The sequence below is a fragment of the Hemiscyllium ocellatum genome, chromosome 23 (assembly GCF_020745735.1).
Source record: "Hemiscyllium ocellatum isolate sHemOce1 chromosome 23, sHemOce1.pat.X.cur, whole genome shotgun sequence".
NCBI classification, from domain to species: Eukaryota; Metazoa; Chordata; class Chondrichthyes; order Orectolobiformes; family Hemiscylliidae; genus Hemiscyllium; species Hemiscyllium ocellatum.
Window position 1 is genome coordinate 41,327,450 of NC_083423.1, and position 144,179 is coordinate 41,471,628.

At 39.3% G+C, this 144,179-nt stretch overlaps 1 protein-coding gene across 1 annotated transcript; it reads right to left on the bottom strand.

The window, feature by feature from the left end:
• Nucleotides 1-14,531: 14,531 nt before the first annotated feature.
• On the bottom strand, nt 14,532-107,548 carry LOC132826613 (mucin-19-like). Its single transcript, XM_060842568.1, has 81 exons — nt 107,505-107,548; nt 107,268-107,406; nt 104,936-105,040; nt 104,649-104,837; nt 103,032-103,271; nt 102,793-102,949; nt 102,044-102,169; nt 101,240-101,381; nt 97,573-97,604; nt 95,848-95,943; nt 95,238-95,291; nt 93,081-93,143; nt 92,798-92,857; nt 92,058-92,117; nt 88,241-88,300; nt 87,137-87,196; nt 86,481-86,543; nt 86,185-86,241; nt 85,178-85,240; nt 84,869-84,928; nt 83,458-83,514; nt 82,804-82,866; nt 81,436-81,498; nt 81,121-81,180; nt 80,472-80,531; nt 79,818-79,880; nt 78,464-78,523; nt 78,149-78,208; nt 77,500-77,559; nt 76,846-76,908; nt 75,492-75,554; nt 75,177-75,236; nt 74,528-74,587; nt 73,874-73,936; nt 72,520-72,582; nt 72,205-72,264; nt 71,556-71,615; nt 70,902-70,964; nt 69,548-69,610; nt 69,233-69,292; nt 68,584-68,643; nt 67,930-67,992; nt 66,576-66,638; nt 66,261-66,320; nt 65,612-65,671; nt 64,958-65,020; nt 63,604-63,666; nt 63,289-63,348; nt 62,640-62,699; nt 61,986-62,048; nt 60,632-60,694; nt 60,317-60,376; nt 59,668-59,727; nt 59,014-59,076; nt 57,660-57,722; nt 57,345-57,404; nt 56,696-56,755; nt 56,042-56,104; nt 54,688-54,750; nt 54,373-54,432; nt 53,724-53,783; nt 53,070-53,132; nt 51,716-51,778; nt 51,414-51,473; nt 49,384-49,443; nt 46,842-46,901; nt 45,143-45,202; nt 42,522-42,581; nt 34,038-34,414; nt 31,013-31,184; nt 30,666-30,895; nt 30,005-30,188; nt 27,626-27,839; nt 25,620-25,801; nt 23,226-23,295; nt 22,949-23,055; nt 22,791-22,822; nt 18,543-18,653; nt 16,538-16,589; nt 15,505-15,610; nt 14,532-14,807 (listed from the first exon to the last, which is right to left on the bottom strand). Exons 1-81 carry the CDS (start codon nt 107,546-107,548, stop codon nt 14,639-14,641), a joined length of 6,816 nt encoding a protein of 2,271 aa, XP_060698551.1. The 3' UTR covers nt 14,532-14,638.
• Between the last annotated feature and the right edge of the window lie 36,631 nt (nt 107,549-144,179).

A 144,179-nucleotide genomic window follows, 5' to 3' on the forward strand; every position in this document is an offset into this window, starting at 1 on the left:
GTACTGAATAGAGTGAGATTATTTTTATTTTATTCATTCATGGAATGTAGGCTGGCCAGTATTTATTGTTCATCTCTAGTAACCCCAGAGAAGGTGGTGCCTTAAACCTCTGCAATCCACCTGCTGTGGGTTGACCCACACTGACATTAGGGAGGGAATTTGAGGATTTAGACCCAGTGACAATGAAAGAATAATATATTTCCAAGTTGGGATTGTGAGTGGCTTGGAGGAAAACTTTCAGATGGTGGTGTTCCCATACACCCTTGTCCTTCTGGATGGAAATGGTCATGGGTTTGGAAGGTGCTGTCTGAGAACCTTAGCTGAATTTTTGCATCTTGTAGATATACACATAGATGCAACTGACCATCAGTGGATGTTTTTGTGGGTGTGGTGTCAAACAAGTAAACTGTTTTGTCCTGAAAGATGTCAAGCTACTTCTGTGCAATTGTAGCTGTAGCTATCCAAGTAAGTGGAGAGTATTCCACCACACTCCTGAATGGTAATTTGTAAATGATGGGCAGGTTTTGGGGAGTTAGGTGAGTTACTAGCCACAGTTTTACCAACCTCTGATCTGGTCTTGTAGCCACTGTGTTTGTCTGGACAATGGTAACCAAAGGATGTTGACAGTGAAGCATTCAGTGATGGTAACACTACTGAATGTCAAGGGGTGCAGGTTAGATTATTTTTTATTGGAGATGGTCATTGCCTGGCATTTGTGGGGTGTGAATGGTACTTGCCACTTATCAGCCCAAGGAGAAAGTGAGGTCTGCAGATGCTGGAGATCAGAGCTGAAAATATGTTGCTGGAAAAGCGCAGCAGGTCAGGCAGCATCCAAGGAGCAGGAGATTCGACGTTTCGGGCATAGGTCCTTCTTCAGGAAGCCCTGAAGAAGGGCTTATGCCCGAAACATCGAATCTTCTGCTCCTTGGATGCTGCCTGACCTGCTGCGCTTTTCCAGCAACACATTTTCAGCACTTATCAACCCAAGCCTGGATATTGTCTAGATTGTGTTTGATATAGGCCCAAAGTTGGAAGGATGGATTTACACTCTAGAAGCACCCTCTTAAATAACATTGGGTGGTCACTCAGCCAGCATGGTACCTTCACCAAGCTGCTGCACAAGCTGAGCCTGGATAGGGCTGGACAGTAGAAACATATGCTCTGTTATCTATATCTAGGATGCCTCTGTTTGTGCTGAAGTGCTCAGCACTCAACTTTAGGCTTCACATTGATGTCAGTTCTGATGTCTGAGAAACTGTTTCACTCCTTCTCTGTCCAATTTCACTCCTTTCCGGCCACAGTCCTTTGCCCTGCTTCTGGTAACATGTTGGTCACTCTGGCTACTTTCCTGAGAAGGTGGCAATGGATTCAGGAGGAGCAGAGCTGGCAACAAACACAGCATCAACAGCAGGCTCCCACAGAGGAGAATGAGCACCTAGTTCAGAGTGAGATGATAAAAACAAGGACCCTCAAGATTCATGGTGTGTATAGGAGGCCCAGAGATTTCCAGACAAGACTCCATTTCTTGGGGATGAGTGAGGCACAGTAAAAATACAGGTTTCATATGTTGTGGGATGTGGTGATGGAGCTGTGTGGATGCTGGAGCTGGAACTGAGGCCTACAGTGGTGTGAGGATATCCTTCTCCTGTGTCTGTGAAGATCACTGCAATGATAAGCAACTGGCCCCTTCTAGGGAGCAATGCATGATGTGTGGGATCTCTCAGTCATACACCAAAATACATCAAGACAGAGGAAACAAAAACTGAAATGGCTGGAGAAACCCAGCAGGTCTGTCAGCATCTGTGAAGAGAGAAAACGGAATTAGGTTTCATGTCCATTGAGCCTTTTTCAGAACTCAATGACCAAAGCCTATTTGCTATGAGGAAGTCAGGGCTGCAGTCTGGACAGTAGGATTTGGGAAAATCACTGCGATCCTCCAGTACAGGATGCCAACAACTGAGAGGACAGCATCACAGCACTGCAGAAATCAACAAGCACTGGGTTCCATTCTGTTAATGTTCAGGTGATGTGTGATCACTGCTGCCACTTTCTAGAGTTGTGTGCCCACTACCCTGGGAGCTACCACAACCCCTTTATCCTGGAGTGTTCCCATGTATCTGGTGCGTTTGAAGGTCCAGATGCCTTAAAAAGGCTGATTACTGAGGAGCATGAGTTGCGCATTGCGACTGTGGCTCTAGCACTGATGTAGCACACAGAAACTGTGCTGCCTATGCCTCGACCAGGGCCGCATTGGAGATGTGGTTCTGCTGCTTGGCCCAGTCTGGGGGTGTGCTCAGTTTAGACAGGTTGTGGCATGCTGTGCACTGCACAGTTGGAGCAACAATGAGAATAACGTGCTGGATGCTGAGGAACTGACCTAGGGGATGCACAAAGTCTTCGAAGGAGGGAGACTGGATACTACTGGGGAGTGGGGAGCTGATGTTGTCCATGATAGCGCTCAGCAGTAGTGGGTATTAGAAGCCAGACAGAACCTGAATGATACCTCTTTGTAGTGGATAAGAGCATTCGAATGTTGTTTGATAACTAATCTTTGGTCAAGATGCCGATATCTGTGATATTATGGGAGTGTAGTTCAGCCTCAGTTAGCTTTATTTTTGTTTCAAGAATGTGGTGCTGGAAAACCACAGCAGGTCAGGCAGCATCTGAGGAGCAGGAGAATTGACGTTTCGGCAAAAGCGTGCTGAAGGTTTTTGCATCACCACAGTCCTGATGAAGGGCTTTTGCCCGAAATGTAGATTCTTGTGCTCCTCAAATGCTGGCTGACCTGCTGCGCATTTCCAGCACCACACTCTCGACTCTGATCTCCTGCATTTGCAGTCCTCACTGTCCCTTAGATGATTTTAACCTTACTGTGAAGTCTCTTCCAAGGATGCCTACCTTGAAGAAGTTCTCCTCCTCTTTCTACAAGGATCTCGGTGTGCTTCTCTCTCACTGCACCTCCAGGTCATCCACTGTGCCCTGAAGCTCTTCAGCCATGCCCTGAAGCAGACTCGCTACCACAGCCACATCTTTTTTTGAAAAAAACAAGCCTCATTCCTAATAAGACCATAAGATCATAAGACATAGGTGTGGAAGTAAGGTCATTCGAATCCACTCCACTATTTAATCATAGCTGATGTGCATTTCAACTCCATTTACCAGCACATTACCCATAGTCCTTCATTCCTTGCGAGATCAAGCATTTATCAATCTCTGCCTTGAAGATCTTTAATGTCCTGGCTTCCACTGCACTTTATGGTAATGAATTACAGTATGTCCTTCCTGAGGTGTGGGGCCCAAAATTGGACACAGTATTCCAAATGGGGCCTAACCAGAACTTTATAATGTCTCAGAAGCACATTGCAGCTTTTATATTCCAACCCTCTTGAGATAAATGACAACATTACATTTGCTTTCTTAATCATGGCCTCAACCTGCAAGTTAACCTTTACAGAATCCTGGACTAGCACTCCAGATCCTTTGTACTTCGGCTTTATAAATTTTCTCACCGTTCAGAAAATAGTCTGTGCCTGTATATTTTTTTCTAAAGTGCAAGACCTCACTTTTGCTCATGTTGATTTTCATCAGCCATTTCCTGGACCACTCTCCTAAACTGTCTCAATCTTTCTGCAGCCTCCCTGCCTCCTCAGTATTACCTGTCTGTCCACCTAACTGCGTATCATCGGTGAACTTCGCCAGAATGCCCCCAGTCCCTTCATCCAGCTCATTTAATATATAAAGTGAACAGCTGCGGCCCCAACACTGAACCCTGCAGGACACCATTTGTCACCGGCTGCCATTCTGAAAAAGAACCTTTTATCCCAACTCTCTGCCTTCTGTCAGACAGCCAATCCTCAATCCATACCAGTAGCTCACCTTGAATACCATGGACCCTCACCTTACTCAGCAGCCTCCCGTGAGGCACCTTATCAAAGGCCTTTTGGAAATCTAGATAGATAACATCCACTGGGCTTCCCTGGTCTAACCTACTGGTTACCTCTTCAAATAATTCTAACAGATTTGTCAGGCACAACCTCACCTTACTAAATCCATGCTGACTTGTTTTAATCTGAGCCTGCACTTCCAAGAATTTAGAAATCTCATCCTTCACGATGGATTCTAGAATTTTACCTACAACCGAGGATAGGCTAATTGGTTACAACAGTGATTTTCCAATCATCTGGAACTTTCCCTGACTCCAGTGATTTTTGAAAGAGCACAACCAATGTTTTCGCTATTTCCTCAGCCACCTCCCTCAGAACTCTAGGATATAGCCCATCAGGGCCAGGAGATTTATCAATTTTTAGATCTTTTAGCTTTTCTAGCGCTTTCCCTTTTGTAATGGCTACCATACTCAACACTGACCCCGACTCTTCTTAATTGTTGGGATATCACAGTCTTCCACTGTGAAGGCTGACACAAAGTACTTATTAAGTTCTTCAGCCATTTCCTTATCTCCCAGCACGAATTTTCCTGCATCAAGTTGGAGCAACCCAATGTCTACTTTTGCCTCTTGTTTGTATTGAAAGAAACTTTTACTATCATTTCTAATATTACTGGCTAGCCTACTTCATATTTGATCCTCTCCTTCCTTATTTCTCTCTTTGTAATCCTTTGTTTGTTTTTGTAGCCTTCGCAATCTTCTGATTTCCCAGTGCTCTTGGCCAGTTTATACACTCTCTCTTTATCTTTGATGCTTTTCCTGACTTCCTTTGTCAGCTATAGCTGTCTAATCACAACCCCCTCCCCCCGCAACCCCCTCACCAGCCCCCAGATAATCTTTCTTTTCTTTGGGATGCACCTCTACACTGTGTCCTGAATTACACTGAGAAACTCCTGCCATTGTTGCTCTCCTGTCTTCTCCACTCGGCTCTGCTTCAGTCCATTTTCATTAGGTCCTCTCTCCTGTCCCTGTAATTACCTTAATTTAACTGTCACACCATTACATCTGATTTTGCCTACTCTCTTTCAAACTGCAGACTGAACTCTACTGTACTATGATCACTGCCTCCTAAGTGTACCCATAGGTTACGATCTTTTATAAAATATGGCTCAATACATAGCACTAAGTCCAGAATAGCCTGCTTCCCTGTGTGCTCCATCACAATGCTGTTCCAAATAGACATTCTGTAAGCATTCCCCGAATTCCCTCTGTTTGGATACACTGGCAACATTATTCAACCAGTTCACCTACATATTGAAATCCCCCATGATCACCATGACCTTGCCTTTCTGACGTGTCCTGCCTATTTCCCAGTACATCTTGCATCCCTGGTCCTGACCACTGTTAGGAAGTCTGTACTTAACTCCCATTATGGTACTTTTTTTGCCTTTGTGGATCCGCTACTCCACCCACACAGACTCCACATCGTCTGATCCTCTGTCACTCAATGCCATAGATTTAATTTCATTCTTAACTAACAAGGCAATCCCACCCCCTGCCCACTCCCTCTCTTTTCAATAAGTTGTAAATCCTTGAACGTTTAACTGCCAGTCCTGAACCCCCTGCAACCACGACTCAATGATGCCTACCACGTCATAATCATTCACAATGATTTGTGCCATTAATTCATCTACTTTATTACAAATACTGTGAGCATACAGGTAAAGCGCCATAATGTTAATTTTCTTATCTTCATAATTCTTATCTCTAGTAATATGTCTGTCATCCTTCCTTTTTGCTTCATTCCTAATCTGCCTTGAACTTTAACCCTGCACACATGCTAACCTGATGAAGAGTTTTTTTGCCCGAAATGTTGACTCTCCTGCTCCTCAGAAGCTGCCTGACGTGCTGTGCTTTTCCAGCACCACACTCTCGACTCTGATCTCCGGCATCTGCAGTCCTCACTTTCTCCTAGTTTATTTTTGTTTGCTTTTGTTTTCAATAAGTAAAATGTCACATTTTTCTACTTGCATGTATGTGATGTTCCTCTTCTGGACAATGACAAGATTCAATTCTACAGTGGGCAGTAGAGAAAGGGTAGCATTGAATTAGAGAGCTTTCTCAGGCAGGATGTAGCTAAAGAATTTTCAATAGGCCTTGCAGTGAACACCTCTTAAAGGTTCCATACAAATTTGACTTCGCCAAAGACTGGAAGACCCAGCCCTCTGTGTTTCTCCAATTCTCTCCTCACTTACATTATCCTCACATTGGCAGCCATGTCTACAGACATCAGCACTCTAATGCTCTGAAATTACTTTCCAAAGCCTTTTGACCCACATCCCTCCTTTAAGATGTTCCTAGAGTTTTATTTTTGACCAATCTTTTGATTATTTCCTCAAATTTCTCCCATCTTTTGTCAAATTATGCTCTTCCAAAGAGCTTTGATTTTATTTTAATTTATTCTTTCATGAGCTGTTGGTGGACTGGCTAGATAAAAATGGACTGCACTTCCCTGTGTGCCCAGGAGAAGATGATGGTGGGCTGCTTTCTCGAACTGCTGCATTCCATGTGCTGAAAGTTCAACCACAGTGCTGTTTGGAAAGGAGTTTTCGGATTTTAATCTTCTGCCAGTGAAGGAGCAGTGATTTAGTTCCAGGTCAGGATGGTGTCTGGCTTTGAAGGGAATGTGCAAATGGTGGTGTCCTGTGCATTTGCTGCAGTTGTCGTTCTGTGTGATGGAGATTGTAGGTTTATGAAGTGCTTTCGACAGTGTTGACCATCTTGACTCTTGCTTGACATGTACTCATCCAGGCAAATGGGAAGTTCTTGTGCTTTGTAGATGGTTGACAGTCTTTGGAGCCTCAGGTAGTGAATTTCTCATCACAGACCTTCTTCTCAAAAGACGATGCCTGATTCTCCTTGCCACTTTAGACTGAGAAATGTTAGTCAGAAAATGAGATTGCGCCAGCTGTCTATTCAACTGCATGTTGGCAGTGACTGGTATCAAATGATCATATAACAGTCTCGTAGTCATTATTACTGAGACTGACTTTTATTCTAGAGATGTTGGGAGCTGAGAACCTTTCCCCAGAGCATTAACCTGGACATTGAGATTATTATAATGAGCTCTATGCCATTTTCTCCTGCTATTGATTTCATACAACTAAAGCACTATATTTAATGCAAGCCGTAATTGTTGCAAAGAGCAAGATAATCTGTATTTTTTTTATTGACGGGATGAGGGCATCACTGGCTAGGCATAATTTACTGCACATTCCTAATTGCCCAGAGGGCAGTTAAAAATCAACCACATTGCTATGGGTCTGGAGTCACATGTAGGCCAGACAAGGTAAGGATGATCCAGATGGGTTTTTCCAACAAGCGACAAAAAATTCATTACACTCTTAATTCCTGATTTTTATTGAATATGTGTTTATGCAGCTTAATTAGTTTATACAAACAACAATATTTCTCTCTATTATAGAACTTGTTAACTTGTTAATAACAATCTTGATGATGAATAAGTTTACTAGAAAGCATGACTGTATGAAAGAGAAAATAAATATATAGCGTTGGAAAAGCAATTGCAAAATTATCAAGCATCACACAGAGGCACAGAGTTTTCAAAGGCCTAGTTTTCATTACACATTGTATTTCCCAGAAACTCAGAAGGGTTAGCTAGAAGAAAATGGAATTGGAAACTGGACCAGTGTACTAAGCAAAAGTACAGGTTGCAGGAGTCTCTTGTGGATATACCCATTTCAAACAGGAATGCTGTTTTGGAAAATGTAGGGGGTGATGGATTCTCAGGGGAACATTACATGAACAGCCAAGTTTCTGGTATTGAGACTGGCTCTAATGCACGAGGGGTACGTCGGCTTCCAAGAGATCAATTGTGTTAGGGGATTCTGTTGTCAGAGGTACAGACACATGTTTCTGTGGCCAGCAGAGAAAAAGCAGAATGGTGTGTTGTTTCCCTCGTGCCAGGATCAAGGATGTCTCAGAGATGGAGCAGAATGTTCTCATGGGGGAGAGGGGCCAGCAGGAGGCCATTGTCCACATTGGAACCAACGACATTGGAAGGGAAAAGGTTGAGATTCTGAAGGGAGATTACAGAGAGTTAGGCAGAAATTTTAAAAGGAAGTCCTCAAGGGTAGTAATATCTGGATTACTCCCAGTACTACGAGCTACTGAGGGTAGGAATAGGAGGATAGAGCAGATGAATGCATGGCTGAGGAGCTGGTGTATGGGAGAAGGATTCACATTTTTGGATCATTGGAATCTCTTTTGGGGTAGAAGTGACCTGTACAAGAAGGATGGATTGCACCTAAATTGGAAGGGGGCTAATATACTGGCAGGGAAATTTGCTAGAACTGCTTGGGAGGATTTAAACTAGTAAGAGGGTGGGACCCAGGGAGATAGTGAGGAAAGAGATCGATCTAAGACGGGTACAGCTGAGAACAGAAGTGATTCAAACAGTCAGGGCAGGCAGGGACAAGGTAGGATGAATAAACTAAACTGCATTTATTTCAATACAAGGGGCCTAAACAGGGATGGCAGATGAACTCAGGGTATGGTCAGAAACATTGGACTGGGATATCATAGCAATTATGGAAACATGGCTCAGGGATGGGCAGGACTGGCAGCTTAATGTTCCAGGATACAAATGCTACAGGAATGAAAGAAAGGGAGGCGAGAAAGGAGGGGGAGTGACATTTTTGATAAGGGATAGCATTACAGCTGTGCTGAGGGAGGATATTCCCGGAAATACATCCAGGGAAGTTATTTGGGTGGAACTGAGAAATAAGAAAGGGATGATCACCTTATTGGAATTGTATTATAGACCCCCTAATAGTCAGAGGGAAATTGAGAAACAAACTTGGAAGGAGATCTCAGCTATCTGTAAGAATAATAGAGTGGTTATGGTAGGGGATTTTAACTTTCCAAACATAGACTGGGACGGCCATAGTGTTAAAGGTTTAGATGGAGAGGAATTTCTTAAGTGTGTACAAGACAATTTTCTGATTCAGTATGTGGGTGTACCTACGAGAGAAGGTGCAAAGCTTGACCTATTCTTGGGAAATAAGGTAGGGCAGGTGACTGAGGTGTCAGTGGGGGAGCACTTTGGGGTCAGCAACCATAATTCTATTCATTTTAAAATAATGATCGAAAAGGATAGAACAGACCTAAAAGTTGAAGTTCTAAATTGGATAAAGGCCAATTTTGACAGTATTAGGCAAAAACTTTTGAAAGCTTGATTGGAGGCAGATGTTCGCAAGCAAAGGGACAGCGGGAAAATGGGACGCCTTCAGAAATGAGATAACAAGAATCCAGAGAAAGTATATTCCTGTCAGGGTTAAAGGGAAGGCTGGTCGGTATAGGGATTGCTGAATGGCTTAAGAAGTTGAGGGTTTGGTTAAGAAAAAGAAGGAAGCATATGTCAGGTATAAACAGGATAGATCGAGTGAATCCTTAGAAGAGTATAAAGAAAGTAGGAGTATACTTAAGAGGGAAATCAGGAGGGCAAAACAGGGACATGAGATAGCTTTGGCAAATAAAATTAAGGAGAATCCAAAGGATTTTTACAAATATATTAAGGGCAAAAGGGTAACTAGGCAGAGAATAGGGCCCCTCAAAGATCAGCAAGGTGGCCTTTGTGTGGAGCCACAGCAAAAGGGGGGAGATACTAAATGAATATTTTGCATCAGTATTTACTGTGGAAAAGGATATGGAAGATATAGACTGTAGGGAAATAGATGATGACATCTTGCCAAATGTGCAGATTACAGAGGAGGAAGTGCTGGATGTCTTGAAACAGTTAAAGGTGGATAAATCCCCAGGACCTGATCAGGTGAACCCCAGAACTCTGTGGGAAGCTAGAGAAGTGATTGCTGGGCCTCTTGCTGAGATATTTGAATCATCGTTAGTCACAGGTGAAGTGCAGGAAGACTGGAGGTTGGCAAACAACGTGCCACTGTTTAGGAAGGGTGGTAAGGACAAGCCAGGGAACTATAGACCGCTGAGCCTGACCTCAGTGGTGGGCAAGTTGTTGGAGGGAATCCTGAGGGATAGGATGTACATGTATTTGGAAAGGCAAGGACTGATTCGGGATAGTCAACATGGCTTTGTGCATGGGAAATCATGTCTCACAAACTTGATTGAGTTTTTTGAAGAAATAACAAAGAAGATTGATGAGGGCAGAGCAGTAGATGTGATCTATATGGACTACAGTAAGGCGTTCGACAAGGTTCCCCATGGGAGACTGATTAGCAAGGTTAGATCTTATGAAATACAGGGAGAACTAGCCATTTGGATACAGAACTGGCTCAAAGGTAGAAGACAGAGGCTGGTGGTGGAGGGTTGTTTTTCTGACTGGAGGCCTGTGACCAGTGGAGTGCCACAGGGTTGGTGCTGGGCCCTCTACTTTTTGTCATTTGCATAAATGATTTGGATGCGAGCATAAGAGGTAGTTAGTGAGCTCGCAGATAACACCAAAATTGGAGGTGTACTGGAGAGTGAAGAGGGTTAACTCAGATTCCAACAGGATCTGGACCAGATGGGCCAATAGGCTGAGAAGTGGCAGATGGAGTTTAATTCAGATAAATGACAGGTACTGCATTTTGGGAAAGCAAATCTTAGCAAGAGGTATACACTTAATGGCAAGGTCCTAGGGAGTGTTGCTGAACAAAGAGACCTTGGAGTGCAGGTTCATAGCTCCTTGAAAGTGAAGTTGCAGGTAGATAGGATAGTGAAGAAGGCGTTGGTATGCTTTCCTTTATTGGTCAGAGTATTGAATACAGGAGTTGGGAGGTCATGTTGTGGCTGTACAGGACATTGGTTAGGCCACTGTTGGAATATTGCATGCAATTTTGGTCTCCTTACTATCGGAAAGATGTTGTGAAACTTGGAAAGGGTTCAGAAAAAATTTACAAGGATGTTGCCAGGGTTGGAAGATCTGAGCCACAGCGAGAGGCTGAACAGGCTGGGGCTGTTTTCCCTGGAGCGTCAGAGGTTGATGGGTGACCTTAGAGCGGTTTACAAAATTATGAGGGATGAATAGGCAGAGTCTTTTCCCTGGGGTCGGGGATTCCAAAACTAGAGGACGTAGGTTTAGGGTGAGAGGGGAAAGATATAAAAGGGACCTAAGGGGTAACTTTTTCACGCAGAGGGTGGTACGTATATGGAATGAGCTGCCAGAGAATGTGTTAGAGGCTGGTACAATTGCAACATTTAAGAGGCATTTGGATGGGTATATGAATAAGAAGGGTTTGGAGCGATATGGGCCAGGTGCTGGCAGGTGGGACTAGATTGGGTTGGGATATCTGGTCGGGTTGGACTGAAGGGTCTGTTTCCATGCTGTGCATCTCCATGACTCTATGACTCTAAATGGTAGAGGCATCTGTTCTAAATCTAGGTAATATTGTGCTGAAACTCAATATTTAGGATATTTCCTAGAAGTGACCATTAGCATCAGTACATGTTCTTCGCTTTGATTACATTGGCAAACAAAATATTTAAGAAACAATGTCCAATGACTGTTTTTAGTGAAAAATGGAAATTCAATTAAAAATACATCCTGACTGATTGTGTGAAACATGTCATAGGAGGATATAAGAAACCTATTTCTGTGAAACTGGTTGGTGTATTTGCCCGGTGGGTGAGTTTAAAGATGTATTTCACAACAATCTAAAGGCTTAACAAGGGGTTAGTGGTTTCTTTATTTGAGGATTGACTCATTTGCAGTAGGTGGTTAATTATTAATCTGCCTGGGATGTATAAATCCTGGAATGAATAGGAGTGGTGACAACTAACTTTCTTGTCTGACTCCCTTGCCAGTGGCACTGTCTTAACTTCACGTAAACCCATCACACAATTGGCATGTTTGTAAAATCTTTGAAAGAGCCATATTTAGAAATGTGTATGTTCAAATCACACTTAGGGATCTCCATAGTTCTGCAGGCTGGACGGACTCAAAGGCCTCTCTATAGACTGCAAAGAGTACCCACAATTCCTTGATATGTACTTTTTATCACTCTTCTCATGTGTTACACAAGAATGGCCTATGATGTCCTCTTACTGTAGTAAATCAGACCTGTTCCTTGAATATTTCTGGTTAAGGTATGGTGGCCTTTCTCTGATCTCTGAATCTCATACTATCGACATACAGTGAGTTACCATTGACCAGAAACTGAACTGAACCATCCAGAAAAATACTGTGGCTACAAGAACAGGTCAAAGACTAGATAAGTATCTCACCTCTTGACTCCTCAAAGCTTTCCAATCATCCTCAAGTCACAGGTTGTGGAATATTCACCAATAGCCTGAATGGGTACTTTGCCAAAGTACTCAAGACGATTGGCACCAACCTGAATGAAGGAACACATTTTATCGGCATTCCATCCAAAACCTTCAATAGTCTTTGCTTTCATTGTCAATATTCTTTGGCAGTGGTGCGTAGTGTACACAAAACCTGCAATTGATAGTGAATATACTGTAGTAACATGTAGTGACAACACCTTCCAAACATACTACACCCATCATCTAAATGGAAAAGGTCAGCAGATGCATCACAAGCTTCAAGTCTCACAGAATTCTGACTTGGAACTTGATAAATGTTCTTTTGCTGTCACAGGGACGAAATTCTGAAATTCCCTTCTGAGCAGCTTCTCAATCAGTGCTGCCCATTCCACAACCTGGACTGGTTTCATGATTCCTTTGCTTTCCAACCTCCTGATATTTGCCTCTACCTTTGCTGTAATACAAATGGCTCTGGGCGGGCCTGGCAAAATTGTGTATTTGCTACCTGGCCAACACATAAAATGGCCTTGACTCCATTAATAGTCCTCAGACCTTCCTGAGAAACTTTAAGGTATTTAATTAGGACTTCAATCAGGTAGCTATTCGCTGATCAAAACTGTTCAGGCAATCAAGGAGAATCTTTCTCAACCAATTTGACCCTATCAAGCTTGGATCCAATCCTTTCCTTTTACTACAATCAGTGGTAACTGAACCAGCTACTTCTTGAGATTGGAACCGAAGTTGTGCCCTTAATCTGTAAAGGCTCCCCACTATAAACTGTGCAAACCTAAGGGTTGGAATCCAGAGGGAATTTTGTTTAAGGCTGGTTCAGTGATTATGGAAATGATGTCGACTTCTATTAGAATTGGGTGACCATTTAGCCAGATATTTTATTTTGGTTGGTTCTGATTTGGACGTTGCAAGGCAATTTAACCATTTGACCCACACAACCAGACGTGGGTGAACTTTCCATGGTGTACACTCTCCTGGATGAGTTCTCTTACACAGTTTAGGACCAGTGGGACTCTTTTTGCGCCTGCAACAACCCTAATGGCTTGCCAGCCTGGATCCTGAAGAAAATGTTAACCTTTTAGCTGAGGGTTGGCTTTGTTTGGGGTTTTACTGTGAGCTGTCCTAGAGTTCCTCCATAATCGCCTTCACTCCAGTGATGTTCCCGAAACTCATTTGGACTGGCAAGGGTTTCCACTTCCATTAGAATACTCTGCAATTCATATGCTTCACTTGCCATATTACCTAACGGTGAAGCCAGCTGCAGTGCTTGTTTGAAGTCCAGTTGGGCCTCCGTTAGTAGGCTCTTTTGTATGGTTGCATCATCTCCTTAAGGATAAGGTGAAAGTTGTTTTAATTCTGTCAAAAATCCTGATCACAATTCTTGAAAGGTTTACTTGGGGAAAGTTAAGCTCCCAAAAATTGAAAAAGCTGCAGTTCCACAAACCATCAGGAAAGTTACTCATTGCTTTTCATTTGCTCCAATTTCATTTAGCTGAAAAAGATAATACGCTCTTTCTGCATACTAGGCCTAGTCTTCAATGGCAAGATAGAATGAGTCAGGTTTCCCAAATAATGGCCCGATGCCAGAAATGCTTGTCCCAACTTAAAGACGACTGCTGTGAGTAAAGTTTTCAAAGGGTATGCTTTTCGCTTCTGAAATAGCCTCACAGGATCACAGAGTAACCCTTTATTTACACGTGGGAAGTACTTGATCCTGATCCCACTCCCTCAGAGTCAGCTCTCAGAGTGAACAGAACCTCTGACACTCCTGTTTACATCTGTCAGTCAGGATTTCCTGATTGGACAAAGTTAACAGCCCAAATGAGAGAACTCACATTCTATGAGATCTGCCTGACTGACCTCATTACAGCAATTGCACTGGAAATCTGAAATAATTGCAACAATTATGTATAAGTTATATTAATCTGTTACTAATGCCAGATAGGTCAGACAGATGGTTCTCAATGTTCAGTATTTGTGTTATGTATCAGAATTGGCGGAACTTCAAGCTTATTTTGACATAACTTGTCAAATCCATTACCAAATTAGTTAGAAATCTGCCAACATAAATAGGAGTGCAGAGAAAGTGAATTTAAATTGTAAACAACTTATGTTTCTCACATATATTTGTATTTAAAAAAATGGAAAAAATATGACAACATACAAATTGCAAGGTTAAATTCATATGGAACAAAACTTTATTGATTTTATTTTGCCATTAAATGAGTGAAAGGTTTGCAACAGATAAATGACATGTTATGAAGAGACTACATTCCCACAGTTTAAAAGAAGCATTTGGGAGTAATGTTACAACATTATCTTACCACCAAGTAGTACCAAGCAAGCAGAATACATAAAGAAAATGAATCTTTGAGTTTAGAATTTAGTGTCTAATTTAAGCATTAATTGAAATATGTTCAGCTGGTTGGCTATGTGTGCGCAACATTAATATGCTGTGTTTCCACAGGATTTGCACTGGCATGAGTTCACATAAATATATGAATGTGAAGTCATGTTTCCATTGGAGCATTGCAGCATCACTGTTCTTGTCTCAAATTCATTTTCATAACAGCAAGAACACTGTCGTTCCATGCCATTCACTTTGGGATTGAACCTGAATAATAACAAGGTCACAATTACATCAAGTTATTCAATCAAGTTAACCTGTTACCTTATTCAATTATATATTTTATTCACAAAGCTACAGCATCATGATGGCGTCAAGCTATTTATCCTGTATAAAATTCATGAAAATATGAGCAAACAATAAGGGTGGCTCTGTGGTAGGCATTGTGGCCTCACAACTCCAGGGACCTGGGTTCAATTCCAGCATCGAGCGACTGTGTGGAGTTTGCATGTTCTCTCTGGGTTTCCTCTGGGTGCTCTGGTTTCCTCCCACAAACTAAAGATGTGCAGGTTAGGAGAACTGGCCAAGCTAAATTGCCCATAGTGTTCAGGGATGTGTAGGTGAGGTGCATTATTCAGGGATAAATATAGGGTAAGGAAATGGGTCTGGGTGAGTTACTCTTCGAAAGATTGGTGTGGACTTGTCCTAATAACCTGTTTCGATACTGTAGGGATTCTATGAAAATACAGGAATGGAATGACTGTTGGATCATGTTGTCTATTATATAAGTCAACAAAGAGTTAGAGCCACACATTCATGTGATAGTGTACAAGCCCAAACTATTTATTGCCTCTTCACTACAACAATGTTATTGACCTGCTGTATATATCAAGCTTATTTTGAATTTTTGTTTGATTCATTATTCTGTTTAAAATATACAAAAAAGTTAAATCAAATTACTTACATGGCAAATGACTTACAATATCCATCACATACTTGCACCTCAACATTTGTTGAACAGTTATCCTTCATGATAGTGAGCTGTTTCTTTTTTACAGCACAGACTTTTACTGTAGGTGTTGGGAGGAATCAATCAGAACATTATTTTCAGTTGCATTATACATAACTGGTACAGATAGTTCAATTGGATTTAAGAGATGAAAGAGGCACAGGCTTTTTTTCATTTGAAGAACTAAATCTTTTAAGCCATCAGCAAGAAAGACCAGCAGATGAAAGTTTTATTAGGTTTTCCTCAGACACAAAAAAAGCTCAGACCATCATCTTTAAAAGAAAGAATTGAACACAAATAAATCTGTTGATTGGTATAGATATGCAATTCAATTTTCACACCATTGGTTTTGGAATGGGAATCTTGCTGAAAAAGCCAAGAACTAAATTGCACCATGGAAATTGTGGTTTAACTTTCCCACTGGATCTGTGCAGAGGTCAAAATGGCAGCTGGGCAGGAGTTCTGCCAGGTGAAATGTGATGTTGTCTGTCCTGTGATCCATAACATCAGTTCATTAGCTTAATGTAATTGAAAAAGATGGACAATCACAACTCCAGTGCTGGGAGGTCAAAATGCTTTGTTGAACTGCATTGAATTGTCGATGTATTTTTGTGCTGCTTCAATACTTTGGTATTGGAGCAGTTACTTCAGCATCTGACCCATCAGTCAGCAGAAAAGCCAAAGCACAGATCTCACAATTTCAAAATCAGGTGAAAACCTGTCAGTCACACCTCTGTTTCAATAAGTGGTGATATAGAAAGAAGAGAATATGTTGTCTTCCAAAGTAACCTTAGCAAACTCAAAAGTAGTTCATAGTCATATTAAATACCTTTGAAATAAAGTAACTTTTGTCAAGTGGGTGATTCATAACAGATACGGAGGATGAAATTCAAAGCCCCAGTACTTGTTGAGTAAGTTGTTTAATAAATTACTGCAAGAAAGAATAAGCTGCTGAAGTAGTCAACAGTACACAAAATGAAATGCTTACCTTCCTGCAAACAGGTGTAGCAGCAGTGATAGCTATCCCATATTTTGTTAGCCTAAACACAAAGAAAATATTAAATTGGCCTTATTGAATAATATACATTGTTTCACAGTTTATATTCATGTTGAATGTGGCAGATGCACAAACTATATAGATGTTACACGCAATTCAAACATGTGTACAGCCCAAAGATAATGATGCAAAGGTTCTTTATTTCACTGGCTTTGGGGCATCACAAACAGGAAAAAAATTAACAGGAACCAAGTAACACTGTATACATGGAATGACCATGTGGGTTACATTTAGCTGATGAATCCCTTTGTCTGTCTTCTCTCCCTTTCCATCAGCTCTCTCTCCAGCGACAATACTCTTTATTTTCAAATGAGAGTACGTTCTCCTGCTGCAACTTCCCTCCCTCATTGTCTCCTTTTCTTGGTGGAGATCTGAAAAGATTACTAAGCTCCCCTCCTCAGTCACCATTGCTGCCAGCTGCTGGAGGTCCCATTTTATAGAAAATGCAGATCATGATTAATAAGTTTTAATTGTATTTTCTTAAGTGTCCCTAGAATGAATGACCATTTATTCTCAAAGTATTTTCGCTTTTGAAGGCAAATTCAAGAATATTTGTTTCAAGTATATTAATAAATACTCATAGAAAAGATATGGGAACAGTGTGAACAGTTATGTTTAGATTTGTTTGTCTATGTGAAGGGTAGGTGCTGTCATGGACTGGTTGAGCTACACAGGAGAAAATGAGTCACATAGTGGGGTAACTGCAATGCAATTTAAGTCAGTCCCTGTCATTTGAATTTGCAGTCAGATATGTCATACTTGATAATTAACGTAAGTTATGATTGCATTTTATAACTCGTTTTCAGTTTTATCTTTGCTTCAAACAACTCATTATTGATCTTTTGTCTTACGATTTTTTATATGCATTTTAGATGAGTGTTGCACAAAGATAGATTTTTTTTGTCAGAGTCAGCAGTGAAGATAATCAGTGACAGGTAAGAATTGTGGCAGAAAACTCTGTCTCTTCATTCCTATTTATGTATAAGAACCTCAGAACTGCATTGTACTGCTACAACATATACATTTGATGAATATTGCAGATTTTTATAGTATTGTGAACATGATATCCAGAATTAAGATGACAGAAATCAACCCACTTAAATTACAGAGAGAAGGCTGTTATTCTCTCTGAATGACATTAGCTTACCACAAGATTCATCTGGGCCAAAATGGCAGATCCAAATGCACATTAAAATCCTATTTATTCCATCTGTCTCGAAAACAATTCAAATTCCACCTTCTTCTTTTCCATTATTGTGTCCAATTTTTGTTTCCAATTTGGAGTTTCACCTCTCAGATAAGATTGTTAAGTGTTGTACTGTGGACCCCAAACACATGAACAATAGCCATGTGTTTGGCCAATTATATTTTGAGTAAAAACTTGCAACAAACAAAAGAAGCATTTCTCACATCTTGTCTGGTCTGACTAAAACCCTGGTTACTGAGATGAAGGAACAGTTTAATGATTTATTGTAGCATTCCAATCTTAAATGGATATTTCTCCACCGTGCCACCTAATCCTCACTTAATACTAAAAGTGAGTTCTAAAAGTTCGCTTAATGGTGGTAGAAAGTTTTCTCCTCTAACTTTGGATTATTTCTCTTTTTATTGCTCTTTGAGCTTGACATCCAATGGTCAATGCCTCTCACACATCAGATTTATAGAAAAACAAATGACAAATTCCATATTATAACACATCATTGTCAGAAATCACATGATACCAAGGTATTGTGCAACACATTTATTTGAAATCACTAGCTTTCAGAGTGCTGCCCCTTCATCAGGTGCTTTGATAGCTTGTAATTTCAAATAAACCTATAGCCTGATGTTTTGTGATTTCTGACCTTGTCTGCCCCATTCCAATACTGGCACCTCCATATCATAACACATCATGGCAAACAAAAGTTACTAAAATCATGTACAGGTTTGTACTGACCTCATCACAGGTTGGATGAGACGAACATGTTATTTGCAACTTTGTTACCACACCATTTGAACATTGGTATTGGATACATGTATCATTGGGATGAGACCAACTTTCATCTTCCTGGAAAAGGAAAGCAGAGAAATGTTGTTATAAAAATAAGGTTAAAATAAAGAAGTTAGGAAACCCTTGCAAGTGGTTCAGATGTTTGTGGTGGCAAATAGTTAAGTCATGTAGTTCACGGACATCTGGGCAGTCCATCATGACAACTCCCTCAATGACACAGGATTGGACTGACATAATCAGCTAAAATTCGTATCTATGATTTCTATTGAGCAATTCCTGCCAGACTGTATCATGTGTTGAACACCCTGAAACAACTCAATTTCAGTGCTTGCACTGCTATAATGAATAGGCTAAGGAGGCACTGAATGAGGTTTTAAAATTCATTCATAGTATGTTGGTGGCACTGGCTGGCTCAACATTTATTGCCCATACCTAATTGCCCAGAAGACGGGTAAGATTCAACCACATTGCTATGGGTCTGGAGTCACATCTAGCCATAGCAGGTAACAAAGGCAGATTTCCTTCCTTAAAGGGCATTAATAAACCAGAAAAGTCATCATAACAATTGAGAATGGTTGCATTCCAGCCATCTGATTCATTTTTATTCAATTTAAATTTTGCACCCTGAAATTGTGGGATTTGAACACAACCTCAGCATATTAGCCTAGTGTCCTAGATTTTCCATTCAGTAGCATGACACCACTTGAATGCCACTATGTACAGGTAAAGTCGTCATGGTCTTACCACACCATAGGGCAGTTCTCTCAGTAGAAAGAATTAGGTGACTGATGGTGAGTTTAACCTGAGGTCACCACAGCTCAAGTGAGGGGAGAGGTAAAGATGGATAACCTAATTGGAGCAGGAAGTGAACCCACGCGATTGGCATTATTTTGCAGCACAAGCCAACCTTTGTCTAGCTGAATTGCTGGCTTGACTATTATACAGAATTTTGTTCTTTATACGTGAATTGAGCAGTGAGTAGTAATACAACATATGACTGATACCATACTACTGTCAAAAAGTGAGAATATTCCTCGAGTGGATTTCCAATGTGTTTAATCCCAGTTGATGCATAATCCTCTTTTCTTGGGCTAATATCACAAACCAGAAATTCATCTAGCAAAGTTCTCAATATGTGACTAATCTAAATTGAAAGGATTTACACAATGACAACTGGAGTTCAAAATATGGATACTGAACCATCGTTCAAAGCATCAACAAGTCTATTCTTCAATAACGCTGGGAAAACCTTTCACCATTATGATGACTTCCTTTATAGTCAACATTAATGAAAGCAAAGGCAATCTTTAGATCAATTACTAATGATTTAAAAATAAAGTAGTTTGATGCAATATGGGATGATGTTGGAAAACATTGAAAGAAAGCATGAATGTGGGACTAATGTTAAGAGTAATCAGACATGTTGCATAAAAATATAGTTGGAGATCAATATATCCTGAAATCAGATTGGGAGTTGATTGCTAAGTAAAAAACAATGACTGCAGATGCTGGAAACCAGAGTCTAGATTAGCATGGTGCTAGAAAAGCACAGCAGTTCAGGCAGCATCCGAGGAGTAGTAAAATCGACGTTTTGGGAAAAGCCCTTCATCAGGAATACAGGCAGAGAGCCTGAAGGGTCTCTGCCTGTATTCCTGATGAAGGGCTTTTGCCCGAAACGTTGATTTTACTGCTCCTCAGATGCTGCCTGAACTGCTGCGCTTTTCCAGCACCATTCTAATCTAGACAGTTGATTGCTAAGTTAAATTGTTCTGCTACATCCTTGAAAAAGGTAACAGTACAGGAAAGGAGAAATAAAATATAAAGGGTTTTACTAATTAGGTGAGTGAAGACTATTTCTGTTGGCAGGAGGTCAGTACACGGGAGGGGGGGACAGGTTTAAAGTGGGTGATAACAGAACAACGAAGTAGTGAAGGAAATTATTTTACGCAATAAATCCACATAACCTGAAAAGCCGAACTTCAAAGTGTACAGCTATCTGATTCCATTTAAAAAGAGAATGGAATACATATCTTAAGAAATAAAATTTTACAAGGTCAATAAGAAAAGAGCAGAGAAATTGAAATTTTATAGTACTTTCAAAGAGAGAGCCCAGTATTAAGGGATTTAATGGCCTTCTTAAATGTTGTATGATTCTAAATCAAATGATACAACTGGAACAGCTCAGTTTCATCATGGACTTACATTTATTATTTTCAGTTAAAGCTTTTGGCTGAGTATGATTCATGATGCCAAGTCTGCAAAAGTGACTGGCTTGGAATGAGTTTTCTCAAGCAATAATCTCTTTTTCACCTCATTATTTGTGCATTCATGCCTCTTCATCCCCTTCTTGTGAAAATGTGTGACAAGAGAACTGGCAATGCCTGCAATTGCTCCTGGCATTCATGCCATGGGTGTCATACATAAAATCTAGCTTCCCATCACCGCCACTGACCCTGTGGTGCTCGATTATTATGTGAAGACATGGGGCAATAGGAAAGCTCACTCCCCGTTTCACAGACAGGGAGCTGGAGAGCTTGTGGATGGGGTAGTGGAGAGGAAGGCTGTCCTTATTCCTGTTGAACACCAGCAGAGGCAACACCTCTAAATCCAGCCAGCCTAGACCCAGATGGCAGCCTGTGTCAGTGTTGTGACCTAGATTATTAGAATGCTTGGAAATAAAGAAAGAAATTTGATGATTCCACATGTTCCACAATGTTAAGTGCCACTATCTCCTCTCTGCCATTACCATTGGGCCACCATGTAATTAAACCCTGGCACTGCATGCTTCGCTCACCAAGTCTCATGGATTGTCCTTTTCCATATGGCCTGTGTGATGTTCACTTAATGGCACTCGCACAGCTAATCCTTCCAAACTATATTCCCTTATTGCCCATTCTATATATCCACTGGTTACATCCCACAACCTCTCCTGCCTCACCATTAACTGGTCTTGCACTGATTTTCATCATACTCAATCATTCCCTGTGTCTAATTAGGGACAGAAAATGGCCCACTTGCTAGCTCTACCGCACCCTGACTGACTTGATCTGTAGTCCTTGAACTGGTCATACTTGATCTGCAGGACTGACCAAAGGCCTAATCTCCAACTCTGAGAGCATGGATGCCCAACCTCTTAGGGATCAAGTGCCTAACTGGCAATGGTTAAACCTCTGGACTGGAATTGGACAAGTTCCTTGAATGGCTACGGCAGTTATCTCTGACTATAGGCTCCTTGAGACCATTTAGTGCAGCTTCACATTGACTTTCACATGTGATCATTTGCTTGGAGCACATACAGTGTATCTGCAATGTGAGGTGTTAGCAATTGGCATAGCATATGCCACACAGTGCTCCCACTGTGACAAACTGCCTGTATCTCCCTCCTGGCTGAAAAGAAATGCAAGCCACAGAGCCCATCAGTCTCCAAGTAAGCAGAAACATGAATGAGTGCTGAGAAACATAGGATACATCCTGTTTAGATGCATGAGGTGTATGTGTGTCCCTGGATGTAAAGCAATCTAGCAGAATCATGACAATTTCAACTTTGGAGCTCAGGGACAACTATGTCTTGAAGTTTGAAGTGGTGTGAGAGTTAGACTGAGATCAGGCACTGTAACATGGAAGCTGATGTTCATAGAGCCTGCAAAGAAACTGTGGTGAAGTCTGAAACAAGCATCTGGTGAGCTGCTGCCACCAGATTGTGACTCTGATTGGCACATCAGGAATTTGTGCCATTTAGTTTCTCAGGGAAGGAGAGGAGAGTTGGACGTAGTGAATAAATGAGATGAATTGCAGATTTAACAAGATGCAAATCCATGGAAGTAAGACAACTGCAAAATTCTGAAATTGCCAGAAAATTTTGGAAATGTTTTCTAGACATGGAGGTTCTGAATTTTTAATTTTTGACCATTTTGCCAATTTTCTTGCCACAGCCTTCACGACTCCAGGTAGGAGAGATTCCACTCTATCGTACCTTCGGATAACATGCTCTAATATAGGTATTTAAAAATATATTATGGCCAAAAGATAATGACATCTATGAAAGTGATTAAAGAGATTGCAGTTCAATGAATTGCAATTATCTTATTCTTTAAAAAAGTGAAATTTTATCTTGATGCTACACATTGTTTTAGTGCCAGATAATTTTGCTTGAAAAAATTAGAAACTTGGAAACAATAAAGAGGAAACACTCACATATCTTATATTTCCTGCATCATCTTTGCATCCTGTGGAAAAAGCAGTGTCACGTTGTTAAATGAGTGCCATCTTTGCCAGAGATTTTTAAAAAGTGCTTGTTGTATTGATATATTAGTTATAATGATGAGTGTTTGTACATTTTCATAGTTACTCACTCTGACATGAAAAAACACATTGGGTTCCATCCTCAGACAACATCAAACCAGCTGCACAAAAGCAGCCTTCAACTGCCTCATCAAATGTCTCCCCAAGTATCATCTCACTGAAAATAAACATTGTAGTTATTGGTCATATTTAATCAATGCTACAGTAATGAAAGGCATAGTAATTTTTAAAAACTTCAATCAAAACTACTGTTTCAAAATATGGACATTTGTGATGATAAGTTATGATACAAATTTGGATAATTCAGAATACATGACAAATACCTACCCATCTTTACAGTAGTTATGATTATTAAAAGCACAGGCTTTATACGTGAAACCCATTGGACAGTCGTAGGCTTAAAATAAAACGTTAGAAAAAAGTTAGACAGGGACATTCAAAATATTGATGTCATTAAGATTGTCAAAAGCTGTAAGTGTATGGAATAAAATCATGCATAATTGTTCCCAAATGAAATACAACTTCTGTTTAAAGCTGAGAACAAGTTTTAATCATTAGTGAATACTCTAAAAGAAACATAAGCATTTGATAAAAGGAATAGATTTTTTATCTGAATAATTCCTTGTTCAATCTTTTACTTCTTTCACAAGTTTTAATGCATTTTAACTTGAGCTGGAGGTCTCCAATGAGTATATAAAGCACTTAGCACTGAACAGCTGCGAGTCGCTAATGGACAGCAGATCTCTTGAAGTGGAGATCCCTGTTCCTGGGGTGCTCAAGGTGGGGAAACACTTCGATAATGGTGCAAGCAGGTGTCTTCTACCTAGCTCCTGTGTAAAATGCACAATGTGTTTACATGGGGCTTGCATAGGCTGTAACAGATCAAATCTCTGCTCAAAACTACACTGGAACTTCTCCAGCCAGCAGTCTATGGATTGCAATCTTCCATCAGAGGAGATTACATGCTTCAACCAAAAGGTTGTCAAAATCCTGTCAACTCTCAGTAAGTCTGATGTTTAATTGACCCAGTTCATTCCGATTATCCTGACCCTCCACAATTTACTTGCTCAGTGATTAACATAGAGGAGTATGATTTTCCTGTGCCTTCTAAAGGCTGCTAGAAGCCCTGCTGGAGACTGTTTGTCATGCAATCTCACAGTGCCTGATTAAGGAAATCTGGGAATGTGAAGATGGGGTTCCTGAAAACCATGTTCGTGCCATTATGTCCAAGCCTGCTGTCCTCTTCTGTCTCATCATCTCTCTCTACAACCCTCATTACATCCTCAGTCAATTTTGGCTTGGGGGTTCTTCTCTGAGCATGGGCTATGCATTTCCAGCAATGGAAATGATGCTAACTGATGCTAACCTTGATGTTAACTGCAATGAGAAGTGAGGGAGAAGCAGTTCTTGGCTTGTGGATATTCTATCCTCAACACCTTGGATCCCAGGGCCAGTCAGACAGCACCAGGTAAGTGTCTGTTATGCACATAATTCTGTTGGCCCTCCCCCATGTATCTGAAGAGTATTCTCCACAGTTCTCCAACCAGTGGTCAAAGCATCTAGCAGGCTTATTTATCTTTCCCCCAGGTTTCGTATGTTGCACAAATTGACCACTGCCTCATGTCCACAACTACAACAGACCTCCTCTGCAAACCCCTTCCCCCTCCCAGGGTTGTCAGGTGCTCCACTGGACTTTACTATGGACTACTTCTTCAGACTTTCTAACACGCTAGCTGCTGATTTCATTTGCTTGGTGTATGACTGTGCCAAATGCCATTGCACGGATAGTAGGCAAAGGGCAATTGTCAGAGTAAGGAAGCAGCCTTGGCAAACAGCCGAGTCCCCACTCAGGACTGGTGAAGGTCTGTCCCTGTGTGGTTACTGGACACCATGCAGCCACACAATGCTGTTTGCTGGTGAGCTCTGCTGGCCAAGTCTGTCGTAGGCACCAAAAGAGAAAATGCTGGAAAATCTCAGCAGGTCTGGCAGCATCTGTAAGGAAAAAAAGAGCTGACATTTCGAGTCTAACTGACCCTTTGACAAATCTCAGACCTGCTGAGATTTTCCAGCATTTTCACTCTTGGTTTCAGTTTCCAGCATCCACAGTAATTTGCTTTTATTTTAGCTTCTGTCCTAGGCATACTGCCAGGGCATTCGATAGATGTTAGAATGTTGGCAATGGCACCCTCAAAGTCAAGTGCTGCTGCCCATGGTAGAAGGGTATATGTGCTTGGTTCTTGTGGATCGTGGCCTCCCCTCTAGTGTGTGTGGGCAGGAGGGGGACATTGAGAGGAGGCAGCTAGCTGAACCATGTAAGAACCCACTCTGGATTCCATGTCTGTTTTTTCAGACTGCTAACTTGTTTGGTGAGTTCTCTAAGATCTTTGTTGGAATATTAATGCAGCATGTTTTGCTGTTCACAGGGATCTTAGCAAACGTAAATAATTGACAATTGCCAACTAACTGCTGAATGGAGAAAATCCAGCCATGGTGCTTGTGGAAAGTGTAAAAGATGGAATGCAATGATCCTGATACCAAAATGTTTATTGGCCGATTCTACCACTGCTTATGTCTCAGACCACCAGGCGATGCTACCTAAGTCCATGTCTCTTAGACCCCCAGGCGATGCTACCACAGCCATGTCTCTTAGACCCCCAGGTGATGCGACCACATACTTAATTTAAAGTGTCAACAATCATTCCATAGTTTCATAGCACTTACGGCATAATCCATTTGTCGAGGCTCTCCAGTCAGCACATGCCCCAGCTGCAGTACATATCATGGCAGCAGCTTCCAAAGAAGAACATTCCAACTCTGTAGAATTCACTGCACAGTGGTCATTCTGACACACCTTAATGTACTTTGCAAGATTTTGATTATTATTTCTGCAATTTCTGAATGAACTGTAGAATAGGAATATAAAGCCATTTCAATGCTGGTAACATGACAAAAGCCAAAATGATCTCTCACCTAAGAAAGCTTCAGAGTTTTATTATAACCAGCAAATTGTCCTCCAATGGAACAGCATCTAAAATTGCTTCCTGTGTTATTGTATCTAAAAGGATTGTATCTGAAAAGATTAATGCCTGTGTTCGAGGAGGGAAGAGAAGAATCTTGGACAGTTGTATAAGTTTACAATTACTTTTTGACACATCAATGTACACTGATTTCTAAATTTATTTTCAAATATTTTTTATAAATTGTTTGATATTTATATTCAAAGTATTAGTCAATGACATTTTAAGATAATTATCAAGGGAATGTCTGAAATAACACAGTGAATGTATTATACAAGCAGTTGAATCAGGCACACTGTTCATGCCTGTTCAAAATGACAAGGTTGTTCCAAAAAAAGTGTAACAATATAATTATCCAGGTTTTGACACCACTAATTCACAGAATATTTCAACTTTCTGTTTCAAATTCCCCTGACACGTGAATAGTTTAATAAAACCTGAAACTACAATATGATAGAGCTACCACAGTTATATTATTCTTGTTAACATCAAAATGATACTATCCAAAATGAATAGAAATGCATTTTAAGTTGGTGCACATCAATGACACCCCTCTTCTGCCTTGAGTGCATCATCATGAGAAACAAATGGATGGAAACTGCAAACAAGTTAAAAAGGAAAGAAATAACTAACACCCTTGAAGATGTATTTGCAAGGAAGCATTCAGAAATGAGCAAGTCATTTCTATGCCATTCCGAAATGGAGCTGGTTAAAAAGTGGATAACTATCTCACACTATGGAATTCTTTCACATTTTCTGATTGGATAGATCCAATTATAAAACCTATACAATACAATCTAAAACACTTGGATGAGAAAAAAAGTTTGACTTAGACTTTTTGCAAAGAGAAAAAGTAGTCCTTGCTGAGGCAGAAGACCGAGGGAGCAAATCGGTGGTGGGACTCTGCGTGTTATTTAGTCAGTGACAGGACAGTTTGAGGCAAACATAGCCGTTGGTGTGACAGGAGGAAGAATCAGAGGCTGCTTGCATAGCAAGACAGACTTGACAGAGTACATTATTTGTTCATCATTATCCTGGGACTAAGCATAGAACTTCCAGCAACTAGTGGCCAGTGGGGTTAGTGCACCTTCCTTAACAGTGCTGCAAGCCAAGCTGTCCAGTTGACCCTCTTACGTGAGTGATAGAGGAGCTATAGTGGAGATTCCCCTTTCCTGGAATTGGTGAGGACTGCAGGTACTCGCAAGTCAGAGTTAAGAAAATGTGGAACTGAAAAAGGTACAGCAGGTGAAGCAGCATCAGAAAAGCAGGAGAGCCAGGCAGGTTTCGGGCAGGACCCTTTGTCAAGAGATCTGGTGGGGGAACATTTGAATTTATCGGAGTTTTTCTACATGAAGTCTTGCCATCACACGCCAAAATTCAGGAGGTAAAATGCCAGCAGCGTTGGGCGATAAAGATGGCAGAATTGACAAATAAATTCTTTAACTGGACGCTTGCAATTTGGCCACCAGGTTGCAGTGAAACACAAATTCCTGCCTTTGGTAGTATCGGACAGGCTCACCTCCCAATACTTTCAGCAAAACCATTAACAGTGAGTTCAAAGCATTTTCAGAAAACTAGTAAAAAAAAACCTTATGCTAGTTATCTTTTGTAGGCTATGTAAAATATAAATTGAAAATTGAAATCTGTGAATTGAATAAGGAAACAATTTGGTCACTTATTTTCAATGAAATGACACAAAAAAGTACATACTCTCCATTTATAATATCACACACTGTATTCCCATATGCGCATGTTGGGGGTGTAGGAGGGGCTTCACACGGCGTATCTGTAGGAGCTGCTGCACAATATGCCTTATTAGAATTGTTAACTTTCCAGTCAAGTGCAGTTTTGTGACAGCAGTTAAGAGATTCTAAATTTCCATTCCTTCTTGTACATTCATCATTAATATCTTTAGAACAAGAACCTGTGAAGCGGAAGTATTTTGCATTAATAAACATATTATTTTGCTCTATTAGCACAAAATTCATGTTTTAAACACAAATTACAATGATAAAACTTTAAAGTCTAACCTCCATCTGTTCAAGAACTTAAGTATATGTTTTTTTGCAATGACACAAGAAAGATTTAGAAAATCACTGGAAGCTGACAAGTGGTTTAATAGCATGAAAATTCCAAATTTATTAACTTACATCCAATGTGTTTAATTAATATAATTAATTAACTGTAGATAACATTTATCATTCCTTAAGGTGTATAAATATGTCCTTTGCCCAGTACAGGACTTGGTGAGAAAATCCAAAGCATGTTATGTTATTTAAATAAAAGCAAAGTTCCATAAATGCTAGAGATCTGATTTAGAGCAGAAAGAGAAACACAACAGGTCATAGAGAGAGACAAATGTGGAAAGGGAAATAGGCTAACATCCAACATGATTTCTTTTGGAAATAATAATTTTCTATTGTCCCACATGTTATCTAAACTGCAATCCATTAAATGAATACCATAGTTCTTGCAGCTTATTGATATAAGGTGATCCCCAGCCTTCCTTTTCTGTCCACAGTCCTTGAAACATTGTTGCTTGCTCAGTCTATTGTCATCATTTTTGGCACTTGTCATTGGAATCCTCCAATCAATTTCATGTTCCACCACATGACCAAAAACACTTCAAACCAAAACCACAAATGTCATCCTATGTGACTGTGCTGGAGATAAAACAATCCCTTCTTTATCTGCTGCCTTTGACATAGTTAACTACACCATTCTCCTCCAGCACTTCTCCCCTACTGTTCAGCTCAGTGAGATTGCTACTCCTGTCGATGCACAAGAGCCAGGTATCACGTGTGATGGTTTGTCTTCCCAATCACGAATCATTATCCCAATATTCTCCTCAAATCTACCTTGGCTATCTTGACAACCTCATTGAAAGGACAATGACAGTTTGCAACAATATGCGAACAACATGAGCTCCCCATCACTATCGCCTCTCTCAACTGCTCTGCTCAATTATCAAACTGCTTATTGAACATTCAGTACTGGAGCTACTCTCTCCAATTCTCTGGGCCCACAGTCTGAGATTAAACAATTGCAACATTTAAAAGGCATTTGGATGGGTATATGAATAGGAAGTGTTTGGAGGGATATGGGCTGGGTGCTGACAGGTGGGACTAGATTGGGTTGAGATATCTGGTTGGCATGGGTGAGTTGGACTGAAGGATCTGTTTCCATACTGTACATCTCTATGACTCTATGACACCAGTTTTCAGTCTGGGTGTTGTACATGACCCTGTGGTGAATGGCTGACCATGTATTCTCATCCTTACAAAGGTCCCCTATTTCCAACTCCATGACGTTACCTGACCTTATCCTGTCTCTGCTAATCTGCTGCTGAACCCTTACTTATGCCTCTGGAATCTCTTGACCTGATTTCTCACTGCACTCCAAGCTGATTTCCCATGATCATGTTTCCATTACTTGAGGTTAATTAAACTTCTGGTGCCACTGCCTCGTGGCAGCTCCTGTACAACAGTAATCCCTGTGTTTACTGACCAAGAATTCCAATTATGCATCATTCTCCAGTGAAAATTTTCCATTTTGTTTATGAACCCACCCACAATAACTAAACTCTCCTGGATTCGAAGGCCTCCAAAATATTTGTGCTTATTCAAATTTGACCCCTTGATAATCTGCGAGCCATTGCTGGCCTTGGCTTCAGCAATTATTTCCCCATACTCATCTCCACCTCTCTTTTTTTCTATAAACTACCTGATAAACAACCATAATAAATCAAAGAACTCTGAATACTAGAGACTTGAAACAAGCCGAAGTAGAAAATACTGGAAAAACACTCACGTGGTCTGGGAGCAGCTATAGAGAAAAGACAAAATTAGTGTTTTGAGTCCAGTGACCTTAGTCTGCCAGACCTCTGAATTTCTCCAGCAATTCCTATTTTTGTTTAATCTTGTAAGAACGGCTACTTTGGTCAAGTCTTTCAGTCATTCAACTTTGTCTCTGTCTATGAGGCTTGGTGTTTTGCAATGCTGAGGTGAAACGCCTTGAAATGTCATAGAACTTCAAAGACTTAGTATAAAGATAAGTTGTCACTGTTGTAATGGTAACACATAAACATACCACATTGTCCTTCGGTATTATCTAAGAAATACTGTTCTGGCACCCTAATCCTGAAGTTGTTATTGAAACCAACAATTGTGGTTCTAATAGCATGAATAGAAATAGTTATTTTGTTGCAACGTTTTGTAATGCTAAGTCCATTTTCATGATATGGAAATCTCACTTCAATACCATCGACAGATACCTGTAAGAGAATTGATGAGAAGCCTGTTAAAAAAATCATTTGATGACTCTGTTCTTAAGGAATGCATTATCAGGTTATGCAGTGGAAATGATAATAAGAAAATGTTGAAGGCTGGTGATCAATATTACTGAAGAAAGTAGTGAGTAGAATTTTAACCTTGGAACCAATTTTATTCATTAAAGTTTGGTGCGAGTTCTAAACTCAGTTGTTAGAGTAAAAATAAAAAGGTTAAATTGAAAATATTTGATAATCAAGCTGTCCAAATGTTGTTTTCTGCAAACTTAGCTTTAAAGCTACCAATTGAGAGAAATTTCATCTGGGCTAGATACGAACACATTTCTAAGACTTGACCACTGCATTAGCTGCCTCACACAACAATGCTTATTTAAATATAAAATAAAGAAACAAGGCACTGTTATTGATATTAACTAATAATTATTGTATTATACAGCACATATGAAACATATTAATACTTACCAGAGGTTTCTTAATTGAAAAATAGATGACATATCCATTGTAGTTGATGATGAGTGTTTTGGAGCAGGACACAAAATGTTGTGATGCACAATCATCATAATCAATTAGCACAGAGAAATTGTATCTTGGAACTTTTTCTTGTACAAGAACATATGTACAATTTTGAAAGAAATTATAGAGTAGCCCATCAAAGGTATGATAATGTCCATTCCCCCATACATGGCAGTCAACTAAAATTAAAAATAAAATATTATTTCGATTTAGATACAAATAATAAATAATATGAAGATAATTTCTAAATGGAATTTAATAATCAATGAATTTGAATTAATCAAAAAGCTACCTACAATTACAGTCCCATGTTGAACAGCAGCCACCTTCAGCTGGGACAATGACGGGAGTTGAGCCAGTATAACATATAGGTTTCGAGAGGATTGAACAGGGAACCTGGGTAATTTCGTATGTTTGTGCCGCAACACAAGTAAAGATCTCACAGTTCTCTTTCCATGTTTCATTGCACTAGGATAAGGTAACAGGTAAATTAGTACATCAACAAATATTTAAATCAAACTGTTTTGAAATTGCTTTCACATTATTGAGGATGAAAAGAAACAGATTTCTCTCTTCATGGTCAAGTTGCTCAACTATAGTAATTTCACAGAAGCCATAGCATCACATCAGACAGGTTGCCTTAATTCCTAATTTCTGCTGTTAATCAAGTCATGATAGGAATGCAAGCACTCTTTGCATATCAATATTTGAGTTTTTGTAAAAACAGCGAGATGAAGTGTAAAATGCAAATCAAATACATCAGAAAGTTTGTATCGTTGCACTGCCTTCAACAATCTTTGTAAGGTGGTGTGCAATATAAACTCAATGAACAAAACATCTTAATTTGGTTGACCTGTTCATTACTTAAGCCCTGTTAAACCCTGTTAAAAATCACACAACACCAGGTTATAGTCCAACAGGTTTAATTGGAAGCACACTAGCTTTCAGAGCGACACTCTTTCATCAGGTGGTAGTGGAGGCCTCAATCCTGACACACAGTGGTCCAGAACATTCAGCCTCGGACCTTCGGGTGACCATCCTCCAAGATGGACTTTGGGACAGGCAGCAGAGAAAAGTGGCCGAACAGAGGCTGATAGCTAAGTTCGGTACCCATAGGGAGGGCCTCAACCGGGACCTTGGGTTCTTGTCACATTACAGGTTACTGGATCCTCTGTTCTGGAGATCCATCCTTGTCTCACATAAGAGACATACTAAAGCTCACATCTTTAACTAAGCCAGTATTCAGACCGTCTCATCTGATCACCATTGCACTATACACAAACACAGATACTCCTACACACACACACACACACACACACACACACACACACACACACACACACACACACACACACACACACACACACACCCCTATACACACATACACACGGAAACCCATACACACAGATGCGCACACAGACACCCACATACACCCTTACAGACACACACACTCCCACACTCACACATGCACCCCCTCACAGACTTAAGACACTCTGCACTCACTACACACACACACATACATACACTTTCTCACACTCACAACCCCCAACCTAGACAGACAAACACACACAGACAAAGACCCACATGCACACATATATTTTGTGGGGCGAATTTGTATTTGCAGAGTTACATTGTACTTTGCTCAAAAACTGCATGCATACATGTTGAACTCTGAGCTCAAAAACTGCATGAATTTATGTAAAACTCCGTTATCTCACTTTTGAGATTGGAATCAATCTAAACATCATGGCATAGACAGAACACAGGGGACCAACATCTTCAACATATTCTGGATTAGTGGTGCTGGAAGAGGACAGCAGTTCAGGAGGCATGGAAGCAGCCTGAACTGCTGTGCTCTTCCAGCACCAGTAATCCAGAATCTGGTTTCCAGCATCTGCAGTCATTGTTTTTACCTTCAACATATTGTCTAGCTATCACCATTGTTAACAGCTAACCCGAGAATGCAACTTTTTTAAAAAAGGTTTTGTGATTTACACATGAAAAAAGTGAAACTATCACTGTATTCTAACAGATGAAAGGCTTCACAGACAATCAATTTTTCAAAGTATAATTTCAGTTACATCACACTGTAAATTTTTGCTATAAATTCTGTGTGTTAGGATTGAGCCCTCCACTACCACCTCATGAAGGAGCGTCGCTCCGAAAGCTAGTGTGCTTCCAATTAAACCTGTTGGACTATAACTTGGTGTTGTGAGATTTTTAACTTTGTACACCCCAGTCCAACACCGTCATCCCCAAATAATGTTAAACCCTGAGTAGTGAAAGAGTTGATTGGGAGGGATGATGTAGAAGTAAGGTGAAAGATTTGAGCTAGCGATGGGAGACAGGCAGTTTTGACTTCAAAAACAAAGATCTCCTCAAAAGAAAATGTATGAGCATGGCTATGAATTAGTCAGTTATTTTTAGAGGAATTTGGCATCGAGGTGGCATTATTTCATCATTGCAAATGACTCACTCCAAAGACAACAAGTTCATCCATAAGTTGAATATTTAAGTACATTTAATCTGAGAATAGCACCATGGTGCTTCACTTGGACACAAGTTGACTTTATAATGAGATGGTCTGAATACTGGCTTGGTTAAAGATGTGGGATTTAGTATGTCTCTTATGTGAGACAAGGATGAATCTCCAGAACAGAGGATCCAGAGAGCTGAAGGTGTAGCTCCTCACAATCGGGGAAGGGAATGTGGCTAAGAGCCGAGAGCTGGTGGCATGTGAAGCAAATTGACACAGAGCTGGAGGGGTTTGCAGAGATAGAAAGGAGTGAGAGCCAGGGAGGAACAGTGTGACGAGGATGAGAATCTTATCACTGAGGCACAAGTCAAGCAGGAGCCAATGGAGAGTCAGTATGACAGGAATGTTGGGAAACAGGACTTGATGTGAGGTGGGTATGGGAAAGAGAGATTTTGATGATTTCAGGTTCCTGGAAGGTCAGATGTCCATCAGGATGAAATTGAAGTAGACAAGCCTGGATGTAATAAAAACACAAGTGAGAGTTTCCACAATCAAATTGAAGCAAAGACACTGCTATTAATGTTATAAAGGCAGCAATTAATAATCTGGATCCTGAAGAAGAAATGGTTTTGGAAGATTAGGGGAGGTCAAATTGGTTGTGGAGGGTGTGAACTGATGGGTTCGGTCTGAGCTGGTGGTGACAGACAGACATAGAAAATGCAAGAAACTGCAAGTTTCCTGACTGCTGTGAAAAGTGCTGAAATCCATTTATTAGAAATATAGTGATTTAAGTATTAACTTACTACAGTGTTAAATTTATTAGTAATTCTATGCAACTTGATTACCTTTCTTGGTGGGTCTGAAGTACAGTAACATTCTTCAGGTGGAGTAGTGCTGGAGACAGGGGTAGTCGTGGTTGGAAGTGCTGTTGTTTCAAATGGTTCACAGCACACTCTAATGCGATAGTCGTAACATGAAAGGTCATCACCAGCTGGTTTAGTGCAGCTTAATCCACTGTTTAAATCACATGTCACTGTATCATTGGTTTTACTGATCGGAAATCCTGGAAACTCGACGGCTTCACATTCAATATTCGTTATCCGGTTTGTAGCAGATTTACACACATTTTGAATTTGGTCCAATTGTTCATGATCAAGTGGAGAAGTAATAGTTGGAATATTTTTATTAATCCACTCAGACCAAACTCCATTGCAAGGAACTGCTGCAAAATCAAGCAACAGTCGCCAATTAATATTGATATAAAATACTCATAACTGGCAACAGAATGATCAGTAGTATCATTTAGAAAATTATGAAATAACTGAATCAGTTGGAGAACCTAAAATATTTTTGACTATTTCCTTCAATTACTAATTTAACACCATGATATGTTAGAGTGTAATGGACTCTAATCAAAATACCAATTCAACAGCACTGTCCTAAAGCTTCTCCTGGTGGTGTTTTAATGCTTTCCTGTCTTTCCTCCTGTCCTTGCTTTTGTACAAATCTTTAGCCATGAACTTCCAAGTTGGTTGGTCCAAGTCAACTGGCAAAATGCTGAATGGTTTGTCATTGTCTTGGAGACTTTGAAATGAGATTTGATCACATCATCTTCTGAAGTGAGAGGGAGACTCTTGAACCAAAGCTGAGAAGAAGTTAAAGTGAAATTGCAATCTAATGTTATATTAGTTGCCAGTGTTTAACATAAGAAAATGTCACTCATCAGTTGTTGATCTGGCAGTCGACCTAACTGTAGTGGTTATCACTGTTGTTATAGTTGTTTCTTCTGAAAATAAATGCCATCACAATTTATACATGCAACTATAAATGAGACAGTTTAGAAAGAGAGAGACTTCATAGCTGGCAATATACATTTTAATAAAACAGTAATAAAATAAAATTAAACGGATGGGCTTGAGAAACATTATTACACTTATCCGGTCAATGTCCTGCCATGATAAAGCTTGTATATTTCACGTATAAAATGAAAATGCTCTCCATCAAATGACAGTCATTGTGAAAGATCAATGTGAGACACCTGGCCGAATATTCTGAAACATGGCAATCACAAGCAGATTCACTCACTCCTACTTCTCTCTGTTACTGCTGAATTCTGCAATTTTAGCCGGCAATGCTGATAGTGCCTCCTTCAGAGAAGCAGTGTGTAGCTGAAAATAACAATTACTTCAGAGTTACAAAAACTGAAATAGTTGGAAAAGCTCAGCAGGTCTGGCAGCCTCTGTAGACAGAAATCGGAGTTTATATTTCAGGTCCAGTGACCCTTCTTCATGACTGTTCTGAGGAAGGGTGACCTGACCCAAAGCATGAACTCTGATTTGTCACCACAGGTGCTGCCAGACCTGCTGAGCTTTTCAGACAATTTCTGTTTTTATTTCTGATTTCCAACAACTGCAATTCTTTTGGGTTTTTTAAAATTAATTACTTCAATGTTGGATAATCAGGGAAATTTAAACTCACTCTACAGCAGAAGTGATGAAGAAGAATCATATTAGACTCGACACGTAACTCTGTTATTGTTTCACAGATGCTGCCAGGTGATTCTGCATTTTCTGTGTTTGTTTCAGATTTCCAGACTCTGCAGTGTATTTCTTTTATTTAAGAATACAGCAAGCTTTGGAGAAAGATGATGGTTGAATAGGGCAGTTGCAACAAAATTGGTTGAGCAATTGGTAACAGAGTCAAATCAATGGATTTTGTTTAGGGCTAGAAGAAGTTTGGTTGTGCGGTCACTGGGGTAGGTACAGCAATCCATCATTTGTCTGCAATAAGTTAATGACATTGAACAAGTTCAAAGGTTTCAGATAGTAGAAGTTTGGAAGCATTGTAAACTGTGAGAAGAAAAAAAGTTGGTGGAGTTGGCAGCCAGATTACAGATAGTTCAATGTGGACAGGTGTGAGGAGATACATTTTGTTAGGTAGAATATGGATAGACAATGTAAATTAAAGGGTACAATTCTGAGTAGGTGCAGGAGCAGATGGAGCTACACCAATATGTGAATAGAATATTAAAGGTGGCAGCATTGTTGGACACAGTAGTTGTAAAAGCATACAGTATTCTGGGCCTTCTTAATAGGGCCATAAAATGCAACAGCAAGAAGGATTGGCTGATTTTACACAAGAAATCTTTTAGACCCCAGAGTAGTGTGTACAGTTCTGGGTAACAAACAATGGTATGGATGTGGATACAAAGAGAATGCAAATGAGATTTACTAGAATGGTTCCAGTGATGAGAAAGTTCAGTTATGAAGATAGATCACTGAGGTGGGGATCATTATCCTTGGAGAGACGAAGGCTAAAAGAAGACCTGATAAAGTTTTCAAAGTCCTGAGATGCTGGCATAGACTCAACAGGGGAAATTGTCCCCACTTCTTAAAGAATTGAACAAGGAAGGGGACAGATTTAAAGTGATTTGTAAGTGTATTAAATGTGGTGTGATAATGATCGGTCAAATCTGGAACTGGTGGATAAATCCCCAGGATTTGATCAGGTGTACCCAAGAACTCTGTGGGAAGCTAGAGAAGTGATTGCTGGGCCTCTTGCTGAGATATTTGTATCATCGATAGTCACAGGTAAGGTGCCGAAAGACTGGAGGTTGGCAAACATGGTGCCACTGTTTAAGAAGGGTGGTAAGGTCAAGCCAGTGAACTATAGACCAGTGAGCCTGACCACGGTGGTGGGCAAGTTGTTGGAGGGAATCCTGAGGGACAGGATGTACATGTATTTGGAAAGGCAAGGACTGATTCAGGATAGTGAGCATGGCTTTGTGCATGGGAAATCATGTCTCACAAATTTGATTGAGGTTTTTGATGAAATAACAAAGAAGATTGATGAGGGCAGAGCAGTAGATGTGATCTATATGGACTTCAGTAAGGTGTTCGACAAGGTTCCCCATGGGAGACTGATTAGCAAGGTTAGATCTCATGGAATACAGAGAGAACTAGCCATTTGGATACAGAACTGGCTCAAAGGTAGAAGACAGAGGGTGATGGTGGCGGGTTGTTTTTCAGACTGGAGGCCTGTGACCAGTGGAGTGCCACAATGATCGGTGCTGGGCCCTCTACTTTTTGTCATTTACATAAATGATTTGGATGAGAGCATATGAGGTACAATTAGTAAGTTTGCAGATGACACCAAAATTGGAGGTGTAGTGGACAGCGAAGAAGGTTACTTCAGATTACAACAGGATCTTGACGAGATGGGCCAATGGGCTGAGAAGTGGTAGATGCAGTTTAATTCAGATAAATGTGAGGTGATGCATTTTGGGAAAGCAAATCTTAGCAAGAGGTTTACACTTAATGGTAAGGTCCTAGGGAGTGTTGCTGAACAAAGAGACCTTGGAGTGCAGGTTCATAGCTCCTTGAAAGTGGAGTCTCAGGTAGATAGGATAGTGAAGAAGGTGTTTGGCATGCTTTCCTTTATTGGTCAGAGAATTGAGTACAGGAGTTGGGAGGTCATGTTGCGGCTGTACAGGACGTTGGTTAGGCCATTGTTGGAATATTGCATGCAATTCTGGTCTCCTTCCTATTGGAAAAAAGTTGTGAAACTTGAAAGAGTTCAGAAATGATTTACAAGGATGTTGCCAGGGTTGTAGGATTTGAACTATAGGGAGAGGTTGGACAGGCTGGGGCTGTTTTCCTTGGTGTCTTGGAGGCTGAGTGGAGACCTTGGATAGGTTTACAAAATTATGAGGGGCATGGATAGGATAAATAGGCAAAGTCTTTTCCCTGGGGTCAGGGAGTCCAGAACTAGAGGACATAGGTTTAGGGTGAGAAGGGAATGATATAAAAGAGACCTAAGGGGCAACTTTTCATGCAGAGGGTGGTACGTGCATGGAATGAGCTGCCAGAGAATGTGGTGGAGGTTGGTACAATTGCAACATTTAAGAGGCATTTGGATGGTTAAATGAATAGGAAGGGTTTGGAGGGATATGGGTCGGGTGCTGGCAGGTGGGACTAGATTGGGTTGGGATATCTGTTCAGCTTGGACGGGTTGGACCGAAGGGTCTGTTTCCATGCTGTACATCTCTATGAGTGCATGATTCTTTATGTTTTCAAGAGGATGTCAAATGATTATTTAAACAAAAATAAAGTGCAAAATCATAGGAAAGGGCCAGGTACATGTCACCAAATCATGATGTTCACTTGGAAAGACCCTGTACTCATGGAGTGCTGAACAGCCTCATTCTGTTCCCTAACATTTCTGTGATGCTGTGAAACTTTGTTCTGCATTTGGGAGAACAATCTACTCATCTTCAAAATAATTTGATGAACATTTTTAAGTCCATCAGAGAGAACACTCAAAAGTTTGGAATTAACCACTCATCCAACATCCAGCAGCTCAGTTCCAGTGTTGTCATTTCTCTGTTGAACTCTATAAGATGCGACTAGAAGCATTTGGAGGGGGACCTGGTCCTAATGTTTTCTTAAGTGAGAATGTGACTCATGAACTAAATTCACAAAGGAATTTCCCTCATCCAGACCTCATTGAATCTTTGCTTAATAATTACTCAGTTTTAATGAAGGATGATATCAGTCACCAGCTGTGGAGCTAGCAGTAGAACTAATTCTGGTGGTCATCTCTGTTATTATGGTTGTTCCTTCAGCAGCAAAACAAATTCAGAAGGAAAAATACAATCAATGCACACAGCTTGAATCAAAACAGTACTGAAAGAGTTTCAACTGCATTCTATAGGGAAAACAGTACACAAATGAAAGAGAATGTTTAAAATCTATTCCTACTGATGCCTAATCAGAAAATATCACGCCAGATCATCAGAATGCCAGATTATGTAATATGTCTGCATCTTTTGATCATCTCTCCTTGAAATGACTGTCATGGTGAAAAATTGATATACTGATTTCAGATGCCATTTATGGTTTCACACTCTTTTCACACTTAGAGGTCGGTGGGTGCATTAAAATGTTAACAGAGATTCAATAATAGATATACCTGTAAGTTATTCAATAGCTACCATGGGAGAAATTTCCCATCCTTTAAGACATGTATTGCAAAATTCAGTCATGATATTCTTCTTCACCAACCATGTTAGTGTTGAGGAGTTACACCCAAACTTAATTTAGTTGCATGATTTAATAACCCTCTTGAGATATGTTCTGTTTCCAAAGACAGGAGGGATTGATTTTTAGACCAGTTTAAGAGACAAATGTAAACTCTAAATTAGATTAGATTTCCCTACAGTGTGGGAACAGACCCTTCAGCCCAACAAGTCCACACTGACCCTCCGAAGAGTAACCCACCCAGACCCATTCCCCTATCCTATACTTACCCCTAACACTTTGGGCAATTTAGCATGGCCAATTCTCCTGACTTGCACATCTTTGATTTGTTGGAGGAAACTGGAGCACCCGGAGTAAACCCACACAAACATGTGGAGAACTCCACACAGACAGTTACTTAAGGCTGAAATTAAACCCGAGTCCCTGGTTCTATGAGGCAGTAGTGCTAACCACTGTGCCACCAATACAAGTGATCCAATACAAGGCAAAATACACTTGTTTTACATTTATGCCAATAAAAACTGTCTGGTTGGAATAAAATGATGTCCAGAAAAAAAAGGAACAGACTATCACTGATCAGGAGCTGAAGCCTCCATCAATTTACTTGAACTCAAGGCCTTGTAATTTATCATTAAAATAATCATCATTCACTAGTTGTGGGGCCAGTTGTTGAGCCAATAATTGTTGATGACACTGTGGTGGTTAAATCACAAGACTTTGGGACAATTTTAAAAAATTCTTATGGACTTTCAAATTAAGTAAGTAAGACTTCCATCTTGTAAATTTATGAAAATAATTTTGTCTGAAATTCAAACACACTCAAAACATAGAAGTCAAATACTTCATAGATGGAAATAGAACCACAGAACCATGGAAAAGTTACAGTTCAGTTCAGCCATTCTGCAAGTTCAATAAATTAACTGCCCATTCTGATCCCACTTAACTGAACCTGGGCCAGTGACTTGCCTGTAAGGCAATCAGGTGTAGACTGATGTTTATTTGAAATGAGTTGAGGGTTTCCACATCAACCACCAAACTGGTTAGTGAATTCCAAACACCCAGCACTGTCTGGGTGAAAAGATTTTTCTCATTTCTCATCTAATCCTTCAATAAAGCATTTTACATCTGTGTTCCTTGGTAAATGATCTCTGCATTAGGGGAAACAGATGTCCACTCTAGTTCAGTCCCACATTATTTTGTACATTTCAACTGAGTTACTTCTCAGCATCCTCTGGTTTAAGAAAAACAATGCTAAACATTCCAATCTTTATTCTTACTAACAGTTTTCAAATATCCTCTGTATTCTTCTGAGAGCTTTTGTGCCCATCCTGTAATGTGGTGACCAGAAGTACATGTAATATTGTAATATTCCAGCTATGACATAACTAGTGTCTGAAATAGAGTCAGGGTTACATCCTTGCTGTTGTACTCAAAACCTTGCCTAAGATAGGCCAGCATCCCATCTACTTTTGTTACTACCTTTTCCATGTATGTTGAAAATTTCAGGGAGCTATGTGCATGCACTTCAAAATGTCTCACCTGGTTTACCCAGCTTAATACCTTCCTCTTTGATGTTTTATTTTTTTCTTCTCAAATATATTACCATAAACTTCTCATGATTGAATTCTATTTGTCATGTTTACCATCCAACGAACCATTGATATCTTTCTGCTGTCAACAGCCATCCTCTTCAAAGTCTGGTCAATATTTGGTCAATATTTGCAACACCCACAAATGACCATATATACTCCAGTAATAATTGATCTCATGTAAAAGTCGAACCCCTATCTTTGGCCAAATAACCTGGAACATTCCATGTATCTCACGTAAAAGCCGACCCGAGTTTTTCACAGATAACAGATTAACATTTGTGAGTCAGTGTGCTGACAGACATGCCCTGCTCCAGCTTTCCAATCTGCCAGTTGTTCTGCTCTGCTCCCCATCTTCCAGTCCACTGGCTATTGAGCTCCGCTCCAGGTTTTCCGAATTACCATATTTCATTGTTTCTTGTTCTTTATTCATTTAGCAATCAGTTGGGCTTCTGCTAATGATATGGCATGAATTTTGATGGGCATGAATTTCAGCCTGTCAAAAGTAATATCCATATAATAGTCAACCCCATAAATTTAGCCTTAAAAATTAGTCAAAAGATTTTGACTATTACTCGAGTATATACGGTACCTGGTTAAACCTTTCACATTCATATCCACATCATTGATATTAATCACAAATTACAAGGGCTCCAACAATGAGCCCTGTACAAGATAATTGGAAATTGCTAGCCATATGTAAAATCATCCATCAAATACTACCCTTTATTTGATATCACTGATCCAATAATGCTTCCAACTGGCCATTATCCCATGGTCTTTAACTTCCTTTAAACAGTCTGCCAAGTCGAATCTTGTCAAATGCCTCACTAAAATCTACATATGAAAAATTCAGTGCACTAACTTCCTCAATCTTCCTTGTTAATTCTGATAAAAAAAACTCAGGTTAGTAAGACATGTCATTCCCTTAACACAACTATGCTAGCTTTGGAGTAATCCATTGGTCTCAAAGTAACAATCAACCAGTAATCAGTCAGACTAATCAGCCTTTTTATTTGTCCTTGCCCCTTCAACTTTATTGAGTAATGTTACACATTGCAAATATACAATCCTCTGGTCCTTGCCTTGATTGAGTGAGGATTGGATAATGATCCTCACAGCGTGCACTATTTCCTCACTAGCTTCCTTCAACAGCCCAGGATTCAAATTATCCAGTTCAAATTATCAAGGTGTGGAAGTGAGCCTCTTTAGTGCTTCTCTCCTTGTTACTCACACCTTTCCTAATATTTTACAAGCTTCCACTTTCACTGGAAAATTAGTATCAACTGTTTCATTTGCAGAGATACAGACAAGTCCGTCAATGTTTTCAGCATCATTGATATTGAAACCATCAACTGTGAAATGTGAGCTCTTGAAATTGACAATTCAAGATGAGGAATAATAAACAAGCACATCGCAAAGGGATGTGGTGAGGAAGGTCGTTAACCACAGATACCCATTAATTGCAGACAAAGATGTGAAGAAAATGCTGAACAAATAATCAACGCCTCAGACACAGTGTTGTTCATTCACAGCAGGATGTCAATAAATTTAATGTACAAGGCTCCAAACAAGGACTAATCCCAACTTCATTTTAAATGAAAATGCAACTCAAAGATTGACAAAGAAATTACCCCTAACATCACATTTCATTCTTATTTAAAATCATTGCCCATGTTTAATGATAGAAGATCTTACTCACCAGTTGTGGAACTGGCAGTAGTACTTGATCTGGTAGAGGTCGCTGTTGTTCTTGTAGGTTCTTCAGAACAAAACAAATGTCATGACAATTAATGTACAAAATTTGAAACGGGATAGTACTGAAAGAAATTTAGCAGCAGTCAACTGGGTATACACAAATGATCACAGGCAAAGTGTAACAATAATTCAAAACTATGGACACAGTGCTCAATATAAAGAATCCTGCCAGATCATGATGTGTGCAATCGATTTGCACATTTCTCCATGAAATGAGTGCCAGAGTGAAAGATTGGGACACTGATACAACTCAACCATTTATGGTAGCATGCTCTACTGACATTTCGAGAGTGCATTGAAGAATTAATGCAAATTCAGTCCTGAACACAATGCCATCCACAACAAATGAGATTTTACTCTAAGTTATTCAATGGTTAATCACTGATCTTCCATCTACTAATATTTTCCAAGAACCAAAATATTAAGTGTAAACTACAATCCTAATTACCACCTACATTAAACAAATTTGTGCCACATGCAATGATGATATGTTCAATTTAGTTCCACGATCTAACTATTTTTGGAGATATGTTACTGTTGAGTATTTTATAAAAGAATGGTTTTGCTAACATTAACTTGGGAAACATGATCTGTGTAAATTGGCAAATCAAAATAAGGCATCAGAAATAAGCACACAACAGACTTGTGAGAAAATGCTGTGGCTCATGTACTCAAAAGTATAATTGTAACACGGACACTATGTTGGTTATACAGTAGAAGCCCGACATCTGGAATCAGATGTTTTTGAATTAATTCTAAACTAATCATCCAGACCATTCAATATTAATCAGTTTCACAACCTTGTTGACCACTCTGTGCCACGAGGGATAAAATTAGACTAACTTATTTCCTCTGTCAATCACTTGGAGATATCTTCTGTTCACTATGAATGGATGAAATGATTTTGCAAGCATCAAATTAGTGAATATGTAAGCTCTAAGCAGGCAATTCAAAATAAGGCAAAATAATCAACTGCATAAAGACTTGTGGCAAAGGTTCTCATGCATGGAATAGCCAGACTCTGCAAAAACTGTAGTTAATCTCTCAAACAAGAGCCACCAACAATTTAGACATAGTGTTGTCCTTTCTGTTTGGTTAGATTTATTGCTCAGGATCTGGAAGCGGAACCGATCATAACATTTTCAGAAGTGAGAATGCAACTGGAGAACTAAGACTGACAAAAGGATTTCACTCACTAGGAGCTCATCGAATTCATGTTGAAAATCATTGTTATTTTTAATGAAAGAAGTCCTCATTTGCCAATTGTTGAACTGGCAGTAGTATTTGGTGTGGTGGTTTCTTGAGAAGATCAACAGATGTCATCACAATCAATGCACGAAGCTTGAATTAGGACCGTCCTGAAGTAACTTTAACAACATTCATCAGGGACCATATACAAAGGACCATAGAATATGTAACAGTAATTTTAAAATATGCTGCAACTTCCCAAATGGAAAATATTCTGCCAGATCATAATTTGTGTGATTGATATGCATATTTCACCAGGTCTCTGTGAATAGAATGTTATTGCGAAAGATTGAGATACTGAGTCAAATCACCATTTATGCTAGTGCAGTGTTCTGAAATTTCAAGTTCAGAAGGTGCATTAAAGGGAGAGTGGAAATTCAGTCCTGTACACAATGCTATCTTCAACAACTCATATTTTACTCTGAATTAGTCAATGGCTGATCATCTGGTCTCTCGTCTACTGACATTTTCCAAGAATCGTGATATTAAGTGCAGAATGCAATCATCGGTATCACCAATACTACCCACATTAGTGCTGCTTGGGATAATATTGCGTTCAATTTAATTCTCAAATCTGATAACATTTCAAAATATATTTTGTTCACTACGCTAGGTCAGGATGTTGTTATGAATGGTAAATTGGAAAATATTTTTTCTCTGAATTGACAATTGAAAAACAAGCCATAAGAAGCAAGCACAAAACAGAGTTTGAGGAATGGGTCTGGCTCATGAACTAAAGTGTACAGTTGCAACATGGATACAATGTTGGTTAGATAATAGAAACCCAACATCTGTGATCAGAAGTTTTTGAATCAATTTTAAAATAATGTTTCAGGCCATTAGACATTAATCATTTTCCCAACCTTATTGCCCACATTGGTGCCACAAGGGATAAAATTATACTGAATTTGGTTCCTAGCACTACTGAGAACTTCCGCACATTAATAAAGGAGGGAATGAATTTGCAAACATCAAATTAGTGAGTGTGAGTTCTCTAAACAGGCAATTCAAAATAAGCCATGATAAACAACCGCGTAACAGATTTGCGAAAAATGTTATCATTTATGGAATAGCTAGATTCGGCAAAAAACTGAAGTTAACCTCTCAAAGAAGAGCCATCAATAACTCAGACACAGTGTTGTTTTTCTATGTGGCTAGACTTATTGCATAGGTTCGGGAGGAGGACCTGATCCACGTTTTCCTCAGTGAGAATGCAACCTGAGAACTAAGACTGACAAAGAAATTTCCCTGTCGAGGAGTGCATTGAATTCTGTTGAAAATCGTTGATCATGTTTAATGATAGAAAATGTCACTCACCAGGTGTGGAACTAGCAGTAGTACTTGGTGTGATGGTAGTCTCTGTTGTTGTAGTTGTTTCTTCAAAAGACAAACAAATATCAAGACGGTGAATACACAAAACTTGAATCATGACAGTACTGAAATAGTTTTGACAGCACTCAACACAGAATATGCAAAGAATCAGAGAATTTATAAAGAAAAATAAATCGATGTCCGCAGTGCATGATTAGAAAGTATCCTGCCAGATTGGGGTGGCACAGTGGCTCAGTGGTTAGCACGGCTGCCTCACAGCACCATTGTCCCAGGTTCAATTCCAGCTTCGGGTGACTCTCTATGTGGAGTTTGCACATTCTCCCCGTATCTGCATAGGCTTCCTTCAGGTGCTCTGGTTTCCTCCCACAGTCCAAAGATGTGCAGGGTAGGTGAATTGGCCATGTTACAATTGCCCATAATGTTAGGTGCATTAGTCAGAGGGAGATGGGTCTGGGTGGGTTACTCTTTGGAGGGTCGGTGTGGACTTGTTGGGCTGAAGGGCCTGTTTCCACACTGTTGTGAATCTAATCTAATCAAATCATAATTTGTGTAATCCACTTGCACATTTCACCAGTGCTCCATGAATACCGTGTGACTGTGAGCATTGACTCATTGCCTTTATTCATTATTTAAGCTAAAACACACTCCAGACACTGAGATTCAGACCAGAATACTGTGCCATTCTTAAGGGCTGTTAAGGTTTGGGATTTGTCCAGCACGTAGACGTTTCTGGTCCCCATGTGGGAAAGAGCAAGGACTGCATGGAAAATGAGCAACTGATCACAGGATGGAGAGAAAAGGGAAATGTAGTCGCAATTGCTTTGCTCGCAGCATAGACACTGGGCTCTCGGGTCTGAAGGGTGTCCTGCCAACCTGGTGGCAGGGTTCATGGTATCATATCTGCTCTTAATATGGACAAGTGTGGAAGAGGAAGGATCCAGATGTCATGGTTCACTTGGCTACCTCAGATTAGGGTAGAATGAGAAATCGGTTCTGCTGGGGATGAAGAGGAGCTAAAGTGAAATTTGAAATCAGAATGAAAATGGTAATAATCTCTGCACTACTACCTTCGCGATGAAAAAATTGGCAAAAGGTCAATAAAATGAAAGAGGTAAATGTGTGGCTTCAGGATTGGCATGGGAGAAGTGTGTTCAAATTCATGGGGCTTTGACACCCGTACTATTCCACCTGAGTCATGCTTGGTCTGGGGGTTCATATAACTAGGACTGTACGTAGAGATTTCACTAAATAGTGGGTGAAATAGGTTTTGAAAATTAGAAAATCAAAGTTCAAGGAGAAGGTAGGAGTGCACGTCAGTGATGGGATTGATTATTACCAGAAACGTAAAAGAAGTGACAGAATGTCTAAATCCCAAGGATTCATACAAGTTGGGGGAAATGTAATAACTTTGTATTTAAATGCTCAAAGCAAAATGTTGCAGACAATGAATTCAATCATCATTTCAATTAACAGTCAACACAACAGACTCCTTTTCCTGTGGGCTATTTTATAATTTGACTGAAGTTATTGTACAATTGATTGGAGACAGAACAGATTGTAACGTTTTCTTAAATGAGAATGCAATGGAGAACGAGGACTGACAAAGGAATTTCCCTGACTAGAAGCTCATTGAATTCTTAATGAAAATCATTGCTCATATTTAATGAAAGAAGTCCTCACTCACCAGTTGTTGAACTGGCAGTAGTACTAGGTGTGGTTGTGGTTTCTGTTGTTGTAGTTGTTCCTTGAGAAGACAAACAGATGTCATGACTATCAATACACAAAGCTTGAATCAGAACTGTAGAGTCATAGAGTCATAGAGATGTACAGCATGGACACAGACCCTTCAGTCCAACCTGTCCATGCTGACCAGATATCCCAACCCAATCTAGTCCCACCTGCCAGCACCCAGCCCATATCCCTTCAAACCCTTCCTATTCATATACGCATCCAAATGCCTCTTAAATGTTGCAATTGTACCAGCCTCCAACACTTCCTCTGGCAGCTCATTCCATACATGCACCACCCACTGTATGAAAAAGTTGCCCCTTAGGTCTTTCCCCTCTCACCCTAAAACTATGCCCTCTAGTTCTGGACTCCCCGATCCCAGGGAAAAGACTTTGCCCATTTACCCTATCCATGCCCCTCATAATTTTGTAAACCTCTATAAGGTTACCCCTTAGCCTCCGATGCTCCAGGGAAAACAGCTCCAGCATGTTCAGCCTCTCCCGAGAGCTCAAATCCTCCAACACTGGCAACATCCTTGTAAATCTTTTCTGAACTCTTTCAAGTTTCACAACTTTTTTCCGATAGGAAGGAGACCAGAATTGCATGCAATATTCCAACAGTGGCCTAACCAATGTTATGTATAGCAGCACATGACCTCCTAATTCCTGTACTCAATACTCTGACCAACAAAGGAAAGCATACCAAACGCCTTCTTCACTATCCTATCTACCTGCGACTCCACTTTCAAGGAGCTATGAACCTGCACTCCAAGGTCTCTTTGTTCAGCAACACTTCCCAGGACTTTACCATTGAAGTGTATAAGTCCTGTTAAGATTTGCTTTCCCAAAATGCAGCAGCTTGCATTTATCTGAATTAAACTCTATCTGACACTTCGCAGCCCATTGGCCCATCTGGTCAAGATTGTGTTGTAATCTGAGGTAACCCTCTTCGCTGTCCACTACACCTCTAATTTTGGTGTCATCTGCAAACTTACTAACTGTACCTCTTATGCTCATATCCAAATCATTTATGAAAATGACAAAAAGTACAGGACCCAGCACTGATCCTTGTGGCACTCCACTGGTCACAGGCCTCCAGTCTGAAAAACAACCCTCCACCACCATCTTCTGTCTTCTACCTTTGAGCCAGTTCTGTATCCAAATGGCTAGTTTTCTCTGTATTCCGTAAGACCTAACCTTGTTAATCAGTCTCCATGAGGAACCTTGTCGAACGCCTTACAGAAGACCATATAGATCACATCTACTGCTCTGCCCTCATCAATCTTCTTTGTTACTTCTTCAAAATTCTCAATCAAGTTTGTGAGACATGATTTCCCACGCACAAAGCCATGTTGACTATCCCGGATCAGTCCTTGTCTTTCCAAATACATGTACATCCTGTCCCTCAGGATTCCCTCCAACAACTTGCCCACCACCGTACTGAAACAATTTAAACAGCGTTCAACAGGGAATGTACAACAGACCAGAGAATGTGTAACAATAATTAAAAATCATACACACTACTTCTCGAACAGAAAGTATTCAGCCAGATTACAATTTGAGCAATTGACATGCATATTTCACTAAATCTCTGTGAATAGAGTGCCATTGTGAAAGATTGAAACACTGATACAAGTCACTGTTTATGCTAGCACACCCTTCTGACAGTCAGAATGCAGAGGGTGCATTGAAGGATTAATGGAGATTCAGTCCCGAACGCAGTGAACAAATTGGATTTAACTCTGAATTAGTCTATGGCTGATCATGCAGTCTCTCATCTATTGACACTTCCCAAGAGTCAAGGTATTCTTTGGAGATGCGTTCTGTTCAGGGGAGAATAATTCCATGCGTATTAATTTGGGAAATACGTCAAATGGCAATTCAAAGTAAAGCAGACAGGCGATCTGTGAGAATGGCCATGGCTCTTGAATTCAAATATACAGTTGCAACAAGAACACATAGTCGACATTTGGAATCAGAAGCTTGGGACACAATTCCAAAATAATGTTTTTGTCTATCCATTATCAAGTTTATTAACCATTCTGGTGGAAAAATGAATAAAATTAAAACATAAAAGTTACTTGTTAAAATGAAACATTGGAGATGTTTTTTATGATCAAAGGAATGAATTATTGTGCAAAACTTCTCAAGAGTACATGTAAAATCTTGAAGCAGGCAGGCAGTGCAAAATGAGGGATAATGACAAAGCAGATAACAGAATTGCAAGAAAGGGTGTCAGAATTGTAAGAGTTGCTGGATCCACAAAGATGTAAGGAACATTCTCATGCAAGAGCCAGAAAAAACTCAGACATAGTGTGGTCCTTTCTCTATGGTTAGATTCATTGCATAAGTTCTGTGAGGAGTTCAGATCCTACAACTTTCATAAGTGAGAAGGCAACTCAAGAATTAACCTTGAAAAAATAATTTACTGGACCAGGAACTCATTGAGTTATTGTTGAAAATTATTGCTCGTGATTAATACAAGATGTCCTCACTCACCAGTTGTGGAGCTGGCAGTAGAACTGGTTGTGGTGGTCGTCTCTGATGTCGTTGTGGTTTCTGTTGAGGAAAAGGAAATGTAATCACAATCTATACAGATAAACAGAATAAAGACGAATAAGAGAGATTCAGCTGCATCAGGAGGGAGTGTACAAATTTTGACAGAATGTGTAAAATACTTTAAACCTTATTCCACAGATGCCCAATCAGTAAGTACCCTGGTACAGGTGAAGTGCAGGAAGACTGGAGATTGGCTAACATGGTGCCACTAAGAAGGGTGGTAAGGACAAGTCAGGCAACTATAGACCAGTGGGCAAATTGTTGGAGGGAATCCTGAGGGACAGGATGTACATGTATTTGGAAAGGCAAGAACTGATTAGGGATAGTCAACAATGGCTTTGTACGTGGCAAATGTGTCTCACAAACTTGATTGAGTTTTTTGAAGAAGTAACAAAGAGGATTGAGGAGGGCAGAATGGTGGACATGATCTATATGGACTTCAGAAAGGTGTTAGACAAGGTTCCCCATGGGAGACTGCTTAGCAAGATTAGAGCTCATGGAATACAGGGAGAACTAGCCATTTTGATACAGAATGGGCTCAAAGGTAGAAGACAGAGGGTGGTGGTGGAGGGTTGTTTTTCAGACTGGAGGCCTGTGACCAGTGGAGTGCCACAAGGATCGGTGCTGGGTCCACTACTTTTCATCATTTATCTAAATGATTTGGATGTGAGCATAAGAGGTATAGTTAGTAAGTTTGCAGATGACACCAAAATTGTAGGTGTAATGGGCAGCGAAGGAGGTTACCTCATGTTGCAAAACGATCTTGATCAGATGGGCCAGTGAACTGAAGGATGGCAGATGGAGTTTAATTTAGATAAATGTGAGGTGCTGCATTTTGGGAAAGCAAATCTTAGCAGGACTTATACACTTAATGGTAAGGTCCTGGAGTTTGTTGCTGAACAAAGATACCTTGGAGTGCAGGTTCATAGCTACTTGAAAGTGGAGTCGCAGGTAGATAGGCTAGTGAAGAAGGTGTTTGGTATGCTTTCCTTTGTTGGTCAGATAATTGAGTACAGGAGTTGGGAGGTCATGTTGCGGCTGTACAGGACATTGATTAGGCTACTTTTGGAATATTGTATGCAATTCTGGTCTCCTTCCTATTGGAAGGATGTTGTGAAACTTGAAAGAGTTCAGAAAAGATTTACAAGGATGTTGCCAGGGTTGGAGAACTTCAGCTACAGGGAGAGGTTGAGTGTTGGAGGCTGAGAGGGTGAACTTAAAGAAGTTTATAAATCCATGAGGGGCATGGATGGGATAAATAAACAAAGTCTCTTCCCTGGGGTGGGGGAGTCCAGAACTGGAGGGCATAGGTTAAGGGTGAGAGGGGAAAGATATACAAGAGACCTAAGGGACAACCTTTTTCATGCAGAGAGTGGAATGTGTATTGAATGAGCTGCGAGAGGAAGTGGTGGAGGCTAGTACAATTGCAACATTTAGAAGGAACTTGGATAGGTATATGAACAGGAAAGATTTGGAGGGATATGGCCCAGGTGATAGCAGATGGGATGAGGGTAGGTTGGGAAATCTGGTTGGCATGGACAAGTTGGACTGAAGGGTTTATTTCCATGCTGTACGTTTCGATGACTCTATGACACTGTATCATAATTTGCATAAAGCATCATTCTCCAGCTCTCCATCAAATAACTGTTCCTGTCATAGATCAAGATAGTGTTTTGCTTGCAAAAGCATCCAGGACAGTATGACACAGATGTAATGTGAGTAGCAATGTGGCAAATGTGAGGTGAGGAGAAAGAATTTAACATAATGTGCAATGGTAAACAATATCAAAGTTTGGTGCAGGCAATTTGATTCCAGGCATAGATTTTGATGTTCAAAATAATCTCCTCTTGTAGGAATAGAATAAGATTCTGGAAGATGATGAGAACAGACTTTACATGAAAAGTGTGAAAAAATCCATCAATTCACTTATATCCGCCTTGAAATTCTTAATAGAATTCATCATTACTCACCAGTTGTGGAGCCAGTGGTTGAGCCAGTAGTTGTTGGTGAGACTGTTGTGGAGAGTTTTTCTGAAATATGAGGGAAATTTGAAGGTCACAACACTTTACTTCAATTCCATGTTTTTCAGCAATATACAAGGAAAAGATTTATGCCAAGTACATTGTGGAAAATAATAAATATGAATGTCAAATACAACACTGGAAAAGAGACAGGTAAAATATCTCAGTTCTGCAAAGAGTTGAACTAATACTGAGTGAAGTGATACTGTTCGGTGAATAGTTTCTGTTGAATAAACAAAAGCTTCTCTCACCAGTTGTGGAGCTGGACGTTGACGGTGCTGTCGTGGTGTATACTGTTGTTGAAGTGGTTTCTGCTAAAAGAAAACAAATGAACTTCCAGTCAGTGTGTTCCATTGTGATTTGGGGCTGTTTGTTCCTCCTGAAACAACAGCTCCAGATCATGCACAAACAAAACTAAAGATGACCAACAGGCTTGACATTTGTGACGAGAGCTGATGAAGCATGGTATGATTCCAAATTAAAATACGTGATATATTCCATAATCAGAAGTAACAAGCATTCTTAAAGAAAAGCTTGAGTTTCTAATTTAAGAACAGTAATACTGGAATATTTGAGCCATTGTCTGTATTTGAGGCATGTAAACCTGTCAGCATATATTTTTTTCCAAGAATATGATGACACTTCAAATACGAGAGTGGGTTTTAAAGCAAATTGAGTTTTCGACAAGAAGTCATTCCTTTCCTTCTCAATAGCAGAATGCATTCAAATGTGGATGCGCCATGCCGAATATATCCAGAGGTCATACTTTCAGGAATTTAATCACTGGAGATTTTCAGCAAAGTTTTGACAAAAAAAACCCTGCTTTTTTTCCCAACAATACCTTCCACTGAAACATGGGGACACCAATATTAGGAGACCCATAGGTCATGCTTTCAGTTATGCACCGACTAAAGATTTGCAGAAAATCCAGAGCTCCACTGAAGGTTATTAAAAACACAGATTAAATGGTTCAGAGTGAAGTCTAAGATGCCATGGCATTGCATGTGTGCAAATTTCATTGCATTAGTTCATCACTTATTTGAAGGTCACTGCATTTGTTGAGGCTACAGAGGCTGACTTCAAAACTGCTCATATGGGAAGATTCCTGTTTCATTGTTTGTTTCAGAAATAATTCTTATCGAGATTTGGTGAGGAAGTGACATGTCAGTCTCTGTCCCCTACCAAGTCTTTACTCAGTTTTTGCAATTCCAAATGAACAGACTTTCACTGTCAGGAAGCTCAAGATGACTCTATTTAAGTCCAAGGCATTGCTATTTTACCCAATAGAAACCATCATTCACCTATTGTGGAAGTACTGGTGCAACAAGGTGTAGTTGGAGGAACAGATGTTGTTGCTGCTATTGAATAAAAACACAAGTAATGTTCAAAACCACAAAACCTCAAAACGATTCCGTACCAACATTCCCCTGACAGAATGTGACGGAACTAGGAGAAAGACTGAGATTACTTCAGATTCTTCACAAAATATTGTGCCGAATATCAAGCTGATGGCATTAATAAGCATTCTCAGTAAGAATGCTGAAATTCAGAAAGCATTCCACTTGAACTATCTTGTGAATTGTATTCAGTGCAGATGTCACTCACCGGCTGTGGAGCTGCCAGTCGTCTCAGATGTTGGGCTTGTCCCTGTTGTAGTAGTTGATTCTTCTGAAGGAGAAACATAAGAATCAATATTCAATACAATCAATGTCACATGAGACAGTACTGGGAAAGGACATGTATTCTGTGTTTGAAATGGATGGACAACAGATAATATTAAAAGTATTACATTGATGGGACATCTAGTATGAGCCAAAGGAATTTGCAGAAAGAGAATTGTTTTTGAGTTGTGCTCACTGTTAGAGAAATTGAACTGTGTGCTGATATTTTTGCACAGACAGAATATCACTCTCAGAAACTTTGGTTCAGGTATACAGACAGTTTGGCATCAAGGAATATTACACTTCTCATCTTCCAATTAATGGGAGTGGTATTTGTCATTCTAGCGGAGAGTATGGGCAAAGGTCCAATCTAACTTATCAGCCAACAGACTCATTGTTTTCTTTTCTTTATCGAAAAGTTGATGATCTGACTAAATTGAATCCATGAGGTTCCACTAAAGTCTTGAGCACAACATCTTCTAAAGACAGAATGTGGATCCTGGGCTGGGAATGACAAAGGAATTTCCCTATTCAGATGTTTTGTCGGTTCTTGCTTCAAATTGTTTTCTCATGTTTAATGTAAAAAGACCTGACTCACCAGTTGTGGAGCTGGCAGTAGAACTGGCTGTAGTGGTCGTCACTGATGTTGTTGTGGTTTCTGTTAGAGTAAACAAAATGTAATCACTATTCATAAACACGTTTGGAATCAAGACCCATGAGAGTGATTTAACAGCAATCTGCATGGAATGCACAAATAATGAGAGAATATGTAAAACAGTTCAAATCTTAATCCACAAGTAACCTTCTATGTCATAATTTATGTAAATCATCATTACCCAGCTCACCAGCAAATGAGTGTTTCTGTGGTAGGTCAAGACATTGGGTCCGTTTGCAAAAGCGCCAACGACAGTAGGACACACATGTAATGTGAGTTGCAAAGTCTCAAATGTGAGGAAAGTAAAATCAATTTAATGTAATGACAAGTTTGCCACTGGATGTTGCAAACTCAGGGTTTAGTGCAGACAATTTGATTCCAGGCGTCGATCTCCATTAGATGTATGTTTGAATAAAAACAATGTTTTGCGCAAAGTGGAATATGAGCACAACAGCCTCAGTGTTTGTAGGGAAGAATTGAATAAGATTCTTGAAGACTGTGGGAATAGATTTGACTGAAAAAGAACTCAAGATTCCAAACTTCGCTTGTATCCAAGACCTTGCAATTCTTAATAGAATTCATCATTACTCACCAGTTGTGGAGCCAGTGGTTGAGCCAGTCGTTGTTGGTGAGACTGTTGTGGATGTTTGTTCTGAAATATGAAGGAAATTGGAAGGTCACAACACTTTGATTCAATTCCAAACGAATATTTATTCTTTTTCAGAATGAAAGGAGGATAGGATTCTCATCAGGTATATTACAGAAATGAATAAATATGAATGTCAAATACACCACGAGAAAAGAGACAGGTGAAATATCTCAATTCTGCAAAGAATTGAACTAATACTGAGAGAAGTGATTGTGTTCACCGAATACTTGCTGTTAAATAAATGAAAACTTCTCTCACCAGTTGTGGAGCTGGACGTTGACGGTGCTGTCGTGGTGTATACTGTTGTTGAAGTGGTTTCTGCTAAAAGAAAACAAATGAACTTCCAGTCAGTGTGTTCCATTGTGATTTGGGGCTGTTTGTTCCTCCTGAAACAGCACCTCCAGATCATGCACAAACAAAACTAAAGATGACCAACAGGCTTGACATTTGTGACGAGAGCTGATGAAGCATGGTATGATTCCAAATTAAAATACGTGATATATTCCATAATCAGAAGTAACAAGCATTCTTAAAGAAAAGCTTGAGTTTCTAATTTAAGAACAGTAATACTGGAATATTTGAGCCATTGTCTGTATTTGAGGCATGTAAACCTGTCAGCATATATTTTTTTCCAAGAATATGATGACACTTCAAATACGAGAGTGGGTTTTAAAGCAAATTGAGTTTTCGACAAGAAGTCATTCCTTTCCTTCTCAATAGCAGAATGCATTCAAATGTGGATGCGCCATGCCGAATATATCCAGAGGTCATACTTTCAGGAATTTAATCACTGGAGATTTTCAGCAAAGTTTTGACAAAAAAAACCCTGCTTTTTTTCCCAACAATACCTTCCACTGAAACATGAGGACACCAATATTAGGAGACCCATAGGTCATACTTTCAGTTATGCACCGACTAAAGATTTGCAGAAAATCCAGAGCTCCACTGAAGGTTATTAAAAACACAGATTAAATGGTTCAGAGTGAAGTCTAAGATGCCATGGCATTGCATGTGTGCAAATTTCATTGCATTAGTTCATCACTTATTTGAAAGTCACTGCATTTGTTGAGACTACAGAGGCTGACTTCAAAACTGCTCATATGGGAAGATTCCTGTTTCATTGTTTGTTTCAGAAATAATTCTTATCGAGATTTGGTGAGGAAGTGACATGTCAGTCTCTGTCCCCTACCAAGTCTTTACTCAGTTTTTGCAATTCCAAATGAACAGACTTTCACTGTCAGGAAGCTCAAGATGACTCTATTTAAGTCCAAGGCATTGCTATTTTACCCAATAGAAACCATCATTCACCTATTGTGGAAGTACTGGTGCAACAAGGTGTAGTTGGAGGAACAGATGTTGTTGCTGCTATTGAATAAAAACACAAGTAATGTTCAAAACCACAAAACCTCAAAACGATTCCGTACCAACATTCCCCTGACAGAATGTGACGAAACTAGGAGAAAGACTGAGATTACTTCAGATTCTTCACAAAATATCGTGCCGAATATCAAGCTGATGGCATTAATAAGCATTCTCAGTAAGAATGCTGAAATTCAGAAAGCATTCCACTTGAACTAACTTGTGAATTGTATTCAATGCAGATGTCACTCACCGGCTGTGGAGCTGCCAGTCGTCTCAGATGTTGGGCTTGTCCCTGTTGTAGTAGTTGATTCTTCTGAAGGAGAAACATAAGAATCAATATTCAATACAATCAATGTCACATGAGACAGTACTGGGAAAGGACATGTATTCTGTGTTTGAAATGGATGGACAACAGATAATATTAAAAGTATTACATTGATGAGACATCTAGTATGAGCCAAAGGAATTTGAAGAAAGAGAATTGTTTTTGAGTTGTGCTCACTGTTAGAGAAATTGAACTGTGTGCTGATATTTTTGCACAGACAGAATATCACTCTCAGAAACTTTGGTTCAGGTATACAGACAGTTTGGCATCAAGGAATATTACACTTCTCATCTTCCAATTAATGGGAGTGGTATTTGTCATTCTAGCGGAGAGTACGGGCAAAGGTCCAATCTAACTTATCAGCCAACAGACTCATTGTTTTCTTTTCTTTATCGAAAAGTTGATGATCTGACTAAATTGAATCCATGAGGTTCCACTAAAGTCTTGAGCACAACATCTTCTAAAGACAGAATGTGGATCCTGGGCTGGGAATGACAAAGGAATTTCCCTATTCAGATGTTTTGTCGGTTCTTGCTTCAAATTGTTTTCTCATGTTTAATGTAAAAAGACATGACTCACCAGTTGTGGAGCTGGCAGTAGAACTGGCTGTAGTGGTCGTCACTGATGTTGTTGTGGTTTCTGTTAGAGTAAACAAAATGTAATCACTATTCATAAACACGTTTGGAATCAAGACCCATGAGAGTGATTTAACAGCAATCTGCATGGAATGCACAAATAATGAGAGAATATGTAAAACAGTTCAAATCTTAATCCACAAGTAACCTTCTATGTCATAATTTATGTAAATCATCATTACCCAGCTCACCAGCAAATGAGTGTTTCTGTGGTAGGTCAAGACATTGGGTCCGTTTGCAAAAGCGCCAACGACAGTAGGACACACATGTAATGTGAGTTGCAAAGTCTCAAATGTGAGGAAAGTAAAATCAATTTAATGTAATGACAAGTTTGCCACTGGATGTTGCAAACTCAGGGTTTAGTGCAGACAATTTGATTCCAGGCGTCGATCTCCATTAGATGTATGTTTGAATAAAAACAATGTTTTGCGCAAAGTGGAATATGAGCACAACAGCCTCAGTGTTTGTAGGGAAGAATTGAATAAGATTCTTGAAGACTGTGGGAATAGATTTGACTGAAAAAGAACTCAAGATTCCAAACTTCGCTTGTAAGCAAGACCTTGCAATTCTTAATAGAATTCATCATTACTCACCAGTTGTGGAGCCAGTGGTTGAGCCAGTCGTTGTTGGTGAGACTGTTGTGGATGTTTGTTCTGAAATATGAAGGAAATTGGAAGGTCACAACACTTTGATTCAATTCCAAAAGAATATTTATTCTTTTTCAGAATGAAAGGAGGATAGGATTCTCATCAGGTATATTACAGAAATGAATAAATATGAATGTCAAATACACCACGAGAAAAGAGACAGGTGAAATATCTCAATTCTGCAAAGAATTGAACTAATACTGAGAGAAGTGATTGTGTTCACCGAATACTTGCTGTTAAATAAATGAAAACTTCTCTCACCAGTTGTGGAGCTGGACGTTGACGGTGCTGTCGTGGTGTATACTGTTGTTGAAGTGGTTTCTGCTAAAAGAAAACAAATGAACTTCCAGTCAGTGTGTTCCATTGTGATTTGGGGCTGTTTGTTCCTCCTGAAACAGCACCTCCAGATCATGCACAAACAAAACTAAAGATGACCAACAGGCTTGACATTTGTGACGAGAGCTGATGAAGCATGGTATGATTCCAAATTAAAATACGTGATATATTCCATAATCAGAAGTAACAAGCATTCTTAAAGAAAAGCTTGAGTTTCTAATTTAAGAACAGTAATACTGGAATATTTGAGCCATTGTCTGTATTTGAGGCATGTAAACCTGTCAGCATATATTTTTTTCCAAGAATATGATGACACTTCAAATACGAGAGTGGGTTTTAAAGCAAATTGAGTTTTCGACAAGAAGTCATTCCTTTCCTTCTCAATAGCAGAATGCATTCAAATGTGGATGCGCCATGCCGAATATATCCAGAGGTCATACTTTCAGGAATTTAATCACTGGAGATTTTCAGCAAAGTTTTGACAAAAAAAACCCTGCTTTTTTTCCCAACAATACCTTCCACTGAAACATGGGGACACCAATATTAGGAGACCAATAAGTCATACTTTCAGTTATGCACCGACTAAAGATTTGCAGAAAATCCAGAGCTCCACTGAAGGTTATTAAAAACACAGATTAAATGGTTCAGAGTGAAGTCTAAGATGCCATGGCATTGCATGTGTGCAAATTTCATTGCATTAGTTCATCACTTATTTGAAGGTCACTGCATTTGTTGAGACTACAGAGGCTGACTTCAAAACTGCTCATATGGGAAGATTCCTGTTTCATTGTTTGTTTCAGAAATAATTCTTATCGAGATTTGGTGAGGAAGTGACATGTCAGTCTCTGTCCCCTACCAAGTCTTTACTCAGTTTTTGCAATTCCAAATGAACAGACTTTCACTGTCAGGAAGCTCAAGATGACTCTATTTAAGTCCAAGGCATTGCTATTTTACCCAATAGAAACCATCATTCACCTATTGTGGAAGTACTGGTGCAACAAGGTGTAGTTGGAGGAACAGATGTTGTTGCTGCTATTGAATAAAAACACAAGTAATGTTCAAAACCACAAAACCTCAAAACGATTCCGTACCAACATTCCCCTGACAGAATGTGACGGAACTAGGAGAAAGACTGAGATTACTTCAGATTCTTCACAAAATATTGTGCCGAATATCAAGCTGATGGCATTAATAAGCATTCTCAGTAAGAATGCTGAAATTCAGAAAGCATTCCACTTGAACTAAATTGTGAATTGTATTCAATGCAGATGTCACTCACCGGCTGTGGAGCTGCCAGTCGTCTCAGATGTTGGGCTTGTCCCTGTTGTAGTAGTTGATTCTTCTGAAGGAGAAACATAAGAATCAATATTCAATACAATCAATGTCACATGAGACAGTACTGGGAAAGGACATGTATTCTGTGTTTGAAATGGATGGACAACAGATAATATTAAAAGTATTACATTGATGAGACATCTAGTATGAGCCAAAGGAATTTGAAGAAAGAGAATTGTTTTTGAGTTGTGCTCACTGTTAGAGAAATTGAACTGTGTGCTGATATTTTTGCACAGACAGAATATCACTCTCAGAAACTTTGGTTCAGGTATACAGACAGTTTGGCATCAAGGAATATTACACTTCTCATCTTCCAATTAATGGGAGTGGTATTTGTCATTCTAGCGGAGAGTATGGGCAAAGGTCCAATCTAACTTATCAGCCAACAGACTCATTGTTTTCTTTTCTTTATCGAAAAGTTGATGATCTGACTAAATTGAATCCATGAGGTTCCACTAAAGTCTTGAGCACAACATCTTCTAAAGACAGAATGTGGATCCTGGGCTGGGAATGACAAAGGAATTTCCCTATTCAGATGTTTTGTCGGTTCTTGCTTCAAATTGTTTTCTCATGTTTAATGTAAAAAGACCTGACTCACCAGTTGTGGAGCTGGCAGTAGAACTGGCTGTAGTGGTCGTCACTGATGTTGTTGTGGTTTCTGTTAGAGTAAACAAAATGTAATCACTATTCATAAACACGTTTGGAATCAAGACCCATGAGAGTGATTTAACAGCAATCTGCATGGAATGCACAAATAATGAGAGAATATGTAAAACAGTTCAAATCTTAATCCACAAGTAACCTTCTATGTCATAATTTATGTAAATCATCATTACCCAGCTCACCAGCAAATGAGTGTTTCTGTGGTAGGTCAAGACATTGGGTCCGTTTGCAAAAGCGCCAACGACAGTAGGACACACATGTAATGTGAGTTGCAAAGTCTCAAATGTGAGGAAAGTAAAATCAATTTAATGTAATGACAAGTTTGCCACTGGATGTTGCAAACTCAGGGTTTAGTGCAGACAATTTGATTCCAGGCGTCGATCTCCATTAGATGTATGTTTGAATAAAAACAATGTTTTGCGCAAAGTGGAATATGAGCACAACAGCCTCAATGTTTGTAGGGAAGAATTGAATAAGATTCTTGAAGACTGTGGGAATAGATTTGACTGAAAAAGAACTCAAGATTCCAAACTTCGCTTGTATCCAAGACCTTGCAATTCTTAATAGAATTCATCATTACTCACCAGTTGTGGAGCCAGTGGTTGAGCCAGTCGTTGTTGGTGAGACTGTTGTGGATGTTTGTTCTGAAATATGAAGGAAATTGGAAGGTCACAACACTTTGATTCAATTCCAAAAGAATATTTATTCTTTTTCAGAATGAAAGGAGGATAGGATTCTCATCAGGTATATTACAGAAATGAATAAATATGAATGTCAAATACACCACGAGAAAAGAGACAGGTGAAATATCTCAATTCTGCAAAGAATTGAACTAATACTGAGAGAAGTGATTGTGTTCACCGAATACTTGCTGTTAAATAAATGAAAACTTCTCTCACCAGTTGTGGAGCTGGACGTTGACGGTGCTGTCGTGGTGTATACTGTTGTTGAAGTGGTTTCTGCTAAAAGAAAACAAATGAACTTCCAGTCAGTGTGTTCCATTGTGATTTGGGGCTGTTTGTTCCTCCTGAAACAGCACCTCCAGATCATGCACAAACAAAACTAAAGATGACCAACAGGCTTGACATTTGTGACGAGAGCTGATGAAGCATGGTATGATTCCAAATTAAAATACGTGATATATTCCATAATCAGAAGTAACAAGCATTCTTAAAGAAAAGCTTGAGTTTCTAATTTAAGAACAGTAATACTGGAATATTTGAGCCATTGTCTGTATTTGAGGCATGTAAACCTGTCAGCATATATTTTTTTCCAAGAATATGATGACACTTCAAATACGAGAGTGGGTTTTAAAGCAAATTGAGTTTTCGACAAGAAGTCATTCCTTTCCTTCTCAATAGCAGAATGCATTCAAATGTGGATGCGCCATGCCGAATATATCCAGAGGTCATACTTTCAGGAATTTAATCACTGGAGATTTTCAGCAAAGTTTTGACAAAAAAAACCCTGCTTTTTTTCCCAACAATACCTTCCACTGAAACATGGGGACACCAATATTAGGAGACCCATAAGTCATACTTTCAGTTATGCACCGACTAAAGATTTGCAGAAAATCCAGAGCTCCACTGAAGGTTATTAAAAACACAGATTAAATGGTTCAGAGTGAAGTCTAAGATGCCATGGCATTGCATGTGTGCAAATTTCATTGCATTAGTTCATCACTTATTTGAAGGTCACTGCATTTGTTGAGACTACAGAGGCTGACTTCAAAACTGCTCATATGGGAAGATTCCTGTTTCATTGTTTGTTTCAGAAATAATTCTTATCGAGATTTGGTGAGGAAGTGACATGTCAGTCTCTGTCCCCTACCAAGTCTTTACTCAGTTTTTGCAATTCCAAATGAACAGACTTTCACTGTCAGGAAGCTCAAGATGACTCTATTTAAGTCCAAGGCATTGCTATTTTACCCAATAGAAACCATCATTCACCTATTGTGGAAGTACTGGTGCAACAAGGTGTAGTTGGAGGAACAGATGTTGTTGCTGCTATTGAATAAAAACACAAGTAATGTTCAAAACCACAAAACCTCAAAACGATTCCGTACCAACATTCCCCTGACAGAATGTGACGGAACTAGGAGAAAGACTGAGATTACTTCAGATTCTTCACAAAATATTGTGCCGAATATCAAGCTGATGGCATTAATAAGCATTCTCAGTAAGAATGCTGAAATTCAGAAAGCATTCCACTTGAACTATCTTGTGAATTGTATTCAGTGCAGATGTCACTCACCGGCTGTGGAGCTGCCAGTCGTCTCAGATGTTGGGCTTGTCCCTGTTGTAGTAGTTGATTCTTCTGAAGGAGAAACATAAGAATCAATATTCAATACAATCAATGTCACATGAGACAGTACTGGGAAAGGACATGTATTCTGTGTTTGAAATGGATGGACAACAGATAATATTAAAAGTATTACATTGATGGGACATCTAGTATGAGCCAAAGGAATTTGCTGAAAGAGAATTGTTTTTGAGTTGTGCTCACTGTTAGAGAAATTGAACTGTGTGCTGATATTTTTGCACAGACAGAATATCACTCTCAGAAACTTTGGTTCAGGTATACAGACAATTTGGCATCAAGGAATATTACACTTCTCATCTTCCAATTAATGGGAGTGGTATTTGTCATTCTAGCGGAGAGTATGGGCAAAGGTCCAATCTAACTTATCAGCCAACAGACTCATTGTTTTCTTTTCTTTATCGAAAAGTTGATGATCTGACTAAATTGAATCCATGAGGTTCCACTAAAGTCTTGAGCACAACATCTTCTAAAGACAGAATGTGGATCCTGGGCTGGGAATGACAAAGGAATTTCCCTATTCAGATGTTTTGTCGGTTCTTGCTTCAAATTGTTTTCTCATGTTTAATGTAAAAAGACCTGACTCACCAGTTGTGGAGCTGGCAGTAGAACTGGCTGTAGTGGTCGTCACTGATGTTGTTGTGGTTTCTGTTAGAGTAAACAAAATGTAATCACTATTCATAAACACGTTTGGAATCAAGACCCATGAGAGTGATTTAACAGCAATCTGCATGGAATGCACAAATAATGAGAGAATATGTAAAACAGTTCAAATCTTAATCCACAAGTAACCTTCTATGTCATAATTTATGTAAATCATCATTACCCAGCTCACCAGCAAATGAGTGTTTCTGTGGTAGGTCAAGACATTGGGTCCGTTTGCAAAAGCGCCAACGACAGTAGGACACACATGTAATGTGAGTTGCAAAGTCTCAAATGTGAGGAAAGTAAAATCAATTTAATGTAATGACAAGTTTGCCACTGGATGTTGCAAACTCAGGGTTTAGTGCAGACAATTTGATTCCAGGCGTCGATCTCCATTAGATGTATGTTTGAATAAAAACAATGTTTTGCGCAAAGTGGAATATGAGCACAACAGCCTCAGTGTTTGTAGGGAAGAATTGAATAAGATTCTTGAAGACTGTGGGAATAGATTTGACTGAAAAAGAACTCAAGATTCCAAACTTCGCTTGTATCCAAGACCTTGCAATTCTTAATAGAATTCATCATTACTCACCAGTTGTGGAGCCAGTGGTTGAGCCAGTCGTTGTTGGTGAGACTGTTGTGGATGTTTGTTCTGAAATATGAAGGAAATTGGAAGGTCACAACACTTTGATTCAATTCCAAAAGAATATTTATTCTTTTTCAGAATGAAAGGAGGATAGGATTCTCATCAGGTATATTACAGAAATGAATAAATATGAATGTCAAATACACCACGAGAAAAGAGACAGGTGAAATATCTCAATTCTGCAAAGAATTGAACTAATACTGAGAGAAGTGATTGTGTTCACCGAATACTTGCTGTTAAATAAATGAAAACTTCTCTCACCAGTTGTGGAGCTGGACGTTGACGGTGCTGTCGTGGTGTATACTGTTGTTGAAGTGGTTTCTGCTAAAAGAAAACAAATGAACTTCCAGTCAGTGTGTTCCATTGTGATTTGGGGCTGTTTGTTCCTCCTGAAACAGCACCTCCAGATCATGCACAAACAAAACTAAAGATGACCAACAGGCTTGACATTTGTGACGAGAGCTGATGAAGCATGGTATGATTCCAAATTAAAATACGTGATATATTCCATAATCAGAAGTAACAAGCATTCTTAAAGAAAAGCTTGAGTTTCTAATTTAAGAACAGTAATACTGGAATATTTGAGCCATTGTCTGTATTTGAGGCATGTAAACCTGTCAGCATATATTTTTTTCCAAGAATATGATGACACTTCAAATACGAGAGTGGGTTTTAAAGCAAATTGAGTTTTCGACAAGAAGTCATTCCTTTCCTTCTCAATAGCAGAATGCATTCAAATGTGGATGCGCCATGCCGAATATATCCAGAGGTCATACTTTCAGGAATTTAATCACTGGAGATTTTCAGCAAAGTTTTGACAAAAAAAACCCTGCTTTTTTTCCCAACAATACCTTCCACTGAAACATGGGGACACCAATATTAGGAGACCCATAAGTCATACTTTCAGTTATGCACCGACTAAAGATTTGCAGAAAATCCAGAGCTCCACTGAAGGTTATTAAAAACACAGATTAAATGGTTCAGAGTGAAGTCTAAGATGCCATGGCATTGCATGTGTGCAAATTTCATTGCATTAGTTCATCACTTATTTGAAGGTCACTGCATTTGTTGAGACTACAGAGGCTGACTTCAAAACTGCTCATATGGGAAGATTCCTGTTTCATTGTTTGTTTCAGAAATAATTCTTATCGAGATTTGGTGAGGAAGTGACATGTCAGTCTCTGTCCCCTACCAAGTCTTTACTCAGTTTTTGCAATTCCAAATGAACAGACTTTCACTGTCAGGAAGCTCAAGATGACTCTATTTAAGTCCAAGGCATTGCTATTTTACCCAATAGAAACCATCATTCACCTATTGTGGAAGTACTGGTGCAACAAGGTGTAGTTGGAGGAACAGATGTTGTTGCTGCTATTGAATAAAAACACAAGTAATGTTCAAAACCACAAAACCTCAAAACGATTCCGTACCAACATTCCCCTGACAGAATGTGACGGAACTAGGAGAAAGACTGAGATTACTTCAGATTCTTCACAAAATATTGTGCCGAATATCAAGCTGATGGCATTAATAAGCATTCTCAGTAAGAATGCTGAAATTCAGAAAGCATTCCACTTGAACTAACTTGTGAATTGTATTCAGTGCAGATGTCACTCACCGGCTGTGGAGCTGCCAGTCGTCTCAGATGTTGGGCTTGTCCCTGTTGTAGTAGTTGATTCTTCTGAAGGAGAAACATAAGAATCAATATTCAATACAATCAATGTCACATGAGACAGTACTGGGAAAGGACATGTATTCTGTGTTTGAAATGGATGGACAACAGATAATATTAAAAGTATTACATTGATGAGACATCTAGTATGAGCCAAAGGAATTTGCAGAAAGAGAATTGTTTTTGAGTTGTGCTCACTGTTAGAGAAATTGAACTGTGTGCTGATATTTTTGCACAGACAGAATATCACTCTCAGAAACTTTGGTTCAGGTATACAGACAGTTTGGCATCAAGGAATATTACACTTCTCATCTTCCAATTAATGGGAGTGGTATTTGTCATTCTAGCGGAGAGTATGGGCAAAGGTCCAATCTAACTTATCAGCCAACAGACTCATTGTTTTCTTTTCTTTATCGAAAAGTTGATGATCTGACTAAATTGAATCCATGAGGTTCCACTAAAGTCTTGAGCACAACATCTTCTAAAGACAGAATGTGGATCCTGGGCTGGGAATGACAAAGGAATTTCCCTATTCAGATGTTTTGTCGGTTCTTGCTTCAAATTGTTTTCTCATGTTTAATGTAAAAAGACCTGACTCACCAGTTGTGGAGCTGGCAGTAGAACTGGCTGTAGTGGTCGTCACTGATGTTGTTGTGGTTTCTGTTAGAGTAAACAAAATGTAATCACTATTCATAAACACGTTTGGAATCAAGACCCATGAGAGTGATTTAACAGCAATCTGCATGGAATGCACAAATAATGAGAGAATATGTAAAACAGTTCAAATCTTAATCCACAAGTAACCTTCTATGTCATAATTTATGTAAATCATCATTACCCAGCTCACCAGCAAATGAGTGTTTCTGTGGTAGGTCAAGACATTGGGTCCGTTTGCAAAAGCGCCAACGACAGTAGGACACACATGTAATGTGAGTTGCAAAGTCTCAAATGTGAGGAAAGTAAAATCAATTTAATGTAATGACAAGTTTGCCACTGGATGTTGCAAACTCAGGGTTTAGTGCAGACAATTTGATTCCAGGCGTCGATCTCCATTAGATGTATGTTTGAATAAAAACAATGTTTTGCGCAAAGTGGAATATGAGCACAACAGCCTCAGTGTTTGTAGGGAAGAATTGAATAAGATTCTTGAAGACTGTGGGAATAGATTTGACTGAAAAAGAACTCAAGATTCCAAACTTCGCTTGTATCCAAGACCTTGCAATTCTTAATAGAATTCATCATTACTCACCAGTTGTGGAGCCAGTGGTTGAGCCAGTCGTTGTTGGTGAGACTGTTGTGGATGTTTGTTCTGAAATATGAAGGAAATTGGAAGGTCACAACACTTTGATTCAATTCCAAAAGAATATTTATTCTTTTTCAGAATGAAAGGAGGATAGGATTCTCATCAGGTATATTACAGAAATGAATAAATATGAATGTCAAATACACCACGAGAAAAGAGACAGGTGAAATATCTCAATTCTGCAAAGAATTGAACTAATACTGAGAGAAGTGATTGTGTTCACCGAATACTTGCTGTTAAATAAATGAAAACTTCTCTCACCAGTTGTGGAGCTGGACGTTGACGGTGCTGTCGTGGTGTATACTGTTGTTGAAGTGGTTTCTGCTAAAAGAAAACAAATGAACTTCCAGTCAGTGTGTTCCATTGTGATTTGGGGCTGTTTGTTCCTCCTGAAACAGCACCTCCAGATCATGCACAAACAAAACTAAAGATGACCAACAGGCTTGACATTTGTGACGAGAGCTGATGAAGCATGGTATGATTCCAAATTAAAATACGTGATATATTCCATAATCAGAAGTAACAAGCATTCTTAAAGAAAAGCTTGAGTTTCTAATTTAAGAACAGTAATACTGGAATATTTGAGCCATTGTCTGTATTTGAGGCATGTAAACCCGTCAGCATATATTTTTTTCCAAGAATATGATGACACTTCAAATACGAGAGTGGGTTTTAAAGCAAATTGAGTTTTCGACAAGAAGTCATTCCTTTCCTTCTCAATAGCAGAATGCATTCAAATGTGGATGCGCCATGCCGAATATATCCAGAGGTCATACTTTCAGGAATTTAATCACTGGAGATTTTCAGCAAAGTTTTGACAAAAAAAACCCTGCTTTTTTTCCCAACAATACCTTCCACTGAAACATGAGGACACCAATATTAGGAGACCCATAGGTCATACTTTCAGTTATGCACCGACTAAAGATTTGCAGAAAATCCAGAGCTCCACTGAAGGTTATTAAAAACACAGATTAAATGGTTCAGAGTGAAGTCTAAGATGCCATGGCATTGCATGTGTGCAAATTTCATTGCATTAGTTCATCACTTATTTGAAAGTCACTGCATTTGTTGAGACTACAGAGGCTGACTTCAAAACTGCTCATATGGGAAGATTCCTGTTTCATTGTTTGTTTCAGAAATAATTCTTATCGAGATTTGGTGAGGAAGTGACATGTCAGTCTCTGTCCCCTACCAAGTCTTTACTCAGTTTTTGCAATTCCAAATGAACAGACTTTCACTGTCAGGAAGCTCAAGATGACTCTATTTAAGTCCAAGGCATTGCTATTTTACCCAATAGAAACCATCATTCACCTATTGTGGAAGTACTGGTGCAACAAGGTGTAGTTGGAGGAACAGATGTTGTTGCTGCTATTGAATAAAAACACAAGTAATGTTCAAAACCACAAAACCTCAAAACGATTCCGTACCAACATTCCCCTGACAGAATGTGACGGAACTAGGAGAAAGACTGAGATTACTTCAGATTCTTCACAAAATATCGTGCCGAATATCAAGCTGATGGCATTAATAAGCATTCTCAGTAAGAATGCTGAAATTCAGAAAGCATTCCACTTGAACTAAATTGTGAATTGTATTCAATGCAGATGTCACTCACCGGCTGTGGAGCTGCCAGTCGTCTCAGATGTTGGGCTTGTCCCTGTTGTAGTAGTTGATTCTTCTGAAGGAGAAACATAAGAATCAATATTCAATACAATCAATGTCACATGAGACAGTACTGGGAAAGGACATGTATTCTGTGTTTGAAATGGATGGACAACAGATAATATTAAAAGTATTACATTGATGAGACATCTAGTATGAGCCAAAGGAATTTGAAGAAAGAGAATTGTTTTTGAGTTGTGCTCACTGTTAGAGAAATTGAACTGTGTGCTGATATTTTTGCACAGACAGAATATCACTCTCAGAAACTTTGGTTCAGGTATACAGACAGTTTGGCATCAAGGAATATTACACTTCTCATCTTCCAATTAATGGGAGTGGTATTTGTCATTCTAGCGGAGAGTATGGGCAAAGGTCCAATCTAACTTATCAGCCAACAGACTCATTGTTTTCTTTTCTTTATCGAAAAGTTGATGATCTGACTAAATTGAATCCATGAGGTTCCACTAAAGTCTTGAGCACAACATCTTCTAAAGACAGAATGTGGATCCTGGGCTGGGAATGACAAAGGAATTTCCCTATTCAGATGTTTTGTCGGTTCTTGCTTCAAATTGTTTTCTCATGTTTAATGTAAAAAGACCTGACTCACCAGTTGTGGAGCTGGCAGTAGAACTGGCTGTAGTGGTCGTCACTGATGTTGTTGTGGTTTCTGTTAGAGTAAACAAAATGTAATCACTATTCATAAACACGTTTGGAATCAAGACCCATGAGAGTGATTTAACAGCAATCTGCATGGAATGCACAAATAATGAGAGAATATGTAAAACAGTTCAAATCTTAATCCACAAGTAACCTTCTATGTCATAATTTATGTAAATCATCATTACCCAGCTCACCAGCAAATGAGTGTTTCTGTGGTAGGTCAAGACATTGGGTCCGTTTGCAAAAGCGCCAACGACAGTAGGACACACATGTAATGTGAGTTGCAAAGTCTCAAATGTGAGGAAAGTAAAATCAATTTAATGTAATGACAAGTTTGCCACTGGATGTTGCAAACTCAGGGTTTAGTGCAGACAATTTGATTCCAGGCGTCGATCTCCATTAGATGTATGTTTGAATAAAAACAATGTTTTGCGCAAAGTGGAATATGAGCACAACAGCCTCAATGTTTGTAGGGAAGAATTGAATAAGATTCTTGAAGACTGTGGGAATAGATTTGACTGAAAAAGAACTCAAGATTCCAAACTTCGCTTGTATCCAAGACCTTGCAATTCTTAATAGAATTCATCATTACTCACCAGTTGTGGAGCCAGTGGTTGAGCCAGTCGTTGTTGGTGAGACTGTTGTGGATGTTTGTTCTGAAATATGAAGGAAATTGGAAGGTCACAACACTTTGATTCAATTCCAAAAGAATATTTATTCTTTTTCAGAATGAAAGGAGGATAGGATTCTCATCAGGTATATTACAGAAATGAATAAATATGAATGTCAAATACACCACGAGAAAAGAGACAGGTGAAATATCTCAATTCTGCAAAGAATTGAACTAATACTGAGAGAAGTGATTGTGTTCACCGAATACTTGCTGTTAAATAAATGAAAACTTCTCTCACCAGTTGTGGAGCTGGACGTTGACGGTGCTGTCGTGGTGTATACTGTTGTTGAAGTGGTTTCTGCTAAAAGAAAACAAATGAACTTCCAGTCAGTGTGTTCCATTGTGATTTGGGGCTGTTTGTTCCTCCTGAAACAGCACCTCCAGATCATGCACAAACAAAACTAAAGATGACCAACAGGCTTGACATTTGTGACGAGAGCTGATGAAGCATGGTATGATTCCAAATTAAAATACGTGATATATTCCATAATCAGAAGTAACAAGCATTCTTAAAGAAAAGCTTGAGTTTCTAATTTAAGAACAGTAATACTGGAATATTTGAGCCATTGTCTGTATTTGAGGCATGTAAACCTGTCAGCATATATTTTTTTCCAAGAATATGATGACACTTCAAATACGAGAGTGGGTTTTAAAGCAAATTGAGTTTTCGACAAGAAATCATTCCTTTCCTTCTCAATAGCAGAATGCATTCAAATGTGGATGCGCCATGCCGAATATATCCAGAGGTCATACTTTCAGGAATTTAATCACTGGAGATTTTCAGCAAAGTTTTGACAAAAAAAACCCTGCTTTTTTTCCCAACAATACCTTCCACTGAAACATGGGGACACCAATATTAGGAGACCCATAAGTCATACTTTCAGTTATGCACCGACTAAAGATTTGCAGAAAATCCAGAGCTCCACTGAAGGTTATTAAAAACACAGATTAAATGGTTCAGAGTGAAGTCTAAGATGCCATGGCATTGCATGTGTGCAAATTTCATTGCATTAGTTCATCACTTATTTGAAGGTCACTGCATTTGTTGAGACTACAGAGGCTGACTTCAAAACTGCTCATATGGGAAGATTCCTGTTTCATTGTTTGTTTCAGAAATAATTCTTATCGAGATTTGGTGAGGAAGTGACATGTCAGTCTCTGTCCCCTACCAAGTCTTTACTCAGTTTTTGCAATTCCAAATGAACAGACTTTCACTGTCAGGAAGCTCAAGATGACTCTATTTAAGTCCAAGGCATTGCTATTTTACCCAATAGAAACCATCATTCACCTATTGTGGAAGTACTGGTGCAACAAGGTGTAGTTGGAGGAACAGATGTTGTTGCTGCTATTGAATAAAAACACAAGTAATGTTCAAAACCACAAAACCTCAAAACGATTCCGTACCAACATTCCCCTGACAGAATGTGACGGAACTAGGAGAAAGACTGAGATTACTTCAGATTCTTCACAAAATATTGTGCCGAATATCAAGCTGATGGCATTAATAAGCATTCTCAGTAAGAATGCTGAAATTCAGAAAGCATTCCACTTGAACTAACTTGTGAATTGTATTCAGTGCAGATGTCACTCACCGGCTGTGGAGCTGCCAGTCGTCTCAGATGTTGGGCTTGTCCCTGTTGTAGTAGTTGATTCTTCTGAAGGAGAAACATAAGAATCAATATTCAATACAATCAATGTCACATGAGACAGTACTGGGAAAGGACATGTATTCTGTGTTTGAAATGGATGGACAACAGATAATATTAAAAGTATTACATTGATGAGACATCTAGTATGAGCCAAAGGAATTTGCAGAAAGAGAATTGTTTTTGAGTTGTGCTCACTGTTAGAGAAATTGAACTGTGTGCTGATATTTTTGCACAGACAGAATATCACTCTCAGAAACTTTGGTTCAGGTATACAGACAGTTTGGCATCAAGGAATATTACACTTCTCATCTTCCAATTAATGGGAGTGGTATTTGTCATTCTAGCGGAGAGTATGGGCAAAGGTCCAATCTAACTTATCAGCCAACAGACTCATTGTTTTCTTTTCTTTATCGAAAAGTTGATGATCTGACTAAATTGAATCCATGAGGTTCCACTAAAGTCTTGAGCACAACATCTTCTAAAGACAGAATGTGGATCCTGGGCTGGGAATGACAAAGGAATTTCCCTATTCAGATGTTTTGTCGGTTCTTGCTTCAAATTGTTTTCTCATGTTTAATGTAAAAAGACCTGACTCACCAGTTGTGGAGCTGGCAGTAGAACTGGCTGTAGTGGTCGTCACTGATGTTGTTGTGGTTTCTGTTAGAGTAAACAAAATGTAATCACTATTCATAAACACGTTTGGAATCAAGACCCATGAGAGTGATTTAACAGCAATCTGCATGGAATGCACAAATAATGAGAGAATATGTAAAACAGTTCAAATCTTAATCCACAAGTAACCTTCTATGTCATAATTTATGTAAATCATCATTACCCAGCTCACCAGCAAATGAGTGTTTCTGTGGTAGGTCAAGACATTGGGTCCGTTTGCAAAAGCGCCAACGACAGTAGGACACACATGTAATGTGAGTTGCAAAGTCTCAAATGTGAGGAAAGTAAAATCAATTTAATGTAATGACAAGTTTGCCACTGGATGTTGCAAACTCAGGGTTTAGTGCAGACAATTTGATTCCAGGCGTCGATCTCCATTAGATGTATGTTTGAATAAAAACAATGTTTTGCGCAAAGTGGAATATGAGCACAACAGCCTCAGTGTTTGTAGGGAAGAATTGAATAAGATTCTTGAAGACTGTGGGAATAGATTTGACTGAAAAAGAACTCAAGATTCCAAACTTCGCTTGTATCCAAGACCTTGCAATTCTTAATAGAATTCATCATTACTCACCAGTTGTGGAGCCAGTGGTTGAGCCAGTCGTTGTTGGTGAGACTGTTGTGGATGTTTGTTCTGAAATATGAAGGAAATTGGAAGGTCACAACACTTTGATTCAATTCCAAAAGAATATTTATTCTTTTTCAGAATGAAAGGAGGATAGGATTCTCATCAGGTATATTACAGAAATGAATAAATATGAATGTCAAATACACCACGAGAAAAGAGACAGGTGAAATATCTCAATTCTGCAAAGAATTGAACTAATACTGAGAGAAGTGATTGTGTTCACCGAATACTTGCTGTTAAATAAATGAAAACTTCTCTCACCAGTTGTGGAGCTGGACGTTGACGGTGCTGTCGTGGTGTATACTGTTGTTGAAGTGGTTTCTGCTAAAAGAAAACAAATGAACTTCCAGTCAGTGTGTTCCATTGTGATTTGGGGCTGTTTGTTCCTCCTGAAACAGCACCTCCAGATCATGCACAAACAAAACTAAAGATGACCAACAGGCTTGACATTTGTGACGAGAGCTGATGAAGCATGGTATGATTCCAAATTAAAATACGTGATATATTCCATAATCAGAAGTAACAAGCATTCTTAAAGAAAAGCTTGAGTTTCTAATTTAAGAACAGTAATACTGGAATATTTGAGCCATTGTCTGTATTTGAGGCATGTAAACCTGTCAGCATATATTTTTTTCCAAGAATATGATGACACTTCAAATACGAGAGTGGGTTTTAAAGCAAATTGAGTTTTCGACAAGAAGTCATTCCTTTCCTTCTCAATAGCAGAATGCATTCAAATGTGGATGCGCCATGCCGAATATATCCAGAGGTCATACTTTCAGGAATTTAATCACTGGAGATTTTCAGCAAAGTTTTGACAAAAAAAACCCTGCTTTTTTTCCCAACAATACCTTCCACTGAAACATGAGGACACCAATATTAGGAGACCCATAGGTCATACTTTCAGTTATGCACCGACTAAAGATTTGCAGAAAATCCAGAGCTCCACTGAAGGTTATTAAAAACACAGATTAAATGGTTCAGAGTGAAGTCTAAGATGCCATGGCATTGCATGTGTGCAAATTTCATTGCATTAGTTCATCACTTATTTGAAAGTCACTGCATTTGTTGAGACTACAGAGGCTGACTTCAAAACTGCTCATATGGGAAGATTCCTGTTTCATTGTTTGTTTCAGAAATAATTCTTATCGAGATTTGGTGAGGAAGTGACATGTCAGTCTCTGTCCCCTACCAAGTCTTTACTCAGTTTTTGCAATTCCAAATGAACAGACTTTCACTGTCAGGAAGCTCAAGATGACTCTATTTAAGTCCAAGGCATTGCTATTTTACCCAATAGAAACCATCATTCACCTATTGTGGAAGTACTGGTGCAACAAGGTGTAGTTGGAGGAACAGATGTTGTTGCTGCTATTGAATAAAAACACAAGTAATGTTCAAAACCACAAAACCTCAAAACGATTCCGTACCAACATTCCCCTGACAGAATGTGACGAAACTAGGAGAAAGACTGAGATTACTTCAGATTCTTCACAAAATATCGTGCCGAATATCAAGCTGATGGCATTAATAAGCATTCTCAGTAAGAATGCTGAAATTCAGAAAGCATTCCACTTGAACTAACTTGTGAATTGTATTCAATGCAGATGTCACTCACCGGCTGTGGAGCTGCCAGTCGTCTCAGATGTTGGGCTTGTCCCTGTTGTAGTAGTTGATTCTTCTGAAGGAGAAACATAAGAATCAATATTCAATACAATCAATGTCACATGAGACAGTACTGGGAAAGGACATGTATTCTGTGTTTGAAATGGATGGACAACAGATAATATTAAAAGTATTACATTGATGAGACATCTAGTATGAGCCAAAGGAATTTGCAGAAAGAGAATTGTTTTTGAGTTGTGCTCACTGTTAGAGAAATTGAACTGTGTGCTGATATTTTTGCACAGACAGAATATCACTCTCAGAAACTTTGGTTCAGGTATACAGACAGTTTGGCATCAAGGAATATTACACTTCTCATCTTCCAATTAATGGGAGTGGTATTTGTCATTCTAGCGGAGAGTACGGGCAAAGGTCCAATCTAACTTATCAGCCAACAGACTCATTGTTTTCTTTTCTTTATCGAAAAGTTGATGATCTGACTAAATTGAATCCATGAGGTTCCACTAAAGTCTTGAGCACAACATCTTCTAAAGACAGAATGTGGATCCTGGGCTGGGAATGACAAAGGAATTTCCCTATTCAGATGTTTTGTCGGTTCTTGCTTCAAATTGTTTTCTCATGTTTAATGTAAAAAGACCTGACTCACCAGTTGTGGAGCTGGCAGTAGAACTGGCTGTAGTGGTCGTCACTGATGTTGTTGTGGTTTCTGTTAGAGTAAACAAAATGTAATCACTATTCATAAACACGTTTGGAATCAAGACCCATGAGAGTGATTTAACAGCAATCTGCATGGAATGCACAAATAATGAGAGAATATGTAAAACAGTTCAAATCTTAATCCACAAGTAACCTTCTATGTCATAATTTATGTAAATCATCATTACCCAGCTCACCAGCAAATGAGTGTTTCTGTGGTAGGTCAAGACATTGGGTCCGTTTGCAAAAGCGCCAACGACAGTAGGACACACATGTAATGTGAGTTGCAAAGTCTCAAATGTGAGGAAAGTAAAATCAATTTAATGTAATGACAAGTTTGCCACTGGATGTTGCAAACTCAGGGTTTAGTGCAGACAATTTGATTCCAGGCGTCGATCTCCATTAGATGTATGTTTGAATAAAAACAATGTTTTGCGCAAAGTGGAATATGAGCACAACAGCCTCAGTGTTTGTAGGGAAGAATTGAAAAAGATTCTTGAAGACTGTGGGAATAGATTTGACTGAAAAAGAACTCAAGATTCCAAACTTCGCTTGTATCCAAGACCTTGCAATTCTTAATAGAATTCATCATTACTCACCAGTTGTGGAGCCAGTGGTTGAGCCAGTCGTTGTTGGTGAGACTGTTGTGGATGTTTGTTCTGAAATATGAAGGAAATTGGAAGGTCACAACACTTTGATTCAATTCCAAACGAATATTTATTCTTTTTCAGAATGAAAGGAGGATAGGATTCTCATCAGGTATATTACAGAAATGAATAAATATGAATGTCAAATACACCACGAGAAAAGAGACAGGTGAAATATCTCAATTCTGCAAAGAATTGAACTAATACTGAGAGAAGTGATTGTGTTCACCGAATACTTGCTGTTAAATAAATGAAAACTTCTCTCACCAGTTGTGGAGCTGGACGTTGACGGTGCTGTCGTGGTGTATACTGTTGTTGAAGTGGTTTCTGCTCAAAGAAAACAAATGAACTTCCAGTCAGTGTGTTCCATTGTGATTTGGGGCTGTTTGTTCCTCCTGAAACTGCACCTCCAGATCATGCACAAACAAAACTAAAGATGACCAACAGGCTTGACATTTGTGACGAGAGCTGATGAAGCATGGTATGATTCCAAATTAAAATACGTGATATATTCCATAATCAGAAGTAACAAGCATTCTTAAAGAAAAGCTTGAGTTTCTAATTTAAGAACAGTAATACTGGAATATTTGAGCCATTGTCTGTATTTGAGGCATGTAAACCTGTCAGCATATATTTTTTTCCAAGAATATGATGACACTTCAAATACGAGAGTGGGTTTTAAAGCAAATTGAGTTTTCGACAAGAAATCATTCCTTTCCTTCTCAATAGCAGAATGCATTCAAATGTGGATGCGCCATGCCGAATATATCCAGAGGTCATACTTTCAGGAATTTAATCACTGGAGATTTTCAGCAAAGTTTTGACAAAAAAAACCCTGCTTTTTTTCCCAACAATACCTTCCACTGAAACATGGGGACACCAATATTAGGAGACCCATAAGTCATACTTTCAGTTATGCACCGACTAAAGATTTGCAGAAAATCCAGAGCTCCACTGAAGGTTATTAAAAACACAGATTAAATGGTTCAGAGTGAAGTCTAAGATGCCATGGCATTGCATGTGTGCAAATTTCATTGCATTAGTTCATCACTTATTTGAAGGTCACTGCATTTGTTGAGACTACAGAGGCTGACTTCAAAACTGCTCATATGGGAAGATTCCTGTTTCATTGTTTGTTTCAGAAATAATTCTTATCGAGATTTGGTGAGGAAGTGACATGTCAGTCTCTGTCCCCTACCAAGTCTTTACTCAGTTTTTGCAATTCCAAATGAACAGACTTTCACTGTCAGGAAGCTCAAGATGACTCTATTTAAGTCCAAGGCATTGCTATTTTACCCAATAGAAACCATCATTCACCTATTGTGGAAGTACTGGTGCAACAAGGTGTAGTTGGAGGAACAGATGTTGTTGCTGCTATTGAATAAAAACACAAGTAATGTTCAAAACCACAAAACCTCAAAACGATTCCGTACCAACATTCCCCTGACAGAATGTGACGAAACTAGGAGAAAGACTGAGATTACTTCAGATTCTTCACAAAATATCGTGCCGAATATCAAGCTGATGGCATTAATAAGCATTCTCAGTAAGAATGCTGAAATTCAGAAAGCATTCCACTTGAACTAACTTGTGAATTGTATTCAATGCAGATGTCACTCACCGGCTGTGGAGCTGCCAGTCGTCTCAGATGTTGGGCTTGTCCCTGTTGTAGTAGTTGATTCTTCTGAAGGAGAAACATAAGAATCAATATTCAATACAATCAATGTCACATGAGACAGTACTGGGAAAGGACATGTATTCTGTGTTTGAAATGGATGGACAACAGATAATATTAAAAGTATTACATTGATGAGACATCTAGTATGAGCCAAAGGAATTTGCAGAAAGAGAATTGTTTTTGAGTTGTGCTCACTGTTAGAGAAATTGAACTGTGTGCTGATATTTTTGCACAGACAGAATATCACTCTCAGAAACTTTGGTTCAGGTATACAGACAGTTTGGCATCAAGGAATATTACACTTCTCATCTTCCAATTAATGGGAGTATTATTTGTCATTCTAGCGGAGAGTACGGGCAAAGGTCCAATCTAACTTATCAGCCAACAGACTCATTGTTTTCTTTTCTTTATCGAAAAGTTGATGATCTGACTAAATTGAATCCATGAGGTTCCACTAAAGTCTTGAGCACAACATCTTCTAAAGACAGAATGTGGATCCTGGGCTGGGAATGACAAAGGAATTTCCCTATTCAGATGTTTTGTCGGTTCTTGCTTCAAATTGTTTTCTCATGTTTAATGTAAAAAGACCTGACTCACCAGTTGTGGAGCTGGCAGTAGAACTGGCTGTAGTGGTCGTCACTGATGTTGTTGTGGTTTCTGTTAGAGTAAACAAAATGTAATCACTATTCATAAACACGTTTGGAATCAAGACCCATGAGAGTGATTTAACAGCAATCTGCATGGAATGCACAAATAATGAGAGAATATGTAAAACAGTTCAAATCTTAATCCACAAGTAACCTTCTATGTCATAATTTATGTAAATCATCATTACCCAGCTCACCAGCAAATGAGTGTTTCTGTGGTAGGTCAAGACATTGGGTCCGTTTGCAAAAGCGCCAACGACAGTAGGACACACATGTAATGTGAGTTGCAAAGTCTCAAATGTGAGGAAAGTAAAATCAATTTAATGTAATGACAAGTTTGCCACTGGATGTTGCAAACTCAGGGTTTAGTGCAGACAATTTGATTCCAGGCGTCGATCTCCATTAGATGTATGTTTGAATAAAAACAATGTTTTGCGCAAAGTGGAATATGAGCACAACAGCCTCAGTGTTTGTAGGGAAGAATTGAATAAGATTCTTGAAGACTGTGGGAATAGATTTGACTGAAAAAGAACTCAAGATTCCAAACTTCGCTTGTATCCAAGACCTTGCAATTCTTAATAGAATTCATCATTACTCACCAGTTGTGGAGCCAGTGGTTGAGCCAGTCGTTGTTGGTGAGACTGTTGTGGATGTTTGTTCTGAAATATGAAGGAAATTGGAAGGTCACAACACTTTGATTCAATTCCAAACGAATATTTATTCTTTTTCAGAATGAAAGGAGGATAGGATTCTCATCAGGTATATTACAGAAATGAATAAATATGAATGTCAAATACACCACGAGAAAAGAGACAGGTGAAATATCTCAATTCTGCAAAGAATTGAACTAATACTGAGAGAAGTGATTGTGTTCACCGAATACTTGCTGTTAAATAAATGAAAACTTCTCTCACCAGTTGTGGAGCTGGACGTTGACGGTGCTGTCGTGGTGTATACTGTTGTTGAAGTGGTTTCTGCTCAAAGAAAACAAATGAACTTCCAGTCAGTGTGTTCCATTGTGATTTGGGGCTGTTTGTTCCTCCTGAAACTGCACCTCCAGATCATGCACAAACAAAACTAAAGATGACCAACAGGCTTGACATTTGTGACGAGAGCTGATGAAGCATGGTATGATTCCAAATTAAAATACGTGATATATTCCATAATCAGAAGTAACAAGCATTCTTAAAGAAAAGCTTGAGTTTCTAATTTAAGAACAGTAATACTGGAATATTTGAGCCATTGTCTGTATTTGAGGCATGTAAACCTGTCAGCATATATTTTTTTCCAAGAATATGATGACACTTCAAATACGAGAGTGGGTTTTAAAGCAAATTGAGTTTTCGACAAGAAATCATTCCTTTCCTTCTCAATAGCAGAATGCATTCAAATGTGGATGCGCCATGCCGAATATATCCAGAGGTCATACTTTCAGGAATTTAATCACTGGAGATTTTCAGCAAAGTTTTGACAAAAAAAACCCTGCTTTTTTTCCCAACAATACCTTCCACTGAAACTTGGGGACACCAATATTAGGAGACCCATAAGTCATACTTTCAGTTATGCACCGACTAAAGATTTGCAGAAAATCCAGAGCTCCACTGAAGGTTATTAAAAACACAGATTAAATGGTTCAGAGTGAAGTCTAAGATGCCATGGCATTGCATGTGTGCAAATTTCATTGCATTAGTTCATCACTTATTTGAAGGTCACTGCATTTGTTGAGACTACAGAGGCTGACTTCAAAACTGCTCATATGGGAAGATTCCTGTTTCATTGTTTGTTTCAGAAATAATTCTTATCGAGATTTGGTGAGGAAGTGACATGTCAGTCTCTGTCCCCTACCAAGTCTTTACTCAGTTTTTGCAATTCCAAATGAACAGACTTTCACTGTCAGGAAGCTCAAGATGACTCTATTTAAGTCCAAGGCATTGCTATTTTACCCAATAGAAACCATCATTCACCTATTGTGGAAGTACTGGTGCAACAAGGTGTAGTTGGAGGAACAGATGTTGTTGCTGCTATTGAATAAAAACACAAGTAATGTTCAAAACCACAAAACCTCAAAACGATTCCGTACCAACATTCCCCTGACAGAATGTGACGGAACTAGGAGAAAGACTGAGATTACTTCAGATTCTTCAGAAAATATCTTGCCGAATATCAAGCTGATGGCATTAATAAGCATTCTCAGTAAGAATGCTGAAATTCAGAAAGCATTCCACTTGAACTAACTTGTGAATTGTATTCAATGCAGATGTCACTCACCGGCTGTGGAGCTGCCAGTCGTCTCAGATGTTGGGCTTGTCCCTGTTGTAGTAGTTGATTCTTCTGAAGGAGAAACATAAGAATCAATATTCAATACAATCAATGTCACATGAGACAGTACTGGGAAAGGACATGTATTCTGTGTTTGAAATGGATGGACAACAGATAATATTAAAAGTATTACATTGATGAGACATCTAGTATGAGCCAAAGGAATTTGCAGAAAGAGAATTGTTTTTGAGTTGTGCTCACTGTTAGAGAAATTGAATTGTGTGCTGATATTTTTGCACAGACAGAATATCACTCTCAGAAACTTTGGTTCAGGTATACAGACAGTTTGGCATCAAGGAATATTACACTTCTCATCTTCCAATTAATGGGAGTGGTATTTGTCATTCTAGCGGAGAGTACGGGCAAAGGTCCAATCTAACTTATCAGCCAACAGACTCATTGTTTTCTTTTCTTTATCGAAAAGTTGATGATCTGACTAAATTGAATCCATGAGGTTCCACTAAAGTCTTGAGCACAACATCTTCTAAAGACAGAATGTGGATCCTGGGCTGGGAATGACAAAGGAATTTCCCTATTCAGATGTTTTGTCGGTTCTTGCTTCAAATTGTTTTCTCATGTTTAATGTAAAAAGACATGACTCACCAGTTGTGGAGCTGGCAGTAGAACTGGCTGTAGTGGTCGTCACTGATGTTGTTGTGGTTTCTGTTAGAGTAAACAAAATGTAATCACTATTCATAAACACGTTTGGAATCAAGACCCATGAGAGTGATTTAACAGCAATCTGCATGGAATGCACAAATAATGAGAGAATATGTAAAACAGTTCAAATCTTAATCCACAAGTAACCTTCTATGTCATAATTTATGTAAATCATCATTACCCAGCTCACCAGCAAATGAGTGTTTCTGTGGTAGGTCAAGACATTGGGTCCGTTTGCAAAAGCGCCAACGACAGTAGGACACACATGTAATGTGAGTTGCAAAGTCTCAAATGTGAGGAAAGTAAAATCAATTTAATGTAATGACAAGTTTGCCACTGGATGTTGCAAACTCAGGGTTTAGTGCAGACAATTTGATTCCAGGCGTCGATCTCCATTAGATGTATGTTTGAATAAAAACAATGTTTTGCGCAAAGTGGAATATGAGCACAACAGCCTCAATGTTTGTAGGGAAGAATTGAATAAGATTCTTGAAGACTGTGGGAATAGATTTGACTGAAAAAGAACTCAAGATTCCAAACTTCGCTTGTATCCAAGACCTTGCAATTCTTAATAGAATTCATCATTACTCACCAGTCGTGGAGCCAGTGGTTGAGCCAGTCGTTGTTGGTGAGACTGTTGTGGATGTTTGTTCTGAAATATGAAGGAAATTGGAAGGTCACAACACTTTGATTCAATTCCAAAAGAATATTTATTCTTTTTCAGAATGAAAGGAGGATAGGATTCTCATCAGGTATATTACAGAAATGAATAAATATGAATGTCAAATACACCACGAGAAAAGAGACAGGTGAAATATCTCAATTCTGCAAAGAATTGAACTAATACTGAGAGAAGTGATTGTGTTCGCCAAATACTTTCTGTTGAATAAACAATAGCGTCTCTCACCAGTTGTGGAGCTGGACGTTGACGGTGCTGTCGTGGTGTATACTGTTGTTGAAGTGGTTTCTGCTAAAAGAAAACAAATGAACTTCCAGTCAGTGTGTTCCATTGTGATTTGGGGCTGTTTGTTCCTCCTGAAACAGCACCTCCAGATCATGCACAAACAAAACTAAAGATGACCAACAGGCTTGACATTTGTGATGAGAGCTGATGAAACATGGTATGTATCCACAATGCAATAGCTGGTCTTTTCCACAGCAAGAAATAACAAGCATTCTTTAAAAAAACCTTGATTTTCCAAGTTAAGAACAGAGAAACTGTGCCTTATTTGATCCATTGACTGGATTTGAAAAAAAGTAAACCCTCAGCGCACCTGTTTTCAAGAATATGATTACACTTCGAGTACTACTGTGGGTTTTGAAGCAAATTGACTTTTAGACAAGAAGACAATCCTTTCCTTTTCAATTGGGGCATGCATATAGATGTGGATGTACCAGTATGAGTGTATCCAGAGATCATATTTTCAGGTATTTATTGACTGGAGTTATCCATCAAAACTTAGGCAAGAAAATACTACTTATCAATAGAATCTTCCATCGAAATGTGGAGGCACCAATATTAGGAGACCCATTGTCATAGTTTCAGTTATTTGTTGACTGGAGTTTTCCAGCAAATCCAGAGCTTCACTGAAGCTCATGAAAAGCAGACAGATTAAATGGTTCAGAGTGAATTCTAAAATGCCATGGCATTGCATGTATGAACATTTCATTGCATTAGTTCATCACTTATTTGAAGGTCACTGCATTCGTTAAGTCTACAGAGACTGACTTCAAAGATTGTTAAATAAAAAGATCCCTGTTTCATTGTTTCTGAAATATATCTTATCGAGATTTGGTGAAGAATTGACACATCAGTCACTGCCTTCTATCATGTTTATATTCAGGTTTTGTAAATCCACAAGAATAGACTTTCACTGTCAGGAAGCTCAAGGTGATACTATTGCTGTCCAAGGCATTGCTGTTTTACCCAATAGAAACCATCACTCAGCTGGTGTGGAAGTACTGGTGTAGCCAGGTGTAGTTGGAGGAACAGATGTTGTTGTTGCTATTGACAAAAAACATAAATAATATTCAAAACCACAAAAACCTCAACAACTCAAAATGATTCCGAAGCAACAGTCACCAGAAACTAATCTGACAGAATAGTGATGGAACTAGAAAAAAACACCGAGATTACATCAGATTCTTCACAATGAATTGTGCTGAAAACCAAGTTGTTGGCATTAGTAAGTGTTCTCAGTGAGGATACTGAAATTCAGAAAGCATTCCACTTGCAACAAAATTGTGAATTGTATTCAATGCAGATGTCACTCACTGGCTGTGGAGCTGCCAGTCGTCTCAGTTGTTGGGCTTGTCCCTGTTGTAGTAGTTGATTTTTCTGAAGGAGAAACAAAAGAATCAACAACCAATACATCCAATGTCACATGGGACAGTATTGAGAGGGGAGAAGTATTCTGCCATTAAAACAGATGTGCAAACAGATAATATTACAAGTATTACATTGACCAGACACCAGATATGAGCAGAAGGACTTTGCAGAAAGGGAATTGTTTTGGATGTGCGGTCACTGTTGGAGATAATGAATCATGCCTGATATTTTTGCACAGTCAGAAAATCAATCTCAGAAAGTTTGGCTCAGGTATACAAATTGTGTGGCATCATGGGGGAGGGCCCATCTCATCTTTCAATGAAAGTGAGAGGAATTTGTCAATCAAGCAGAGAGTGTGGGCAAAGGTCCAATCTAAGTTACCAGTGAACAGACCCATTATTTTCCTTTCTTTCTCAAACTGTTGACGATCTGACTCAATTGAATGCATGAGGCTCCACTGAAGTCTTCAGCAAAACATTTTCTGAAGACAGAATGTGGATCGTATTCTGGGAATAACAAAGGAAGTTCCCAGTTCTGATATTTTGTTGGTTCATGCTTCAAACTGTTTTTTCATGTTTAATGGAAAAGGACCTGACTCACCAGTTGTGGAGCTGGCAGTTGAACTGGCTGTGCTGGTTGTCACTGATGTTGTGGTTTCTGTTGAGGAAAAGGAAATGTCATCACAATCCATGCACAGATATTGAAACACGGCTCATGTGAATAATTTAACAGCAATCTGCAGGAAATGCACAAAAGATGAGAGAATGTGTAAAACAGTTCAAACTCTATTCCACAGATGCCCAATCAGCAAGTATCCTGCTTTATCATAATTTGGAGATGCCGATGTTGGACTGGGGTGTACAAAGTTAAACATCACGTAACACCAGGTTATAGTCCAACAGGTTTAATTGGAAGCACACTAGCTTTCAGAGCGACACTCCTTCATCAGGTGGTAGTGGAGGGCTCAATGCTAACACACAGAATTTATAGCAAAAATTTACAGTGTGATGTAACTGAAATTACACATTGAAAAATTGATTGTCTGTTCAGCCTTTCATCTGTTAGGATACAGTGATAGTTTCACTTCTTTCATGTGTAAATCACAAAAGCTTTTTTAAAAAAAAGTTGCATTCTCAGGTTAGCTGTTAACAATGGGGACAGCTAGACAATATGTTGAACATATGTTCAATATGACAATATATTCAACATATTGTCTAGCTATTACCATTGTTAACAGCTAACCCGAGAATGCAACTTTTTTCAAAAAAGCTTTTGTGATTTACACATGAAAGAAGTGAAACTATCACTGTATCCTAACAGATGAAAGGCTTAACAGACAATCAATTTTTCAATGTATAATTTCAGTTACATCACGCTGTAAAATTTTGCTATAAATTCTGTGTTAGGATTGAGCCCTCCACTAACACCTGTGCTTCCAATTAAACCTGTTGGACTATAACCTGGTGTTGTGGGATTTTTAACTTTACTATATCATAATTTATGTAAAGCATTATTCTCCAGCCCTCCAGCAAATGAGAGTTCCTGTGGTAGGTCAAGACATTGTTTCTGCTTGGAGAAGTGTCAAGGACAGTAGGACACAGATGTACAGTGAGTTGTGACGTCTCAAATGTGAGGTGTGAAAAATCAATTTAACATAATGACATAGTTTGCCAATGGAAATAGCAACCTCAACGTTTAGTGCAGCTAACTTGATCGCACTAACAATGTGCAACGCTAAGTGGAATAGCAGTATAATGGCCTCATTATTTAATATTTGGAGAACCTGAATGGATTCAATGGGAAGACTGACAAAAGTTTGCATCGGAACCATTTTGTCAGAGTGTCGAAGTGTGTTGGCCAATTATGTCCAGATTCCTCTCTCCTTGTAGGTACAGAACAGGATTCTGGAAGATGGTGGGAGCAGACTTTGAGTGCTCAGGAGCTGAGGATTCCATCAATTTAATTGTATCTAAGGCCTGAAAATTCTTAATAGAAATTCATCAATACTCACCAGTTGTGGAGCCAGTGGTTGAGCCAGTAATTGTTGGTGAGACTGTTGTGGACGTTTGTTCTGAAATATGAAGGAAATTTGATTTTAGTTTGATTTTATTCCAAAAGAATTTTTATTCTTTTTCAGAATGTTAGGAGAATAGGATTCAGCTCAGATATATTACGGAGATGAATAAATATGTATGTCAAATATAACACTAGAAAAGAGATAGGTACAATATCTCAATTCTACAAAGAATTCAACTAATACTGAGAGAAGTGATTCTGTTCGGTGAATGCTTTCTGTTGAATAAACAATAGCTTCTCTCACCAGTTGTGGAGCTGGACGCTGACGGTGCTGTCGTGGTGTATACTGTTGTTGAAGTGGTTTCTTCTAAAAGAAAACAAATGAACTTCCAGTCAGTGTGTTCCATTGTGATTTGGGGCTGTTTGTTCCTCCTGAAACAGCACCTCCAGATCATGCACAAACCAAACTAAAGATGACCAACAGGCTTGACATTTATGACTAGATCTGATAAAACATGGTGTGTTTCCGCAATAAAATAGGTGGTATATTAGAAGTAACAAGCTTTGATTTTCCAAGTTAAGATCAGAGAGACTGTGCCTTACTTCAGTCATTAACTGGATTTGAGGTACTGAAACTTGTCAGCATCCTTTTTTGAAGAATATTATGTCACTTCAAATACTAGGGTAGGCCTTGAAGCATACTGACTTTTAGACAAAAGACCATGCTTTACTTCTCAGTAGCAGCATGCATTCAAAGGTGGATGCGCCAGGACAATTACTTCCAAAGATCATGTTTTCAGGTATTAAATGATTGGAGGTTTCCAGCAAATTTTAGACAAGAAAATATTGCTTTACTTCTCAATAGTGGTTTCCATTGAAAGGTGGAGGCACCAATATTAAGAGACCCAAAGTTCATGCCTTCAGTTATTCAGTGACTGGAGTTTTCCAGCAAATCCAGAGCTTCACTGACACTCATGAAAGTTCGGACTGAAGTCCAAAATGTCATGGCATTGACTATGCGCAAATTCATTGCATTAGTTCATCACTTATTTGAAGGTTACTGCATTCCTTAAGACTACAGAGGCTGACTTCAACGACACTCATATAAAAAGATCCCTGTTTCACTGTTTGTTTCTGAAGTAATTCTTATCGAGATGTGGGGAGTAAGTAACACATTAGTCTCTGCTCTCCACCAAGGTTATACTCAGTTTAGTAATTCCAAATGAACAGGCTTTCACTGTCAGGAAGCTGAAAGTGATGCTATTGCTGTCCAAGGCATTGCGATTTTACCCAATAGAAACCATCACTCACCTGATGTGGAAGTACTGGTGTAACCAGGTGTAGTTGGAGGAACAGTTGTTGTTGTTGCTATTGAAAAAGAACATGATTAATATTCAAAACACAAAACCTCAAAATGATTCCGAAGCAACATTCATCCGAAACCAATCTGATAGAAACATCTAGATGCCATCAGATTCTTCACAATGAATTGTGCTGAACATCAAGCTGATGGCATTAGTAAGCATTCTCAGTGAGGATGCTGAAATTCAGAAAGTATTCTACTTGCAACAAAATTGTGAATTGTATTCAATGCAGATGTCACTCACTGGCTGTGGAGCTGCCAGTCGTCTCAGTTGTTGGGCTTGTCCCTGTTGTAGAAGTTGATTCTTCTGAAGGAGAAACAAAAAAAAATCAACAACTAATACATCCAATGCCACACGGGACAGTATTGAGAGAGGACACGTTATCTGTCATTGTAACAGACGTGCAAACGAATAATATTAGAAGTGTTACATTGACCAGACACCTGATATGAGCCAAAGAACTTTGCAGAAAGAGAATTGTTTTTGATGTGTGTTCACTATTGGAGAAAATGAATTGTGCCCTGATATTTTTGCACAGTCCAGAAAATCAATCTCAGAAATTTTGGCTCAAGTATACAGACCGCATGGTAATGTCAGGCAGGACCCTTCACATTTTCTGATGAAACTGAGAGGGATTTGTTACCCAAGCAGAGAGTGTGTGGAAAGGTCCCATCTAACTTATCAACCATTGGACCCATTGTTTTCCTTTCTTTATCGAAGAGTTGATGATTGGACTTAATTGAATGCATGAGGCTCCACTGAAGTCCTCAGCACAACATTTTCTGGAGACAGAATGTGGATTCTGGACTGGGAATGACAAAGGAATTTCCCTGTTTCAATGATTCAAGTTTGTGCTTCAAATTGTTTTCTCATGTTTAATGCAAACGGACCTGACTCACCAGTTGTGGAGCTGGCAGTAGAACTGGCTGTGGTAGTCGTCACTGATGTTGTTGTGGTTTCTGTTGGAGTAAATGAAATGTCATCACAATCCATAAACATATGTTGAATCAAGACCAATCAGAGCAATTTAACAGCAATTCAGACGGAAATTACAGATGATGAGAGAATGTGTCAAGCATTGAAAGTTTATTTCATCAGATGCCTAATCAGTAAGTATCCTGCTATATCATTAAATTAGATTACTTACAGTGTGGAAACAGGCCCTTCGGCCCAACAAGTCCACACCGACCCGCCGAAGCGCAACCCACTCATACCAACATTTACCCCTTACCTAATACCACGGGAAATTTAGCATGGCCAATTCACCTAACCCGCACATCTTTGGACTGTGGGAGGAAACCGGAGCACCCAGAGGAAACCCACGCAGACACGGTGAGAATGTGCAAACTCCACACAGTAGTCGCCTGAGACGGGAATTGAGCCCCAGTCTCTGGCGCTGTGAGGCAGCAGTGCTAACCACTGTGCCACCTTGCCGCCCTGCGCCACCGTGCCGCCCTGCATAATTTGTGTAAAACAAGATTGTCCAGCTCTCCAGCAAACGAGTGCATGTGAGGGGGTCAAGACATTGTTTCTTTTTATAAAAGCATCGAGGACAGTAGAACATGGATGTAATGTGAGTTGCAAAGTCTCTCATGTGAGCTAAGGAAAAATAACATAATGACATACTTTGTTACTGGACATTACAGCATCTAAGATTGGTGCAGACAATTTGATTCTAGGCATCATTCTGCATTACATGATTGTTTGACTCGAAATAATCTGCAGTGCTAAATGGAATGGCAATACAATGGCCTCAATGTTTAATAGTTGGAGAAGCTGAAGTGATTCAATGGAAAGATTGACAAATGTCTATTGCAGAAACATTTTGTCATTGCATCGAAGTGCATTGACCTTTTATGCTCAGATTACTTTCCCCTTGTAGGAATAGAACAGGATTTTGGAAGACTGTGGGAATAGACTTTGACTGAAGAAGAATTCAAGATTCCATCAATTCGCTTGTATCTAAGGTCTTGCAGTTCTTAATAAAATTCATCATTACTCACCAGTTGTGGAGCCAGTGGTTGAGCCAGTAGTTGTTGGTGAGACTGTTGTGGAAGTTTGTTCTGAAATATTGGAGATATTGAAGGGCACAACACTTTAATTCAATTCCAAAATGATATTTATTGTTCTTCAGAACAATAGGAGGATATGATTCCCGTCATATGTACGGAAATAAATGAATAAAATATGTATGTCAAATTTACCACTGGAAAAGAGATAGGTGAAATATCTCAATTATCAAAAAAATTGAACTAAAGCTGAGAGAAGTGATTTTATTTGCAAAATATTTTACGCTCAATAAACTAAGGTTTCAGTGATCATTTGTGGAACTGGAAGTAGATGTTGGTGTATACTGTTTTTGAGTGTTTTTTTCTGAAGGAATACAATTGAAATTCCAATCAATATGTTCCATTCTTATTTGGAACACAATGTGCCTGTGCAAGCAGTCCCTCTGGATCATGCAGAAGGTAAATTACAATGATCAACAGGTTTGAAAATTCTTACCACATCTAATAAATAATAGCCTGTGCCCAACAATAAAATAGGTGGTATATTCCACAATCAGAACTACCAAGCTTTTCAAATAATAAGCCTAATTGTATACATTCAGCAGAGTGTGAAACTGCTTTTCTCAGTCATTGAATACATTTGAGGTACTGAAATTCAGCCGCACCCTTTTTTCTCCACAATATGCTGGTACTTCAAATACTATTGCCAAATGGAAAGTTAGGCAAGAGGGCAATGCTTTAATTCTCAAAAGTCGCAAACACCAATACTAGGATACTCTTAGATGTCAGATTTTAAGTTATATAATGACAGGAGATTTCTGTTTAACTCACAACTTCTCTGTCGCTCATCCTGGTTAGAGGTCAGATGACACCAGGTTATAGTTCTGATTTGGAGCTGATGAAGGAGTGACGCTCTGAAAGCTGGTGTGCTTCCAATTAAACCTGTTGGACTATAACCTGGTGTTGTATGATTTTTAAGGTTATAGTTCAACAGGTTTATTTGAAATACCAAGCTTTCAGAGTGCCGCTCCTTTGTCAGTTCACCTGACAAACACACATCATTCCAAATACTTGTGACTTCAAGTAAATCAGTTGGACCATAATCTGTTGTCATCTGACTTCTGCCCTTATCAAGCACCAGCACCTTCATATCGGAGTTCATTACTACATACATATAAGTGGTTCCCAAAAAGATCTAAGGTGCGATATCGTTGGCTGTGTATCAATTTCATTGCACCTTTTCATGACTTATTTGAAGCTTGTTGCATTCAGTAAGAATACAAGTAATTCAGTAAGAGGCTGACTTCAAAGAAGTTCAGAAAGGAAGATAGTATTTTTATGTTTGATTCTGAAATAATAATTCATATTGAGATTTCATCAACATCTAAGACCAACAATCTCAGGTGTCAACCATGACCTGACTCAGTAGCTACAAGACTAAATGAACACAATTTCATTCACAACGAGCTCAAGTTAATCTGAAGGTTCAATTCTTTGCGATTATACCCAATGGAAAATGTCACCCACCTGGTGTTGAAGTATTAGTGTTCAGTTTGGGGTACTGATGTTGTTGATATTGGAAGAAAAACACCATTCCAAACCCACAAAACCTCAATTTGATTCCGAAGCAAGCTTTAATCAACATTTACCAAAAGCCAATCTGAACACGAATTGCGTTGGAACTAAGAGAATACTTGGACCACATCAGATTCTTCACAATGATGTGAGCCAAATATTAAGCTGATAGCAATAGTATGCATTCATAATAAGGCAGCTGACATTCAGAAATAGTTCCACTTGCAATAAAATTGCAAATTATATTCATTGCAGGTATCACTCACTGGTTGGGGAACCACCAGTTGTCTCAGGAATTATGTCAAGATTAGAGTGGTGCTGGAAATGCACAGCAAGTCAAGAAGCATCCGAGGAGCAGGAAAATCAACATTTTGTGCAGAAACCTTTCATTAGGAATGAGGCTGGAAGCCTCGGGAGTGGAGAGATAAATGGGAGGAGGTGGTGCTGGGGAGAAGGTAGCTAAGAGTGCAACAGGTGGATGGAGGTGGGAATGAAGGTGATAAATCAGAGAGGAGGGTGGAGTGGATAAGAGGGAAGGAAGATTAACAGGTGGGACAGGTCATGAGGATGGTGCTGAATTGGAAGTGTGGAACTGGGGTAAGGTGGGGATGGGGAAATGAGGAAACTGGTGAAGTCCACATTGATGCCCTGGGGTTGAAGGGTTACGAGGCGGAAGATGAGGTGTTCTTCCTCCAGGCGTCAGGTGGTGAGGGAGTGGTGGTGAAGGAGGAGTTGAAATGTTCAGCCATGGGGCGGTGGGATTGATTGTTGCAGGTGTCCTGGAGATGTTCTCATTCTGTGAGAATGCGTCCAGTTTCTCCAATGTAAAGGAGACCGCATCGGGAGCAATGGATACAATAAATGACATTTATGGAAGTGCAGGTGAAATGTTGATGGATGTAGAAGGCTCCTTTGGGGCCTTGGATGGCGGTGAGAGAGGAGATGTGGGCGCAGGTTTTGCAATTCCTGCAGTGGCAGGAGAGGGTGCCAGGAAGGGAGGGTGGGTTGTTGGGGGGTGTGGACATGACCAGGTAGTCACGGAGGGAATGGTCTTTGTGGAAAGTGAAGAGGGGTGGGGAAGGAAATATATCTCTGTTGGTGGGGTCCATTTGTAAGTGGCAGAAAGGTCAGCGGATGATGTGATTTATGCGGAGGTTGGTGGGGTGGAAGGTGAGGACGTGGGGGGGGGAACGGTTCTGTCCTTGTTGCGGTTGGAGGGGTGGGTTTGGAGGGCAGGTGCAGGATGTGGATGAAATGCGTTGAAGGAAAAAATTCGGTCTTTAGAGAAGGAGGCCATCTGATGTGTTCTGTGGTGGAACTGGTCCTCCTGGGAGCAGATATGGTGGAGGTGGAGGAATTGGGAATATATAATAGCATTTTTGCAGGAGATAGGCTGGGAGGATGTGTAATTCAGGTAGCTGTGGGAGTTGGCGGGTTTGTAAAAAATGTCGGTGTTGAGTCGGTTGTCATTGATGGAGATGGAGAGGACCAGGAAGGGGAGGGAGGTGTCAGAGATGGTCCATGTGAATTTGAGGCTGGGGTGGAATGTGTTGGTGAAGTTTTGAACTGCTCAACCTCCTCGTGGGAGCAGTCATCGATGTAATGGAGGAAAAAGTGGGGGGTGTTTGCTGCTCTGCTTGAAGTTGATTCTTCTGAAGGACAAACAAAAGAATCAATAACCAATACATCCAATTCCATGTGGGACAGAATTGAGAGGAGAGGCAGACTTAACAAGTATTCTGGCATTGAAATGAAGACTGCAAACAGAAAACATTAAAAGCATTAGAATGACCAGACACCTGACATAAGGTAAGACATTGCAGAAAGGGAATTGTTTTTGAGGTGTGGTCACAATTATAGAATAGGAATTGTAACCATCACCTTTTGCACAGTCAGACCAGACAGAAAATCCATTACAGAAGTTTTGACATCCTGAAGGAGCACCCTACTCATCTTCCACTGAATGTGAGAGATATTTTTCAGTCAGGCAGAGTGTGAGCAAAGGTCCAATCTAATTTATCAGCCAACAGACCCATTGTTGTCGTTTCTTTATCAGAGAGTTGACGATCTGACTAAATTAAATAAATGAGGTTCTATTGATGTCCTCAACACATTTTCAGAAGACAGAATGTGGATCATGGACGGGGAGTGACAAAGGAATGTCCCTGTTCTGAAGTTTTGTAGGTTCTTTATTCAAATTGTTTTCTCATGTTAAATGCAAAAGGACTTGACTCACCAGTTGTGGAGCTGGCACTGGAACTGGCTGTGCTGGTCGTCTCTAGTGTTGTTGTGGTTTCTGTTGGAGTAAGGAAATGCAATCACAATCCATAAATATATATTGAGTCAAGACTACTGAGAGTGATTTCACACCATGCTGGAGGAAATGCACAATGATGAAAGAAGGTGTGAAAGAAGTTCAAAACATATTCCACAGATGCCCAATCATTAAGTATCCAACTAAAGCATCATTCTCCAGCTCTGCAAATAGATGAATGTTTCTGTCATAGGTCAAGAAATTGTTTCTGCTTGCAGAAGCATCAAGGACAGTAGGGCACAGATGTAATGTGAGTTCCAAAGTGTCAAATGTGAGGTGAGAAAAAACAGTTTACATAATGGCATAGTTTGCCACTGGACTTTGCAATCTCGATGTCTGGTGCAGCCAGTTTGATTCCAGGCATCAAATTTCATTAAATGATTCTTTGAATAGAAACAATGTGCAGCACTAATTGGAATGGCATCCACAATGGCCTCAATGTACAATATTTGGAGAAGCTGAATCACGTCAATGGGAAGATCGGCATCAGAACCGTTCTGTCATTTTGTAAAAGTGCATTGACCTTTTATGGTCAAAATACCCTCCTGTTGCAGAATTAAATAAGTCCCTGGAAGGCCATTGACTGAAGAAGAGCTGAAGATTCCATCAATTCACTTGTATCTAAGACCTTGCAACTGTTAATAGAATTCATCATTACTCACCAGTTGTGGAGCCAGTGGTTGAGCCAGTCGTTGTTGGTGAGACTGTTGTGGAGGTTTGTTCTGAAATATCAGGAAAATTTGAAGGTCACAACACTTTGATTCAATTCCAAAAGAGTATTTATTGTTTTTCAGAATGAAAGGAGGATAGGATTCGCGTCAGGTACATTACGGAAATGAATAAATATGAATGTCAAATACACCACGAGAAAAGAGACAGGTGAAATATCTGTACCCTGCAAAGGATTGAACTAATACTGAGAGAATAAAGTAAAGCTTCTCTCACCAGGTGTGGAGGTGGACGTTGACGGTGCTGTCGTGGTGTATACTGTTGTTGAAGTTGTTTCTTCTAAAAGAAAACAAATGAACTTCCAGTCAGTGTGTTCCATTGTGATTTGGGGCTATTTGTTCCTCCTGAAACAGCACCTCCAGATCATGCACAAACCAAACTAAAGATAACCAACAGGCTTGACATTTGTAACTAGAGCTGATAAAGCATGTTATGTGTCCACAACAAAATAGGTATATTCCACAATCAGAAGGAACATGCATTCTCAAAAAATGAGCTTGATTTTCCAAGAACAGAGAGACTGTGCCTTCTTTGAACCACTGACTACCTTTGAGACAGTGAATTTCACCATCATAACTTTGTTTTCAAGAATATGATGACACTTTAAATAATAGTGTGGTTTGAAATGGAATTTTAGACAAGAAGACATTGCTTTACTTCTCAATGGTACCTTCCATTGAAATGTGGAGGCACCAATATTTCGGAGACTCGTAGGTCATCCTTTCAGTTATTCAATGACCAGAGTTTTCCAGCAAATCCAGAGCTTCATTGAAAACATACAGATGAAATAATTCAGAATAAAGTCCAAGATAAGATAGCATTGCTTGTGAGCAAATTTCATTGTATAATTTCATTACTTGGAGTCACAGAGTCAGAGAGATGTACAGCATAGAAACAGGCCCTTTGGCCCAAATCATCCACGTCGGCCAGATATCCAAAACTAATCTATTGCATTTGCCAGCATTTGACCCATCCCCTCTAAACCTTTTTTATTCATATACCCATCCAGATGCCTTTCAAACGTTGTAATTGTACCAGTCTCCATCACTTCCTCTGGCAGCTCATTACACGCACCCTCTGTGTGAAAATGTTGCTGCTTATGTCCCTTTTAACTTTTTTCTCCTCTCACCTTAAACCAGGGAAATTACCTTGCCTATTTATCCTATCCATGCCCGCCATGATTTTATAATCTTCCACAAGGTCACCTCTCGGTCTCCGATGTTCCAAGGAAAACAGCCCCAGATTCTTCAGCCTCTCCTTATAGGTCAAATTCTCCAACATACTTGCAAATCTTTTCTAAGCCCTTTCAAGTTTCATAACATCCTTCCGATAGGAGGCAAACAATATTCCAAAAGTGCCCTAACTAATGTTCTGTACAGCTGCAACATGACATTCCAACTCCTCCTATACTCAATGTTCTGACCAATAAGGGAAAGCATACCGAACACCTTCTTCACTATCCTATCTACCTGTGACTCTACTTTCAAGGAACTATGAACCTGGTTTCCAAGTTCTCTGCTCAGTAACACTCCTAGGTCCTTACCATTAAGTGAATAAGTTCTGCTCTGATTTGCTTTTCCAAAATGCAGCACCTCACATTTATCTAAATTAAATGCCATCTGTCATTCCTCAGCCCATTGGCCCATCTGATCAAGATCCCATTTTACTCTGAGGTAACCTGCTTCATTTTCCACTACACCTCCAATTTTGGTGTCATCTGCAAACTTACGAACCATACCTCCTATATTCACATCCAAATCATTTAGATAAACGATAAAAAGCTGTGGACCTGACACCAATCTTTGTGGCACCTGACCACTGGTCACAGGCCTTCCATCTGAAACGTGTCCCACCACCACCCTCTGTCTTTACCTTGAAGCTAATTCTGTATCCAAATGGCTATTTGTCCCTCTATTCCACATGGTATAACCTGTCTACCATGAGGAACCTTGCCGAAGTCTTACAGAAGTTCTTCTAGATCACGTTGACTGCTCTGTCCTCATCAATCCAGTTCATTACTTCTTCAAAAGACTCAACCAAGTTAGTGAGACCTGATTTCTGTGCACAAAGCCATGTTGACTATCTCTAATCTGTCTATGCCTTTCCAAATACAAGTAAATTCTGACCCTGAGGATTCCCTCCATCCGTGGACACTATAGGTAATTTAGCATGGCCAATTCACTGAACTTGCACATCTTTGGATTGGGGAGGAAACCACAAAGACACAGGGAGAATGTGCAAACTCCATATAGACAGTCAACTGAGGATCAAATCAAACCCAGGTTCCTGGTGCTGTGTTGTAGCAGTGCTGACCACTCAGCCTTGTATCCACGGCTTTGCTATTACACCCCCAATAGAAACCATCACACACACCTGTTGTTGGAGTACTGGTGGAGCCTGATGTACTTGGAGGCACTGTTGTTGTTTCTATTCAAAAAAAGAATAATATTCAAAACCACAAAATCTCAAAATGATTCCTAAACAATCAACATTCTCAAGAAATCTGATACCAGTTATATTGTTTCTAGGAGAAACATTTAGCTTCCATCATATGCTTCACCATGAATTGGGCTTAATGTCAGCCTGAAGGGAGTAATGCATGTTCTCAATGAGGTTGCTGTATTTCAGAAAACCTTGCACTTGAATTAGCTTGTGGAATTTACTCAATGCAGGAATGAGAAATTTCAGTTACTAGGATAGATTGGAGAGGTTTGGAGAATTCTTCTCAGAGAGAAGACTGAGAGGAGAACTGATAGAAGTTTTGAAAATCATGAGTAAAATGGGATCATTTACATATATCTGAGAAGATAGATGGGACCTCAGTTTAATCTCATTGAAAATTCAGGACCTCTTACAATGCAGCACTCCCTCAGCACCTTATTGCAGTGGAGATTTGTATTTGGGTCCTGTCTCTTAAAGTATACAAAATAACGTTTTACTTGCTAACCGTCATATTACCTTACAATTACGGTTTACTGTTTACCTGTTCTTGTTATTGTTGAAGAAGATGTTGTTGTCAATGATATAAGTGGAATTGAAGTGGATGACACAGTTGTTTTCGCAGTTATGGTTGTAAACCCTGTTGTGATAAACAGACCTAAAATAACTCTGCAGTTCTACTCTAATCACAAAGTTAAAAATCACATAATATCAGGTCATAGTCCAACAGGTTTACTTGCAAGAACTAGCTTTCAGAGCGCTGCTCCTCAATCAGGTGGTTGTGGAGTATAAGGTTGAAAGACACAGAATTTATAGCGGAAGTTTACAGTGTAATGTAACTGAAATTATATCTTGAAAAAGACCAAATCATATTCTAGTGATGACAATTTTTAGTAGTGTTACTCAGTTCTCAGATGCATAAAACAAACATACCCTTGTATATAAAGCTCACAGTAAGGTATTATAAAAGATGTAAATACTATGTAGATGAGGGATACAATTGACACAGGAGAATTTCATGTTAGAAATTGAGTGACTCATAATACACAGATTCAGTTCTGGAATTAATGCTAAATGAGTTCACTAAAGCAGTTGAGCTTGGTCACTAAAGCAATGTGACATTATAATTGACTTCAGTGTACCCAGGTCAAGGGTGTCAGCAGGGTAGGAGTAGGTTTTACAATTGAAAACAGCCCATGAAAGATATGACTGTGTGTAGATGGTTGCAATCCTGAAGATTTCATCACTTGATATCCTCTCTCCATTGTCACACCCTCATGCTCCCCATTTAAGCATTCAAAATGTCTGTCCTCATGCAGCAAGCCTTCCACATCAATTGGAAAGAAAATGGATTGTTCATTACCCCATGTATTGTTCTGTGTTGTCACTCAAATTACCTGATCTTTTGCAGCTACAATAAATTTGTAAGTAATAGGAAAAGACTTGAAATAATTTTCTTTAAATGTTATTTGTTATTATGAAAACAGTAAATAGAATTAGAAGAACAGATAGTAAGAGTTTTATAAAATATTTAAAAATGCAAGCAGGTAGCAAAGCGATTGTTGATCCTATAGAAAACAGTCAAGGAATCTAATAATGGAAACTCGAGAGATGGAAGTTGACTTGAGGAGGTATTTTCCACCATCCTTCACCATAGAGGATTCAAGTAACATCCTAGACTGAACTGTCAATCAGGAAATGGAAAGGAGATAGGAACTCAAGAAAATAACGAACAGTGGAAAAATGTGACCAAGCAAATTGTTGGATTATAAATTGACAATGCTCCAGATTGTGATGGACTTCATCTTTAGATCATGAAGGAAGAGAACTGTGAAATAATTGATATGTGGATTTAACTTTCTAACATCTCCTAAATTCAGAAATGTTTCACCACATTAAAAAGAAAGTGTTATAACATTTTTATGCAAAAAATAAGGGAGACAGAAAGTGAGAACCGAAGGGATGTGCCAGTGAGAAATTGCTGAGCCCCATGGCTCACTGCACTCCAATTATCCATTTCAGAGTCAAACTGCACATCCACTGGAATAATATCTACTCATTTGAGCAAGTAAATGTTATTTAATTATTTGCAACAGAATGTGTTTTTATACTGAGTTTGAACTGTAGATCACATTCTTTTAAAACATTGAGTAGACTACTGCAACTGCTAATATTAATACTGAAGAATCAACAGGAAAAGCAAAACAGAGAATAGACATTTCACGTGTATCGAGCTAATATCTGAAGGCTGAGATGAAAAGCTACTTACGTTCGCATTGCGTAGCTCCATTGGTACACATGCTGGTATAAACGAAACAAATATTACAACAAGATACAAGTGCAAAGTACTTCACAAAATGTTGAACAATGAGGACTGAATAGGGATAGTCAGTGAGGTGTTGTGCGTGGGAAACCATATCTCACTATCTTGTTTGAGGTTTTTGAAGAAGTGACAAAGGGGATTGATGAAGGCAGAACAGTGAACTAGCCATTGGATACAAAATTGACTCGAAGGTAGGAGACAAAAGCTGGTGGTGTAGGGTTGATTTTCAGTCTGGAGGCCTGTGACCAGTGGTGTGCGCAAGGATCTGAGCTGTCTTCACTACTTTTGTCATTTATACAAATTATTTGAATGTGAACAAAAGAGTTATGTTTAGTAAGTTGCATAAAATGCTAAAACTGGTGCCATAGAGCCCTAGAGTCATATAGCACAGAAACAAACCCTTTGGTCCAGCCAGTCCATGCCGAACATAATCTCAAACTAAATGAGACCCACTTGCCTGCTCCTGGTCCATATCCCTCCAAACGTTTCCTATTCATGTATCCACAAAATGTCTTTTAAATGTTGTAATTGTGCTCACATGCACCACTTCATCAGGAAGTTCATTCCACATGTGAACAAAGGTACAACATTACCCAACCTCCAGTCATCAAACACCTCACCCATAGTTATGGTAAAACAATTGCCTCTTATGTCTTTTTTAATTCTCTCCTCTCAGATTAAGAATGTACTCCCTAGTCTTGAAATTTCTTATTTTAGGGAAAAGACAACTTCCATTAATTATATCTATATCTCTCAATATTTTGTAAACTTCTATGAGATTACCTCTCAACCTCCTACTCTTCATGAAAGAAGCCCCAGCCTATGCAGCCTTTGTTTCTAACTCAAAGCTTTCATACCCAGCAACATGCTAGAAAATCTCTTCTGAACCCTATTCAGCTTGATTATACCCTTCCTATAACAGGGAGACCAGAACTGGACACAGTATTCCTGAAGAGGCTTCATCAATGCCCTGTACAACCTCAATATAACATTCCATATTCTGAAGGGACTGAGCATTGAAGGCAAGCATGTCAAATGTGACACAAACTTTAAAGAATGTGTGCCTGCACCCCTGGGTTCCTCTGTTACACAACACTACCCAAGGCCCTATCATTACTTGTATAAGCCCTATCTTTGTTTGTTGTGCCATTCAATATCTGGCATTTATCTAAATTGATCTCCATCTGCCAATTGTCAGCTGATTGACCCATTTGATCAAGATCCCTTTGTTATCTTAGAAAACCTTCTTCACTGTCTACTATGCCACTAATTTTCATGTCATCTGCAAATGTACTAACCATGCCTTCTATATACTCATCCAAATTATCTATATAAATGACAAACAAAAGAGGACTCTGAACTGATCCCTGTGGAACACTGCTGGTCACAGGCCTCCAGTCCAAAAAGCAACCCTCCACCATTACTGTCTCTGGCCATTAAGTCAATTATGTATCCAAATGGCAAGCTCACCCTGAATCCCATTTGACCTAAATTTACTAATTAGTCTACCAATTAGAACCTTGTCAAAGACTTTGCTAAAATCCAAATAAACAATATCTACTGGTCTACCATCATCAAACTTTTTGATAACTTCCTCAAAAAACTTAATCAAGTTTGTGAGAGATGATTTTTCTCACACAAAACTATGCTAACTATACCTAATCAATTTTTACTTCTTTAAATGTCCATAAATCCTATCTTTTATAATTACATCCAACAATTTGCCTACAGCCGAAGTCAGATTCACAAGTCTATAGTTCCCGATTTCCCCTTACAACCTTTCTTAAACAAAGACACAACATTAGCCACCCTCCAGTCACCTGATCCGTTGTTAAAGTTAATTGGTCAGTAAAGAAGGTTACCTCAGACTACAATGGGATCTTGATCAGATGGGCCAATGGGCCAAGGAGTGGCAGATGGAGTTTAATTTAGATAAATATGACGTGCTGTATTTTTGAAAGACAAATCAGGGCAAGATTTATCCACTTAATTGCAAGGTCTTAGGGAGTGTGCCAAAAAAGAGACCTTGGAGTGCAGGTTCATAGTTCCTTGAAAGTGAAGTCACAGGTAGACAGAACAGTAAAGAAAGTGTTTGGTGTACTTGCCTTTTTTGGTAACTATATTGAATATAGGAGTTGGGAGGTCATGTTGCAGTTGTGCAGGACATTAGTTTGGCCGCTTGGAATACTGCATTCAATTCTAGTCTTCCTGCTATAGGAAAGGTGTTGTGAAACTTGAAAGGGTTCAGAACAGATTTACAAGGAGTTTGTCAGGGTTCGAAAGTTTGCGTTAGAGGGATAGGCTGAGTAGGCTGAGGCTATTTTCCCTGGAACATCAGAGGCTGAGGGGTGACCTTATAGAGGTTTATAGAATCATGAGGGACGTGGATAGGTTGAACAACTAAGGTCTTTTCCCTGAGGTGTGGGAGTCCAAACCCTGGAGGATGTAGGTTTAAGATGAGAGGAGAAAGATTTAAAAGGGATCTAAGAGGCAACCTTTTCACCTAGAGAGTGGTGTGTGTATGGAGTGAGCTGCCGAGGAGGTGGTGGAGGCTGGTACAATTAAAACATTTAAAAGGCATGGGTGTATGAATAGGAAGGGTTTAGAGGAATGTGGATCAAGTGCTGGCAAACGAGTCTAAATTTATTTAATATTTCTGGTTGGCAAGAATGAGTTGGATTGAAGGGTCTGTTGGCATGCTCTTTATCTCTATTACTCTATAATAAATAGATACAAACCAGGAAGGAAAAAGCAAAAATAAAATTGAAGCCTCTGCAATCACAAGTAGAGGTGAGGTTGGTGGGAAGCTTTTAAATTCAAGAGAGAGGGAAAAAGGAAGAATTGCTAAAACACGAAAAGTTCGTAAGGACTGACAGGTCAGGTGCTAAAGCTGTGGTGCAGGGAACAAGGAACAACAAATAGGCTGGTCTTGGAAAACCAGAAAACAAGCAAAAGTATAAACTGCAGAAGAAAACCACCGAAATAGATAGAAGAATAGATTATAGTGGAATTTGAAAGATGGAGTAAAGGTAGCAACATTGATCTTATGGTCAACAACAGGGTCATTACTTTAATTGGGACAGCATTGTAAATGTATTTTGTATTTAATTATCAAAATATCCATTTTATAATCAATTCTCTTAATTTGAAATGCATAAAATTGATTTTTCTATTATTAAAGTGGTTCACTATATGAAATGTCCTTCTACAATTAATCAAAATCTGTGCTGTAACTGAGGCACAGGATAAGGGTATACATCAGGGACCAATAATAAGGTGTCAGGATTCGAAAGTGCCCACAGTGTTCAAGTCGTGGGTGAGATCCTGTATTTGGGAGCCAAGGCATCAGGCAGCACTAAGACCCATCCCTTGTGTCTCTGTTCCTGATGTCAATCACGAGCATAACTGGATTTGAGCTGATCTGGTTGTGGTTAAATGAAAGATATCCCCTGAAATAATGTTAACTTATTAAGGATTGTTCTTTACAAAATTTCCAAGTGAATGATTTCATAGTTAAAGAATGTAAAAACCCTGACGCATTGCAATTACGATTTTGCTTTCAGAATTTGAATAGTGATCAAGTCAAATAACTGTGTTAATCTGGAAACTGTACCATTTTTCACAGGCATTCCATGTTATTTCACCAGGTTGCAGTATTCTTCCATCGTAATAACAAGTGCATTGGGGGAGTGTAACACACTTCATTGTATTTTCATCCAAATAAGGAGCATTGTCTGGGCATTTGGCATAACACCCTAAAACAGTACAAAGTAAATTCAACAAGAAGATAAACAGAAAATGTGTGAATGCTGGACCTCTCAATTAGAAGTAGAAAATAATTAATCCGTTAGTTAGACACCAAAATATATTTGTCCTATTATGTTAGAAAACACACTCAGACCGTTGAGTGGTTTCCAAGAGGCACTGAAAGACAAATCAGGCAAGTGCTAAAGTTGGGATGTATGAGTTTATGATTTATGCTTCTTGTATGGAATGGGATTGCAAAAAGCTAAAAAAAAATCTTCATTTTGAAAGATTGACTTCTAGAAACTGAAATTTTTAACCTTTCTTAAAGGTGCAAACTGAATGGGGGAAATTTAGTTAATCAATTATTATTGCAACAGAAATTACAGTCTACAATCACAATACAGTCTCTTCTGATATAACACGATGGTTCCATTCCTGTGTGACAACACGTTCTAAGAAAATCAGGGGACAGCAGCACCATTTAAGCCAATGGGCCCGGAATCGCAATATATCCAATACGGTTCAGGAACGTTTGCGTTCTACAAATAATGATCTAAATTTTTCAATCGCATCATAGCCAATTCGCATTGAAGAAATGTTACAGCAGAACCGATTATAAGAAAATAAATTTTTAGGAATATGTTTTGATGCAATATGATGGGAATACAACCTTCAAGATTTGCAGATAACTTCTTTGCGAGGGAATGATCTGAGCAGGTTTTTGTTGTCAGTGTTCCACATGGCTGATAATGCCAACTGCATTCACCAGGAGCATTGTAATAATCACAAAACACAGCTGTAATGTGAAACAAAACCTATTAAAATTTGCTCATAAGTCATTTACATAATCTTAAAATCAAGCACAATTTGAATCATCAATACAAAGTACAAGCTAGCTTGAATTTTATCAAGGAGGAAGTTGATTTCTCCAACTAAGCCAAAATTGTACTGAAGCTCCACATTCTGGAAACCTTGCCTTCTCACTGACTGGATAAAGGTTGTAGTTCGCACACCTCGGGATAATGGAGGCAGCTGCAGATACAAATGTACAATTGCCTTTAAACAGATTCAATTTTCACTTGCTGGATGCTCAAAACACAAGTTGTGTGCATTGCGCTTTTCATGTAAACGTTTACATTTACTCATGCTCTTTGGACAGGATCCAAGGGCACCTTTGGGAATGTTGAAGTGCCCTTTGGGTGAAGTCAAGTTTAGGATTGTTAAACATAAAGGTGAATGTTTGCAAAAGTGTGAGTAAACTCTCAAGACAGTTAAATCCCCTGACCTTTAAATTTAAAACAAAACAGTTTCCAATTTAAAAGAAAGTCAGTTCTTGCATTTTACGATGCTTATTGGCATAAACTTATGGGCCTTACACTTTGATTCTTTGTAACAATGTAAACAGAAATATCAACTTACGACACAGGTCTGGAGTTCTCCAGCGAATGCAAACATCAACCTTGTTACAAGCTTCCGCATATACTGCTACTGCGGTACAGAAACCCAGATATTTTCCCTCCAAGTCACAAGCACAAGCTTCTTCGACACAAGCTTCATAGTATGGAGTTGGGTTAACCTGATAAAGTACCATAGGATCAGAAATCACTGGAGCTTTTTGTAAGAGTTACACATTTCTTTATAATTGTTCATCACTTTACCTTTTTATGGCAAGCTTGAAAGACTGCACTATTGATTATGTTGCATCTCTTCTGAGCCCAGGCTAAACAATATGGATTTCTCTCACAAGGGAATGTTTGATTCACTGTATTAGAGCAGGACTGTGATGTCTTCCAACTGTTGCCAAGCTCCACAGGACTGGTCACCACATAGTTCCACTTTGTTTTCAAATCATCTTCAATGTCATCATTGAAATTTCCACAAAGGCCACAAACTTTATTCTTAAAGACACATGAAAATAGTTAAACCAATAATTACTATTTATTAAACTATAATAAATGTTCCATCGTACTTTCCAAGGTAACCCAAGAAATAATAGCCTCAAATTAATTTTGCATCTTGTCTTTCTGATTTCAGGTATGTAATATAATTTTGAATGCAAAGCATTTACTGTAAGTATAATTCAATAATAGTTTTTAGTGATAGCCAGCTTTGAGAAGCTTTGTAGCTCAGGTTGAGGTTTTGGATGTAAGTTTGCTCACTGAGCTGGGAGGTTTGTTTTCAGAGGTTTCATCACCTTCTAGGTAACATCATCAGTGAGCCTCTGGATGAAGCACAGGTGGTATGGCCCACTTTCTCTTTATATGTTTAGGTTTCCTTGGATTGGTGATGCCATTCCTGGAGTAATGTCACGTCCTGTTCTTTTTATCAGGGGGTGGTAAATGGGATCCAAGTCAATGTATTTGTTGATAGAGTTCCAGTTGAAATGATATGCTTCTAGGAATTCTCATGCATGTCTCTGTTTGGCTTGTCCTAGGATGTATGTGTTGTCCCAGTTGAAGTGGTGTCCTTCCTCATCTGTGTGTAAGGATACTAGTGAGTGTGGGTCATGTCTTTTTATGGAGGCTCCCTGAAGATGTTACCTAGTATGGTGACGACACGTCTGAAAACAAACCTTCCAGCTCAGTGCGTAAACTTACATCCATTTTTTGTAATGCTGAACAATACTGTTTCAACCTATAATGGCTCTGTTTTACATTCTCATGCTTTTGTTCCCAACACCTTAGCCTCAGGCCCAGTGCTTCAAGTACTTGCCTTTGATCTGTTTGTTTCCCACCTTGGTCTCCAGCTGCACCATGAATCACCTCCCTGTCATCTTAAAGTCTTAGTTTCCTGCCACTCATTCTCATTTCAACAAACTCATTTCTCACTTCTGAACATCATGTGAAAACATGTTGTCCTCAACCTTTGAAACTACTCTATTTTGTATAGCTACCATTCTGCTTGCTTTTTTTTTACACTGTTGAATGATTTAACTCCTCATTCATATGTAAATGATTATATATTGTCCAGCTGGCACTGGACTTCCTTTTTATATTTTTCTATCATTTTTCCACACGTAAATAGATAAATATTGCCCAGATATTTCTTAGAGTGTTCCTTGCAGCCAATTCTCTAATAGAAACTCTCGAAATATCTCCATCTTTCCCTCATAGTATTTTCACTGTGGTTCGGTAACTTTAGATAAACACAGTACATAAGCCGTTCTTGTCATAGAAGTTCATAAAGTCTCACAATTACTTCCAGTTTCTGATTATGTTTTCTGTATTGATGAACTGATGTGAGGGAGTGGTTATGAATGTCCAGGCTTTACTTACCTTCCACTTTGCATCCAGTGTGACTGACAGTCTTGTACGTTTGTCCCATATCACAGTAATCCCATTAGAAAATCTCAGGACTAAATAGAGCCCAACAGTGTGAAGTGTGTAGAGATTATCTGTGCACTGCGTTTTCCCAAGGGACACCTCAGTTACTCTATTCCCACTCAAGAGAATTAGTTCTCGATCCTGTAAGAAAATAAAGGAATTCATAATGTAATCACTTCAGATTAGCTCATGTACCAAAATACCCAATATAACCCAAAGTTATAAATCAAAATAGATACCTCAAATATAATCCTGATATTCCGTGAACAGGTCACTCCATTTTCACAGCAGGGAACACTCTCCGCCAGTATTTGGAATGTACCGATTGCTCGTTGACATTGATCCTAAAATTAAATTGACTTGAGTGAAATTTCGCATTAAAATCTTGGCATGAAATCTGGGATGCATGCCAGCTGATCAATTCAAATGTAATTCGTAACTTGTTAACTAAAGAAAAACATTCATGATGACATCTGACCTTTATCTTTCTAACCATAGCTAAAGAGGCAGCTATCACACTTTTGCTTCCTGTTCCTATGCTCCCCATCTTCTCCCATGTGAAGGATCCATCCTTAGCTCCTCTGTTTTCTCCTCTACAAGTTGACTCATTATTGCTTTCATCCAAAACACAGTGACTGGAAATCAATGGGGCCTGCCAGTATAGGAATGAAGGGGAGCATGTGGTGGGAGGGAGATGGCAGAAGAGCCAATGATATACCTGCTTCCAATTGCTCATGTCAGAAAATTCTTTGGGAAATTGTTGTGGCTGAGGGGACGTCGTTGCAGAAATCACATCCATTTATGGCTGGATGTCAATTAGGTTTATTAATGAACCACTTAAATCCAATAATGCCTCCTCTTTCTAGCAGTTAATTGTGGCTCAGAGTTTCCTCTGTACCCATCTGCATTGAAGTTGTGCTGACTTTTCTGATGAATAACCAAGGAATTGTTCCAGGTTTCCAGACAGTTGAATGAACCCTTGACACTGAAACTAAGTGTTCCAGTTTTAGTTACCACACTAACACTAATGAAAACCAGCTCTTACTCACCAGTAACTCTCTGGAACACTCTACTGCCTTTAAGTTCTCAGACTGCGTATCTGATATTCCACATGGATTAGCAAAATATTTTCAGCTAATTATTCAGAAATCATAAAGTTTCCCTATTTTTCTCAGCTCCTTAACCAATATCTGAGGTTGAATTGTGCTTTTCTCAAACCTAATGCTGCATTTGATCCAGAAGTGAGTTTTGTGGTCACATGCTCACACCATAACCCCTATCTCCACTTCCAGAACTTCACCTTACATCATTGTTGCCTCAGCTCCGCTTCTGTTGTCATCTATAGACTTCCTGTCCAGCCTGCCACATGCAGCCTTTGTAAACTTGAGGTGAATCTAAAGTATGCTGCACATTCTGAAAGTGCAACAAATCACACCATAAAACCCTGTGCTTGCTGAGCTGGGTCGAATACCTTTGGACGCAAGTATAATACCCTTGTAATCATAAAGTACCAGGGAAGACTTGCTGAAACCTCACCTCAGCAAGACAGCAATGTCTGCAGGAGTAATGAGGAAAACATGGTTGAGGTAAAAATATTTGAACTAACAATATTAAATTATCAGCAATGGTTCCAATGTACCCAGTATCACAGTCATAACAGACTTTAGACAACAGAAGTTCTTTGAGGTTGTTACGTATATAAATGCAAAATGTGATATTTTGGAATACACTCAAAAGCATTTCTGCTGATACAAATGTAATTACATAACATGGATGTGCATAACACATAGAACAAATTATCTTCCTATTGGCTCTCTTCTCTACCCCTCGACAACAGCCATTTATTGTCCATCATTGAATATTACTACCATCATTACATTTTTGACTTGGTTTCAAATTGCATCAAGGTGATTAAATAATTATAGTGTTTGCCAGTGAATACTAATTACACAGCACATTTGTACACATCCATGAGATCTGAGCTTCACTGACAATACCAACATTTATTGCTACTTGCTCTTGGAAAAATGATGTCCGACTACTTTTGTGAATAACTGAAGTCCATGCTTTTGTAAGCACATTTCCTGTTATTATGGACTCATTAACCTTACACATTCATATTCAAAATTTTCTAAGCAATTCTATAGAAGGTACAGCTGAAGGATCATAAAAAAAACCAAGAGAAATACATGATAAACTAAGTTAGAGTGACCAGTTAATTAAGAAGATGTTCCATTGGCAGGAAAGTTGAGGATCCAAGAGCACAGCCTTAGAGTAAAGGAAGACCTCTTAGAATGAAGATAAGGAGAAATTTTCACAGCCAGAAAGTGATAAATCTGTGGAATTCATTGTCTCAGAAGGTGTAGAGGACAAGTCATTGAGTATATTTAAAACAGACATAGATAAGTTCTTGAATGCCCAAGGGGATCAAAAGTTGCAGGGAAAAAAGCAGGAAAAACCTATCAGCCATAATTGAATGGCGAATCAAAATCAATGGGCCAAATGACCAAATTTCTGCTCCTCTGGTCTTATGGTCTTATGGATTATTAAACGTGACTCACTATAATTTACCTCGACAATGGCATATTCACAGTTCCCATCATAGCGGTATCTTTTTCCATCAAACGTTATGTGGTGACCATCTCCATAAACTAGGCAGGTCTTTGGACATGAGCGATCAGTACATGTCCATAAACCACCTTTGCATAGGCTGCAATATGAAAGGTACAGATTAATGTTGTTATAGCGTCATAGAGATGTACAGCACAGAAAAAGATATCCAGATATCCTAAATTAATCTAGTCCCACCTGCCAGCATTTTGTCCATATATCTCGACATCCTTCTTATTCATATACCCATCCAGATGCCTTTTAAATGTTGTAATTTTATCTGCCTCCACCATTACCTGTGGCAAATCACTCCATACACACACCACCCTCTGCATGAAAAAGGGGTCCCCTTAGGTCTCTTCTGTATCTTCCCCCATCACCCTAAATCTATCCCCTCTGGTTTTGACTCTCCTACGCTGAGAAAAAGACCTTGCCTATTCACCATATCCATGCCCCTCAGGGAAATTGCCTATTCAGCCTTTCCCTACCGCTCAAGACTTCTAACCATGGCACCATCCTTGTAAATCTTTTCTGCATGCTTTCAAGTTTCACAACATCCTTCTTAAAGCAGGGAGGCCAGAATTGCACACAGTATTCCAAAAGTGGCCTTACCAATGTCCTCTCAACCCCTATATTCAATGCACTGACTAAAACGTCAAGTGTACCAAATGCCTTCCCTGTCTACCTTGCAACTCTGCTTTCAATGAACTATGAACCTGCAATCCAAGGCCTCTTTGTTCAGCAACACTCCCCAGGACAATACTATTAAATGCATTAGTCCTGCTTTGATTCGCCCTCCAAAATGCAGCACCTCACATATATCTAAATTAAACTCCATCTGCACCTACTGGGCATGTTGGCTCAACTGATCAAGGTCCCATAAATTCTGAGATAACCTTCTTCGCTGTCCACTACACCACCAACTTTGGTGTCATCTGCAAAGTTAATAACCATTCCTCCCATGTTCACATCCAAATCATTTATTTCATCAAATTTGTATAGTTAGTTCATGTAGTTTCATTATATTCGATTGCAATATTTATGCAAACTCACCAGTCATTGCAGTCACTTTTGATTGTTTCTCCTGAACTGAAGACTTCACCACCGTATGAACAAGGACACGCTTCTGGTAAAATGCATTTTCCCTTGTAATCTTCCACCAAACCTTCAGGACACACACAGCCAGGGACACAAGGATTTGGCTACATAAAAGAGAATACACAATGTGTCAACTGGCAGTGTTGGTGATGTAGATGTACAGGATGAATGGATTAATCATCATGTAGGTGAAACATTAGGTCATATTTCCATTATTTATTGTGATAAAAAATACAGTCAGAAGTTGCATGAAGCCGCAATCTTTTGCTCTTTGCGTTACAATTTTCATTGGAAGTCTCAGAACATTAGATACAATTCTATAGCATCTAGAATTGATCATTTCATACATTATGTGATTGATCCTGTCAAAAATAATTGCCTCAGGACATTCTTCAACCCACTGGGCTATAAATTAAGACATAGGACAATCACCTGATGAAGGTGTGGCACTTCAAAGTTAGTGAGCTTCCAATTACACCTGTTGGATTATAACCTGGTGTTGTGTGAGTTCTCACTAAGAAAAGCAAAGTTTAAGTTTAGGGTCACTTACGCAAGGCATGTTTTGGGTTTGACACGTCTTTCTACATTTTGTAGTATTCTGACAGTCTGAAAATATTTTTGATCCACAATCTAAATAAAAGAACAGTACCACATTTTGTGTAAATTATTACTTTATACATTGATTTTAATTTTAAATATTATCTCCTAATCATTTTAAAAGAGATTGAAAACAATTATTTACCTTTTATTTCAGATGGGTCTCGCTCATCCTCAAAGCAGGAAGGAACTCCATCGACACAGTTACTGAGAGAAAAATTGAACTTGGTTTGATCAAAGTCGTTTGTTCTTAATATTTGATACTGAGCCAAGCAAAATTAAAGTACTCACCAGCTAACTCCGTTAACAGTAATAGCGTTGTCTTTTTGCACAATCAAGCCACCAAAATAACATGGGCATTCTGATTTGCTCACACATGCTCCTTTCTCATTCATGTACTTTCCCTCAGGGCAACCACAACCATCAACTGGAACATCTTGAACCTGACATGTGATATCAGGCTTTGACAGATATCTGCAGGTACGGTTACAGGCTGTCATATTATACTGGAAAACCTGAGTGCTCGGGCAGGTTACCTCTACAAAACAAACAGGAAGGGCTCCACGTCAGCCAATTTATTTCAACTACATGTCCTCTGTGCAGAATACTGCAAAATATATTGTTAATTAAGCAAAATATATTTATAAATGATAAAATGCAATTTTTTTATCCCAACCACAGATTTATTTTTTTAAAATATGGCAGCAGTATTTTTTGTACATGTAGCAAGACTTTGGTCTCGTTCTTTAGTTGAAACCTTGTTAGTACGGAATGAAATTATGATAAATATGATTGAGATTTTATTTCTAAAGGTATCACACCATTACTGTTACTTCCTTTTATGACAGATAATATTAACATGATGTGGAGGTGCCGGTGTTGAAGTGGGATGGATAAAGTCAGAAGTCAGACGATACTAGGTTATAGTTCAACAGGTTTATTTGAAGTCACAATCTTCTGAGTGCTAAACCAGAGGTGAATCTGACAAAGGTGCAGCCATCTGAAAAGTTGTGATTTCAAATAAAACTGTTGGACTACAACCTGGCGTCAAGCAACGTCTGACATAAATTTGACAATAATAATATCATTAAGCTTACTTATTTAAAAAGGAAGAAAGCTGTTTCTTGTATTGTTTTTTGTATTGGTTCCTCTCAGATCCGCTAAACTTTTAATCCATCCTCAGTATGTCAAAATACACTAATTTCAAACCTTTTTTTTACAATAAAATGCAAGAAATAGGAAAAGGTATAGACCATTTGACCCCTTGATGCTGATCTGCCTTAGCAGTATGATCTTGGCTGATCATTTACAGTTTCACTTTCCTGCCCAATCCCAAATATTCCTTTACTCCCCAAGAGATCAACATGCTTCACAGTCTCAGTTTCAAATATAATGTATGATGGAAAACCTACAAACATCTGGGGTAGACAAATCCAATGATTCACAAGAATTTGAGGTAGCAACAAGTCTCCTCAAATAATATAAAAGTAGAAAGTGCTGAAAAAGAGTCATATCAAACTCAAAACCTATCTGCTCCTTATTCCCATAGCTGCCGAGTTTCTCTCCCACTTTCTCATTTCTTTTTATATTTCAGATTTCTAGCATCTGCAATATTTTGTTTTTATTTGAAAGTCATTCTCATTTCAGTTCCAAATGAATAGCCCTTTTATCCGAGACTGCCCATCAATGTTCCACATTCTGCAACCAAAAGAAATAAACTGTCCGGGTCCTCCATGTTTACACAAGAAACATTTCTGATCCTCTCGCCCTAAACCTATGCCCCCTAGTATGGACCCCCTTACACCAGGGAAAAGACCTTGTCTATTTACCCTATCCATGCCCCCTGTGATTTTATAAACCTCTGTAAGATTCTACTCGAAGAAGCTTTTATGTTTTACAATGAAAGGGGAGTGGCCAGTTCTCAGCTTAACTCTGGTTTGGTTTTAGCAGTCTAGCTGTTTTGCAGTTGCTGGCCAAGTTTTAGCTGGGAACCCAGAGAGGCTGCTGGACCCAAAGAAGCAGGGCAATACTGATCCTGTCTGTCTGACATCTCTCCTGTAAAATCCTGTGTTTGCTTTTACCTTTTTAAAACAAGGGAGTGTTTACAGGGATGTTGCAAGTATTTGGAACAGCATCATTAACTTGCGTTAGAGTCGATTGGGTTTTCAGATAAGTTATGTTATTATATAATCTGTTCTCTTTTGTTCGTATATAAATAAATTCGATTTTTTTTAAACCAAGTGCTTGGGCCAACTGCATCACTCCTGGTATAGACACATTTCACCTGCTAGAAACGTGAAGATTAGATTACTTACAGTGTGGAAATAGGCCCATCGGCCCAACAAGTCCACACTGGCTCTCTGAAGAGCAATTCACCCAGACCCCTACATTTACCCCTTCACCTAACACTACGGGGAATTTAGCATGGCCAATTCACCTTACCTGCACGTTTTGTTTTGGACTGTGGGGGGGAAAAATAGAGTACCCAGAGGAAACCCATGCAGACATAGGGAGAATGTGCAAACTCCACACAGACAGTTGCCTGAGGCAGGAATTGAACCCAGGTCTTTGGTGCTGTGAGGCAACAGTGCTAACCACTGAGCCATCATACCACCCATCTGGGTGGAAAGGTCTGGGCTACCTTCTTGAAATGTTTTGAGGCCTGGTCCATAACAATCTAGCTTGATTGTGTTTTCATATTATTGGGGAGAGTTCGGTGACAACAATAGTAATCAGATTGTAAGGCAATTGTGGGACCCTCTTGCGGCACAGTGGTGATGTCCCTATTCCTGGAGTGGGAAAGACAGTTCCAAGCCTACCTTTTCCTGACGTCTGTCATAGTATCAGGGGATCCTCTTGTGGTGTAGTGGTATTGTCCCTACACTTGGGCCAAGAGCCCCAGTTTCGAATCTTATCTACTCCAGAGGTGTGCAATAACATCTCTGAATAGATTGATTAGAACAATAGTTTAAAGTGATTACGTACTCTGGGATTTTTTTGTCTTTCACAAAAGAAGGAGAAAAGGATTGAAGCTTAAAGCTTTATCTAGTGTTGCAAGGGCTTGGAGACAGACATCATTAACTCTTACGTACAATTTAAGAGCTAAAACCAAAGTCTTAATATAAATAAATTAGCCCACTATTAAAATATTGATGAATTGTCATTCAAAGATAATATTCCTTACTGATAAAGACTGTGGAAGTAGGATTATTTGCAGCTTTCAACACAAATATTGAAAGTGATTTTTGTTTGGATAAAGGCAACAACAAATTGCTATTTATAAAACACATTTATTGTGATAAAACATTCCACTGTTCTTCAGAAGAATGCTATAAAGTAATATTTAACAGTAAATTAAATAAGAAGCTGTTAGGACAGATGGCCAAAAATTGATTGGGGAATAGGTTCTAAAGAGGAATGAAGGAAGACAGATAGAAAGGCAGGAAGGTTTATGGAAAGAATTTCTGAGCTCAAATGATGGCTGAAGGCACAGCCAGAAACAGTGGAGCAAAAAAAGTAGAACAATGATGTTCAAGTGATGAGAATTAGAGGAACACAGCTCAAGGGTAATGGAACAATGATGGGAAATTGGAGTCAAGGTGCAAATTTAGCATGATCTACTTGAATGCCCAAGAAGATCTGAGGAGATGAACACTGCTCTCCTCTTCTGAATGCTATTTTGTTACATCTATATCTGATTATAACATGTCATGTGATTACAAACCACTTACTGCAAATTGATCTTCTCCAGCTATTCACAATGACGCCTTTAGCAGCACAGGCATGAGCATAACCTCCCAATGCAGCACATATGCAATCAGTGACATTCTCACAATTACATGAAGCAACCTTGCACATCTAAAATATGCAACAAAATAAAAATACATTGATGTAAATAACCACTTTTAATATCACCATTGCAGATGTCATTGTGATTTAAATGCTGCACACAGAATAAATGTCCTTTTATTTAAATTGATTAATACTTTTCCAGAAATATAACATTAATAACTCTGAATTATATTGAAATGATTAAGAAAATTAATCTGTAAATTTCTGCCCAGTAGACAAAATTGATTTGCTAAAATAATGGGAACATGGTACATCTGAATGTCTAGGAGCACAATCTGACTTGTGCACCTAAACATTACAAAATATGTTACATACATTCTAAGGAGCTATTGTTTCTCTTAAGACCCATTGCCAATAATACTTCATTCGAAACTGACAGGACACAGCACAATATCCATACTGAGTGTCTCCTATTTAAAAGCTGTGCTGGATTTGTGAGCAAGAAGAAAATTCTATTCCAAGGATGTGACTGTCAACTTAGTAAACTAAACATAATTTCAAAGAAAATTTTGACATTTATTTTAATTGTGATATATTATCTTTCCAAACGATTGTACAGAATTCTGACATACTTCATAATATTTAGCAAAATCCACTACAGAATGGCAGGCAGCAAAGGCACCCAAAGGATCTTTTAAATAGGCACACTCCTGTTTGATATAGATTCCTGAAAAGAAAAAAAAAGATATGATTATAGAAAATGGAAAGGGTTGGGATATGTGCTGCATAACCTTTTATTTTCACATGTATAATGTCAATTTTGCTTCATTTGTTTGAGTGCTGAAAGGGATGGCTACTAGTGGACACACTTTCATTGCTATTTTAATCCAGTGCTTGTGTCAGATGCAGTCAAGAGAAACTTTAGATTCACAAGTTACTTGCTGAACCCTCTTTGCCTTAACTCTGAGCCAGTCAGGTCATCAAATATCGATATAAACTAAGCCTGTGTCCGGGGTTAAGTCACATGATGTGATTTCCATGAGATTTCAAGAAGCATCAGGAGTTTAATTATTTTTCAACAGATTGTATCGAAAATACTGTTTGTTCATATTTATATTCAAAAATAACCTTCCTCGATTGTTACATTTGAGCTAATTTCATTTATGTATTTCAATCTGCATTCTGGAAATTATGGACAATGAAAAACTTCAAAAATAAATAAATTTAGCTCAATCTACAAGAAATAAAAATATTTTCTTCAGGGAATGTTACTCCGATAATCTAAAAGTCTAAGAGTTTGAAGGGAAATTTTAAGAAATTTCCCCTAACCTTATACCAATTGATTGAATATAAATTCCGGTACAAGAAAATTAAACTTGAAATTAAGACAGAGTGAAATGATATATTTCCAAAACAAAAGCCCTGAAATAAACAGCCTTCGAGCAATGCGTTTCATTCTCCTGCCTTCTTGTACATTGTTCATTGTTCATTCTCAAATATTCATCTAATTCCCTTTTGCCTAGATTTTGCCGAGAGGTGCGAGGGTGGAATGAAGGACTGCTGAGAAGGTGAGTATTTCAAAGGCATCTGAATGAGTACATGAATAGAAAGGGTTTAGAGGAATATGAGCCAAAACCAACCACGAAACTCACTGTAGATCACTTCACAAATCCCTTGAGATTCCAATCCCCAGTTTCTGTCTGATTATTGGAGTGAATGGATTTTCAATCAATTCAAAATTTTGATGTGCATAAAAGCAATGAGATCAACTTTTGATGCCGATTCAAAGAATGAGAGAGGCTGCTATTTGTGAATGGAGTGAACTCAGACAGGATGAGGAACAAAAAAACCTCTTAAAGAAAGAGAAGTTATTTGACCACTTTGAAGATTCCATTCAAACCTACCAATTTCTGAATGGACACAGGCAGGATTCACTTGTGATGAAGGGCAATTCTCACTTTCTCTCCAAGAGTCAGCAAAAGTCAAATATGTGTACTCCACGATGCCCTGGTTATTTAGAAAGTCATCATCTGCATTGTGATTGAAGGTTCCACATAAACCTGGAGATAGAACAGCACAGGCCATTATAAGGGAACTGTTATGGTCAGATGTAATCTGCTGTGATAGTTAAATATAATTCAGCCAATTTCATGAAGAATCCACACTGACCATCCAAAGAGTAACCCACCCAGACCCATTTCCCTCCAACTAATGCACCTAGCACTATGGACAATTTAGCATGGCCAATTCACCTTAACCTGTAGAAGGAAACCCACACAGACAGAGGGAGAATGTGCAAACTTCACACAGACAGTCACCCAAGGCTGGAATTGAACCTGGGAGCTATAGTACTGTGAGGCAGCAGTGCTAACCACTGAGCCACCATGCACCCCAAATCTTTGAAAGGTTACACAAGAATGTATTCGTTTTGTCTAAACAAGGAGATTTTAGCCTAACTTGATCATTGGGAATTTGTAGGGACCAGAACGATGCTGGTTTCAGACCCAGTCACTGGAGTGTACTATTTAGTGGAATGTTGTACCTTTGGTGGTTCCATTGGCACTTTTGGGCAGTGAGGTGTAAAGTTGCATGATGGGATGTATCTGTATTTGCATTTTCAACCCAGACTTTGTTGATACTTGAAGGACTATTGAAGACTGGAAAAATATTGTTATATCACCTGTAAATAAAGGAGAGATTAACTTCTTTTATAACTACTGTTTGTTAATCTGTTTGAGCTCAAATAAAAACTACTTTACCATTTGCTAGAGGAGGTTCCACTCTATTTCCATTATAGTCAACAGTGCCATCATTATTGAATATGTAGATGTCCTAGAACAAAAATGAAAATGTGTTTTAACATTTAGGATATAACAAATTAGAATATAAAATGTACAGATGAATATTATAAAGTTTTACCTGATACTTAGTGTATATCACTCGCTGTAAACATGTCTGCTTAACTGCTGTTTGACATGGAATCATTTCAATTTTTACTGACCAGTCTTTTGTCTGTGAAAAATTAAAAATTGCAAAAGATAGAAATGTTTTTGATTGAAGAGATGTGCAATTTTAAAGTAAAGGATTTATTTCAAAAATTAAATAACAACAATTGGAAAAGCTGATCAGTAAAATTTTACGTACAACAATAGCGTAGTACAAACAGTCACCAATCAAATTATAGTATGTGCCATCAAATGTCGTAATATGAGTTCCTTCTTCAATCTTGCAAATTTCAGGGCAATCAAGATCAGCACAATCCCACATTCCACCTTGACAGATGCTAAAGTCATAACAAAGTAATTTATAGCAAGGTATTATCATTGAAAGTTTTCATATTAATTCATTGATGTGTTTAATAATTAATTAAATAAGTAATGATTGTTACCAAGTCTGGCAGAAAGTGCTTCTTATTTCTCTAGGCTCATATACTGTTCCACCATATTCACAAGGACATTCTGTTTGTTTGATGCACTTGTCACCACCTCGCAAATTATCGAGAACAGTACCTGAAGAAAAGCAAAGTAAATAGCTCAGTGTTTTCGCTTATCGCAAATAACAAGAAACATGACATTTACCAGAAGATGCAAACTGTTTTGTTGAAGAATTGTTCACTTCTAAGTTGGTTCAGGCTAATACAATGGAGAAAAGGCAAATGAATTAAGTCAATAACAATTTAGAAAAAAATTACTCTACTGCAAGAATGAGTACTCTTACATTCAGTGCCAAGTTGAACTGTTTAAAATTTGCCAGAACTTTGCCCTTAGATGGTTTTTTCAATACTGGGCCTTCTAGACATTACCCCTCACATCTGCTCACTCACCTCCTCCTCCCCCCCCCCACCCACCCCCCCAACCCCTGATCTTCAGCATCTGCAGTCCTCACTTTCTCCTAGAAGATTTTTAACCTACTGCAAATCCTCTTGCAAGGATGCCTTCCTTGAAGAAGCTCTCTTCCTGCCTCTACAAGGATTTCAGTGAGTCCTTCTCTCTCTGCACACTGCAGGTCATCTTCTCCAGTTTCCTCATTTCTCCTGTCCCCACTTGTCTCGATCCCAACCCTCAAACTCAGCACCACCTTCCTAACCTGCAATCTTCTTCCTGACCTCTCCGCCCCCACCCCCACTCCGGCCTATCACCCTCACCTTAACCTCCTTCCACCTATTGCATTTCCAACGCCCCTCCCCCAAGTCCCTCCTTCCTACCTTTTATCTTAGCCTGCTTGGCATACTTTCCTCATTCCTGAAGAACAAAACCTCAATTCTCCTGCTCCTTGGATGCTGCCTGACCTGCTGTGCTTTTCCAGCAACACATTTTCAGCTCTGATCTCCAGCATCTGCAGTCCTCACTTTCTCCTGACCCAAATATTACCCTGTCCACAGTGTAATACGGTTGGTGTGGGCAGCTGAGTGGAAGTAAATATTAGTTAAGTGCAGGCAGGAAGGAAGGAGGGTTGTTATCTTCAGAGAGTTACCTGCATGCACCCTCAGAACATAACCTTTTCCTTCCTCCCCAAAATGGACTTTTAAACCTACCCATTTGCCACTCTCCCTAAGATGCCCAAATTCTCCCCAAACACCACCACTGCTGCCACCACCAACGTCCTCATTTTTGCCTGAGATGCATTGGTCCCTCTTCTTGGGACTAGTTGTAGTCCCAAAGGTGCCCATTACTAAGACCTGGTCAAGCAGCTCATCTGACACTGCTCTCAATGAGGGGCAAAAGTCTCATTCACCATCAAGTTAGTACCTCAACAGCATGATAAATTTCCAAAGACAGTATTTAGTGGTTTTTCATGAAAAAGACTCACTAGACCCAAAACATTAGCTGTGATTTCTCTCCACAGTTGCTGCCAGACCTGGTGAGATTTTTTCAGTGATTTCTATTTTTGTTCCTGATTTCCAGCATCCTTAGTTCCTTTTTGTTTATTTCACTGGGCTTATTGGCTGATAGCTATCTTTCCTTCCAACATAAAATTCTGCCCATGGTTCTAATCCTCTATCTATTTGAAACTTCCAAAGAGAAAAAACTAATTTAAATAAACAATAATACTGGAGACTGAACTTACTGGCTGTACTGGACCTCCATTGTAAAGTACACAAGACAAGTTAGACTGATATGCATCATTTGTGAGTTTTAATAGTGTTTCCTTCAGAGGGACTTTATTTTCTTTTTTAACATTTCCAGCATCCATTGCATTCTGATTTTCAATGCCTATTTCCAACTATTTCATCTTTATTCTCAAAATACTTTGCTCCATTCACTCTGAACATCTAATGCTAGCTTCAACAAATCTACCCAAATTGTACATGTGATTCCTTGAACTATAAAGGTACATGGGAATATCATATTATTAAAGTGGAAATGCATTGCTTCTTCTACAAAAAATGCAAATTGCATGAATATTGCCTGAAACTTCATTCAGTTCTTCCTATCTTTTAAGGGAAATTTCTTTGATGCGTTTAATCAAACAACAGTCATATGAAACAAGAAATGTTTCAAGAAATCATTTAAAAATTGAGAAACAAGCTCGTGGATGTTATGAGAAGAAACACAAAAAAAAATTTAATCTTTTTCCTATTGTCATAATTTTGTTGACTCTACCTTTTCACTGCAAAGCCAAGCACTTTAAAAAATACTTTTATTTTCTGGAAGTGCAATAATAACATTAAGTAGAATTATTCTAAAAGAAAGTTGAACAATTAATAACTCTTAAACATAACTACCTTCTGGGCAACCACAGGTATTCACACACTGATCACATTGTTGCTGAGGGTTTGGGTCAGAGCAAGTTGACTTGCAGGCAGGGCCACACTCCATGTATATCTGATCGCCAGGACAGATTGGTGGTGCTGAAAGGAAAAGGCTTTTGATTTTATCATTTGACTTGGACATTAATGTTAAACAGCTAATGATGATTGTTAAAATCTTGATTTGGAGGAGTCAGTGTTGCACTGGGATAGACAAATCACACAACACCAGACCCCACCCCCCATCACCAAACCATCATCTCCCAGACCATACAGAACCTCATCACCTCAGGGGATCTCCCACTCATAGCTTTCAACCTCATAGTCCGGGAACGCCGAACTTCCTGGTTCTACCTCCTTCCCAAGATCCACAAGCCTGACCACCCTGGCTGACCCATTGTCTCAGCATGCTCCTGCCCCACTGAACTCATTTCTACCTACCTCGACACTGTCCTATCCCCCCTAGTCCAGGAACTCCCCACATACGTTCAAGACACCACCCACGCCCTCCACCTCCTCCAAGAATTCCGTTTCCCTGACCCCCAACGCCTCATCTTCATCATGGATATCCAATCCCTCTACACCTCCATCCGCCATGACCGGGGCCTCCAAGATCTCCGTTTCCTCCTTTCCCGAAATCCCCAACAGTACCCTTCCACCAACACTCTCATTCATTTGGCCAAACTGGTCCTCACCCTTAATAATTTCTCCTTTGAATCCTTCCACTTCCTCCAGTCCAAAGGGGTAGCCATGGTCACACGTATGGGCCCCAGCTATGCCTGTCTCTTTGTTGGCTACGTAGAACAGTCGATCTTTCGTAATTATACCGGCACCACTCCCCACCTCTTCCTATACTACATTGATGACTGCATTGGCGCCACATCGTGCTCCTGTGAGGAGGTTGAGCAATTCATCAACTTCACCAACAGATTCAACCCTGACCTTAAATTTACCTGGACCATCTCCGACACTTCCTTTCCCTTCCTGGACCTCTCCATCTCCATTAATGACGACCGACTTGACACCGACATTTTTTACAAACCCACCGACTCCCACAGCTACCTGGATTACACCTCTTCCCACCCTACCTCTTGCAAAAATGCTATCCCGTATTCCCAATTCCTCCGCCCCCACCGTATCTGCTCCCAGGTGGACCAGTTCCCCAACAGAACACACCAGATGACCTCCTTCTTGAGAGACCGCAATTTCCCTTCCAATGTGGTTAAAGATGCCCTCCAACGCATCTCGTCCACATCCCGCACTTCCGCCCTTAGACCCTATCCCTCCAACCGTAACAAGGACAGAACACCCCTGGTGCTCACCTTCCACCCTACCAACCTTCGCATAACCAAATCATCCATTGACATTTCCACCACCTCCAAACACCCCCACCATCAGGGATATATTTCCCTCCCCACCCCTTTCCGCCTTCTGCAAAGACTGTTCCCTCCGTGACTACCTGGTCAAGTCCACGCCCCCCAACAACCTACCCTCCCATCCTGGCACCTTCCCCTGCCACCGCAGGAATTGCAAAACCTTCGCCCACACTTCCTCCCTCACCTCCATCCAAGGCCCCAAAGGAGCCTTCCACATCCATCAAAGTTTTACCTGCACATCCACCAATATCATTTATTGTATCTATTGCTCCCGATGTGGTCTCTTCTACATTGGGGAGACTGGATGCCTCCAAGCCGAGCGCTTTAGGGAACATCTCCGGGAGACCCGCACCAATCAACCACACACCCCTGTGGCCCAACATTTCAACTCCTCCTCCCATTCTGCCGAGGACATGGAGGTTCTGGGCCTCCTTCACTGCCGCTCCCTCACCACCAGATGCTTGGAGGAAGAATGCCTCATCTTCTGCCTCGGAACACTTTAACCCCAGGGCATCAATGTGGACTTCAACAGTTTCCTCATTTCCCCTTCCCCCACCTCACCCTAGTTCCAAATTTCCAGCTCAGCACTGTCCCCATGACTTGTCCTACCTGCCTATCTCCTTTTCCACCTATCCACTCCGCCTCCCCCCCCGACCTATCACCTTCACACCTCCCCCACTCACCTTTGTACTCTATGCTACTTTCTCCCCAGCCCCACCCTTCTCTCACTTATCTCTCCACCCTTCAGGCTCTCTGCCTGTATTCCTGATGAAGGGCTTTTGCCCGAAACGTCAATTTTACTGCTCCTCTGATGCTGCCTGAACTGCTGTGCTTTTCCAGCACCATTCTAATCTAGAATCTGGTTTCCAGCATCTGCAGTCATTGTTTTTACCAGGTTATAGTCCAATGGGTTTATTTGGAAGCACAAGCTTTTGAAGTGCAGTTTCTTCATCAGGTGTTTGTGATGAAGGAGCAGCACACTGAGTAATTCCAAATAAAACTGTTGGACTATAACCTGGTGTTGTGTGATTTTTAACTTTGTGAAAATCCTTCTTTTAAGTTAATTTATGATTGAAATGATTTACTTCCATTGAAGGACTTTAGTTAGAGTTCTGCCTGACTTTGCAAAGATAACTTACCACAATCAATCGATTGTCTCCATGTCTTCCAGTTTGAAGAATTTGAATGTCCACACTGACGTGATACTTCTGCAAAATTGGCACACTTACACCCCCCATTTCTGTTACAAGCACAAACATCCTTCTGACACATCTCTATGTATTTGTTTTCAATGGCATTGGTAGAACAAGATGTGAAAAGATCTGATATGGTTGAGCAGACCTGAACATGAGAAATAAAACAACACTTAGAAAGTTAACCAATCAAATTCCAATCAGTATTTTGTGCTGCAATAAATCGAATGAGATGAAATTCGTTGATCTTATGGAAACATGTCTATGACTGAGGAAATAAATTGAAGAAATTAAGCAAATAAAATTGTTTCCAATTGGAAATGAAACATTGATAAGCAATAAAACTACATTAACCAGTCCATGACATAATGCAAGTGCAGTAAAAAGCTGCATATTTAAATAAATGAACATTATGGACTCAATAGGTGCATTTGGTACTTGGACAGGAATATGGACATATGGTAATAAAATTACTGCGATAGTACATTGGGCTGTATCTGAAATCAACTAATTGCCACTTTGTCACTGACAAGTGAGAATTTCATCTGGCCATTTAATACTTGGTTAAAAAGTGAGACTTTTAGCATTTGAGAATCCTCACTGCCAACTTTCCATTATTATCCCAACTTTCTTTGATCATTCCCAAACAGAGTCTGCTTGTTGGATTTGATACTTTATAATTCAATAGAAATTAATATCCACTCAAAACTGATTAAATTTAAATATCAATAAGTTGTTACATGTTAATATTAATATACATTTATAATCCTAGCAATAAGTTCCATTCATGTAAAAACTGTTTTTCTGCAGTTTGTACTTCAAATTATTAGATGCGCAAATGCCACCCCCACAAGGAAATCTGTCAAACTTGCAAAAGCCCAGCTGGTTCACTGGTGCCTTAACTGTGACTAATGTTGCTGAGTAAATAATTTGCTTGAAAAATAAATCAATGGAAGCAGTTTCACCATTAGTTTCTTGGGGTGATAGGCTGAAAGGCTATATATGTGTTTGTGTCACCAGGCTCCTCAGCCCATTCAAATTTGTATGTCATTTCTTCAGAACTTGGTCCATCCCTTAACTTCTCTCTGGAACTATGTGGTTTACCTCAGCTTTGCATGTAATATTTTCAGGAATGGTGGTAGTGCAGGGAACAAGTGCAGCATCCAGCTTGAATGATCGGATATAGTCTGAATCTGCAAAGTTCAAATAGAAAATTAACTTGATTTATTTTTCTTTCAATCACTTAAACTATTTTTAGGCAAACTTAAATATGATTGTGCTGGACAGAATACTAAATAAAGTGAAGATATGTTTCATAGAGTAGGACAAAAAAAAACATTTATTTAGTTTTACCATAAGTTGTTGAGACACTTGCATCAGAAGGTCCACAAAGGCCACATAATTGTCCCTGGTACTGTGCATCAACTGTTACCTGAAAATGAAAGAGAGATGCTTTAAATAATAAATATAACAGTTGCAAATTTTCAAATGGTTTGATAAATGTATTCCCATTACATTAAACAATGAGGAAATTGATCTTCCAATCAAATGAGATGCTTTAGATTAATTCAACAGAAGTATGCCTCACATCAGAAGGTGCAAAACATGATTCTGGATCAGTGGTGCTGGAAGAGCACAGCAGTTCAGGCAGCATCCAACGAGCAGCGAAATTGACGTTTTGGGCAAAAGCCCTTCATCAGGAATAAAGGCAGTGAGCTGGAAGCATGGAGAGATAAGCTAGGGGAGGGTGGGGGTGGGGAGAGAGTAGCATAGAGTACAATGGGTGAGTGGGGGAGGGGATGAAGGTGATAGGTCAGGGAGGAGAGGGTGGAGTGGATCGGTGGAAAAGGAGCTAGGCAGGTCGGACAAGTCCGGACAAGTCATGGGGACAGGGCTGAACTGGAAGTTTGAAACTAGAATGAGATGGGGGAAGGGGAAATGAGGAAGCTATTGAAGTCCACATTGATACCCTGGGGTTGAAGTGTTCCGAGGCGGAAGGTGAGGCATTCTTACTCCAGGCGTCTGATGGTGAGGGAGCAATGGTGAAGGAGGCCCAGGACCTCCATGTCCTCGGCAGAGTGGGAGGGGGAGTTGAAATGTTGGGCCACGGGGCAGTGTGGTTGATTAGTGTGGGTGTCTCGGAGATGTTCCCGAAAGCGCTCTACTAGGAGGCACCCAGTCTCCCCAATGTAGAGGAGATCGCATCGGGAGCAACGGGTACAATAAATGATATTAGTGGATGTGCAGGTAAAACTTTGATGTGGAAGGCTCCTTTAGGGCCTTGGATAGAGGTGAGGGAGGAGGTGTGGGCACAGGTTTTACAGTTCCTGCGGTGGCAGGGGAAAGTGTCAGGATGGGAGGGTGGGTTGTAGGGGGCGTGGACCTGACCAGGCAAACCTTGACCTACTCTTGGGAACTAAGGCAGGATAGGTGACTGAGGTGTCAGTGGGGGAGCACTTTGGGGCCAGCGACCATAATGCTATTCGTTTTAAAATAGCGATGGAAAAGGATAGACCAGATCTAAAAGTTGAAGTTGTAAATTGGGGAAAGATCAATTTTGACGGTATGAGGCAAAAACTTTCGAAAGCTGGTTGGAGGCAGAATTTCTCAGGTAAAGGGACGGCTGGAAAATGGGAAGCCTTCAGAAATGAGATAGCAAGAATCCAGAAAAAGCATATTCCTATCAGAGTGAAAGGGAAGGCTGGTAGTTATAGGGAATGCTGGATGACGAAGAAATTGAGGGTTTGGTTAAGAAAAAGAAGGAAGCATATGTCAAGTATACACAGGATAGATCGAGTGAATCCTGTGAAGAGTATAAAGAAAGTAGGAGTATACTTAAGAGGGAAATCAGGAGGGCAAAACGGGGACATGAAATAGCTTTGGCAAATAGAATTAAGGAGAATCCAAAGGGTTTTTACAAACATATTAAGGGCAAAAGGGTAAATAAGGAGAGAATAGGGCCCCAAATGGGTTGCTGGAAAAGCGCAGCAACACATTTCCAGCTCTGATCGCTCAGCATCTGCAGTCCTCACTTTCGCCTAGAGAATAGGACCCCTCAAAGATCAGCAACGCGCCCTTTGTGTGGAGCCCAAAATCATGGGGGAGATACTAAATGAATATTTTGCATCAGTATTTACTGCGGAAAAGGATATGGAAAATATAGATTGTAAGGAAATAGATGGTGACACCTTGCAAAATGTCCAGATCACTGAGGAGGAAGTACTGGATGTCTTGAAATGGTTAAAGGTGGATAAATCCCCAGGACCTGATCAGGTGTACCCTTGAAATCTGTGGGAAGCTAGAGAAGTGATTGCTGGGCCTCTTGCTGAAATATTTGTATCATCGATAGTCACAGGTGAGGTGCCAGAAGACTGGAGGTTGGCAAACGTGGTGCCACTGTTTAAGAAGGGCGGTAAAGACAAACCAGGGAACTATAGACCGGAGAGCCTGACCTCGGTGGTGGGCAAGTTGTTGGAGGGAATCCTGAGGGACAGGATGTACATGTATTTGGAAAGGCAAGGACTGATTCGGGATAGTCAACATGGCTTTGTGCGTGGAAAGTCATGTCTCACAAACTTGATAGAGTTTTTTGATGAGGTTGATGAGGGCAGAGCAGTAGATGTGATCTATATGGACTTCAGTAAGGCGTTCAACAAGGTTCCCCATGGGAGACTGATTAGCAAGGTTAGATCTCATGGAATACAGGGAGAACTAGCCATTTGGATACAGAACTGGCTCAAAGGTAGAAGACAGAGGGTGGTGGTGGAGGGTTGTTTTTCAGACTGGAGGCCTGTGACTGGTGGAGTGCCACAGGAATCGGTGCTGGGCCCTCTACGTTTTGTCATTTGCATAAATGATTTGGATGCGAGAATAAGAGGTACAGTTAGTAAGTTTACAGCTGACACCAAACTTGGAGATGTAGTGGACAGGCAAGAGGGTTACCTCAGATTACAACAGGATCTGGGCCAGATGAGCCAATGGACTGAAAAGTGGCAGATGGAGTTTAGTTAGGATAAATGCGAGGTGTTGCATTTTGGGAAAGCAAATCTTAGCAGGATTCATACACTTCATGGTAAGGTCCTTGGGAGTGTTGCTGAACAAAGAGACCTTGGAGTGCAGGTTCATAGCTCCTTGAAAGTGGAGTCGCAGGTAGGTAGGATAGTGAAGAAGGTGTTTGGTATGCATTCCTTTATTGGTCAGAATATTGAGTACAGGAGTTGGGAGGTCATGTTGCGGCTGTACAGGACATTGGTTAGGCCACTTTTGAATATTATGTACAATTCTGGCCTCCTTCCTATCGGAAAGATGTTGTGAAACTTGAAAGGATTCAAAAAAGATTTACAAGGATGTTGCCAGGGTTGGAGGATCTAAGCTACAGGGAAAGGCAGAACAGGCTGAGGCTGTTTTCCCTGGAGCGTCGGAGGCTGAGGGGTGACCTTATAGAGGTTTATAAAATCATGAGGGGCACGGATAGGATAAATAGACAAAGTCTCTTCCTGGGGTGAGAGAGTCCAGAACTAGAGAGCATAGGTTTAGGGCGAGAGGGGAAAGATATAAAAGAGACCTAAGGGGCAACTTTTTCATATGGTGGATGGTACAGGTATGGAATGAGCTGCCAGCGGAAGTGGTGGTGGCTGGTACAATTGCAACATTTAAGAGGCATTTGGATGGGTAAATGAATAGGAAGGGTTTGGAGGGATATGGGCTGGGTGCTGGCAGGTGGGACTAGATTGGGTTGAGATATCTGGTCGGCATGGACGGGTTGGATCGAAGGGTCTGTTTCCTTGCTGTACATCTCTATGACTCTATCACTGTTCAACAATGAAATTAAGGAAAAAAAAGAAAGAAGTTAATTTTTAAAAATTCTTTTAAATCATTCTATTAACTCTAGATTATAATGAATGATGCACGCTTCAATTTTTCCAAATGTTCTCACCTGCAGTGCATCTTCGTAATTCCAAAGCAGAACTATAGTGTGTTTCCTGTTTGAAAAGCGCACATTGACTCCATGTTGTTGAATATTAATCATTCTGTCATTATATGGCAATGAAGTTCTGTTTAAAAGAAAATAATGAATGAAAAGATATTGAAGCTTTAACTATTGAACTTGCTTTAATATTTTTGGGCTGCACGGTGACACACTGGTTAGCACCGCTGCCTCACAGCACTGGAGACTCTGGTTTAATTCCCGCCACAGGCTACCGACTGTGTGGAGATTGCACATTCTCCCCGTGTCTGCATGGGTTTCCTCCGGGTACTCCAGTTTCCTCCCACAGTCCAATGATGTGCAGGTCAGGTGAATTGGCCATGCTAACTTGCCCGTAGTGTTAGGTGAAGGGGTAAATGCACGGGTATGGGTGGATTGCGCTTCGGCGGGTCGGTGTGGACTTGTTGGGCCGAAGGGCCTGTTTCCACGCAGCAAGTAATCTAATCTAATCATTTAATCAGGCTAATGATCTGTACAATAATACTGTATTTAGCAATGTTGGAATCTATTTGAATAATCAAAGCTGTCCATTCATACAAAAGAAAAAATATAATGAAATATGAGTGTCTCTTATTTGAAAAGAACAAATAATTTTCTCAAAGGAACTCCCATATTGGGCAACTGTCAATGAAATAGGAGTTGACACCAAAAGAATTGTTTGAATGAAAGTAGAAAATAATAAGGAAACAGGGAATTTAGTCGAAAAGAGAAAGGAGGCATACATAAGATGCAGATAACTGAAAATAGACATGTCTCTCAAAAATAATGGGGAAGAACTTAAACAAGGACTTAGCACAGTGAATAGGAACCATGAAATGTCTTTGGCAAAGAAGATTAAGGAAAATCCCAATGTGTTTTATACATCTATAAGGAGCAAGAGGATAGCTAGGGAAAGGGTCGGTCCACATAAGGAAACAGAGGGAATTTATACATGGAGTAGGAGGAGCTGGGTGATGTCCTTAACAAATACTTTGCAATAGTATTCACAAAGGAGAAAGACACAGTGAGTCTCAGAAGGGGTATTTTGATATTCTTGGGCATGCTGTTGTGCTGTTCCTATGCTTTACTGTTCTTTGAATCCCTGACACAAGTTGTCAGTTAGCAAGGAGAATTGAGGAATGGGGATGCTGGAATATGGGGTCAGCATTGGTTTCGGTCAGGTTTACACCAGTTCAATGCCTGGAAGATGTTGAGCATTTTTAAAATCAATCAATAAAAGCTTAACTTACACAGCATCATTAACTGCAATTTTCTGGTTTGTCACCACAATAGAAACACCTTCGATTTTTATGAAGATGTGTTGCAAATTGCCATTTGAGCTTCTTTGAATTTCCACATTAAAATCTTCCACAAAGTCTTGACAGTGGCGAGTCAGAATGTATTTACATGTTGATACCATATGGTAAAATTCATCAGTATATGTCCTGATTGCTCCTTGTCCCCATGTCCTGCAGGTATCTAATGAAATGTTAAAAAAAAGGAATCCCTCCATTAGAACAACCGTCAAAACATCACAGTTACGACTATTTCTATGTTATCTTGTATTTCAGAGGGATGAAGCAATTGAATATTCATAATGTTCGAAAGAAATACAAACGTATACTTACAAGGTCCTTCATAAGTGGTGCTGTAAATATCCCTTGCATGCCTAAAGGTTTGTGTGAGGGCAGACCCATCCAGTTCTAGGAAAAACATGTTTTAGTTGAATTTAGCTCATATCACAGTTTGACAGCTTTTAGCATCTAATCCAGTATTAATTCCTTTACATTCAATACAGGCTTTGATTGTCGTAACTTCTCTAAGTAATTGCATCTATCATAAAATAAAGATCTTTATTTTATTAATAAACAGAAGCAATACTTTGTGGTCTCAAAGTAGAATTTCTTTACAAAACACTGTATTTCATTTTTGATATAACTGAACACAATTGTCAAGTGTACATTAATTGATTTTAAACCTTCATCAAAATTAATGAGTTTGTAGAAGAATCACTGAAGCTAAAATAAATGTAGAAGAATATCTCAGAAATGTGAAACAAGTAAGTAATTACGGTAAAGAGTCAAAATTTAAGGCTCTTTATCTGAATGCATGAAGCATTTGTAATAAGATTGATGATGGTATAAGTGGAGATAAATGAAAATGACTTGATAGCTGATATAGAGATATGTTTGCAGGGTTTTGAAGATTGGGAACATAATATTCAAGGGTATTCGATCTTCTAGAATAATTGTTAAAAAAGGAAAAGGAGGTGGGGGAGCTTTGTAAACAAACTGAGGTATCATTGCAGTGGTGGGGTTGCAAAATAGATAGAATAGCTCATAATGTGAAATCAGTTTTGGGGGAGAAATGAAAAATGACAAGGGAAAGAAGCATTGTCCGTCAATTTCTCAAATAGTTGTGGATTAGTGGTGCTGGAAGAGCACAGCAGTTCAGGCTGCTTCCAAAGTGCAGCGAAATCGACATTTTGGGCAAAAGCCCTTCAGCAGGAAACCTCCTCAAATAGTTGGCTCATAGTAGAATAAATTATAAATCGTGGAATAGTGAAGCCTGTAAAATGGGTACTACAATTGAGATGAGTGCTTTTAATCTGCTTGCTGACTGGATGAATCAGATGAGGAAGGATAACATGAAAGACAAATTTATGGAGAGCATTAGGGGTTATTTCTTAAAGCAGTACATTATAGAACATAGCCATGAGCAAGTTATTTTAAATCTAGTAACATGGAATGAAATAGGATTAAAAGGAGATTTCATACTTCAGGATTCTCTGAGATTAGTAGTCACAACATGATAAAATTTCAAGTTCAGTTTATGGATGATCAAATCGGTCTCGATCCAGTGTCCTCAACTTAATTACAATGGAATGTAAAGAGGGTGGTCTAAAACAGGCTGGAAATGTAGACTAAGGGGAAGATCAGTGGATGAGCAGTGGCAGACATTTAGGCAGATATTTCACAAAGTTCAGCAAAGATATATCAAAATCAAAAAGAAGGAGTAAAGAGCTCAATTGGGCTATAAACAACCACGGTGAACTGAACCAACAAACAAGATCTCAAATCTTCCCAATGTACGTTTTGTTACTGTCTTGACTTGTCCCCATGAAAAGATAGTGGACATGGTTACTCCTATTGATATAGTGTTTTATTACAGTATTTTATATTTTGACTTACCATATTTGTTCATTGAGTAATCCCGTTTAATCCGTTGGTGGGCAAGGACATTGTCTGTGTTAAGTAAAGATCAGGCATACACAAATAGTTTAATACAGTCAAAATTCTTGTAATTCAAACATCGTCATTTTTTAAACAGAGAAACTTTGTTAGTGTTAAAATGTTGGACAAGATTTGAAGTTCAAGTGCCATTTGAAAACAAATAGATTTTAATAATGATTAACATGGTTTCATAAAAGGCTCTTAAAATCACTCAAATATGATAACTGAGAAATTCTACTGAGGAAAGCTAATCCCTCCATTTACACTTTCGTGTATAATTATTGATCATAAATACATCTTGATCTGTAACATTTCCAAAGGTAATATACTGAGAACAATTGATTTCAACAGAGCAATTGGGTTTTCAACTATTATTGAAAGAATACTAATAGAGGCAACAAAGAGTCCATGATGAAAAATGAGTTCGTGAGTGAGATCAAATTTGGATTGACAGGTTGACAAACAGGAACTTTACAAATTTTATAGACACTGCATACTAAATGGAAAACAAACTACGACAAATTAATGAATACATTACAATGGTCAGGTTGGAAATAAATTACTTATTCGGCTAGACAGTTAGAATATGGTGCGACATGATGACAACAGAACAGATTCAATCCTTGTATTGGCTATGGTAGTTCAAGCCTATTTCCTGTTTTGTCCTATGCTTCATGTGGAGTGGTGCCCCTCAAGCTGTGAACCCAAATGTCACTGTGTCAAGATACTCACTGAATTTTCTGTACGCAGCAGATTTCCAATGAGTAGCACAATGCATTTCTCTGTTATGTTGAAGACTGCTTCAGAATTATTGAGGAAGATCTTGAACCAGCATTTTCTATTCCAAAATCATGTTACACAAATGTGTGTATTACATGAAAGCAAAGAATAATCATTTGTGGCAAAAGTGTTGTAAATTATCATAGCAGAATTTTGAGACCCCCTCGCCTAAGAAGTAAGTAGTAAAATCAACTACCTCCCATCACCATCAGGAAATTTTAATGATGATCAGACTGCTATGTTAAATAAGCAAAGCTCCCATTAATGGGCCTTTTTTCAAAAACCTGATGTTATGAAGTTGAAGGCGTGTACTCTACCTTTAAGGGAGAATGAATGCTTTTCTGAACTGAGACCTTACGAGCACTTGTGATATAACTAGATGGCAGTCCCAGAGTGTACTGAAAAATTGAAAATATGTAACATTTGGCTGTGAAATGGATACCTGAGTTGGTTGCTGTTTTGACAACAATTCATATTTAACAAGTCAGTTTAAATTATACCCGAGGATACTAAAACCCAATTGAGTTTGAATTTATTATTTTGTGAGAATTGAGCCAATGGGATAATCTGATGTTGGGGATTTAGAAATTCAGGGAGAAAGTGAGGACTGTAGATGCTGGAGGTCAGAACTGAAAATGTGTTGCTGGAAAAGCGCAGCAGGTCAAGCAACATCCAAGGAGCAGGAGGGTTCATGCCTGAAACGTCGATTCTCCTGCACCTTGGATGCTGCCTGACATGCTGCGCTTTTCCAGCAACACATTTTCAGATTTAAAAATTCAGGCATTTTGAAAATTGGAGACAGAACAACTGCCATTGAGAGAGAGCAAGAAATTAGGAAACAATCTCTATCAAAGATTCCTTTTCATATGAAACATATTTGCAGTAAAAAGAAAGAAGACAACCCAAGGAAAATCTCAGCCAAAAGAAAAAAGATAATGATGACAACAGCCGTTGTGCAGTTTTGAAATAAAAGTGATGTAATTTTAATAAGCGGTTTATTGGAACAGCATATTGTTATAGAGCTGGAGGCAGGTAATAAGCAGTCAAGAGAAAGAGGAGCTTAGAGTTGTGAATTGTTGTTGTTTAATGTTCACTTTTAGAGTTAACAAATAAATTGGTATGATTTTCTTTAAATAGTGGAATTTGGGAGTTTTCTGTCACTTGTTTTTTTAACAGATTACGAGACAAGGTGAGCTTTTCTGGGTATTTGGTTTAATTAACAGAGGGGTTCACCGCCGTGTTGTAATACAGGTCTTTAGCAAAAAAACACACTCCACAATATACAGAGGCCAACAGCTGAGTGGACCCCATTTGCAGTGTGGGAGATTTTTTTTAAATCAAAGCAAGGGCTGCAGAGGCAGGGAGTACAGTTCCCAGAGGTGTTTTCTTGCCAAATATCTTAAGATATTTATTTCTTCCAACAGCCAAAGCCCTCCAGGTGGTGCTGTTGGGCTTCTAGACCTCTGATAGATCTGGTCGCTTGTGGGTAGCACCCTAACAGCAGCCATTGTTTGCTGCTGCCTTTAAAATTGGATGGAGAACCTGGCTGTCAGCCAATTGCTAATCCACTCACCCTGTCATGTTAGTGGCATTTTTTTGGGGGGATTGGAACAATCCTGCCTCATCTATTTCTGTTCTGTGTAATCAATGAATAACAAAAGTGACTACACTTATAAATAGATTTACAGCAAAAGTGAGAACACATGACATAAACAATTTCTTCAGCTACACTCGTTCTCAACAATGCATTGGGAAGTTTCTTGTAATGACAAGCATCTGACAGCCATTTGGAACAAAACAAAACTACTGACTGTATTCATTAAAAAAGTGATTCATATTTATTTGAAAATAATTTATAGGATCTGTAAGTCACTTGACATTTCCTGCAATGATACGAGAGGTTATTGTTGCACCCTGATCCTTGGTGGCTAATTTAAACTGATTGACTGGTCTGAAAAGGCAGGAACCTGTTCTGGAATATTCGGATGGGAGGTCCATTTTGCATTCTACTTTGTTTGATGAATTTATGCTAAAATGAGCCATATGAATATACAAATCAGTCTCAAGAGAGAATCCATATCATTGTGTCATCTCACAAACTGCACGATTCTGAGCTCTAGATGATGATCAGTTTCCATCTGTGCATGTTGCACAAATATTGACATATTAATGCATCGGGGAAAGTAGTTAACGTTAGGGAATATGCAACGCTGTCATTACTTTATTTCATATTTCAATCAAACTTTAAGGTCACTGACCTTTAATAGGTCAGTAAAGATTGAGAATTGTTTTTAACTCATGATGTTGATTGTGGTTCAATTAGAGTTTGTAAATTCTGAGCTCTATGGTCTTTAATTGTCTATTACTGTTATTATCAAGGAATATGTTACCTGAGATTCAGGAAAATCAGCTGGGTGGGAGGCAAGGAATTGCTGGGTTTACTATGAATGCCACAGAAATGCTGTAGACTTTAGAGATTCTATTTTGTGTCATATGGACCCTGTTAATGAGGTGTTTAACAGTGCCATGGAAACACAATTCTCAAAATCCAGATACGGAACAATTGAAACTGCACAAATCTGATGATTTCATACTAAATTGCTCAGAGATTTTTCATACTTTTTCTTGTTTTGATGTTGCCATTTTTCACTCTTTTAAATCTTTTGTATAGTTTTTTTTCTATATTGAACAATAATTTAAGCAATTTCCTTCTCTTCCATTTCTCCATTTCCTTTTCTGTTCTTAAATGCTTTGTTTCAGAAGATATACCGCTCAGTCATTGTTCATCACCGTATGAGAAATGCTCGTACTCGCCTAAGCTTGCAGCACAGAAATGATACAATATGAAGTGTAACAAGGACAGAAAAGCAATCAAATTCTTCAGTCACTGCTGGATTGCATTGTGGTAGTACTGCTTAATGGAATTTTAATGTTTTACTAAGGTCTGGATTTCTATAATGCAGCAAAATGCTTATATCATGCCACCTATATTGCATTCTACACTATAATAGTGACGTAATCTCTAGATAGGTCATTAGGCTGTCAGTAAGTTTTGCCAGTGCCTTAATCAAAGGACAAAAGAAAATTGCTGAATTAAATAAATGCTGATCTAGCCCTATGATTTACAACGTTTAAAATTCTCCTAAATCCACTTGCCAGCGAAAACAAACTGTAAACAATATTATGGTCGAGAGTGTGTTGCTGGAAAATCACAGCAGGTCAGGCGGCATCCTAGAAGCAGGAGAATTGATGTTTCGGTTATAAGCCCATGGCCAACGTTTTCAAATCCTGCACTCTCCAGCCTGTGATTTTAAAGCAAATGAATAGAGCACCAAGATTACAGATTCAAAACAAACTACTGTGTTCAGAGGTAGTGAATGAAAGTCAATGTATAGATGTAGTCCTTCACCAATATTACATTTCACGTTCATGAAAGCACATCAGGTTGAAATTAAACTATTGAAATTTAAAGATAAAGGTTTTGCAATAATTGAAGAAAGTGTTTTGTATCCTAGGTATTTCTATGTTGTTTTACTAAATCACATTTCAATGAGAAGCAATCTGCATTTGTACACAAAGAGTAATTCTGCAGTTACATTTGTTCTCCAAACTCTTAAAACACTTTAAGATATAATGCAATGAGGAAGAAAATAGTTTGGTGCAAATGCAATTTAGTTTATTCTGTGACCAATAATGTTTGGTCAATAAAATCTGAGAGTTACAATATTGCAAGTGGAAATGTTAATCAGATCTTTTGAAAATGTCCTCTTGTATTGAAATATGCTTTCCCATCTTGTATCGTAAAGTCTGAAACATTTGCTCTTATTTGCTTTTCTGTGTCTTGAACTGTTACAGTCAATATTAAACTCATTTTGAGTGTGCCAACTCATTTCAAAATGAAGTTCATCATGCATAGTCAGTTATCATATTTAAACCTGTAAAATTCCATGACATTTTGCTAATCAAAAAGATGTTTGTAGTCAAAACTGTTCCTGCAAAATAATGTCTTACTAGGAGTGGTTTTGGTCAGTGTTGCACACTCTGAGTCTGAGATTATGGTCGCTAGCTCCATCATCTTTACGTGTGTGTGTTTTTCTCTCTCACACACACACACTTCCTCTCTCTCTCTCTCTCTCTCTCTCTCTTTCTCTCGCTGTCTCTCTTTGTGCATCTGTTTCTCTCCTTATCTTTCAATTTTTGCTCGGTCTGACCTCTCTTGATTCTCTCAGTCTTGCCTTTCTTTCTATTGCGATGTGACATGACAAAGAATCACCATTATCTCTATGTTGCAATTTGCAGTGACAGTGAGGGTGACACAGAATTTAGCCATTGGGGCTATCTTTCCACTCTCTCTTAGTCATGTTTCCCTTTCCATACCCCCATTCCCAATGCATCATCCAATTGCCTGTCACCAGACTTAGCACTGAATCTGTACAATTTTCTTCAACTACATTATTAGCCCAGGCTTTTGTGAAAGATTGTCCAAAAGAAAGTTGATTTATTTATTTGTGAAAACTCAACCAATAAAAGTAAGTGCCATCATACAGCGAAACTGCTAACTTGTGAATTGGAGAACTTAGTTGAGCAGAAGTGTTATCTTAAGATCATTAAATATTTTGGGAGCCAATGAGCATGAATTAACACTTCTTTCTTCAGCTTTTTAAAAGGTGCAATTTAAAAAAGGACATGGAGAAAAGAAGAGAATCAGGCAACAAATACACTGTTATCATTATTATTATACCTTTCAGTATTCTCATCTCAAAGTTTGACCTGTGCTGTGATATCTGATCTACGTTTTTATTTGAGAATTAGCTACATTGCTGTAGAATGGTGAAAGAGAAAATTCAGACAGACAGGCAGAAGGTTCAGAAAAGTTTTCCATTACCCCTCTGTTGTCTCCATAGTTGACACTCATTTCCTTGCCTCGCACATATATAATACCTCTGTAAACAAAGTATCAAGGGATTGCCACAACACTGTAGCAGTTCAGAAGTGTCAATCTCAGGAGCTAGGCTAAGAAGAAATTTAAATTTTGAAACTATTAGAAAGCATTATGAGGCATATTTTGGAACAGAAAATATGTTATGTTGACATATTGTCTTGGATTTTAAATTAGTGGCAGTAGAGAGGGAGTATTCACTGATCTCCCATTCATGCCAAGTTCATAGAATTTCAAGATCAGTTACCTAAGTGCCAATAAGGAATGCTGGGACTTTCTTGCTCAGATCTTGGACCTCATCTTTCCTGGAGATTTCAGTGGGAATTTAAGAGAACATTGAAGGATGTTTTTTCTGCTTTGCCATAATTTAGACTAAACATTTACTGATTGAGAAATATGTAATTAAAAGAAAATAACTCAAAACACAGAGGAAATTAAATTCATAGAAAGGAGAAGAAATAAATGATTTCTTCAATATCTTTGTTGTGACCAAATATATTTAATGTAAAGAGGGAACATTGAAATGTTTCAAATATTAGTTATTCTGTTTTGCATAACTTTAAAGACTAGATAAGTCTGAAGGTGTCTCAATGCTGCACAGAATTTTAAATTTCGATAAACTTTATATGCACACAATAGTAATGTATCTTTACAGCAGTTTGTGAATCAACTTATGACCTTTAAAAGAAAATAAAAGCAATGGATTTTCAGTTGACTTGCATTGATATAGTAATTTATGTGATAAATAAATGTCCTATCAAAATCACAAATTTGCTTAAAGTGAGAGAAGTTAAATTCATGGAAGGTGATTTCATTTTGAGAATATCAAATCACTGCAGACTAAATATTTGAAATAAACATACATACCTGCTATGTTTCTTTAATGGCCACAATACAATACATTGATTAATCTTACCTTTCAGAAGGGACAATGCCCAAAGAATCAGAAATATGGAATATTTCATTGCATTGGAATTGAAAGGATGGACATCTGACTGAGTTCTGTTGACAACTGGGTGTTTAATTTCACAATTCATTTTTATACCTAATCTTTGATGAGCCACACTAGAATGGTATGAGGAAATTAATGTCAACATGTAATTACTCTCAAATCAACAGGTGTTTTAACTGTTTGAGGACTGTAAGAATTTTAACATGCAGGAAAAAATGGTGGGTATTTAAAAATCCATTGATTTTATAAGGAAAATACAGCGATTTGCCTGTCAAGGGAACACAGGTACATGCAAGGGCTTATGCCCGAAACATTGATTCTCCTGCTCCTCAGATGCTGCCTCACCTGCTGTGCTTTTCCAGCAACACACTCACTGCCATGATCTACCAGGTGAGGTTTGAAAAAGGAAGAAAGGAAAGGATTAGTGGGGAAGAAAGGACAAGAGCTAGGGCAGTTTGCAGCCCGGGCATGAAGAGTGAAAAGACAGAAGGAGATAAAAGCAAGAGGGAAACACAAGGCTGTATAAAGGATTTGAAAGTGAGAATGAGGAGTTTAAACAATAAGGGTTAGAAAGCCTACATGGGTTAGTAAGGTAATGACAGATCAATAAGTAGATCTTATCATGGGAAAAGATGCTGTATTTTACACCATGCAGGAAGCTAGGAAGTGAGAATATCAAAATAATTGATTTTGGAGATGAGAAAATATTGGTTGGTAAGATCAGAGTCAAATGGAATTTCTTAATGGCTAGATTCACTGTAAGTGTTCAGAGGTAACAACTATCTGACCAAGGAATTCTGTAAGAAAAGGAAGAGAGTGTGAAAATAACTCTTGGCCAAGAATATTGGAGAAAATTGAGCAACAATCTGAGTAACAGCTTTTCAGGTTGATGATATAGAGAAAGAGACTTTTCCTGAGGAAAGACAGCAAATTCAGCCAACAGGTGGAAGCCGTAGAATCTGCAAAGAATGACATTGAAAAGTTATCAGGAGTCTGCAGGATAAATGATCAGGATGATCCAGATATTGACATATAGGACAAGATGTAAGAGAGAAAGAGAAAAGACTGAGTTTAGAGTTGGTGAGAGACATTGGAGACAATGTGTCATCTCATCCATATAGATGTGTGAACACCTAGAACATAAGGAATCTGCTATCCAGTGAACTAGCAGTCCACACACAAGCAATGTTCTCTGTAAGACTTGCAGCACACCTTAGTGGGATTGTGCAGTGGAAAGCTAGTGTAGAATCATAGAGTCATAGAGATGTACAGCATGGAAACAGACCCTTCGGTCCAACCCATCCATGCCGATCAGATATCCCAATCCCATCTAGTCCCATCTGCTAGCACTCGGCCCATATCCCTCCAAACTCTTCCGATTCATATACCCATCCAAATGCCTCTTAAATGTTGCAATTGTATGAGCCTGCACAACTTCCTCTGGCAGCTCATTCCATACACGTACCACCCTCTGCATGAAAAAGTTACCCTTTAGGTCTCTTTTATATCTTTCTCTTCTAAACCTATGCCCTCTAATTCTGGACTCCCCGATCCCAGGGAAAAGACTTTGTCTATTTATCCTATCCATGCCTCTCATAATTTTGTAAACCTCTATAAGGTCACCCCTCAGCCTCCGACGCTCCAGGGAAAACAGCCCCAGCTTGTTCAGCCTCTCCCTGTAGCTCAGATCCTCCAACCCTGGCAACATCCTTGTAAATCTTTTCTGAATCCTTTCAAGTTTTACAACATCTTTTCAATAGGAAGGAGACCAGAATTGCACGCAATATTCCAACAGTGGCCTAACCAATGTCCTGTACAGCCACAACATGACCTCTCAACTTCTGTACTCAATACTCTGACCAATAAAGGAAAGCATACTAAACGCCTTCTTCACTATCCTACCTAGTGACTCCACTTTCAATGAACTATGAATCTGCACTGTAGTGGATAAAAACAAAAATGGAAATTGTTGGAGAAACTTCTGGTATGGTTTGGCTGGCCTTCACAATGAAGAGGTAGCGGGCGTCTTTCACCAGCTCACTAACAAGATAAGATGCACCTGAGTTCAAACGATTTGTCCTGCTTATGAGAAAACAGCAAAATTGGGTTTGGATGCAAGTTGCTGGATAGGCTGGGATTTTTTCACTAGAGTGTATAAAGTTGACAGGCGATGTTATAGAAGTTTTTAAAATAATGAGGGGTATATATAGTGTTAATCGTAGTTGTCTTTTCCCTGGGATGGTTGATTTCAAGACTAGGGGGTGTATTTTCAAAGTGAGAGGAGAGAGATTTAAAAAAGATATGAGGGACGAATTCTTTGCACAACAGGTGATTCGTGTTTAGAATGAATTTCTTGACCAAGTGATGGATGTGGGCACAATTACATTGATTAAAAGTAATTTGGGTAAGTACATGAATGGGAAAGGTTTGGAGGGATAGGAGCCATGGGCCAAGAGCAGGCAGCTGGGACTATTTTAGTTGTCTGTTTCCGTAATGTTTGATTATGACTTGAAGTGATCATGGAGGGAACTGCACAGATAATAACCTTCACAATGAATTCATAATCTCAAAGTGTAATTCAAATAAATAATATCGTTATACTAACTATGAGAGCATGTTCTCGTTCACCTTTTTAACTTATTGCCCCTTTTAATATGTAAGTTCTGCCATTTTATACATCTCTAAACGAAGTGTCTGTATGTATCGATATGAAAGGGAGGTACCTGAGAGCAGATTAGGGAGATTAACCTTGGGTATCCTGTCACGCCCTTTGAGGAAAACTTTCTTTCTCTTGGCATTCTACAAAGTTCACAAAGTATAGGTTTGATTCCCTGAACAAAGACACTCCTTGATGATTCACTATTGTTATAAATTAATAACTATCTAATCATGTCTTTAACATTTTGAGGTGGTTAACCAGTTTAAATGATGTAACAAGCACATAACTTCTTTGATCTATACACTATGATTACATGATTCAAAATGGTCAATTAAATTACCTTACTAAAATAATTTGATATTTTGAATGGAGGAAAAGGATTCAAACCACACCCGACCAGCCTTGAAGGAGTGAAAGGAAAAAGAACACTTTATATTGGGAATTGCATTTCTAACTTCAAAGTGATAATGTACTGGCCCATGATTCTGTTTACTTTTATTGTTAAATTAACATGACAGAAGGAATAGATTGGCCGCATGCAGAAATTTTCTGATATTTAAGAGTGATTTTTGTTTATCTCACAATTTTCCTATCATTCCTCTCAATTACTTCTCCATCACCCCCTGGTAAATGTATAAGATTAACATCTCCCTGCTGTGAATAAATTTGCAATTGTCAGTGTGTCAGTAGCAATTAACCTATTTTCTATATATTCCCTTATGATGAAACGTGGAAATGTGGAAAGTCATTCATAGAGCAGCAATTGTAAAGGAGCACTGCTTGATCAGTACATTTGCAAGTGATATAAAAAGTGATGAGTGGCAAATAGTGAGGAGGGTAGCTTTAGTTCACAATAGGATATAGATGGCTTGATCAGATGTGCTGATCAGTGGCAAGTGAAATTCAATCTGGATGAATGTGAGGTGGTGCTCTTCAGCCAGACAAAACAAAGTATGGGAATAAGTGATGAATAGTAAGACCCTGGGAAGCACTGAGGATCTATGGGATTTTGCTGTGCTTATGCACCAGTCCTTTAAAGTTGTGAAACAGGTAGATAAAGGGATTAAGAGGGCATATGGGATACCTGCCCTTACCATCCAAGGCATACAGTTTAAGAATAGGAAGGCTATACGGGATCTGTATAAAACATTGGTTCAGCCACAGTTAAGGTATTTTATGTAGATCTGGAGTCCTCATTATAGGAGGGATATGTTTGCACTGGAGTGGATGCAAAAGTTTACTAAGATGCTTCCTGGGCCGGTCAGAGTCATAGAGTCATAGAGATGTACTGCACAGAAACAGACCATTCAGTCCACTTATCCATGCTGACCAGATATCCTAACCCAATCTAGTCCCACCTGCCAGCACCCAGCCCATATCCCTCCAAACACTTCCTATTCATATACCTATCCGGATGCCTTTTAAATGTTGCAATTGTACCAGCCTCCACCACATCCTCTGGCAGCTCATTCCATACACGTACCAGCCTCTGCATGAAAAAGTTGCAACTTAGGCCCCTTTTACATGTTTCCCTTTTCACCCTAAACCTATGCTCTCCAGTTCTGGACTCCCTGACCCCAGCGAAGAGACTTTGCCTATTTATTCTATCCATGCCCCTCATGATTTTATAAACCTCTATAAGGTCACCCCTCAGTCTCCAATGCTCCAGGGAAAATAGCCCCAGCCTGTACTGCCTCTCCCTATAGCTCAAATCCTCCAACCCTGGTAACATCCTTGTAAATCTTTTCTGAATCCTTTCAAGTTTCACAACATCTTTCGAATAGGAAGGAGACCAGAATTGTGCGCAATATTCCAAAAGTGGCCTAACCAATGTCCTGTGTAGCTACAACATGACCTTCCAATTCTTGTACTCAATACTCTGACCAATGAAGGAAAGCTTATCAAGTGCCTTCTTCACTATCCTATCTACTTGTGACTCCACTTTCAAGGAGCTATGAACCTGCACTCCAAGGTCTCTTTGGTCAGCAACACTCCCTAGGACCTTACCATTAAGTGTGATAGTCCTGATAAGTTTTGCTTTCCCAAAATGCAGCACTTTGTTGGTTTTAGTTATGAAGAAAATTGGATGTATAAAATTATGAGGGGCACAGATAGCATGGATGAGAAGGAACTTTTCCTCTTGAAAGAGGGATCAAGGACCAGAGGACATGGATTTAAGGCAAGGTTTAAAAGGGACATGAAGAAAACTTCTTTCATCCTGAGGATGGTGGGCATCTGAAACTCACTGCCTGTAAAAGTGTGAGAGGGAGGAACTGTCATAAGATGCAAATCCCAATGAAATGCTTGATCACACCTTTGGAATGAAAGATGAAGCAAATAGTAATCAGATCTCCCAAATATCCGCACCCTAAATTGGCAAGTGAAAAGAACAATGTGCATCCGAGATCAGTAGAAAAATACAGGGTTGAGGAAGTTATGGGGAAAACCTGCAGATGCTGTTGTTGCTCTCCTTGTTGGAGAATAGGTTAAGTGAAGATTTAATAGAGTTGTTCAAACTTACGAATGATTTTGATAGAGCAGGGAAAAAGAAACTATTTCCAGTCAAAGAATACTCGATAAACAAAGGTCATGCATTTATACTAGTTGGCAAAATAATTGGGAGAGATGAAAAGTATCTTATTAAGACAGTAGCCAATATTGGAATTTTCCAATTTTGAGTTAAAGAGTTTTGTTGAGTGGCTTGAACCAATGTTTCCTCTGCAATCTTCCAACCTTAATTGACTATTGATTCAGGTTCGGTGATATATGGTTCTTTGTGCTTCTTGGATTCCTTTCCCATCAATGCCCTGATTCTCATTTTCATCTTTTTTCTCAAAATGATTGCTGTTGTTATCCCTATTTTCTTCCGCATATGAGACATGCCCCCTTTGTCAACTCCGGTTGTGAAAGGTGCATTATGCTACAATGATGTGATACATCACGTCTGGACTGTCCAGCAAGGCTCCACTGGAGCAATCCAGCTAGTGAAGCCTAATTTTACTAAAATCTCTTGTCTCTAAGCATGGAAGGAGACAGGAATCCCTGAATTCTCCAGTACGTAAGAGTCATAGCCGCTTCCAGGCCATCTGCCTCAGACCCTCATCCATGCTCACATATAATTTGAATGCTGATGGAGTGAAAGTTTTTCTGTTGGTATAAAAGTATTTTTGAATCATGTGGGGACTGTCTATAATGCTTTAATCTGGGGTACACTGCAGCAGTAGAGAGTCCCATTGCCCAGGTTGTTTGACTCTCATCATCACAGGAGAAGCATATAAACAGGTAAGGTCTGAAGAAAATGATATCAGTAATATCTCAGATGCATTTGTGCAACAAAAACGTAAGTACTAGGAGCAGGGAAGGAGGCAATTCAGCCCCTTGAGCTTTGATGCAATCTCATCTTGGCCTCAACTCCACTTTCCTACCTAAACCCCATAACCTTTCAATCTATTACTAAGGAAAAATCTGTCTTTCTCCTCAGTTTATTCAATGTCCCAGCACCCACCATACTCTGGAGCAATGAAGTCTACAAATGAAGTAATGAAGTAATTTCATCTCATCCATATTTAAAATCTACTACCCTTTCTCCTAAAGCTCTGACCTCTCATCCAGATTGCCCACATGAGGAAGCATCCTATGTATATTCACTCTGTCAATCCCCTTTGGCGTCTGATATACCTCAATCAGATCTCCCCTTAAACTCCAGAGAGTATTGTCCTGAACCTGCTCAATCTCCCTTCACAGGATAAATCATTTGTCTATTTGAGCAAAAATCCCCATCATGAAAAATACTGGACAAGATGCAAATCCTGAGCTTGGACTGACACACACACATACACACACACACACACACATACACACACACACCCTATTGTTCAGCCTGGAAGGCCAAATTAAACCTCCACTCTAAGAGATCAATCAAATAAACCTAACACTTGAAACCAAAACAAACTTACAGAGATATTGGACATTCAAACTCACTCAAACTCTATTCACACACACGTTAACCATCAGGAAAACAATTGACTTCAGAAGGAAACACTAGAAACACAATGGACCACACAGATTTGGAGGGCAGGGATAAAAGGGACACTGTCTGCATGACTTGTGGTCCTGATATGACCTTTGGAGAGAGTCTTTTCAACAACAAGCTCCTGCACAAATAGCTTCCCCACAAGCTTCCAGCCCTAAGGACCAGAGAAGCCAAACACAGTGGCTGAAGCAGGGAAACAAACCAAAAGCATCATCGCAAAGGACATCTGAGAGAAGGGAAGCCAACCAAGAGCTATCTGAACAAGAGCTTCCAGTCCCAGGCCTGTTCTGACCCAAGAGAACCGACGTCAAGAACCTCAGCAACCAGGTCCATTTTAAAACGAAACTTCCCTCAGTGGTGAGCTGAAGCTTCTGAGAGGGCAAAGTTCAGAGCTAGCTAGCAAGCAAGAAGGGGAAGGTGGGTAGTGACAGTTCATTGAGACGCCAAGTCTGGGAAGCCTGATTAAAGTTTCTGTGTTTAAAACCATTGATTTAAATTTGAATAGTGTTTAGTCTAGCTGACAGTATATTTAATAGTATTGTTGTCCCCTCCACAACTGGTGAGTTAATTTCACAGTTTAGTGCTTTTACCTGTACTTCTTATATTATTCTGTCCTTTTGAATTTAAATAAACACAGAGGTTCTTTTTGTCCTGAAATACCTGTCTACTGCCTTTTGATTTTCATATTCCCTAAATACGTCTGGTGTCAGAACCAGGGATCTGGGGGTGATTCAAACCACCTAAAACTCAGCAAGTTACTGATTGCATACCAGAAACCCCACAGAATGGTGACCACGGCAGAAGGAATGTGATGTGGTGTTTCAGAAGCAAAGTCTGATTGAGGAGAGGGTCTCCTCCTTTGTATTTAAAAAGGTAAATATATTCAAGAAATGGATCCTTGATCCCTTGCGTGGTTAGGATCCAGGGAAGCAGCAGCCCAGTGGATTGACAGCAAGAAGCATATGCGCTGCATAGAGAAAGTAATCTGGCTCCTCTGTCTTGAGTGACAGGGTAAAAACAATGACTGCAGATGCTGGAAACCAAATTCTGGATTAGGGTGGCACTGGAAAAGCACAGCAGTTCAGGCAGCATCCGAGGAGCAGGAAAATTGACGTTTCGGGCAAAAGCCCTTCATCAGGAATAGAGGCAGAGTGCCTGAAGGGTGGAGAGATAAATGAGAGGAGGGTGGGGGTGGGGAGAAAGTAGCACAGAGTATAATAGGTGAATGGGGGTGGGGATGGAGGTGATAGGTCAGGGAGGAGGGTGGGGGAAGGTAGCAAAGAGTACAATGGGTGAATGGGGATGGGATAAAGATGATAGGTTGGGGGGACAGTGGAGTGGATAGGTGGAAAGGAAGATAGACAGGTCGGACAAGTCATGGAGACAGTGCTGAGTTGGATATTTGGAACTGGGGTGAGGTGGGGGAAGGGGAAATGAGGAAACTGGTGAAGTCCACATTGATGCCCTGGGGTTGGAGTGTTCCGAGGAGGAAGATGAGGCGTTCTT

Excerpts from the sequence above, each read along its gene's own strand:
- LOC132826613 (XM_060842568.1), bottom strand. The coding sequence starts at position 107,548 with ATGAATAAGAAGGATGTCGAGATATATGGACAAAATGCTGGCAG. Across the intron at positions 46,902-49,383 it reads TACTGCCAGCTCCACAACTG|GAACAACTACAACAACAGAA; the intron begins GTGAGTGAGGAC and ends TGTCTTCTCAAG. Across the intron at positions 45,203-46,841 it reads TACTGCCAGTTCAACAACTG|AAACAACTACAACAACAGAG; the intron begins GTGAGTGAGGAC and ends TGTCTTTTGAAG.